This window comes from Phyllostomus discolor, chromosome 5, assembly GCF_004126475.2.
Source record: "Phyllostomus discolor isolate MPI-MPIP mPhyDis1 chromosome 5, mPhyDis1.pri.v3, whole genome shotgun sequence".
Lineage (NCBI taxonomy): Eukaryota > Metazoa > Chordata > Mammalia > Chiroptera > Phyllostomidae > Phyllostomus > Phyllostomus discolor.
Genome location: NC_040907.2, coordinates 72,596,929 through 72,741,107, shown reverse-complemented (window position 1 = coordinate 72,741,107; position 144,179 = coordinate 72,596,929). Strand labels below are relative to the sequence as shown.

General features: G+C 39.0%; 3 protein-coding genes and 2 long non-coding RNA genes across 5 annotated transcripts; 1 reads left to right on the top strand and 4 right to left on the bottom strand.

Annotated features, from left to right (window-relative positions):
• Nucleotides 1-11,707: 11,707 nt before the first annotated feature.
• Nucleotides 11,708-15,495, bottom strand: LOC118500700. Its single transcript, XR_004903276.1, has 2 exons — nucleotides 15,304-15,495; nucleotides 11,708-14,068 (listed from the first exon to the last, which is right to left on the bottom strand). It is a non-coding gene; the product is annotated as an uncharacterized LOC118500700 (long non-coding RNA).
• Nucleotides 15,496-15,526: 31 nt separating this feature from the next.
• Nucleotides 15,527-26,006, top strand: F3 (coagulation factor III, tissue factor). Its single transcript, XM_028512973.2, has 6 exons — nucleotides 15,527-15,776; nucleotides 16,910-17,021; nucleotides 20,833-21,023; nucleotides 22,836-23,014; nucleotides 23,568-23,727; nucleotides 25,028-26,006. Exons 1-6 carry the CDS (start codon nucleotides 15,671-15,673, stop codon nucleotides 25,162-25,164), a joined length of 885 nt encoding a protein of 294 aa, XP_028368774.1. The 5' UTR covers nucleotides 15,527-15,670; the 3' UTR covers nucleotides 25,165-26,006.
• A 21,634-nt stretch (nucleotides 26,007-47,640) lies between these two features.
• On the bottom strand, nucleotides 47,641-124,015 carry ABCD3 (ATP binding cassette subfamily D member 3). Its single transcript, XM_028511832.2, has 23 exons — nucleotides 123,579-124,015; nucleotides 93,444-93,480; nucleotides 89,650-89,748; nucleotides 85,672-85,760; nucleotides 79,907-79,976; nucleotides 78,340-78,437; nucleotides 77,861-77,984; nucleotides 75,220-75,276; nucleotides 73,118-73,260; nucleotides 70,300-70,369; nucleotides 67,719-67,788; nucleotides 67,532-67,629; nucleotides 67,005-67,096; nucleotides 65,196-65,287; nucleotides 65,041-65,104; nucleotides 64,880-64,943; nucleotides 61,341-61,418; nucleotides 61,172-61,237; nucleotides 60,985-61,074; nucleotides 60,387-60,506; nucleotides 54,284-54,388; nucleotides 51,152-51,208; nucleotides 47,641-49,221 (listed from the first exon to the last, which is right to left on the bottom strand). Exons 1-23 carry the CDS (start codon nucleotides 123,686-123,688, stop codon nucleotides 49,144-49,146), a joined length of 1,971 nt encoding a protein of 656 aa, XP_028367633.1. The 5' UTR covers nucleotides 123,689-124,015; the 3' UTR covers nucleotides 47,641-49,143.
• On the bottom strand, nucleotides 102,025-103,310 carry LOC114496142 (keratin, type I cytoskeletal 18-like; the record flags this gene model as incomplete). Its single annotated transcript, XM_036025089.1, is given in 3 exon segments — nucleotides 102,025-102,099; nucleotides 102,101-102,530; nucleotides 102,532-103,310. Coding segments are annotated over 3 exon segments (1,284 nt in total), but the record flags the coding sequence as incomplete, so codon positions are not given.
• LOC118500699 lies at nucleotides 108,251-121,558 on the bottom strand. Its single transcript, XR_004903275.1, has 3 exons — nucleotides 119,809-121,558; nucleotides 117,507-117,515; nucleotides 108,251-108,262 (listed from the first exon to the last, which is right to left on the bottom strand). It is a non-coding gene; the product is annotated as an uncharacterized LOC118500699 (long non-coding RNA).
• Nucleotides 124,016-144,179: the final 20,164 nt, after the last annotated feature.

The window sequence follows — 144,179 nt, the reverse complement described above, 5'->3', positions numbered from 1 at the left end:
GGCTGGGGATGGGGAGAAATACCCTGGCTTCTCCCTTCCTCTTGCCCTCCAGTCTTGTACCAGTTCCTCTTCCCAATCACTAAACTTAGAAGCTGGAGGGCAAAGGAGCCTGGGAAATGCATTTTCCTACCTCATAGGGTTCAACAGAGGAGGACCAATGTTGAATCTAAGGGCAAATATCCACTATGCACAAATCAACAATGTGGTGGCGAACAGGCTGCAAATGTGGTGATGGGTAGGATGGGGTGGAGAAAAGAGAGATTAAAAGTATTACTGTAGGCCACCGATTAAAGGGGTAGGTAGCATGCAAAGACTTTCTTCTGCTCACCCCCCACAAAAGTGATTATCAAATAGAGTGCTTTTAAGAAAGTGAGGAAGAAGGCCATAATAATGGGCTAAAATCCAGGAAGCATCAACTCCAAGGAAGTATTACAGAATAACACATGCTTGCTTTGCAAACACTTTATTGTAATAAAGCTGGTCTAAAAGGATGCAGATTGAAGGCGGCAGCTGACTGAGGTGGAGCAGCCACAGCAGGGCAGAGGCAGCCCCCGCTCTAGCAGAGGGTGGGAGGCTGTACATGGGACTCCCACACATCTAAGTCCAGGATGGTGGAGGACACTGCACAGGCTGCCCCTACATGAGGCCCTCCTGTCCCTGGGATGGGTAGTCATCACTTATTCACTCATTTCACAGACATTCACTGAACTCCTACCATGCACCTCTGCAGTGTACTAGGCACTATTCTGAGCACTGCAGATAAAACACAGAGAGTAGGAACATCCCACCCCTTGTATAAGGCAAAGCAGTACCATCTACCCCGTCTGGAGGAGAGGGAGACAAGGTGGGTCCTGGCAGGGTGTGGGAAGAGAGAATAATCATCCTCCTTCTGCTATTCCCAATTCTAGGAGACACATTAATGGCAGTTAAGTGTGCAATAGGAACAGACATATGTGCTTCATTAATAGAGATGTTACTATTAAGAACAATGATATTTTCCCCCAGTTCAACTCAACAAATATTTATCGTATGACAATTCAATGCCTAGAACTGGAGCTACAGCAGTAAAGATTTTCTTTTAAAGATTTTCTTTTAAAAGCACTGGCCCTGCCCTCAGCATTGTAGGAATGGCCCGTTCATCAAATTTCAAACCTGGAAATTGCTGATGGATACCTGAGTCCTCTACAGGTTCATGCACAGGGTGGAGAGTGGTTCCCCACCAGGGCCGAGGGGTGGGGGTACCAGTCAGGGCCCAGTGAAGACAACCTGAGGCAGCTGCCCCCCTCCAGTGACCATGTCTGTGGGCTGACTTTCAACAAAGAAGAGCCTTTTTGATTTTGCCTGACATAAAGAAGTTGAGTGCTCTCTTCAGCAGTATATACAGTAGAACAATAGAAGGTTAGCATGAAGCATTTCCGTATTTTCTTAATATTTTTTAAATTTATTTTTAGAGAAGGGAAGGGAGAGAGAAAGAGACAGAGAGAAACATTAATGTGTGATTGCTCTCACATACCCCCTACTGGGGACCTGGCCTGCAACCTAGGCATGTGCCCTGACTGGGAATCGAACCAACGACCCTTTGATTCACAGACCAGCACTCAATCCACTGAACCACACCAGCCAGAACACATTTTCGTATTTTTGTGAACAGGTGAAACACAGAGGACTTTTAGGGCTCTGTGTGATACCCTAATAATGGATACATGTCCTTTCACATTTGCCCAAACCCACAGAATGTACAACACCAGGGGCGAACGGGAATGTAACGGGGATGGCAGTGCATGTGTGGAGTGCGGGAAGTGCATGGGAAATCTTTGTACCTTCCACGCAATTTTGCCATAAACCTAAAACTGCTCTTAAAAAATAAAGTACTAATTTTAAAAGAATGACAAAAAATACAATGTTTCAGCAAGACAGCAGCTGAGTAAACTACCTAGAATGGCCAGCCAGACAGGATTCAGGCCGCTGAGCGGCTCTGCAGGGGCCCGAGGCAGTTGCACAGAGGCCGCACAGTCTCTCTCTGCCCACTGAAAGGGGCAGGGACCTGGCCCCAGTATGTTTTAGTCTAATTTGTTCCTTTATAATAAAGATTTGCAGAAAACATCTAAGTAATTAAACTAGTCCCGTACTATAATTAACTTTTTGATTTGTTAGTAATTAGGGGAAAAGATACATCTGATCTGAACGAGTTTCTTACACTATTAATCTCTCTCTTTCTTTTTTTTAATGTTTCCTCTGGGTTCCTAAAGAAAAATTCATTATTCAAGATACTGTTTCTCTTGCTGTTATGCTCAGAACTGAATTCTTGGGAAAGTACTGTTGTGTCTTAAAAGTAAAGTTACGTCTGTTTCACAACAGGGAATAAGCCACAACCTTGCACGCCCTGCCCCTGGGTATCCTTGGCACAGATAGAATGTCTGCTTCCCGGAATATCTGTTAGCCTTGAAAGTTACATTTTTAAGCATAATCAGGGCCTTAGTTATCCAAGGGTGGATCTGTTTACTCAGCTACAGAGTATTGGGTATCACGTAGCAGTTTGAACGGAACTCTCAATCTGTTTGTTTTCCAGAAAAGATAAGGGCTGCTGGTGCCCTGCGGGGGTTTCCCCACCCTCCACAGCCTGTGGCTTAGTGAGATTGCCTAGGATGCGTCTCTGGTTTACTCTGGCCCCTCTTACCCCAGGGCTTCCCGCTGCCTCATCTTAAGTGAGTGTGTCTGGAGAAAAAGTTAACCTACCCTGATCTGCTCTTAATCGGCATTTTAACCATAACATGAACCTAAGGATTTTTGTTACTTTTGTTAAAGAGAAACAACAGGCCTCAAATGGAATCACTTATGCTAAGTCCCATGTCAGCAAACAAAGACTTAATACCTAACCTAATCACAGCTTCAGCTTCTCCCAGGAATGTAATCCAACCCACTCATTCTGGACTTTCCTGGCCAGCGCTAGACTTAGTAGGGCACCTGCCCAACAGACCCCTGTTCTCCTCCACAGGAAGGTGGCCTTGCCTAAAATAATCCTTTGTTTATGGCTTTCTTGCCCTGCCCCATTTCTGCCTTTAAAAACCTCTCCTGCAGCTCTTCAGAGTCCTGTTTCCTAGATAGGTTGCTGCCTAATTCATGAATCACTGAATAAAGCTAATTTAATACTCAAATTTACTCAGTGGAATTTTGTTTTTTAATACTTTCAGCACCTAGAGACCTCAGTGAGGCTTTAGGGTTTTTCGGCAAGATCAAAACAGTGTCACTATTGTCATTAACCAGGGCAACCAAGTCAGAACATCACACATAAATCCAACAATTCTTTGGGGCTCAACTTGAGGGTTGGGTGGATTTTGTTTTGTTTGCTTCTTTGGCTTGTTGGTTCAAGCAGCCTGGGCAGTCTAACAGGTATAGGAGGGCAAGGTCAGCTCCAGAACCTGCCCTTCTCAGCATTAACTTTAAAAGGTTTTATATCAAGGTTCACACCATGAGAATTAATGAAGTAGCTGTCAAAGTAAGCTGGATCCACCCTTGAAGAGAATAAGAGAATAGACAATACAGGAAAAACCTAAAATGAACAGAAGAGCTTCCAAACATTCCTGCCAACCACCTACCACGGAAGACAAATGAGAAAATAGGTTCTGAGAACAGACTGCCCGTTGCAGGAGGGGAGGGCATCAGGGTCTGGGTGAGAACGGTGAAGGAATAAAAAGCACAAATTGGTAGCTACAGAATAGGCACGGGTAATAGAGTAGATAATAACGTAATGACAGTATTATTCAATATGTACTGTGCCAGTGGGTACTTGAAATATGAGGGGAAACACTTCGTAAAGTATATGATTGTCTAACCACTACGCCACAGGTGGCAAACGAATCCAGCGCTCCACCTTGTTTTATCCAGCCCGGCAGCCGAGCTCTACCTGGCGGCCGAGCTCTCGCTTAACTGTTAAGGAGTAGTTACATTCATACAGTCCTAAAATTATATTTGGCCCTTTGAAGGCAACCTCGAGGCTGATGTGGCCCCCCGTGAAAATGAGTATGATACCCCTGCACTATGCTCTACACCTGAAACTAATACAAAATAATATTGAATGTAAACTGTAATTAAAAAAATAAGACTTAAAAAAATAAAAAGACAATAGGCTCTGGAATTTTATTTAAAGCCATACAACCATTTTTTGTTTCATTTTGTTTTTGTAAAGACACCTTTTTTCTAGTTTTCAAAGTCTGGGTTGTCATTTTAACATATACAATAATTCAAGTTAGCCAGATGAGACTGTGAAGATAAAACAGCTCCCCACCAGAACTGAAAACCCCTCTCTCGGGCCTCTGCAGCAGTTTTTGTTTTACTCGAGTCACAGACTCAGCACAGTGTCTCCTGTATCATCGCACATATTTCTGTCTTTCTTACATAAAACCCCTTGAGGGCAGCAGGAACATCTTGATCTTTCTGGTGCCCCCACAGTCCCTCACCCTGAGCTGATGCATACTGAGCACTCAGGGTGAGGTGCTGACAGTTTGGATCAGGGTCAAGTGTACATGCTCTGGAACCAAACAACCTACTTTGAGCCCCAGCTCTGCCATATCTCAATGTTTTCTCACAGAGGAAATTATAGTATCTGCTTCCCAGGAATGTCATGAGAAGTAAATTAGATAATCTGTGTAGATAGTAAGCACTCAAAACGCTTCAAGTATGCCCTGGTTGGTATGGCTCAGTGGATTGCATACCGGCCTGCAAATCAAAGGGTCACTGGTTCGATTCCCAGTTGGGGCACTTGCCTGGGTTGCAGGCCAGGTCCCCAATAGCGGACACACGATAGGCAACCACACGTTGATGTTTTCCTCCATCTTTTTCTCCCTCCCTTCCCCTCTCTCTAAAAATAAATAAATCTAGACAGAAATGTTTATCAATACTGGTAAAACAGTATACTGACCAAGAGAAATCTACTCATTTAGACTGGCACAGAGAGGAACTTAGGAAGTGGGAAGAGGGTACTGGGGGAAAACCACCATTACTTGTCCACCATCATCAAGAAGGCTTTGAAGAACTGAGGTCTCAGGAGCTCTTAGTTGAAGGGAGAATCTGGTGGATTTACCTGGAAGTCTCAGAGGCAAGTAGGAGAATTCCAGAAAATTGCTCTGTGTCTTCCTCTCTGGCTTGCCCCTCTCAAGTTCTCTCCTTCCCACTGCGTGCTTGCCAGAACGGCACAGTCCTTCCTGCTGAACTTGGAAAGGGATAAACACTGAGGAGCAGGTGCAGAGCCTGTCACACAATCAGCTGACACCTTGCCCCACCCCCCAGCACATCAACCATCCTGTCCCCTCTGTGTGATGTGTCCTACAGGTGTACCTGCTTCAGTTATTCTGCCCCGAGAGCAGTGCATTCACTGTGCACCAACTGCGTGGCCTGGTCTCAGTAACAGTGGACAGTGACAGGACTGAAGCAACCAGTTACCGCACGTGTTAATGCTGAACTAAAATAAACACTTACAAAGAAATGACCCCTAACATCTGACTGAATTCCAGTGACAAAGAAATGGTAGGTATTCCCTGTCAGAGCTGCTTACTTGGTTGGAGCATCATCCTGTGCACGAAAACATTATGAGTTCGATTCCCAGTCAGGCCACAAACCTGGTTGCAGGTTTGATCTCTGGTCAGGGCGTGTACAGGAGGTAACTGATCAATGTTTCTCTCTCACATTGATGTTTCTCTCTCTCTCTCTTCCTCTCTCTCTAAAATCAATAAATATATCCTCAGGCGAGGATTTTTTTTAAGTATTTAAAAAAAAAAGAAATGGTAGGTCTGAATTTGGTCTTAAACTCCATAACCAGTTTATATCTAGAAACATTTGATGCTTTGAACTAAGTCAATTTAGACAGCATGTTCACAGAAACTATGAACTGTAATCCTTAGAAGAAGATAATTGTCCATTTAAAAATTTAACAAAGCCCTGGCCGGTGTGCCTCACTGGGTTGAGCGCCAGCTTGCGAATCAAAGGGTTGCCGGTTCAATTCCCAGTCAGGGCACATGCCTGGGTTGCAGGCCAGGTCACCATAGGGGTCAGATGAGGGACAACCACACATTGATGTTTTTCTCCCTCTCTTTCTCCCTCCCTCCCCCTCTGTCTGAAAATAAATAAAATATTTTTTAAAAATTTAAACAAAAAGTTTGGAAATATTAACTATTCAATATGAGTGTATATCAGCCATGAAAATAAGCTTTGGCCCACATGTGCACCCCTCTAAGATAGCAAAACACAGAAGGTGAGATCTGGACCATAGTTTTGTTGTGACCACCTCACACAGACAGAAACTGAAAACCCAAGAAACCAAATGGCTTATACATGTGGGCACCCACACACGCCACATTCCCACAACCACTTATAACTGTAAGACTTGGCTATTCACAAGGCCTCAAAGTCCATTGTACTTTTCTCGAATTAACTGAAGTATTTGAATTAAAGGATTAACTTCTTAATTTCTTACAGAAATGCTGACTTAGAGAGTAAGTGTCCTGCCCAGAAGGCCACAGGTACAGGAGTAGAGTCAGCATGTACCCTTCCTTAGCGAGAGAAAGTGCTTGGGCCAGAGGTCCAGGGACCAGGTCTTCAGAGGGCTGGTGTGAGAGCCACCATACCATGGTCAGAAAGCAAAGCAGAGGCAGAGGTAAGTGGAGGTTATCTGGGGAGGCACCAGATAGCATGAGAAAGAGCACAGTGGCCAGAGCAAAGGCTGCAGCGAAGGAAGGTGCTCTCTTGGGTAATTTAGAATGGGTTCTCTGTGAAAGAGAACCTCGGAGGTCACCCCTTGTGCACAGCCATTGCTGTTGTTACCATCGCTGTGTCAGGTTGTGGTAAGCATTTGTCCCCCTGGGCTAAAAAGCAGCTGGGAATCAGAATCTAAATACTGCAGGTAGAAATGGAGTTACAGTGTGACCTTCTCTGGACTATGTGGATGGAGGCAAAGTGACTTTCTCACATATGAGCACAAGGAGCTCTTTTCCCTCTCGGGATATTTGGAGGCAGCCAGTAAGAACTTGTAGTTCATGTCCATACAGTTAGCTCCACATTCTTCTCAGTTATAAAAGTAAAGTTCTCTCCATCTTTCCCCACAAGTCCCACATCACACACACTAACTCAACTCCTGCTGCCCCACGGGACTTTTCTCTCAAGGCTGCCCTAATGATTACTGGAACCTGATTGTCAAGTGATAAAAACGTTTCTGATAGGACCGGTGATTTTTCCTAGGGCCAACCTCAGTCAGGAGTTTTCAGACACCAGCAACATTCCCCAAGGAGCGTTACCGGTGATGTGGAGCGCCCCCACAGGCCGGGAGGAGCCGCAGCGACTGTTCCGCAAGCTCCATCTTCAGCCCCGGACGTTTGCAGGATGACAGCAAACGGGACACAGATTTTTAAGAAGAAAAGGCATGTGGAGGGCTGATGGCTAAGTGGAGGTGATTATGGATTAAACTGACTCATCGGCTTAATTATGCCATAAACAGAAAGTCAGTCAGAAGGGTCCTTCTAACCTAAACTCTAGTTTATTCATTGTAATCACGACCCATATTTCTTAATGAATAACAGGAAGGCTGAGAATTTATTTCATGTTGTTGGGGTGGGGGGTCCTGGGGGGAAGGAGCCACTTTCAGGTGAATATTTTCTTTTTCTGCTCCAGAGAAGAAAAATAATCTGGATGTGGAAAAATATTAAACTATATGAGTTGGAAACAAAGCAAAAGCAGCAGCCCTTTATTCTCAAATAAGACCAGGTTTTGGCTTGGCTTTCTTTTGGAAATTCCCCTTATTTTGAAGCCAGAAACTTCAGAGAGGACCAGCTTCACAAGGCAAGGGACATTAGGGAAAAGGGAAAAGAGTCTTGACTCCACGTGGAGGTTGCCCCTGGTAGTTAGGGAGGTACACCCTGGAGCTCAACCATCTGCTTTCAAATCCCAGCTCTGCCACTTCCCAGCTACGGAACTTTGGACAAGTTACTTAACCTCTCTGGGCTTTGGGTTAATTCATGCATATAAAATTCTACTACTTCTCATAGGGTTGTCCTGAGGATTAAATAAGTTACTACTTAGAGGGTGCTAGGATAGTATTTGATGGTCATTTTTATATTGCTACTGAGGGCTGCTGAATATTTCCAAATGATCATTTGCTTTTCTACTGGCATCGTGACATCAGCTGAAAGGAAGTAAAAGAGACTAAATGTTGAGAAGACAAAGTTACTTTGCAGATTTCCTGGATTCTCTGAAAGTGACATCACAGCAAGGCTGTGTCTAGTTTATCATCCATTCATTTGGAAAATATTTGATGGTAAATATTTGATGGTAGTAGCATCTAAGCATTAGAGGTGCTGGCCTTCAGTGAAGGAACAAAGCAGACACATTCGCACCTACAGGACTGCATGAGACTTAGATCAGAGTAGAAGGGAAGGACATCAAAGCAACCTCAAGAGGGGACAATGAATGTGGTGAAAGGGTAAGTGCGGGCTTCTGGCTGTTGTTCAAGTGGAAGGCTGCATCTTCAACAGCCCTGTAACCCCCAGGTGCCCAGCACAGATCAGGCACACACTGGAAGTTCAACAAGCTTTCACAGAGTTAGGGACACAGCATTTGTGCTGTGATGTATGTTTCATGTTGTTCTTTACCCCATAATCTTTAGAGCAAAAAGATCTTCATTTCTGTGTTCCCCAGCAACTCACATCATGCTTAGCACATAGGGTGGGGGGTGGGTAGGGGATCCATAAATGTTTATTGAAATATCTGATAAAACCTGATGTGTCTCTCCCTATTCAAATGTAGAGACCATTCTTACTTTAACCCAAACAAATGAGAAACCTACCAAGATCAGTAGCCAAGTTATTTTTAGGAATTGAGTCTTTTAGTATCTATTAAGATTACATAGATAACTGGTTTTCTACTTAATTGCCAGGACCTCTTCTTTCTCACCAAAACTCTCCTCCTTCAGTGTTAGAGTCCCACCCTCTTCGCCCCAATCTCTCTGGACATTCCTCTATTTTTTCCCTGGGTGGTCTTCCTCCTTCAGCAGCCTAACATGGTCACATCCCAGCGGTATCTACTGTTTCTGTCAGACCACTAACTTTATCAACCTGCTTACTGCTGTAGCTAATCCATCCCCTGCACCAAAGCGGACGCATGACCCAGACACAGGAGTGGACATGTGCCCCTAGCAGGGAAAACCAATGTCATTCCCTGACCCCCACGGCTGGACCCTGGTGTGATGAAGCTGAGAGGATGTGGCTCTGGGGCTGTTGGCACCATCTGGCCCTACTACATGGAGTTCATTTGCAGAAAAAAAAATGGAGATCAGCGGAAATGAGAGGCGAGACAGAGCAGGCGAGACCAAGAGAGAGAGACCCCTTCTTGGAGGCCCTGCCTTCTGCAGCCCTTCCACTGGGCCATGAGCTCCCCAGCCTCATAAAGCTATACATTCCGCTTTCACGTGAGCAGGTTGCTGTGCCTGCTAGGGGATTATTGTCACCAGAGACCCTCCCTTGGAAACATTGTCCACTTTTACATCTCAGACAACACCTCTAAGCAAATGGCTCCCAATTTCTACCCCCAGCCTCGATCTCTTCCCAAGCCTGGGTATGTACCCCTCTTCCAGCTCCCCATGCTGTGCATTTTTCCTGGAAGTCCACTGCCCTTTGACTTCAACATGTCTCAGGCTCATCATCATTGAGCTGCCAACCTTCTCTTCCGGGCTCTCTCCTGACCTGTGGGGCTGCCTTTCTCTGTCCCAAGACCTAACTCCTCTCTCTCTCCTTCCTGCCTTACCCACAACTGGGCACTAAATCCTACTGGTTCTTCCTTCATATTGTCTCCTACAGTTGTCCTTCCTTTCTGCTCCTCAGCCACCATGTCAAGGAGAGGCCTTGCTCCTCGATGTATCCCCCTGACTCAATCCTTCTGACATACCATAAACAGAAGAGTAAGCTTCTTAAGGTGCTGTCTGATGAATCAAGTTCAGACTTCTTAGCGGAGCCCACAAAACTGGCCACAAGCATCTTTCTAGCTTCCAGCCACATTTCTCTCCAGCAAGACCCCTGCTCTCTAAACCCATCATGCATGGTCCCTCTCTGCTTACACCCCTGCCCTTGTCTTGTCCTTTCCTCTGGGGTGCAGCTCAGACACTACTCCCCTCAGGGGAACCTTCTTTCACGACACCAGCAAAAAGTACTCTCCCTTCCGAGAGTTTTTAGATCTTTACCTTTCTGATCTTTAAACAGAGCTTTATGGATAGAGAAGACCTGCTACTACGTGCTAGGCACTGTGCCAGACAGTCTCTGCTGGCACAGAGCTCTCAACCTACCGGTACGGGACATGGCTGCATGCCCGACTTCACTTATACCGCCTTCTCCTCTGGATGCCTATATATTCGTCTCAGCTTCCTGACTAGCTTCCAAGATATTTTAGAAAGGGGACTCGTAAAATAGTTCCTGGCACATTGCCCTACACATAGGAATCCCTCAGTAAATATGTATTAACCTGTATAAGGCAGGATCTTGGTTAACAAATCTTATCCATAAAGTATAAGAGCTCAAAACAAATGTTACTCTTAAAATTAAGGTCCAGGCTTAAGACCAGTCCTTTTGATTTGGTCATTTTAACAGCTGTCCATACAGTTTACCGAATCCTGAAAACCCAGCCGCCGTCATGGTGACACTACACACTCTATAGTACATTTCTTCTTACTTCCCTTACCACAGGGAGTATGAGTTATTTTACGGTTTGTTCATAGCTGATTTAGAACTGTGAGTTGCTATAATATCATAACTTAAAAGGTAATGGTTTAGGATGGCAATTACAACTAGCCAACCATTATTAACATGCTTCCAGTGTGGAAATAACTTTCTTTATCCAGGAATTACTTCCTAGCTTAAAAGTTCTGACAGAGGAATTGGCATAACAGGCTGGAATATCACCCATTAAAGGCAGCAAGTGACTGAATGAGTAACAGGTTAAAATTTTGAAGCATCTGTGAATTATGCTATTTCACAGATGCCTCCTATACAAAGCTTTTACACTGGTTATTTCACTAATGTTTTAATTCTTTATCTGAGAAATCCCATGCCTAGTTATCTTTTCTGTTAGACTTGCCTTTTTATAGAGTCATCTTTCCAAATTGGGGTTTTTTTTCTATGTGTACAACTTTGAGAGGGCACCAATGCACTCAAATTGGTAAAGTCCATGTACTTCAAGCTCACAGATTATTTTCTGAGTGAAAGACACCTGTCCAATGGACTGACCGTGACCCACCTAAATCCCATTTTTTTATTTGTATGGAACAAAATATATTAACCGATAAAATAGTTAAGATTATTTTATATGTCTAATCTATAACACTGACAGAAAATTATTCAAACCATCACAATTGAAACAGTAAATAGGAGTGATGATCTATTTCATAGGAAAAGGGATCTGTTTTATTCTGTATATTTAGAATCTAGCAGAAAACTCAGTGTCAGGTAGATATTCAAACATTAATTGAATGAATAAATTTCTGTTCATCAAATTAGGACAGATGTCAACTATGAGGAGTCACAGAAATGGAGAATTAAGGGACACCTACATAAAATGATACTATATGAAAACTTTCAAATCCTACGTGTTATATTAACAAAAACATAGGTTAAACATTTTCATTTTAAATGACTTTTTGTTACTAAAACAAAATTCACAATTACATTTATTTTTTATTTAGTTTGTCCCTATTGTATGTAAAGAATAATACAGACTCATTGTTAATCAAAATGAAAGTTGACAAGTAGTGTGATGAGCCTTAGATTGATAAAGATGGTTGCATGCTGAAAACACCAATCCCTGTCTGAGATTTGAACTGGAAGCTTTTTCTCTAAAATTGTACTTTTCAAAATACTGGTGCTATGTGATCGCCTATTTGCCAAAGCTTTCTTTAAACAATTCTAGACAGTTAACAGGATTTTGAACAATGAGGATAATAGATTTCACTGCATGGGCTTTCAATTATTTAATCTTGGCCTGAATGTTAGCTGTTGGACTAGCATATAATTATTTTTACAAAATGCATTATCATGACTGCCAAATTTCCCATGACTAACCATACCCTGCCAGATGTGTTTCAGATTCTGCTGAGTCACTTTTTTGCCCCAGAACTCTCTGTTCCTACTCTTAATTCCCTCTGGTCTTTTTTCATATTTTTCCTTTTACCTGAATTTTGGGTAAAATGGTTTCATAGCTCTTTTTACCATTTCATATACATATAATAGTTTTATATGAATTACTCTCAATTTCACCTACTATCATAAGCTTAACCTACCTTTTTCCTGGGAGATACACATTTTGTACAATTCATTCTGAAAGCTCTGTAAGCCTTGCTATGCAAGGACAGCTCTCCACAGCCTCATCACATGGCTGAAAAGTCTTCTGATTCACCCTAGAATCCAGTCTTTCAGAAAAATGCTAACCAGTTCCCACACTTCCATATTTGTTTCCTCTTTCAGCTACCTCTCCTCCTGATTAGATTTTCTGGCTGTAGCATGGATCAATAATCACAGGTTAGACAGACAGCTGGAGCTGGCTGTCAAGTGATACTTGGCAACCCACAATGGGTTTATATTTCCTTATCAATCTGAGCATTTCGAAACACACACTGCCCAGCCCTGAGACAGAAAAATTTCATCTCTTGAATACCAATGAAAATATCTGGCTGCACACATGGTTCCAAAAAGTATTCATTGATTCGAGTTAATTGTGCAGAGGGTTGAGAGATGTAAAGGAACAATATCATCTGTATTCCCCCAAGGAGCGGTAATGGAGAAAACAAACAACTAATAGTCAAAATCAAGTGAAGCATGCAATAAAAATCACATCAGTCAGTCGAATTGGTGGGAGCGCTAAGAAAGCACAGGGGGAGGGCTGCAACATCGCCCAGTCATCTTCAGGCCCCTCATCAACCACCTGTCATCACTGGTCACACACAGGCAGCACCACCTCTTCTACACGTCTCCATGCTCGCATTTCAGAGCATAACCATCAAGGTATTTCTGCTGGAGAACAGTGAGTTGCCCAAACTGTATTTTTGTTCTGCACCAACTGCAGAGCATTGTTAAGTGCCTATAGATGAATAAATTAATCCAGTAAGCCTGGGCTTGGAGGTCAATTTTACTTCCAGGCATTGGGAGTGGAAGAAAGCATGGCCATGGAAAGAAACCTCCTGGGGTCAGAAGATCAGATCTGACAGGTGAGGTTAGGCAAGACGGTTCACTCAGGCCCGGTGGCCACAGCCCTCTCACCCGAGAAAGAATGTCTGTGAGGTCCCCCCAGCCCTCTGACATTCTAGTATCTAATCATAAAGGTATTGGGCAGGACAGTCTGATTATCGTTATAGTTTAGCAACTTTTCAAACTTCTCAGAGTCTTCAAGATGTATCATATAGGAGAGAACATTAGTAACTGGTAAGCTTGACTTTATTGAAGGGGGTTAAAAAATTGTGTAAGGTCAGTAAAATTTTTTAATGACCAATGGGTTCCTGTGCAACAAATATCAACAGTGAAATTTTAGAAATGTACTTTGAATGGTGCTGAGCATCTGACCACAGCCTGATCCACCAGGAAAAACTTTGCTGTGAGATGTTATTTATCATGGCCAGTTTTCTTCCTCTTCTTCTTGAAAATAGTAATAATTTTTAGCATTATTAAAATCTTGAAGAATGTTGTTCTACTTTTACTCCAAAATCTATGCAAACACCCAAGAAATTCCTCTCTTTTCTGCCTGATCATTTTAGCGACTGTGCAAAACATATATTCATGTAATTTATCAGCCTTTAAGGCAACTTTTGTAACACAATCTAATGTTAAACATATTTTTCTTATCAAACTGCTGGTCTTAACATGACTTAAAGCCCTTCACAATTTCAGGAGAATTGGTGGCTCTAAATGGAATCTGTAGACAAAGCAACAATCCCTCGGGTCTTCTAACACACCTGATTGAAATGTAACATTTTCTCCTACTTACCTTCAACTCCACAATACAAAAAAAAATCACATTCCACATGGGGCCAACGGACTCAGGTCAGAGACTGCAAAAAAGAGGATTGCATGACTTAGTTTTGCAAATATAAACTTTGTGGGTTTTAGAGCTGGAAGAGAGCCCAAAGAGGAAATCAGCAAGTTCAGCCTACAGTTTCCAGAATAAAAGGACTACAAGAGCTAAACCTGGATGTGCTATTTCAGTTCAAGCAAAGGGAGAAAACAAAGCTTTTGCAAAGTTTTATTTCTTTTAAAAATTAGGGTAGTGCTTTGCCTCAGCAGGCTTTATGGAAATGTGTGTACAGTATGCACTAAAATGCAAAGCTGATTTCCCTGGGGGTGGGAAGCAGTGGGAGAGAAGGACAGAAGAAAAAGACTACACTCTCCCGCTAAAAACTCTGTCTGTCTCGTAGGGCAACTACAGGGTAATAATGAATGATGGGAGGTTAGTCCTGTTCAATGCCACTCAGTATAATAAGAGTGGGCATTCTCTTGCCTGACCATTTTACAGCAAAGTCCAGAAGAGGAAGCCAGAAACTAATTCAGAAAAAAACAAATTTAAGATTAGTAGCACGAAAGTCTCATTATGTGTTTTAATTTCATTTTTTGTTTCTCTGCACTTGAGCGGAACTCAGTTGCACAAATGTCTTCTCAACGTGAGAACAATCCTTTCTGAAACCACAGGCTGCAGATGTCACCGTGGAATTCTCCCAGGGGCAAGATGCCAGGTTAGGGGTTGTTTTTCCATGGTCACTACTCGGGGTCGCTAAGGGCATAACCGCCCTTCGGACCTGTCCGCAAACACCTGCATCTCCACCGCTTTTATAGACCCCCGCTAGGGGCCCTGGCGGGGGGGCGGTAGGAAGGCAAGTATCATTGCCATCAGAATCGAAGAGCTAACCGCAGCTGGCAGAGGGCCCTCCCTGCTCAAGGCCCCGCAGTAGCGGCTGCAGATTCCTGGCTCAGCCCGGCTGAGGGCAAAGCGCGAGGGAAACGCCTCCGATGTCCGAGCCGAGGCAGGAGACCAGAGTCGATACTTGGTGTTAAACTTGGCACATCCTGCCCCTTCCATTGGCCGGGACAACGCTGTATCACCGAGCGGAAGGAGGACTCCCTTTCCCGAGTTCTCCCGGAGAACTCCTTCCAACGCTTCTACTCTTTCTTCCGCCCGCAGGTCTGCGGTCCACTCGGGGCCGCGGCGGAGTCGCCCGCCCGCGTGGCCTGGGGCCAGCAGGCTGGGGGGTCACGGGACGTGGAGGGCGGGAGACCTGGTTCTCCTCCGCACCTGGAGCCTCCAGCGCCCGAGGGGCAACTTGAAGCCCGCCGGCGCGGTTGAATCATGGGTGAATCACACTCTTCGCGGGGTCTCGGAGTTTCCTTTGGAGAGGAGGCGGGGCAGCGCCGGGGATTCGCCTGCGCCGAGCCGCGCGCCAGCAGGGGCCAGGCGGGGGCGGGAGGGGGGCGGGGCTGCGCCCCGGGCCGGGGAGGCGCGGGCGTCCGCACGGCCCTTTATAGCGCTCGGGGCTCCGGCCACCCCAGACTCAGGGTCCCCGCACCACTTCCCGCTTTATACGGCTGCCGAAGGGTGCCTTTGTCTCAACCTCTCCCGCCTCCGGGGCGCAACGGAATCCTCTTGATCTCGCCACCGGCTCATGGACATGGAGACTCCCACTGGATCCTGGTTGCCCCGCACCGAGACCTCTGTCTCTAGAACGCTGCTCCTCGGCTGGATCCTCGTCCAGGTGGCCGGAGCCTCAGGTGAGTGGCACCCGCCTCCCCGAAGTCCTGGGGCGCTCCGCCGGAAGGGGGGTGGACAGTCCTGGCTGATAGCGGGCTGACTCTGCTGCCCCGAGGTGCCCCCGGCGCCTGCTGAACTCAACCGCGTTCGCGCACCGCCGTTTGAACGAACCTGGGCCTGTGGCGCGCAGGCGAAAGTTGGAGGGAAGGTGGTTCGCGCCAGGGACTTGGCCTGCATCTGCTGGAGATGCTTTCGGGGAGGTGCATTGTTGCCTAAGTGTATATGTAGCTTCCGCTTTAAAGTTTAGGGAGAGATCTTCCCAGTGACTTTGAAATTGGTACTTGGGTCCTCATCTGCACGGGTCAGCGGGCAATGGTTTGGATATTATCTGTAAGTGTATACTTCACTTAATAGAGAGCGGCCCTCGGTCTAATCTTGGTGGTCTTTGTTTTAGATTGAGTTAGAGACAATCCTGTTGCAAAATGTCGCTGGACTCAAGCAGTCATTACACTGTGCGTGTCTCAATGTGCCCGTGCTGTGTGCAAGGCAGGCAGAGACAGACCTAGGGACTATTGCAAAGCAGACTATAATAATACAGCATCCCTAACCAGTGTACATCCCCTGGTGTGACAGGCTGCACATCTGCCTGGGTGTCTGTGGAAGCTCCAGTATGGAGACATTATAGGTAAAAATGAAGACGGTCAAGATTTGGCTTTGTCATTATATGCAGCCCTAACACTCTCACATGTGGGATTTGCCTTTTTCCATAACTTATGGAAGACCATTTCTAGCCGGCCCCCTGCCTAGAGTCCCGCAGCTGGGCCATGGACACCCAAGGGCACTTATGGCCCCCGGGCTGTGCTTCCAGGTCACGTTAACACAGGGAGTCCCCGATGAATTATTTCAAATAAGGATTTCCAGATCCTTGCCTTTTTCCTTACATTGTGAGGAAGATCTTACCATGAGGAAATTCTGGGACTAGGAAAAATTTGAAGATTATTTTTCTTTTGATAACTCATTACTGCAGCTTTTGTGGTTGGGAAAAAATTAATGTTAGGTTTATGGTGATGTTTGTGGGGAGGTGTTTTATACCTACATGAAATCATGTGCTGAGAAGTTCATGTAATAATAGCTGTTTCTCTGTTATTTAAAGGCACTACAGGTGTCGTGGCAGCCTATAATTTAAGTTGGAAATCAACTAATTTCAAGACAATTTTAGAGTGGGAACCCAAACCCATCAATCATGTCTACACTGTTCAGATAAGGTAAGCTAAATACAAAACAAGAAAAATAAGGTTTTTGATGTTTCCTCTTTCCTGTACCGAATACAAATGCCTGTAAAGCTGACTGATGGATAAGATTACTTAATGGGTGACTTGGTGATTTGCTGACCAGATCCATACTCTATCAAGCCCACAACATTTCCAGACTTTAAATTGATAACACATTGTGATTGTTTTTGGAGATGATGGAAAAATTCCTAAATGGAGTATGAGCTGTGGGGAGGTGAGCCTTCTAGAGCCGGTCATGTTGGCGCTGATAGATGATGTGGTTCTACGAGGACGACTAATCTTAGCGAAGCGCTTGAGTCTGTTTCCAGGCTGTCTAGACTGGAAGCCTGCTCTAACGTGTTAGGGAAGACATGAGGGGGAAATCGGATGTATACTTTGCTCTGAAGCAATGTTGATGCATTCATCTTTGAATTCATGATTCAAAATTCTGTTGCATATGTGATATCAAAGGAGGTCAATTTCATGACTCACCAAACCGGAAAGACATACTCGCTGTACCCTCAGCTATCAGGGCTGCTCTGCTTATTTAACTGTCTCTGATTGACAGCTCTCCCCAAGAACCTGTAATTCATTATATTCAGTCTAAATATCCACATGTTTTCCTTGATGGTTTTCAGCATATCCTGCAAGTTTCTGGTTTCTGAAAGGTTCTAGAAGGCTCATTAGAGATCTTATTAATTAGAGGAGAGCAGCTGTGGAAGTTATTTTAAAACTAATTGTATAAAGGCACAAAAGTATCGCTAAATTTAAAGTGTTTTGTTTTTTGTTTGGTTTAGCTTGTGTCAAGCCTTTTATAGCATTAGGAATGCAATACCTAAGTATCAAAAAGCTCTTTAAAGCGGAAGTTGTTTTTCAAAATGAACTTAATTACAACTGTTGCCAAATGAACAGGGAAGAGAATGTGTGTGTGTGTGTGTGCGCGTGTGAGCGTGCACCTGAATGCATGTACAGATACAGGAGGGAGAAAAAGGCAGTTCATCACCTGAGGTCATAATTATGATTATGGTCAAATTTGTCAATTCAGGTTCCACTAGTCAAGAATACAGAGCTGAAGTTTACCTTGGTAGATATTTTTCTTCTGGAGAATGAAAATAACATTTTAGGAGGAATGCTTGCCTCCCAAATATATTCAGTCTTACGTTTGGTGAACATATGGAAACATATTTATGATTTATCTGATTTTTAAATATAAGCCTTTTTTAGCTCTCAATTCTTGGATTTCCCAAACGATTTTAAGTGAACATGGCCTCTAATGTGCAAACACCTGTGAAGAGCTGCCGCTTGGGGGCGCCCGCGACACGGGATTCTTGCTAAGCCGGCAGTCTCTCCAGGCTCTTGCCCACATGCTAGAGAACATGTGATCAGTCTTTCCTCCCTGCTGGAGACTTCACTCTCCTCTGTCCTCCCTGTGGGGTAAACAGGGCTCCTGGGTGAAAAGAACCGCGGCAGTCATTTTATAGAAGAGAGAACTGTTGCCCTAGAAAAGTGAGGGATTTGTTCATGACTGCATTACGGTTAGTGCCCAGCCAGGTCTGGAACCTCGCAGGGTCTCCCCAGTAGTATTCTACCACCGCCTCCTTCTCTGATAGTTCTACAGCAGTCAGTGTGAAAGCCCCGCAACTGGCAGGAGGAAGGAGAGTTGATGCCAAAACACCAAGTTCTTCGTTTCTCACGCTTTCTGTGAGGCTCCATCTCCTCGGTGGCCACCTTCCCTCTGTTTTCCTTCTTTAGAGGAAGCATCTTAACCTGCCTCTCCTCTTCACCCACTACTGGCCTCTCCCAGCCACGGGGCAGCACTGATGGACCTGAAGACCCTACTTGAATATCCAGCTGTATGTTTCCCTTTTAGAAACAGTTTCAGTGATGGTTGCAGAGTGTTGCTGGCTCAAGCACGCACCAAAACATCCATCACCTGTAATATTGATTCCATGGGAATGTTTGAATTCTGAAACTGAACTTCCAAAGCTGCTAGAAAACACCCTTTTCCTAAATTGGTGATTCTGTTGGAGTTTTTAGTAATTAAGACAGGACTTTTATTATTTCCAAATAGGGAGATTTTGCAATAAATACCTAGAGGACCCTCGAAAGCTGTTAAAGTGTTAATCCTTGTAATAGTGTTCAGAGGAACTGACTACAGAATTGCCCCTTCATTACCTGTTCACACAACTTACTGATATTACTAGTTGCAGTCATATAGGTCCTTATGCTAAATTTTGCCACTGACCACTGTGATTTTGACGTGTGAGCTGGGCAAAGCCAAATACAATCTCTCAGTGGGAATGTAGTTGCAGAGCTTGACAGTCTTCCCCCTGTCCTCTGAATGACATGTTTGCCATGCGATAGAGAAGAATTGTGTTTTCTGCCTCTCTGCTTTTATACAGATAATTAGAGAAATCTAAGAAATCAAAATATTTCTGTATCAATGTTAGTTTGTGAATTTTAGAACAAAGCGTATGTTCACCCATACCCTCTTAACCTGATTATTTAGCTCCAATTCTCTGGAAGATACATATTTATGGCTCTTATGTATGGATTCAGACAATTGAATTCAGCTTGTTTTCTCCCTGATTCAACCTGTAAATGCAAACCATCTAACACTCAGCAAGGCCTGGTTGTGCATAAGCCCTGCAGATTTGCTGCTTAACAGCAAACACGAGGGCATGGGCCCCTGGTAGCAGCTGACCATGTTAAATATGAAGTGCTTTAATGAAGATGCCAGCTCTGGGGAACAGGGAGGGAGAGGTTAGTTTTGGGCAAGGAGATCTGGGAAGTCCTGAGGGAAGTGGGGTTGGGCATGGCCTTAAATGAAGGCCGAGGCCGTGAAGAGAAGGGAACAGCGTAGCTCTCAGTTTATAGGGGGCAGGAGTACATGGGTCACGTTGCAGAAACATTTACCTACATGCTGTTTTGGTCCTTTAAAGTAATTTTAAATTTATACAAATTCTTTAAATAATTTCCTCTTCGGGGAGGTCTTGCAAAAGGAAGGTCTTTAGTCTCTTTAGTCGGGCTTTGTCCAAGAGATACTATCTGGATACTACCTGTAATCTTTAATGGGATGTATTTGCCTCTTGTAAAAGCGAGGGAGAAGTGTAGCAGAACGAGAGGAACAGGCCCAGTTCTCACCTCATTAGTTACATGACCTGGCACAAGGTACTTAGGTGCCTGAGCTTCAGTGTCCTTGTGTAAAAAAGATCCACTGCTGTCTTAGAAGGACTGTATCAAATGAAACATGCATGAAAGGCCTACTACAGTACTACTTGGCATATGGTAGATTCAATATATGTTAAATAACCACACCGATAATTGTTATGATAGAATGTAATATATAGAATATATTATAGAGACTCCATTATTAGTACATTGACTATACTCTACAGACTATATATAGAATGTGATATAACAGAATATAGTACAGTATAAGTAATAAATAATTGAGTCTTAGTAAAAACATTGTCTACATTTTAAGAAAGATATTTAACAAAATGGTTAAAAGCACAGACCCAGTCATCAAGCTGCTGTCTGGCTCTCAGCCCAGGTGTGTGGCTTAGAGCTGGTCACCTAATCTCACTTTGCTGCACTTACCTCCTCTGTGAAAACAGAGATTATTACAGAGCCGTCCCAGGTTACTGTGAGGACTGCGGTGCATCTGGAATGCTCAGCGTAGCAAGTGCGTGCTCATGAGTGATTGGAGAGGCTATTATTGTAACAGCGCCGCAGCCAGAAAGCCTTCTGTCTTATGGGATACAAATCATAATGTTCCATTTCTCTTCCTTCCTTTCTTTAGCCATAGATTAGGAGATTGGAAAAGCAAATGCTACTTCACAACAAAGACAGAGTGTGACCTCACTGATGAGATTGTGAAAGATGTGAAGCAGACATACTCAGCACGGGTCCTTGTCGTGCAGGCGAATGCCACCGATTATCCTGGGGAGCCCATGTATACAAAATCCCCAGAGTTCATGCCTTACTTAGACAGTAAGTGTTTGCTTTCCTTCTTGCAATTATAAGCTTCTGAATCTTTTTGTGAGCTTATGACCCTCAGAGGGCACCAGATAAAAAAGCATTTCTTCATAAACACATTTTCTTTCTCAGAAACCGGGTAGTGCCTCTCGCTCATTCTGATGTGGTCAGAGGCTCACAAAGCGTGAACTTGGGAGTCGATAACAGTGTCATCAGGCACCTCTCTCCACTGGTCTGTCACCAGACTGTACCAGTAACAGGCTGGGTGGGGCCTGGGGGACTAGGAAATCCACCAGGGCTGGGGTTTCAGAGTTTCTCCACATATATTTCAGGGATTATATTTACATATATATACATGCACACATAAATATCCTAAAAATTCTGTCCCAAATTCTGTCAGACCAGAAGCCCCAGTTGAAGGTTTTTCACAGTCACAAATGCACAGGGAAAGTCTCCTTTCCCTCTGATCTCAACTCGCTGACCTTTTTTAATTAGTTGGCCATGGTTTGCGCCTGAACTTGCGCGACCAGCTCTCAGCCTGCCTCCTTCGTGCTGGTTTTTGCAAGTATAGAATGCTTTCCTCCCTAGCCTTTGCCCCAGTACGCTGACCTTAGCATCTCCCAGGGGAATGAATGCACAGCATTCCTGCCAAGCAGGAGATTGCATTTTTTTTGTCATGACGGTGGTTTCAAAGTAGGTATTTTAAATAAACATGTAGCTCACTGGGAAGAGTGAAAGCTTTTAAGATCTTTAAATCTTGAAAGGTCTTTGAAGAAGACCTAGAGTGAAAGATTAAAATGAAAGTGTCGTGTTATTGGTGGTTTTATATCTATCCTTCTAATCACCCAGTGAGAGGAAATACTTTCTCAGGCAGGGATGGTGAGAAGGGGCAGAGGGGCAGTCAACCAGCCTTTCCCCTCAAGTATCTACTCTCAGGGTGGAAATAGAAGGTAGCCTTAGCCCAGGTGAATCTGGCTCCCTCCCTGAGCCCCTGTGGGCCAGAACCTGTCTTCAGACTCTTCCAGCGTTTTTCCCTTCTGTGTCTGCCACAGCTGGCACTGGAGCTTACACACCACGTCCGCAGCCCCTGCAGCTCCTCTGCTGCCTGGACTGTCCTGCTCCTCTGTTTGAGGGCATCCTCGTCCTTGAGGTTTTTGTGAGCCACTTCAAATCCACTTTTGGTGCAAGATAAATATATTATACATTTGTATGGTTCATACTTGCATATAATTTGCATTAAATTATTGGGATTGGTTTTACTGTCATTCAACCAAAGTGCACAAGATAATTAGAATCCCAAGGGTTAAAACTGGTTCCTTGAGGTACCAAGGACATTTCAAGGTTTTCCCACAGCCCCTAGTTTATTGTACCGACCTAAAAATGGAATCTTAAATGGCTGTATTGTTTCATAAAGTAGCCACTAACTACATGTGGCTATTGAGCACCAGAACTATGCTGTAAGACTAAAATACACACTGATTGTGAAAAATATCTCCAAAAGTTTTTATATTGATTATATGTTAAAATGATAGTATTTTTGCTATATTGGGGTAAATAATATACTTTTAATAATACAAAATATATTATTGAAGTTCATTTCACCTGTTCCTTTTCACATTGTCTAATGTGCATGACCTCGGTGGCTCCAGCTGTATTTCCAATGGACAGGATAGAAGGTCTCGGGGTCCAGCTCTGGTGCCACTGAGCTTGCTCTCGCCAGGGAGCTGATTCTGTGCAGGTGTTTTATGAGGGGTGACCAGTGTGCCACTAACCATGATAACTAAATGGGATTCTTTGGCTCCAACGAAGTGTATTTTCTGTGTTTAGCAAGCCTCGGACAGCCAGCAATTCAGAGTTTTGAACAAGTCGGGACAAAACTGAATGTGGTCGTACAGGACTCACGGACCTTGGTCAAAGCGAACGGCACGTTCCTGAGCCTCCGGGATGTTTTTGGCCAGGACTTAAATTACACACTTTATTATTGGAAGTCTTCCAGTACAGGAAAGGTGAGGATTCTTTCCTTTGATTTTATGCCTTGCTTTAAATCTCGAGTTCTTGCTTTTTACAACCCACTCCTTCTCCGATTCAAAAATGGCAGAACCGGGTGGATGAGAGTGTGGTGGAATGGGCGGGTGCCTGCTGTCCTGTTTCCGCTGGACTTGGACTTCAAGTGACCTTGTGACTGCGGGAAGGGCCCTCTTGGACACTTGGGTTCTTCAGCCGAGAGGGCGGACCAGATAGTCTCTAAGGTTCCTGTCAGGTCTCACATTTCTTTCTCTATTGAGGATCACAGAAACAAAATTTGTTTTCCATTCAATAATTAATATATCCTTTTTTTCCTTTACTGCAAGTATCTTCTAAAGGGCTGAGTTAGCCGTATCTAGTCCTGGGGAAAGCATCCTCAGCTGTCATCACGGGGCACTGTTTGGCCCAGTCCCTTCTGGCCGTGCACACGCTGGATGTGCCCACGCGGGCTTTTACTGCCCAGCACTAAACTAGTAAAGGAGGAGGAGCTCACGTGGAGCCCAGAGGAATTATGAACTCTCTCTCTTTTAACAGAAAACGGTCAGGTCAAACACTAATGAGTTTTTGATTGATGTGGATAAAGGAGAAAACTACTGTTTCAATGTTCAAGCAGTGATTCCATCACGAAAAGTTAACCAGAAGAGTCCAGAGAGTCCCATTGAGTGCACTAGCCAGAAGACCAGTGTGTTCAAAGGTGAGCGGCTCTGTCCAGCAGGCACGGGCACACCAACGCCTTCTGGAGGACCCCCTCCCTCAGAACCAGGGTGTGCTTTCATTCAGAGAAAAACTGTCTTGATTTTCCTTGTTTCTGTAAGGGTTTGGGGGGTGGGTACTCATAATTTTAGGCACTGAGAAATGTTTCTGTGTAACCCTTACGGCAGCAGGTGTTTTCTTGAGCATCTGCCATGGGCTAGGCTCTCCGCTGAGCACTGGGCACACAGTCCATGTTTGGAGCTTAGCATCAATCACAGATCTCTCTGGGCATGTTTTCATACCTGAATTCTAATCTTGGGGGAGCATCTGGACCAGCTGTGAGCACCCACAGTGGGCTGTGGCCACAGAGGATAAACGGTCTAACCCACAAAGGGAAGGGATTGAGTCTCTCACATGTACCCACGGACATGTGCCCATGCATGCACACACTCTGGGGCCCACACACAGCATCGGTGCCTCCTAACTAGAACCTCTGCGGGTGTTCAGACACATACGTGAGGCTGACAACCTGGGAGTCTCCCTCCAGGCTTTATAACGAAAGTGCTCTGAGCGCTTTCAGGGAGTTTGAGTCAAAGAATAGTAATGATGACCCAGCCCCTTGCTGAGAGGAGATTTAGAAATTTAAAAGCACTTTAAAATAGATTCTTTTCCATTTATTGACATTGACAGAAGGGGAAGGGCTCTCCTTCACTCTGGTCCAGCCCCTCTGGCCCATCGCACCCACAGCCCTCACGTCCATCCTCCTAAAGCCCACTCCAGTTCTGCTGCCTCTGTCTTCACGCACACCCTGGTCGCTGCTTTCCAGGTCTCCTCTCAGTCTGCTGGAATGTGTCCTGGGGAACCATTGTAAATGCCATCTCCATCAGGAAGCCTTCTTATTGTCCCAACCAGTTACCACCTCCCTGCACCTGAATTCTGGTAGCAGTCTGTGTCTCTTTGCATGGATGGTCCACCTTCAACCATAATCATTGCCACCAAATACAGCATTACTTTTAGCCACTTGTTTCTAACAGCTGCTCTTACTTCAGTCTACGTGTACCTTCTCTAGACTATGAACGTTATTTTTTACTGAATGGCCCATTTAGTGCTTTTGGCCATTGTCAATTGCCCTAAGTCATCTAGGGTTTGATAAATTCTTCCCTGACCAAAATGTGGTGGAAAGAGTGGAGGAAAGAAATTTCAAATTACCCAAAAACAGGGATTAAGCCCTCAATTCTGCACTCTGATAGATGGGATTCGAGCTCTCTTTCCTCGCTGACTTGGTACCTTTTATTTTTCAGACAAGTTCTTCATCATCGGAGCAGCAGTGTTCGTGGCCATTGTCTTCATCACCACCCTGTCTCTGTGTCTGTGCTACTGCAGGAAGGCCAGAGCAAGACGAAGCAGCGAGAAGAGCTCCCCCTACTCTGTTGCATAAAGCACATGACCTTGGAGCTGCTGACTTCTGCAGAGTTTATTGCACTGTGACCAAGAACTTTTAAGAGAACAGAATAGATGGAAACAAAAAGAAGTGTTTTGAAGCACAGAGACACTTGGGCCCAAAGAAAGTTCTTTATCTGACTGTTCTCATGATTAACATTCTGGTTTCGACCCCAGTACTTGTCACGTTGGAATGCGATTAATGGTACGACCAATCCCAAGGCTTTTAAATTTCTTTTTTTAACACTATAGCACCTTTTGCACATATCATGCTTTGGACTGAATGTTCTGCACTCAAGATAAAACCAGATCTTCTGAGCAAAAACAAATGAACAAATGCCTTAAAAAATCCTGGGTGGACTTTTGGAGAATTCTTCAGAGGCTGACGTTAAACCGTGGGAGAGAGTAAAATGGAAATTAGGTGGACTTTTCTAACATATGTCTGTCTTGTTTTAATGTGGTGTTTAGGTACTTCTCTTTTTTTAAGAGGTTTTTTGGAAGTTCAAAACTACTAGCAAAGTTTTGCATGAATGTATTCAATGCAGAAGACTTCCACTTTGGGGGCATTCCTAACATGCATTACAGTCTGGCACTTTAACTGACATCAATGCTGTTGATTAGACACTTGACAGCTAACTACAATATATAGAGTTTATATTTTAGAGTTTATGATTTAAGGTACTTAAAGCTTATGTGGTCAGTGTCATATATTTATGTAATTTTTGAAAAGGTTTTATATGTGGGGATTTATATTTATAGAGGTGACATTGTTTTGTTTGTATATATTGAGATAATTTATTTAATATACTTTTCTACAAATAAAGGTGACTGGGAATTGTGGCCATTTCATTCTTATATCTTCCATTTATTGTTTGTGATGTTGTCCTTGCTTTAGTTGGCTCAGCTGCAGTGACAAAGGACCCTGAAATCCTCAATGGTCCTGACAACATTGGTTTTGTATTATTATTTTTTAAATATTTTATTGTTATGTTATTACAGCTGTCCCATTACCCCCCTCCATCCCCCTCCACCCTGTACACCCTCTCCCCTACCCACAGTCCCCCCCTCTAGTTCATGTCCATGTGTCATAAGTTCTTTAGCTTCTACATTTCCCATACTATTCTTGCCCTCCCCTGTCTATTTTCTACCTACCATCTATGCTACTTATTCTCCATACCTTTTCCCCCTCTCTCCTCCTCCCACTCCCCTGTTGCTAACCCTACATGTGTTCTCCATTTCTTTGGTTCTGTTCCTGTTCTAGTTGTTTGCTTTGTTTTTGTTTTAAGTGTGGTTGTTAATAATTGTGAGTTTGCTGTCATTTTAGTATACGTGTCTTTTACCTTCTTTTTCTTAGATAAGTCCCCTTAACATTTCATAAAATAAGGGCTCGGTGATGATGAACTCCTTTAACTTGACCTTATCTGAGAAGCACTTTATCTGCCCTTCCATTCTAAATGAAAGCTTTGCTGGATAGAGCAATCTTGGATATAGGTTCTTGCCTTTCATGACTATGAATACTTCTTTCCAGCCCCTTCTTGCCTGCAAGGTCTCTTTTGAGAAATCATCTGACAGTCTGATGGGAACTCCTTTGTAGGTAACTGTCTCCTTATCTCTTGCTGCTTCTAGGATTCTCTCCTTCATTTTTACCTTGGCTAATGTAATTATGATGTGCCTTGGTGTGTTTCTTCTTGGGCCCAACTTCTTTGGGACTCTCTGAGCTTCCTGGACTTCGTGGAAGTCTATTTCCTTTGCCAGATTAGGGAAGTTTTCCTTTATTATTTGTTCAAATAACTTTTCCACTTGTTCCTCTTTCTCTTCTCATTCTGGTACCCCTATAATTCGGATGTTGGAATGTTTAAAGATGTACTGGAGGTTCCTAAGCCTCCCCTCATTTTTTTGAATTCTTATTTCTTCATTCTTCTCTGTGTGGTTGTTTCTTCCTTCTGGTCCACTCCATTGATGTGAGACCCAGCTTTCTTTCCATCACTATTGGTTCCCTGTGTATTTTTCTTCATTTCATTTATTGTAGCCTTCATTTTTTTTCATCTAATTTGTAACCAAAATCAACCAATTCTGTGAGCTTCCTGATCACCAGTGTTTTGAACTGTGCATCTGATAGGTTGGCTATCTCTCGGTCACTTAAAAGAATGGGTTCTGGGGCTTTCATTTGTTCTTCTGTTTGAGCCATCTCTTTTGCTTGTTTTTTTGGGGGGGATGGAGGGTCTGGTCACGCCTGTTACACAGGGGCGGAGCCTTAGGTGTTCACCAGGGCGGGGCAACCCAGTGCCTGGGTTGTGATGCTGTATGTGGGGACAGGGTCCGAGAGGGAATAATGGTGCTTGCTCTGCTCTCTGCTGATTTCAGTCCCTTCTGCCACTTCCCCCAAGCAAACTGGACCTTTCTGGTGCTGATTTACGTGTGGGTGGGCTTGTGCACCCCGTGAGTCTTTCCAAAGACCTCTCCTGTGAGGCTGGGAGTCTTTCCCTGTGCCTCAACCCCCACAGGTGTTTTCCATCAGTGCCCAAGGCTCTATTTCCCAGCGCTGGGATCCTGAGTTGCACACAGTGCCTTGCTTCACAATCGCCACCTTGCTGGGTCTGCCAGTTGCCACCCCTTGGCTGGGGTTTGCCAGCTACCACTTTCGCACCCGTCTGCCCACTGTGATCTTACTCACCCAGTCCCAACGCTCTTTGTGCTGCAAGACCCCTCTCAGCCCGGCTTTCCGACTCCGCCCCTCCTACTGGTCTGGATGAACATGTCTATTTTAACTCCTTGGCTGTCCAACTTCCATACAGTTCAATTTTCTGTCAGCTCCGGTTGTTACTCTGTTACTCTGTTTCTAAATTGTTGTTGCCTCTATCTTGGTTGTATGAGGAGGCACAGTGTGTCTACCTGTGCATCCATCTTGGCTGGAAGTCCTTATCCTTCTGTTTTTGTATTATTTTTATTTCTCACTAACATTAGTTTGATTGCTGCGGGTTGACTACAGCTGTTTTTAATATCTTCTTGTTCTAGGACCCAAACTAAAGTGAAGCCCATATTCGGGTCAGGGCAGAGGAAAGGCAACAAGAAGCTGGTAGAAACAGGCAGCCATGTCTTCAAACTTTAAGTTGCCTCTTAAAACTTGTGCTCCATATTGGCCCGCTGTCACTTCAGCTGCCATGGCACTGGCCCAAGCAAGACACATGACCAAGCCTGACAATACCCTGCCTCCAGAGAGGCACCAAAAGTCACAGGACAGTGGATGGGATAGTGTCACAGGGAAGGTGGAATTTACATGATCTACTGCAGATTGAGAGGGAGAGAGTTCTTGCCGTAGACATTAGTTTGAGTTGGCAGATGACAGTTGGAGAGGAGAAAGAAAGAAAAATTCTTTCTCCTCTGGATTATTGCCTTAAAATTGGATAAAAGGCCAATGTAAGGTAGGGAGAGAGAGTATAATGGAGTCTCTAGAGCAGGGGTGTCAAACTCATTTTCACCAGGGGCCACATCAGCCTCATGGTTGCCTTCAAAGGGCTGAAATAATTTTAGGACTGTACAAATATAACTACTTAGCTGTTAAGGAGTTGAAATTACATTCAGCCCTTTGAAGGCAACCTCGAGGCTGATGTGACCCGAGGTGAAAATGAGTCTGACGCCCCTGCTCTAGAATTAATTAGAAGCTCTTTGTGGGCAGGACTGGGTCGAGCTCATGTTCACTGCTCCTCCAGGTGTCCGTGCAGATGGGCTCTTGGTCACGGTGGGGTCGGGTGCATCACCTCCCACTAGGATGCAAGAACAGTGAGTCCTGTTCTTACAGCTGTCCTGAAAGACGATTCTAACTCCAGATGAATGAGGTTCCTGGCACCTACTTGGGCCACAACCCAACCCACTTCCTGCTTGGAAGCCTGGGGCGGGACAGTCCAGGAAGAGCATCCAGATGACACACCTCCCTGGACATGGTCCTGTAGGGAGACCCTGAGCAAGCGCTGAAATGAGGAAAGACTCGGTTTACCATCCAGCCATTCATAACGTTAAATCCACTTTGTTCCTTTGCTGAAAATAACTAAGCATGGGCAACAAAACTCTAAACACGAAATATTTGATATAACATTATGTTCTAAGGAAGAATAGACAAAACAAACTTTTGATGTTCCCTAAAAATGGTAGCCTAAAGTAGAAAAAAAAAAGGTACACGTTTTGAAGAAATTCAGGAAAACAGACTGGTGGATTGAGCTGGTTTTGTTGGCTGGTTTGCAATAATCAATGTGTTGATGCCGGAGAGGATGAACCGAACAATGCGGCAGCATGTGTCGTGTCAGAAACAGAGGGGACACCTGTGCAGCAGAATCGACAGAAGAAAGGCTGGGTGGCGTGTCCAGGAAGGTGTGTGCTTCGCCCAGTATCTTGAGTCCCTGCATACAGGACTACCCAGGTCAAAGGGCTTAGTTAGCACTGCTCACGTGTAAAACAGGCTCCCGAAGCCGGTGTCTGTCTGGCAGGGCACTTCCATGAGGCTGTGTGTTCCCTGCCAGGAATCATTGCAGCATTATGCAATCCTGTGGCCTCATAATCTAAGGAATTTTAATGGTCCCACTAAAGAAAATACTGGCATAGTGAAAACAGGTCTGAGGGGTAATGAGAGGGTCTGACTGTTCACAGGGAAGGAATCCATTGCAGATTCCAGTGAAGCCTCACTGCAGTGGACAGGAAGCTTCAACGGCACAGCTTTTAACCCTGTCTCAGGTTGCCACAGCTCTCCTGATCGCTGAGCCGAAACAGCTGCTGCCAATCACAGCACCATGAGCACTGGAGCAGAAACCATACTATCAGTTGTTGGCTGGTACCCAGAAGCCATACCGCCCTCCCATGCGCCAGATTCTACTGCATTACTTTCCCTGGCCCTTAAAGGATCCCATACATCTGTTACTAAACAAAACTTGCATGCTTTGAAGAGAGATTTTTTTTTACCATCTTAAGTAATTGACCAAATATGACTTACACAGAAGAAGTTCATACTTGTGGAATCCAAAAACTGTTTACCTTAGAGCTGATGGCCTCCAGTCTAAGTACCCGTCTCTTGAATAAAGAAACACTTAATCTCTATCCATCAAATAGTCAATAAACGCATTCTCAAAGGTAATTTTTATCTGCTTTAGGATATGTGTATTTAGCATGTGTTATTTTTCTCCTGTGGTTGCCTGAGAAAGTGTATTAGTGTTACAATGGGACCTTTGTCGTGATGTATATAGTGACCAGTTCTCTTTTCCCACAGCCCCTGCTTTTCAGCTGGGTGTTTGGGTGATTCTGGCTTTGCCATTCAGCACATTCTCATAGCTGCAGAAATTGGTTTAGGGGTCAGCACGTGGCCAAACCTAGTCCAGGAAGGGTAAATCTCAGGGTTGTTTTTTTCTTTCTGAGAATATTGGAATACTCTGTTTCTTGATAAATATAATGAAAAAAAAAGTAACCCCAAGACCTACTGGCAATTCTCTTGAGACCATAAAGGGGGCAGCCTCGACTGGAGCTGGCACACTGGAGAGCAATGCAGAGTGATGGAAAGGAACTAAGTCACCAAGCTACTGGAGCTACTGAATCAAGCCTTGCCTGAAGTTATTACCATCCGTGGAATTTTCACAGGATACAAGCCAATTAATTGTTTATGGAAGCTTGATTCCAGTTTTCTTGACTTGATTGACTTGCAGTTGAAAGCACCCTAGCTGATGCTGTGTAAGTTGACTGTGGAATATAAACATGGCAGAAGAGTGTGCCTATAATGGAAGCTTATAATACAAAGAGCTTATAATGTAACGTAACATTCCATTCTCAACTACTAAACAACTTTACACTAAAATTATCCCCTCTTTCTGGCAACTTCAGGTTCTTCTTCACTATTCCATCATTCTCATTGGAACACAAACACACTGTATTGTGTTTCCTCTTTAAAAAATAATCTTCCTTTGACCTTATAAAAGGCCTCTTCTGGATTTCCTCCTCACTCACTACTCCTTGGATACCCCCCTCCTCCTTCTGACTTCTAAATACTGGCTCATTTCCTGTTCCAACCTGTTCTCTATCAATAACCACTCTCTAGGTGGCACATCCACGCTCCTGGCTCTGTCATCTGGCCCTACTGTGCTTCATGTCCATCGTGTCTGTGTGCTGACGTCTCCCAGAGCTGCAGCTCAGCCCCCAGCCTTGTTCCTGCACTCCAGAGTGAAACTGTGGATCCAACTATTTACACAACATTTTACAAGGTTGTATAACAGGCACCTCAATTTTAATATTGCCAACGAGGATCTATTCCTCCCAACCACAAAACCTGTTTCTCCCCTAATTTGTCCCATTTAAGAAACATTACCACTCTTGGCTCAGGCCCGAGTCCTCAGTGTCATCATCGCCTTTCCTTCTCCTGAGCCACATTTAGCCCTTCAGCAAGCTTGTCAGCTCTGCCGTTAAAACACACCCCAGTTCCAAAGGTCACCTTCTTCTCCACCATTCCTCTCCTTCGAGCCCCTCTCATCATCTCCCGGGTTATTGCGAGAGCGTCCTAGCTGTCCCTGTGTCCACGTTTGGTCCCCTGCAGTCTGTTTTCCTCACCACAATCAGAGTAATCCTTTTAAAATACATAAATTATGCCCTGGCTGGTGTGGTTCAGTGGATTGAGTCCCAGCCTGTGAACCAAAGGGTTGCCGGTTCGATTCCAGTCGGGGCACATGCCTGCGTTGCAGGCCAGTAGGGGGTGCATGAGAGGCAACCGCACATTGATGTATCTCTCCCTCTTTCTCCCTCCCTTCCCCTCTCTCTAAGGGTGAATGAATAGAATATTTTTAAAATGAAATAATTTAAAATAAAATAAAATATACAAATTGTGTTTTTATGGGTACTGCTCTCGACCCTCCACGAGGATTCTGTGGAAGGTTTGGTAGTGTGTCAGTTTGGCGAATCTAGAAGCACATTTCCCAGTCTTTCCCTGTATGGTTCTGGATTCGCATTAACCAAAAGAGGACTGTACACAGGATGTGAACAGGAGAAGTGGAGCAGCAGCATTTGAAGGTTGGCGTAGAAAAAGGTGGGCCAGACAGATACAGAGGCCCCAGCAGAGCCCAGGCTGTTCTCAAGCCCCCTGCTCTGTAACTGGCTTTTCTTCCTGACTTCTAACCCTGCTGGATCAGATGCAGAAAGAACAATTTTGCATAAGTCTTTCTACCAGGTGTTTCTCGGGGAGTCCAAGGAGGGAATGACCACATTCTTCCGTGGGGATCCAGAAGAGGGGGGTGTGAGCTGACACTGTCTTTTCCTCCCACCATCTCCCCAGCTTTCAGGGCAGAGCACTCCATTCTCTGGTGGCTGCCCTGGCAGTGCAAGGACCCAAGGACTGCTGAGCAGAGGCCAGTCTGTGTGCTGGAGCCTCCTGCCCCGCCCTCCTGCTACACCACCTGGCCCCCTCCGCACTGCACTTCTGAGCCTGGAGTCCCGTCCCCCTCCCACACACGAGGCCCCCGGGGTGGTATAAACGGCAGTCATGGGCCATGGACACAGTGCTTTTAACATTCCTCGTTTTTCTAACACTTGACCTAATTTTTTCATGTAGACTCCTGTTCCACTGGAGGGTTGAAACAATCCCAAGACTTTGGAGAGTCCCCCCAGCAGCCAGTTTCCCCCTGCAGTTGTGCCCAAGTCCACCACCCCACCCCCACTGTTCCTGAGCTCTAGGGCCCTCCACTTCCCCTCAACCCAGCCTCTCCCACCAGCTGGCGTGGGAGAGCCTCCCTCTTATTTGTTGCCATTTTCTGTTTTCTTCTTATTATTTTATATTTGTTTCGGATGTATAGCAAAGTGGCCATGCAATTCATAATTCACGAAGTGATCACCCTGGTAGTTCTAGTTCCCACCTGGCCCCGTACATAGTTATTAAAATGTTCCTGACTATATTCCCTGTGCTGTACTTTCCACCCCGTGACTGTTTCGTAACTCCAATTTGTACTTCTTAATCCCTTGGCCTCTTTCACCCAGATCCCCAAACCCTTGCCCTCTGACAACCTTCATTCTGGTCCCTCATTCTATGAGTCTGTTTTTGAGGGGGGTTTTGTTCATTTATTTTGTTCTTTAGATTACACATATAAATGCAATTATATAGTATTTGTCTCTCTCTGTCTGACTCAATTTTCCTTAGCATAATGCCGTCTAGGTCCATCTGCATTGTCATAAATGGTAAGATTTCGTTCTTTTTTATGGCTGAGTAACAGGCCATTGTGTACATGTACAAACTCTTCCTTATTCAATCCTCTACTCGCGGGCACGTTGGCTGCTTCCATACCTTGGCTATCGTGAATAACGCTGCAGTGGACACTGAGGTGTATATATCTTTTTTGCATTAGTGTTTTGGATTTCTGAAGAAATCATTGGGTCATCTGGTAGTTCTATTTTTAATTTTTTGAGGAATCTCCACACTGTTTTCCACAGTGGCTGCACCAATTTGCAGTCCCACCAACAATGCATGAGGCTTTACTTTCTCCGCACCCTGCCAACTCTTGTTTTTTGTTAACTTATGGATGATGGCCATTCTGTCAGGTGTGAAGTGTAATCCTGTGTGGTTTTAATTTGCATTTCTCTGATGATTAGTGACCTTGAGCATCTTTTCATATGTTCATTGCTCCTCTATATGCCCTCTTTGAAAAAATTGTCTACTTAGGTCTTCTGACAATTTTTTAATTGGATTGTTTATTTTTTTAGTATTAAGTAAGTAGTGTGAGTTCCTTATAAATTTTATCAACAGTATCGTTGGCAATATATTCTCCCATTCAGTGGGTTGTCTGTGGGTTTTCATTTTGTTGATGGTTTCCTATGCAAAAACTTTTTAGTTGATGTAGGCCCATTTGCTTATTTTTTCTTTTGTTTCCCTTGCCCAAGATGATATATCAGAAAAAAAAATAGTAAGAATAATGTCAAAGAATTTAGTGTCTATTTTTTTCTAGAAGTTTTATAATTTCAAGGCTTACATTTAAGTCTGGTTTTTTTTTATTTTTATTTTGGCATGTACCTGTCCAATCTTGCCAACACCATTTACTGAATAAACTATCTTTACCCCATTGTATGTTCTTGCCTCCATGTCATATATTACTTGACCATAGAGGTAGGAGTTTATTTCTGGGCTCTCTATTCTATTCCACTGGCCTATATGTCTGTTTTTATACCCAGACCATGCTATTTTGATTATGACAGCCTTGTATTATAGCTTGATATCAGGTAGCATGATTCTTCCAACTTTGTACTTCTTTTTCAAGATTCAGTGGCTATTCAGGGTCTTTTGTGGTTCCATATAAATTTTAAAATTATTTGTTTTAGTTCTGGGAAAAATTCCATTGCTACTTTTTTAGGGATTGCATTGAATCTGTAGATTGCTTTAGGCCATATGGACATTTTAAGTGTGTTGATTCTTCCTATCCATGAATATAGTATATGCTTCCACTTGTTTGTACCTTCAGTATTGTTCTTCAGTTCATTATAATTTTCCAAGTACAAGCCTTTTACCCCCTTTGTTAAATTTATTTCTAGGAATATTTTTGATGCAATAGCAAATAGAATTACTTAATCTTTTTCTGGTAGTTCACTACTCATATAAAAGTACAACCTATTTCTGAATATTTATTTTATATCCTGCTACTTTACTGAATTCCTTTATCAGTTCTAATAGTTTCCTGGTGGAATCTTTGGAGTTCTCTCTATATAGTATCATGTCATCTGCAAATGGTGACAGTTGTACTTCTTTCTTTCCATTTTGGATGTCTTTTATTTCTTCTTGTCTGGTTGCTATGGCTAAGATTTCCAATACTATGTTAAATATAAGTAGTGACAGAGGACAACCTTGTCTTTTTCCTGATTTAAGTAAAACATTTCTAGATTTTGCCTGTTCAGTATATGTTAGCTGTGGCTTTGTCATATATAGACTTTACTATGTTGCTATGTTTCCTCTATTCCCAGTTAGCTGGGAAGTTTTAATCACAAATGCTAGATTTTATCAAATGCATTTTCTGCATCTATTGATATGGCCATGATTTTTATCCTTCATTTTGTTTATGCAGTGTCACTTTAATTGAATTGCAGATATTGAACCAACCAGGCTCACAAGAATAAATTCCACTGGATCATGGTGGAATGATCCACTGGATCATCTGTACATTCAGATTTGGCTGGTGGGGGAAGTGACAAACACAGGAAATGCGGTGCCTGTCAGCCAAACGGGAGGACAGCTCAGCACAGGGACAGTGGCAGCCATCCTTTTAGCCCCGGCACTGAATCCACACCACTCAGTCTCTCCCTGTATGTCTCCGGTGCCCCCCTCCCACCCTTGAGCCACTGTCCCTCTTCCAGAGTCCAGGGTGAGTGTCTGCAAGGGGGGAGTTCATGTGCTGGCCGTTTAAGAGGATGCCTGGGTTTCCAGCAGCCTTCCTCTCACCAGGACAGATAGAAAAGTCCCTGCTGGTTTTCATAGCCATATGTATATGGGCTCCTCTTCCTGGCACTGGTGTTCCAGGCTGGGAGTCCAGTATGGGGCTGAGACCCTGCTCCTCAGTGGGGACCTCTGCAACTGAGATATCCCTCTGGATTCTCAACCTCTGCACGTGGGTGCGGGGCCCACACACTTCAGGTCCCTGTCCCTCCTACCAGTCTCCACATGGCTTCTCCTCTATATCTTTAGTTAGAGGACTTTAGTTCAGCTTGTCTCCAGATGGTTATCCAGGATGATTGTGCTCTAATTTAGTTGTAATTTTGGTGGAAGGAGGAGAATACAGCATCCAGCTGTCCCACCATTTTGACTGGAGCCTCCATACTTATTTTTTCACCATGTTCTCTTTTAAGTCTGTTTTCTGTGCTCTAGTCCTATCCTGAGCCAGAAGACTCCACTTTACTCAGCTTTCACCTGACACATCTCTTCTGAGACAATTGTAGCAGAACTGTGCTGACCCAGAATCAGAAGGGTCAAGGGTAAAAGAATATACCAGGGGAAAAAGTATAGATTGACATTTCAGGACACCATTCCACCATTCCAACCAACGATTTAAAAATCACTCACCTCAAAATGTCAATGGCTCACAATAATATTTTACCAAGAGTCATACTCTTCAAATAAAAAGAATGAGAGAGCAGTTTGTGGAATTTCACCCATCAGTCGTTGGTGGGTTTGGTGGGAAGCCAGAAAAGGAGCCCCCTCTCTCCTAACCCTGACCTCATGCTGTCAGGCAGCCCCAGGCCCTCCTGACATCCCCCCTTCCCCTGCTCCCACTTCACCCCATGCCCGAGTTCCCACTGTCCACATTTTCATATCCCCTTATTTTCCCTCTATGAACAGCTAAGCCATGCTATTTTCTTTTAAAGGGAGACTGTCTGTATGGTGGCAATGATTAAATCTTGTGTACATATCTGATTCCCTGAAGAAAGTTGTGCATTTTCCCGGTTACTTCCAAACCATCACTTTGTTGCATTGTTAGCTCAATCCAAGGGTTCTCAAAGTGCAGTTCCCAGACCAGCAGCATTAGCGTCACCTCAGAGCTTCTTAGAAAAGCAAATTTCTGACCCTGAACTCAGAGTTACCAAATTAGCAATGTGTGTGTGTGTGTGTGTGTGTTTAAGATGTAATTCACATATATCATCGTGTAAGTTTAAAGTGTGCAGCATGGTGGTTTGACTTACACATGCTGTGCAGTGACGATCACAATAGGTTGGTTAACATCCATCATCTCATATACGGTGGACACAGTGAAAAGAAAATTTCTCCTTTGATGAGCACTCTTATCTACATCTTAACTTTCCTATATATCATGAGCAGTGTAATCTACAGTCATCATGTTGCACATTACATCCCTGGTACTTACTTGTCTAAAACGGGGAGTTTGTACATTTTGACCATCTTCCTCCAGTCTCCACGGCACCCTCCCCTCCTGCCTATGGAATCCACGTATTGGTCTTCTATGTGCTCAGTTTGGGCATTTTGTTTGTTTTTTTTAACTACCACATAGAAGTGAGATCATACAGTGTTTATCTTTCTGTGTCTGACTCATTTCACTAATGCTTTCAAGGTCCATCCATGTTCTTGAAAATGGTAGAAAATCCTCAATAACATATATATCTATATAAAAATTACCTCTTCTTTATTCATTCATCTGTCCATGGACATCTAGGTTATTTCCATGTCTTGGCTATTGTTTCCATGTCATGCTAGGAACATGAGTGTGTAGATTTTTGAGTTACTGTTTGCATTTTCCTTTAATATAATCCCAAAAGTGGAATTGCTGGATCATAAGCTAGTTCTATTTTTAACTTTCTGGATTTCCACTGTTTTCCAAAGTGGCTTTGACAATTTATAGTCCCACCAACAGACCACAAAGATTTCTGTTTCTCCATACCCACGCCAACATATTTTATCTTTTGCTTTTTGATGACAGCCATTCTAACAGGCATGAGGTGATATCTCATTGTGATTTTAATTTACATTTCCCTCATCACTAGTGATGTTAAGCACTATTTTATGTACCTGTTGGGCCATTTGTGTATCTTCTTTAGAAAAACATATATTCAGGTCCTTTACACATGCATGTTTTAAAATTGGATTATTTGGTTTTGGGGTTTTTTTGGTTGTTGTTTTCTTTTTTTGTTGCTATTGAGTTGTATGAGTTTTTTATATACTTTAGATATTAACCCCTTATCTGATATATGGTTTGCAATTTTTTTTTCATTGCATACATTGTCTTTTTCACTTTGTTGGTTTCTTTGCTGTGCAGAAGCCCTTTATTTTTATGTAGTTCCACTTTTTATTTTGTTGCTTATGCTTTGGGTATGCTTTCCAAAGATTCGTTACTAAGACCCATGCCAAGGGCTTTTCACTGTGTTTTCTTTTAGGAGTTTTATGGTTTTCGGTCTTACATTTAAGTCATTAATCCATGTGAAGTTAATTTTTGTGAGGGCTGTAAGACAGGGGTCACCAGTCTGTGTTTAATGATAAACCCTTCAACTGATGCTAATGCACAACTAAGTCGAGAGCCACTGGCTCAATCGCTTGTTTACTGCAGTGAGGCTGGGAGCAGCTACAGACCCCAACACGGCGTCCCAAGACCTTGGACAGTCAGAATGCAGCCTGCCGTGCAGCCAACATCAGATTAAGAACGCACATGACATAGGTAAGGTTCCCCTTCAGCAGAGCACACCCTCCCCAGGGAAGGTTTGTCATGTAAGAAGAGTCTGCTACGTTATTCCCATTGCAACCAACTGGCACTTCTTCAAGAGAACATAACCAAAATTAGAAAGGGTATTTTTTTCTTTTGTCAAGTGCACTTATTGGTTTAAAGCTCTTCAACCCCTTTTAGACTAAATTCCATAATTATACATTATTAAAACATCAATATTAACAATTAAAATTATTTTCTTAATTTTTAAAAAACATTTAAATCCACAATTCATCTTTAATATACCAAATTTAATAAACATTAAAATAGGGCTTTAAAATTCCATTGTATATATGTGTATCACAATGCTTTTATTCAATTGCCTATTCATGGAGCACTTGGGTTGCTTCCATGTCTTGGCTACTGTAAAGAATGCTGTAATGAGCATAAGGGTGCTTATGTTCTTTTGAATTAGTGTTTTAGGTTTCTTTGAATATATACCCAGAAGTGGAATTGCTGGGACATAAGATAGTTTCATTTCTAATTTTTTGAAAACCCTGCATACTATTGGAATATTACTCAGCCAAAAAAAAAAAATGAAATCTTACCATTTGCAATAGCATGGATGTAGAAGGTATTATGCTAAGTGAAATAAGTCAGAGAGAGACAAATACCATATAACTTCACTTATATGTAGAATCTAAAGAACAAAATTAATGAACAAAATGGAAACAGACTCATAGATACAAAGAAGAGACTGAAGGTTGCCAGAGGGGAGGGGGTTGGGGGGCTGGGTGAAAAGGTGACAGGATTAGGCACAAATTGGTAGTCACAGGGATTAAAGTACAGCACAGGGAATATAGTCAATAATACTGTGATAACAATGTATGGTGCCAGGTGGGCACTGAAAATACCAGGGGACCACTTTGTAAAGTAGATGACTATCTAACCTCTGTGCTGTGCACCTAAACCAATATGAAATAATATTTAATGTAAACTGTAATTGAAAAAAATTTAAGTTCTCTAAAAAAATAGGATTCTAAAAAGCTTTTTTAAAAAATAGTTTCTTGACATAACAATCTTTTTCCAGCCTAATTTTCTAAAACCACCAATAACTGTGCTCCATCTTCAAAGTAATGTGTCTTCTCTAAGCACATATCTGGCCAGAGAATAAGAAATGTCACATTCAGAGGGGCAGGGAATACTTTTCCCTTGCATACGAACAACCTTTGCAAAGCAAAGTCTCTATTATAACTAAGATTGTGGTGCCATCTTCAGTTCCCAAAGAGGATTGACAATCGACCAGAATTAAGACTGGATTATATAAGTAAAGGAATTGTTTTAAAAAAACCAACCAACCAAACAAACAAACAAACAAAAAAAACTGTGAATGATTAAGAATGAACATGGAGGAGGAGTGGCCCGAATCACTACAAGTAGCTGCAACTCAACCTGTGATGGTCTCTTTAGTCCCCAGCTAGAACTCCCACCCCCAGATCCTGCTACTTAAAAAGTGTGGTCTGGGGACAGCAACGTTAGCTCCTGAGAGCTAGTCAGTGACGGAAAATCTCAGGCCCCACCAGGGCCTGCTGAAGCACAGTCTACATTTGCCAGCTGATGTGTGTGCTCACTGAGAAGTATGAGGAGCTCTGCTCTCTGGGCTCTCCCCAGTTTCACAAAAGCAGGGCAGACACCTCACCAATGCACAGACCTGCACAGCCTTGATGAGAAGATGCCACTGATTACACTTAACTGTCATCAAGTTAATAACCCATGATCATTCTGCAAATACTCCGCATTTCCCAAAGACAATACTTGGAAAAACCTCTGCCTTAATCCACAGCTCTGTAAAGGCTGTAAAAACCAAAAGCTTCACCGCCTCAGTTCCACTGATACATATGCCAACTTCTACCTGTGCATCCTTCAAGACGGTTCATAACATCTCCTGGATGTGACCGGGAGCCTTTCGCGGATTCTCTGTGCGCTCTGCCTGCCTCTTCACTGCTCTCGCACTCCTTCTAGACCCATAATACCATGCAGAACAGCTTTTTTTCTGTCGTGGCCCCTTTCCTAGATCCTAATTTCCTTGGCAAGAACAATGCTTATGCATTTGAACTCACTTATTTATTCATTAATTTATTCTAATACTAAGCATGTACTATATGCCAGGCATTATGGATTGTATTAAAATACAACAGGCAGTATCCCAGTTCTCTCTCTGAGTTTGTGTATTTCTAGGGTAAAACAACAAACAAGTAATGATAATAGAAGTTAAACATTATGATAGAGAAAGAATAGGGTGTTTGGGGAACTCATGTGGGGCTGTCTAGCTTGGACTTGCAAGGATTATCTAAAATCCCAGGTAAAGGACACCAAGTTAATTGGGCAAAGGGCGAAAAGAAGAGGAGAAAGTGCAGGAGTGTGCGGGAGTGTTCAGGAGTGGGAATGCTTGCATCACTGAAATCTCACCTTGGGCACAGGATAACGCCCAAAATGTGTGTGTTTGACTTTAAAGTTTGGTGTCTCATGTTGCCTCAAGCGTCCCAACGTTTCGCAAAATGTCTTTGGCTACAGAGAGAGTTGGGCCAATTAACTTACCTTTTTAAGACAAAGCAGTGTTTAAAGTGTGGGTTATACTTGTTTTTTTATTTAGGGTGATTTCTAATTTTCAAAAGCATATTTAGAGAACCAGGATGACCATATCACTGAGGTTCCTCTTCCATTCTAAGAACTAGCAAAAGAAGCTTTACCTGAGTCAACAGAAACTTCTAAGAAATTAAACATCATGAGTCTGCTCTGCATAATCACTGAAATATGATGTTTTCAAGGAACATCCCAGAATCATGGCCCGGTTATTCATTTTGAGTTTTCTTGAATGTATTACCTACTTATTGTTAAAATATGCAACCTTATGTGAAAAAAAAATACGTAAGTATAGGGACTTCAAAAACTCCATCTGGCCGCGCCAGGCTCCCAGCACCGCCCTCGGCTCTGCCGTGGTCGCCCGCGCGCCTCCAGCGCTCACCACTGCCACCATTTGGCAGCTGGCGGGAAGACGCGCTTAGTGGCCCCAGAGGCTTTTGAGAAGTGAAGGAAGAGGCATGGGAATGGCTCTATGGGAAATGGGTGTCGCGGACAAACCAGACTGTATCATCACTTCTGATGGCAAAAACCTTACCATTAAAACTGAGAGCGCATTCAAAACAACACGGTTGTCATGTAACCTGGGAGGAAAGTTTGAAGAAACTACAGCTGATGACAGAAAAACTCAGACCACCTGCAGTTTTGTAAACAGCACCTTGGTTCAGCAACAGGGTGGGATGGGAAAGAAAAGCAGGGGTAGGGGAAGACTGGAAGGTGGGGAGACGTGGTGGAATGTATTGTGAGCAATGTCACCTGTACTCCGATGTATGAAAAAATAGAGTAAAAACTCCATCATCCTTCTGGACAGGAATTAGCTGCAGGGATAAACAAGCTCAGTTCAACGGGCCAACCTCTCTCCAAGCTTTCCCTTCCCCTCCCCATTATCTTGCTTGGTTATCTTATCACAGACGTTTCCCGTGCCACAGTTTCCAAGTGTTGGTTTAATTAGGACCAACCCTTTGGTTAGTAAATAAACATGTTTATGTTCTGAATACAAAATCTATGTGGACTTCCAGTCAAAGATGAAACATGTGTTTCTCCTCTTCTTCCCAAGACCCTACTAATATGATACTAAGTAAACTTAAAAGCATTTAATTTATGTGGACAAAGAAAAAAAGGAGGAAGGAAATGAACGGACTAAAGATTTCAGTAAATGATGGACAAAGAAATAGAAATGTTTGTACATGGAACAGGGGGCCACACTGTGTGTGCAGAGGAGGAGAGGAAAAAAATGCATTTGCTTTCTTGGAGATCAAGAACTGTCCAATATGGCAGAGGAGAGACTTGAGGGGGATGGAGAAAGTCGTCATGTGCAGAGGAATGAGAATTGGGATGCTGAACTTTCCAACAGCAAACTGGGCATAAGGAAAAAAATAGAAGAGGAAGAGGACTGTACAAATTTCTAAAAGAAAATGATCGTCAGCTTAAATTGAGCATTCAAGCTGAACTTCCCACCAAGTATAACAGAATAAGGATATTTTCAGAAACATGAGACTTCAGAGAATTTTCCTGCCACACCCCTTCCCAGGAAGCTGCCGTAGGACGTGTCCCACTAAATGAAGGAGTGAACCCAGAAGAGGGAGTAGTGGGATCCAGTGCAAGAGAGCTCCGAGTCAGCGGCCCACGGGGCCAGGGTGGGGCCAGAGGACAGGACAGCCCAAGCAGATCATCTCTAGAAAGAAAAAGAACATTGATATGATGTTACAACTAAAAGTAATTAAGGATAGGGAGGGAATTTCAGGGGAACTTCAGGGGGAAAAGGGAAGGGTTTACAGGAACAAATTTAAAGAACACATGGACAAAAACTGGGCGGGGGGTGTAAATGGGAGGGAAGTGGGGAGGGATGGGTGGTTGGGCTGGGATGAGAGTAAAAGACAAAACTGTACTTGAACAACAAAATAAAATTTTAAAAAGTAATTAAGGATTATTATGCTATGAGAGTTATGGCAGATGGAGCAAGGTTTTTTGAAAAGGAAGACAATCAGACTAAAGGGAAAAGACAAGAAGGAACACACTTCTCTACTTGGCTGTGCAGTGAGCAACGTTATATAAGTCTCTCCTCAGGTGCAGGGGCCACCGGGAACCATGGACAGTACCGAACCCTGAACAGTGCACACTGTCTTTTCCCACACATAAAGGAAGCTCTTGATGGCTTCTCTGTTATGTCCAAATTGCCACTATCACTGTCCTTGTGTCTTGATGATATTATTAAGCAAAATAAGGGTTACATGAACATGAGCACTGCAGCGACACCACCATCAATCTGATGACTGAGCTGGCTATCAGTGACGAACAGTTGGGTGGAGTTTAGAGTGCGAAGATGCTAGACAAGGTCCAGCATGGGCCTTGGACTGAGAATGACTCAGTCCTGGGTGGCATGGAGCAGGATGGTGCAAAACTTCATCACGCTACTCAGAAACACACACCACTCAAAACTTATGAATTGTTTACTTCTGGAATGTTCCCGTTAATATTTTCGGACTATGGTCGACAGCAGTAACAAACTGTAGAAAGCAAAACAGGAGATAAGGGGCAACTACTGTACATTCATCAAAAAGCAAACACTGATTGTTAATTTTAAATGATTTAACTAGAATTTCTGCTGCATTCTGCTGGTTATATAAGTATCCTAGCCTATAAATGGTTCAGAGGTGGCCCCCCATGTTAGCCTACGGCAGCCCCCACACTGTCTACTTCTTCACAGTAGTCTAGGACCAGCAGCCCACAGCCTGCCAGGCCAACCGCACACCCTCACATCCAACTGCTTTATAGTCCACAAAACCATATTTTTAGCTAGTTAGAGCCTACCTGCTTTATATACCTCACAAAACTGAATGGAACATCTGCTAACCGCAGATGAGACAACCCTAGAACAATAAAAACCCTAAACCTCTGCCCTCGGGAGCAATCGCTGCTGAGCGACATCACCTAGATCCTCGAGCCCCTCCTATTTTCCACTTCCCCCTGTGGGTCCCCTTGTCTTATTCCTCTGATGGGTGGTATTCCATGTCACCATCTCTGGAACTAGTTTTCTCTGCATTCTGTCAGTTTTCCTGTGTTCTGAGCCGATGCTGCTGGGAGGGACTTCCTCCCCTCTGGTGCAATCCTGACCAAATACCACCCAAATAAAGTTCCAGGGGAGGGATCATTGATGCCACACCTTAAAGAGCATGGGGGATGGGCTATATTGTGGGGCTGTCCTTGGCAAACACACTCAGTCATGAAGATCAATATACAAAAATTAACTGCATTTCTATTCAGTAGCAACAATTAGAAAATGGCATGTTAAATAGATACGAATACTAGAATCAACAAACATGAAATGCCTAGCAATAAAGCTACTGAGAGAGGAGACCTCTACCCAGAAACTGCACGTTACAGACGGGAAGTAACTGAGTCTCAGCTACTCGGAAGTGCCGGGCGTGGTGGGGCGGGAAGGGCGCTGCAGCTGCAGGGCACACGCACGTCAGTGACGTCAGGTTGGCGACTCTATGAACCACTTTGTGGGCTTTTGCGTTTTGTGTGTTAATTGTTGGACCAATCTTTTTGATGACTGTTTAAAGTATCCCTTATCTGACATTAGAACATCTATCTAACAAAGGCTTCATATCCAGAATATACAGAAATGTCCCTGATATCATTTCATGGGCCAACCGATGAAAGGGGGCCCGAAGATGTTAAGTGAAAAAGAGGACATGCAAATGACCAGTAAATATGAAATGAGTTCAAGCTCATTACTGATCAGGGAAATGCAAAATTAAACCAAATGGTTTACTGTTGATGGCTAAAAATACATAACTAAAAATAAAAACTTAAAAAAACACAATACCAAGTATTGGCTAGGAATGGAAAAACAGATTCTTGTGCATTTATGAAAGGAGTGTAAAATGGTACTTTGGAAAACATTTTGGTGAGTACATAACAAAACTGAACACATTCCATTCCAAAAATGCATACATGTGTGCACTGAAAGACATGCATAATAATATTTACATGGACTATTTGCAAAAGCTCCGGACAGAAAACCCATTGCCCATCACTGGTCAGATGAACCAAGTATGGCCTGCTCCTGTAATTAAATAGGATACAGCAATAAAAGTGAAGGAACTACTGCCACGTCTACCACGGATCAATCTCAATCAACTGAGGAAAAGAAGCCATACACAAAAGGGTGTGGAACACATATAAAGTTCAAAAATAGGTAAATTAATTTATGTGACAGAATGGCTTCTAGGGGCTAGTAACTGGAAGATGATATAAAGGTGGCCTTCCAGGTGTAACAGTGTTGGATTTCTTGATTTGGGGGGTGGTAATGAGCATGCACACTTTACAAAAACGTACTAAGTGAAATAAGCCGTCCGAGAAAGACAAACGCCGTATGATCTCACAAGTGGAACCTAATGAACAAAAGAACAACATAGAACCAGAGGCCTGGAATCATGGAGCAGACTGGCAGCTGTGGGAGGGGAGGGGGGCGAGGCACTGGTGGAAAGAAGGGGAAGGGGTTAAGCACATGCATGAAGGACTCACAGACATGGACGACAGTGTGGGTAATGAGTATGGAAGTGGGGGCGCCGGATGGGTGGAGGGGGCCAAAAAGGGAAAAACCGGGACAACTGTAACAGCATAAACAATAAAACATTTTAACGAATGTGTTGAGTTTAAGGTTTATGGACTTTTCTGCATATGTATTATAGTACAATAAAGTGCTTGCAAGTTTTTAAAAATGATATATGTAGGGGATGAGGCAGAAATATAGGCAGTAGAAATGTTTAAACTGATAAACCAAGAAATAGCTAATAGCATATTGTTTAAAAATAAAAAATTACCACAAAATATTTTTTAGAAATGGTTGTCCCTAGGGTGTGGGGAGGGGCCTGTTATTCAGCAATTGGGGGCACTGGATTTTTTTTTCAATCCTCACCTAAGAATATATTGATTGATTTCTGAGAGAGGGAGAAACATTGATTTGTTGCCTCCCATACCTACCCCAACCAGGGATCACACCTGCAACCTAGGTATGTGCCCTGACTGGGAATTGAACCCACAGCCCTTTGGTGTATGGAATGAAACTCCAACCATTGAGCAACCCAGCCAAGGCAGTACTAGATATTTTTTAAGTGGTATGCATATGATATATATCAAAACATTTCTTCACAAAGGAATAATTACTGATGTAGATAGAAATGTAAAGTTTCCTACAACTAATGATTTTAAAGAAAGTCTGTCTGACAGAAGAAAAATTCACTCTTGCTTTTAGGAAAATTATAAACATTGTTTTAAAAGTTAAAAAATTATAAAAGGAAATATGATAGATGCTATAATATCACCACAGTTTTAAGCCAAATGCTAATTAAGAAAGGAGGAAAGAGGTGAAAGAGGGCAGAATATGCCAGCCCGAAATATGCCACTCTGGCATAAGGACTACTTTGAACTGAAGACACTTTAAGAAAGCAACAGCTGAAGGAAGAGCGCCCTGACTCTCCTTTTCCTCTGAGCACAGGAGATAACTCCCCCATGGAAGACATCCCCTCTGTACCTGAAGACAAGCAACATTCTTCCCAGCAAGCGCAGGATGCTGAATCTGGGAATTCTGTACAAAGCTTATTAAAAGAATTCTTACCATCCTCTAGCCTCCTCCTGTAGCTTACTTTTCCACAATTACCTCTCTTTGCTGAACCTAGTACGAAAGTCTTCAGGTTCTGCCACTTCTTTGGGTCTTCATTTCCTTCTGAGGGCTCCTGCGTCACATAACGCTGAATAAACTTGTATGATTTTCTTCTGTTAACCTGTCTTATGTCCACTTATTTCTCAGGCCCAGCCAAAAACTTTAAGAGGGTAGAAGTAAGACTTTGCCTCCCCTGCAGAAGCAACCCTGGGTATATTTTATTCTGTGAATGCATAGCAAACAGCCATAGTTGTTTACATCCATGTGTTCTCATTATATAAAGAGTAGAAGCAGTGCCGCAGGTTCGATTCCCAGCCAGGGTACATGCCTGGGTTGCAGGCCATGACCCCCAGCAACCACACACTGATGTTTCTCTCTCTCTCTTTCTCCCTCCCTTTCCTCTCTAAAAATAAAATAAATAAAAATCTTAAAAAAACACACAAATTTAAGAGTAGAAGCTTGGTACGCAACACACAATGATACACCTGGGATGCAGTGTGACGCTCGTGGATGCAAGTTCTTATTCTTTAGTTATTCTTTAAACGTCCATTCCCCAGTGCAACCGATAAAACATGCTAATAGAAGTACATGGAGGATGCGTCATGGTCAGTAATGTTTTGGGAACACGGGATTTCTTAACTGCAGGCCTTCTTAGAAACATGTCTATTACTGCGCACTGTGACTCTCCAGGAGGGTCTTCCTCTGTGACTCAAGTGGTGAGGTACTTTAATATTTAAATTTAAAAATAAATAAAAAAATTTAATGGGAAGAATCTATTCTAGAAGGAACTGAGAGGCATCTCTTGGTAGGTTTAGGGTCATCCAGAAATCTGAAAATCTCAAACTTCCCCCATGCTTAAAAATCTTTCCCAGGACTACTAATATAATTTTTTGTCTTCTGGCTATTTGGTAGCATTTGTGAGTACACTAAAGATTTTAACTGGTTTTTCTAAAAGAGAAACTTTTTCATTAGAAACACATTTGACATACTTTTCAAAAAAGAGACATTGGGTGGAAAAAAGGATTTCCGAATGTTGATTTATTTTTGTTTTTCAGGTCAAGACTGTATGACCATGTATGAACTACCCATTATTTAGATACCAGAACAAAAAGAACAAGCAAAGAATGTATAAGATATCTGATTTTTTTTAATTTGAACAGAGATTAATTATACAAGTTTGTTAAAGAGAGTGGTAAAAATTGAATGTTACATATATGGAATCAGTACATCAAATTTTACTTAGGTAGCTGATAATTCTTATAACTAATTCTGCAGAAACCAAAACCAGTTATGCAGAAACCAGAGTAAAAGAATGCCACTTTCTGAACCCCGGTATGATCAAACTGATTTCATATCTAGCTTATTGATAATATTCAGTTTTAGTTCTCTCTGTGAAAATAATACATGTGGTCATTAATGGCAGTTTGATGAGATGAAATTGATTTCTCTTAGGAAAGTTCAACATAATAACCCAAATATTAAAAAGTTATTAAAGATTTACAGAGAAAAACCAGTACCTAGGGAACATAATTCACCCATGTGCTAACGGGGTTATGAAAGGTTTTGTTAAACATGAAGAAATCACAAGGACAGTGACAGCACGGCATACTCAGCGCATTGCTTCATGTAGTGCATTCGTATGGCTCGTGTGGAGTTAGACTGTGTGTCCACACTTCTAATGCATGGGCTTTAATGCACACAAATCCCATCCAATTCTTTTAAAAAACAATTTAAACATCTTGTAAGACATGGAACTTGACACGTAAGGACAGTGTGTTTTAGTGTCCCAAACACTGGGAGGATTAGGTGTGAAACACAGTGACGACCTCTTGTAAACAAGACTGCGTATATTTCTGTTGTATGACCACAAAGAGCTCTCAAAACAACTCAATACTTCAGATTGAGACCGGCACATTTATTATTTGGCCAAAGAAAATTCAGATGGCTTTCCTGGAGTTAAATGTACCCCAAGACGTACACAAGGAATGAGTATAACTGTGGCACTAAAGAAACCCGCCACTACATGGTACATGCTAGTATGCATTGATGCTGCACGTTTTGCTAACACACTATGATTTGTTTGCTTCCCACCATCATGGGGCACAAGAAAATGAAACTCAAGACTATCTTGTTAGGACAGGACAAGTGATGACCCCAGTTTTAAACAGGGTTCTTCATTGAAGGAAAAGATAGAGCCATAAAAGTCAAATTAGCTGACTTCAAATGGTTTACATCCCAGGATGAATCAGGTTACACTGATTGAAGCCCAATTTAATTTAGGCAGTTTTTCAACCACAAGAATAAGGTCATTCTTAGTACATATTAATAATTAAACCAACATATACACAATTAGCAATATCCTATATAATATTAAATGTTTTAACAACTTGTTCTCGATTATTTTATATTTAGTTAATTTGTTGCTCTGTTTAAAAACAAAGCTCAACTTTATTCCACAATGTACTTTGTACTTCTAAGTGTTTTCTGTAATTATTTCATTGAAGCAGGTACAATTCTCCGGATTCTAAGAGCCAAACTCAACTGTATCTTCTGTTATCTGCTTAAATTCATAATTGCCTCTGCCATCCATGTGCAGGTAGTACTGTGGGAGAGAAGGGGGGGAAATCAATGACTACGAGAATTTCCTTCTTGTCAGGAATTTATGTAGAGATTATTACAATTAATCATTAGACATGATTATTTTTAAGCCACAAGAACTTTTAAAGTTTATATATAGAAATGCATACAGCTCTCCAAGACTAAATGAAGAAGTCTGCTCTTTTTAAAAATAGCAACAATATAACTCTGCTTGGAATATACTACTTTCCCTTTTGAGAATTAAAATACTAGATTTCCTCACTATTTTAAAAGAACCAAATCTATAAGCATCCCACAAATTAGAATATTTCTATAACTCCATAACCAAGGATCTGATCTACCACAGGTCAAACGGAGTCAAATGCAAAGTCTATTCAAAGAGGCAGCCTCTAATATTCCCCTAATAATGCTTCCTAGATCACCCTGGAGCCTAAGTAGAAGCTTTTCTGCTTTTGGAGTGGGCAGAGGAGGAAAAGAGCTATATACTGTGCCTATGTATCCCATCCTATGAAGACACTTGGGACAGTGGTGAAGACTTCTGTTTAGTGGCTTTTCATTTACAGAAAGGACTTCTGTTTTCCCGGTTTTATATTGTTATTTCAGAGCTATTCTGGCCTCTAACTTCACTGTTCTTCCTGTCACTCCTTTTTCACATGACCACTGGCCTGACGAGTATTTTGCTACAGGTAAAACCCAAGTCCCCTCACTGTCCTATGGCTGTTAGGCTTATGAACATCTAAAGAAAACACAGAGGTTTGCATATATTTTAAACTGCTTTGATTTCTGGTTATTTGATTTTTCATCCAACTCATGAAAATATGGGCAAATTATGCCCTAATATAAAAAAATTTATCTTTAAAAGGCACACAGTCATACAGAATTTCACAACATTTTATTAAGTGCTTTCAGATAAGCTATCTCTTTGATCCTTGCGGTAACAATCTATGAGACATGTAGACAAGGATCAATAACTTTATTATATGAAGGAAGCAATGGATGCCAGAAACAATGGTGCCTGAACCCAGGTCTTCTGACTTCAATCCCAAGCTCTTCATTTCATCATTTGTGCACTGTCATCTTAAACTACCGGCTCCTGAGGGCAAAGACAGCTCTCTGCATCCCTCACACACTTAGCCCAGTACGTGGCACAAAAGGTGCTCAATCAGGTGTGTGCTTTATGGGACAAGATACCCTCATTCCAACTTTTCCCAAACCCTTTCTTTTACCTAAACTTTCTGTGTCATTTAGGAAGGAAAGAAAAGAAGGAAAGAGGGAAAGGGAAAAAAAATCAAAATGAATTAAACTAGGTTTATTTTTAAGGGTGTGATCATTTTACATTAAGAGCGGTAAAGAACTGCCTGCCATCCTGAGAATGGCATTGCTGAAATGGCAGGAGAAGTAAGCTGTCTGTGCCAGTGTGACGCTCACTGTGGGATGCATCTTTGTAAGTCACGTGACTGCCAATGAGGTCCACCTCACCACGGTGCAGTGATGAACACAGCTGACACGGCTCAGTTTCCTTAGAGTCCTGATCTCCACCAAAAATGCTCCTAGACGTTTTGGGATCTAATCCTTCCTAAGACTCTCTCTCCTTCTGTCAATATCGGATGGTAACGAAAAGTTTACTTAGCCACAGTTGTGACAAAATTTGGCAAATTTTAGTCAGTCATTTATAAAACTGGAGAACCACTAACTGGTTCTCTAATATCTCTCATTTAAAACAAGGGATTGTTTATATATATGTAGCTTTTAAAATTGACAACTTCAATAATATTTAAGAGAATCCTATTCCATTTTATAAAACTGAATCACCCTTTTCCCTTAAGGTATATGTATATAAGGGAATATATACCAAAAAATCTAAAACCATAATCACCTGAATTCACATATTTAAATAAACTTTCACAGTATTATTCAGTGTAAGAAATACAAACCTCATGGTGCTTCCAAAGAGACTTCCTATGCGACACGGTGAAGAGGGTGATGCCAACCTAACACAGAGAAGATGACTGAGGGTTGTATCAACAGCACAGAGGACAAGTTAACCACTCTACATAGTTTAAGCTACTAAGATGATGGTCTTCAGTTGCCGTAGTTAAAAATCAATATCAGAGAAAAAATTATAACAGATGCCATATGTTTAAGGTAATAAAAAGTATAAGCCATCAACCACATAATAAAAACTAATAGCTACCAATAAAGTTCTTTAAGAGAAAAGAAACCTAACTGACCAGTACTAGCAATTGTGTGTTATTGTGTTTTGGGCAGAAAATAAATATCCTAGCACATTTTCTATTTATTGTGAAAAATATGTGAAAAAAAGTGTAAGAATGATAGAAACAGCAAAAGGGCAAAATCAGCAAAATTAAATCAATATAGTACCGTCTACAGTCAGTTTGTCTTTCAAATACAGAGTCAATAATCCTTTATTGGAAACCCATTTTGGGATGTATCTTGGAATTCATATTTTGGAAAACCAGTATTTACCACCCCTCAGGCTTCTGGGGTAGAATTCTATAATTAAACACACAAATGCATCTACGGCAACACATGTAGACAATGACAATGAATAGATAAATTAAATATCTTTTGGTAGTTTAGGCCAGGTTTGGGTACCCAATGAGCTTACCAGAAAATAATGAAAAATCTTTCCATTTTAATAGCTTAATGGATTTTTAGACTTTGAATAGGCTTTTACAAATCTAAACTTCAGATTTTCAAAAAAACCCACTAATATAATAACTAGATACAACTAGTTGCTCTGGATCCCTGGTTCTCACAATGGGAGGGTGGGGTGTGTGTGATTTTGTCTCTTAGGGACACTTGGTGATGTCTGCAGACATCTCTGATCATGACGACTGCAAGTGCTACCGACATCTAACAGAGGTAGAGGCCAGAGACGCTGCAGGATGCCCTGTGGTACAGAGAATAGCCCCACAACTAGGAACTACCCAGCCTGGAGGGTCAACACTGATAGGACTGAGAAATCCTGCTGTAGATCACTGTTTTCCAAAATGGATCTCTGAAGGCTGACAGAGACATGTGCTAGGTATCCAGGAGACTTCCATCATGAGTTCTAAATTTTATTGCCATTTGGCAATTTTTTAAAAATTGGCATTAAGTTCATTCTGGATCACTTCTATCATGAGCTTGAAGTGCCCAAGTTTGTATTTACATTTCATCACTGTATGAAGTGATGACAAAGTAGTATCACTTAAAACTTTAAATGTGTCATAAATTTGGCTGCTATGTGTAAAGGTTCTCAAATTGGTTAGAAACTGCATGACAAAATAAGTATATATTAAAGTTGTTAATACAACATACATTTCAACAGTATGATTATCTGATTTCTGAAAGCTCATTTCAGATATTTCTCTTCATAAATATACAATAATTGAATTAGATCTTGACTTAGTGAGGCATTCTTTATAACAGAATCACTTAAGTCAAAATACATAATAGGAGAACTGCATCTTCTGTGGGGCCTTAGAGCCCACAACGATATTTAAGGGAACCACATGATCAAAATGACCGGCAAAGAGCCCCTAAGCCACTGATCAAATAGAGACTGCATGGTTTATGTGCAAGAGAACAACAGTAATGTCTCTAAGACCTCTCAATCTGAAAATCTGTTTAGACAAATGTATAAAAAGTAAGAAATCACCAAAACTGACTCAAGAAAACTAATCATCCAAGAAACAAAATCAGGAGTTAGAATCTTCCTACACAGATGAATGTAGCAAATTCATTCTTTCATCAGTACGTCAGTGCTTCTCAAACTTGAATGTGCCCTTGAATCATCTGGAATTTTTGTTAAAACACAGACTCTGGTTTAGAAGGGTCTGCAATTCTGCATTTACAGCAAGCACATGGGATGTTGATGCTTCTGACCCATGACCACACTCGGACTGGCAGGAATTCGTGCTTTTTGTGCAACACAAACTTTTATATTTATTATAAATTCCCAAAGAACAGTTACAAAATGCTACAAGACTCTGGTATTTCATTCACTTATATAAAATCCTTTTGGGTTTTGCTCAACATTTTTAGGAAAATTCAAGAAGATTATAGATGATAGTGACAATTCCTCACAGGGAAAAACAAAACAAAACTAAGACTACTGACTAATTACTTAAAGAATGGAACCAGCCCTGGCTGGCACAGCTCAGTGCATTGAGCGCAGGTTGTGAACCAAAGTGTCGCAGGTTCGATTCCCAGTCAGGGTACATGCCTGGGTTGCAGGCCATGACCCCCAAGCAACCGCACATTGACGTTTCTCTCTCTCTCTCTCCCTCCCTTCCCTCTCTAAAAATAAATAAATAAAATCTTAAAAAAAAAAAAAGGAATCATTCATGGGGTCATCCTTTAAAAAAAAAAAAAAGAATGGAACCAGTGCAGACAACTCAGAAAAAGCTTCTAGCCCAGGCCAGAGGAAAAAATGGATAAATTAAAGTTGCCATGTGATTATTACTGAGTTTTCTTGATGAAAAAAACAAAACAAAACAACAAATAACATTTAGATAAAGTTAATGAAACAAATTAAGAAAATACCAGTTCATGAACTCTGAGAATAGGGAATGAGGTAAAGGGAAATAAATTTTAATATATTATTTTTTTATATCTAAGAGTTGGCTAAAGGGAATTATATACATAATAAATTTACTTTTTCTTTTTTTAAAAGACTTTATCTATTTTTAGACAGAGAGGAAGGGAAGGAGAAAGAAAGGGAGAGAAACATCAATGTGTGGTTGCCTCTGGTACACCCTGCAAGGGGGACCTGGCCCTCACCCCAGGCATGTGCCCTGACTGGAAATCAAACTGGCGACCCTTTGGTTCACAGGCCCGCGCTCAACCATTGAGCTTCACCAGCCAGAATAAATTTACTTTTTCTTTTACTCATATCTTTTATCAGTTTAAAATCTTTACTAACATAAGATATCATCTGTTGATAGTAATTTTGTTACTTAATAACTTAGAATCTTCTCTTTGGACAGATATCTGGTTGGACACAGAGTAAACCAGGAAGCGGGGCATGGACCCTCAACTTGACAACCTGCCCTGCTTACCTCTCGACAGTGACTGTAAATGTAGCCCTCCACATCCACACTCACTGCGCTTGTGCATTCATCCAAAATGGCAAACTGGGGTTTGTGATAAAATAATCTTGCCATCTGAAACATAAAAAATATTTCATATGATCACATTAATGCAGAACTTAACATATAATGTATTAGACAGAATTAACTTCAGTATAATGCAGAAGTTAATAAGCTAAAATAGATTTACTTAAGTATGCACTTGCAGTCTTATAAAGCATGAAAATTATTCTAATTAAAAAAATCTATTTCCCAGAAATAAAAACAATATAAATACACTGATTTGTTTTTACTGTCTTCCCAAACAAAGAGAAATGTAATGCAGGGGAAATATTGTTCATAGTAAAACAAAACTTTTAGGACTGTTATAAGGTGAAATTGAGTTTTAACCTAATATTAAAGAAAGTTCTCTACACAAGATTACAGGGTACTTATTTTAACCAAATCTTAACATTCAGACATATTAATGACTGAGGTGCAAAAATGTATCTATCTTTAAATATTTTGTTGCTTAAGTAATGTCCATTAACATTAAGTTGCCAATTAATATTCCCATCATTTTTGAGTGCACCTGTTTATAGACTTGCTTGTTTCTTAAAGCCTTTGCTAATTTATAAGTAAAAATTAGCATCAAGATTGTTACAGCTTTCATTTCTTTGATCAGCAAGAATGCTGGACATTTTCTAATGTTTACTTTCCATAAGTGGTTTATTTTCTGGGAATTATTTATTCTGATCCTTTGTCTAACAGATATTCCAATCTGTCACCTGCCCCTAACAATGATCTCCATGCTGCAAGACCAACGGGCACTTTTCTGTCGTTACCCAATTTATCTTCTCTGCAAGATTCAACTCAGGTGACCATTCCCTCCTTCTTGACAAAGTGACAGTAAATAATCATGGTCTTAAGTTCCTTCCCACTTTTTAGACTGCTCTCTCGGTTTCTTTTCCAGTATTTTCTCTTCTACATAACCATTCAATGTTGGGGTTCCTCAGACTACCTCCTAGGTCCTCTTCTCTTTTCCCTATTATTGTATCTCTCTAAGTGATCTCATCAAATCTCATGATTTCAAATATTACTTACATTTGTAAATCCCCAAAATGTATCTCTCGTTTATACTTCTCTTCTAACGTCGACTGATATATAAAAATTCTTATTTGATCATTCAACTTGGCTATCTCACAGGACTCGTTAAACATCTAAAATTCATACAGATTTTGTAGATTTTCCCTTAAAATCCATTCATCCACGATATTCAACACTTCAGAGAGCGACACTAGCAGACAGCTGCTCAAGCTAGAAAGCCAGGAGTCCTTCTTGACCTTTCCCAGTCCCTCTTCCCTCTCACCTCCCCACACCTCTCATGTTCCGTCTGCTTGAGAGGGTCCCGTTGCACACGTAGTCCACCCACTCTCCCCCATCTCCACAGTCATGCCCTTGGCCTGCAGCACAATCCTCTGCCTGCACGGTCACAAAGAGGCTCCTACTTCCTCTTTTACTCTTCTCCCATCCATTCTCCTTGTCGCCGAGAGAGTCTCAGATATGTAAATCACAGAATTTCATTCTTCTGCTTAAAACCATTTAACAACTTCCCATTTCACTTAAAATAAAACTCCAATTCCCTACCATGGCCTACGAGGCCCCATGCAATCTTTCCCCTCCTCACTCTCTAACCTCCACATTCTCGCCAACACTAACTCCTCTCGACGACCAGGATACAAGGTCTGGTCTCAGGCCTCAGAGGCTTAGTTAGCACTGTCACTTTCCTTATGTTGCCAAGTCCTTACTTTGCTTCTCGCATCCTTCAAATTTTTGCTAAGGTCACCTCCTTAGGCAACCTACCCTGACCCTTCCCCGTCAGTCCAAGTGGGTCCCTTCCTAACATCTCTGCAACACTTCCTACACCGGGAATTAAACTGTGTGTTATCTGTTTCTTCGCTTCCCTAGGCTACAATATTCACAAGCAGAAACCCCACTTTAATCAGTGCTGTACACCAAACACTTTACATATGAAAACATTCACCTATCTGATAAATGACTAAAACATACAAAACAGATACCTCAGGGTTTATAGCTATTTGTATGGGGTGAGGAAGGGGAAACAGCAAGTACAGACACTATCTAGAAGTTCAGCTGTACAAAGGTATGGACCTTTGGTGAAGGCCAAGTTTGCTTTTTAGATTGGAATAACCTGAAAAATTCTTTTTGAAAGAGAAAGACTGGAGAAATTAAATATAGGGTGCATCTGTGCGTATCTGTAAATGTCTGTATAACTGAAGGAAAGGGATGTGATAAAGTCAGAGGAGAAAGGATCCAAAAACACAAATGAAGACATTCAGCTTTTCCCAAGGCATAGCATGGCACACCCTCCACACGTAGTGCAAGTAGGGAGGTCGGAACAGCCCAGCGCTAAGTTAATCAAGAGGAGTGGTTATTTGAAGGTTTGCTGCAAATGCCCCTCTCTGTGTTCCCATGAACTCTCTGCATTCTTCATCACCACACTTACCACATTCTGTGGGAATATTCTCCCGTGTGTCTCTCCCCACTCTGCTGTCAGCTACTTGATGCCACAATAAAAGAAGACTGTAAAGTGACTAAGTACAGGATGGGACAAAAGTAGGTTTATAGCTGTGAGTATGCAAGTTTATTCTTGTATTATAATTTATTATTGTATTATTTTCCATACGAACAACTGTAAACCTAACCCCTGCCCTGCCCTTATAAACATCGCAATCATAATGCTGCCCGAGCTGATAAGCCACCCTACCAGCTTTAATTTTTATTAGCTGTCTTTGCTTGGCAAACTACTTAATTGTACTACAGTTCAATTTCTTCTGTAAAATGGGGCATTCACAGTTCTTGTCTCACAGGACTTGTGGGAATTAAATGAGATAATCTATGCAAAGTGCCTAGCATACTTTCTATTATCTATCAAGCACCCAGTAAAATGACCCATCATGTCACTGAACTTCTCTTTTTTTCTGTAAGAAGCAGGAGACAAGTTACTTTGCTGAGAGTGGTGGGGTAAGGGAATGGGATAGAAAGCTTGAGGTTGGTAGTTTTTAAACAACTTTCATGAAACCTGAGAAAGAGAGAGAGAAACTAAAGAAAAGTATTGTCAAGCCATGCTATGAGCACCTGCAAAACTGGACACCATAAAAGTATGGGGGCACCAACCCCTATCAACCCCATATCGTTCTGATCTTTTCAGCTGTGCTCAAAAGCCCATGCGCAGAAATGCCAAGGCAAACAACTGCTCTTAGGTTGGGGTTTAGTAATATGAGGAGACAAAAAGTGAAAAGTGAAGTTACGGGGAAGAGACCATTTGTTTATTCCTTAGAGAAATACCTCCTGAATCCCTCCTATGCACCAGGTCCCATGAAAGGCCCTGGATTACTAAATCTGTACTAGACAGGAAAGGAGGCAGTCAGAAGAGAACTGATCACTTACAAGAAAAGGGAGTGTCAATATCTGAGAACTCTCAAATAGTGAGTTTGAAGGAGGACAGTTTGCAATTAGGTAAAAGAAGAACTGTTATAATTACAAGGATTTAAAAAACACTAAGACTTTTATGACAGAGGTATCACTGGTAAGAGGGTTTCGGGCCTTCTTTATAATTTTATAAATGTTCAAACTTCTCTGTCATATAATTCACAATAAGAAAATACATTACTAAACAGTAAGAGCAAAAACAGTGAAGTGGGAAAGGTAACTCTCATTCAGAGAAATAAGATATACCAACTTATGATTTTAGGTGGAGCAACCCAGGCTGATGATGGCTGGGGCCAACTGGGTACAACAGAAGGATGTGTCACTTGACTTCAAGGGACAGTGAGAGATGAGAACCAGACCGTGCACCTGCACGTTGAAAGCTGTAGTGTACTGGTGAGGAGCGAGAGTTCTAGCATCAGAGTCACCTGCGCCTGACCTCAGTTCTGCCACTCAGTAGCTGTGTATCATTAGTAGGCTGCTTAAGCTCACCAAGTCTTTCCCTTATCCATACCTTAGTTCACGGGGCTGTGGGGAATATTAAACAGGACCTGACACTGAAAATTGGCTTTTCCTCATTATCCCAGTGCACTTTCTTTGTAGCTGTAAGACTGCCTTGCATTACACAGCTAGTTGAGAATATTTGGATCTCCTAACTAGATTATATGGGTAGACACTTGACTAATACTGAACTCTTTCAAGATTAAACCATAATTAAATTAGACTTTTTACTGTTAAAATAATGGAATAGTAATTGTATTTCTCTACATTTACAATGGAGGAACTTTTATAATTTGTCACCAGAACTCCCTTTTATTCAATAGTTTTATTCCACTTCCTCAGATTCAAATCCTGACTCTCCTTACCCTAAGGTTTCTTTTCTTTGGTTTATCTGTTTCACACAAACCTTTACTCTTACAAATTCACTATTTTTGGTGGTTAAACTTTTCAAGTGTGTTCTTCCTAAAAGTTGTAACTTTTATAACTTATTAATATAAATTTTTATAATTTATTAAAACTATCTTCTCTTCCCTCAACTTACTTTGAAATGTTTTAACCCTTCCAAAAAATATGAAACAGTAAAATGAACACACATACTCTTCACCCAACTTCATCAATATTAGTATTTGTTGCATTAGCCTTTCTCTGTCCCCACAAACCCTCTGAAAGTAGTAGAACAATATACTGTCTTTCAAACTTCACATTCAATTTTCCAAACACTAGTCCACACAGGACACGCCCACCCAGTCAATGGCTTGATCACACAGCAGTGTCACGGGTGAGCCTTCTCCATTCCCCCCTCCCTTACTCTTTAACTTAATTTCCCCTCACTCCCCTAGTCCTGGAGTTTCTTACCTTCAAGTAAAAACTGGCCCCTCAGTACCTTTATATCACATACATGGGGCTATGCACATTAATTTTTCTTTCTCTGAGTGTCCATTGTGTCCATTTATAAATCTTGACTACCCTTCCACTTTCTTTGAACTCATAGTACCAGAATTTCAATGTTATTTTGACTTGCAGTTATTTTTATAGCCATTCTCTGAATTCATTCAAGAAGTGTCCAATCACTTCAAATTCTCACTATTTCAGCCTAGTTTCCACTTTGAGAATAGCTGGCAGCTCTCTTTCCTTTTCATCCTTCACTCTAAATCAATCTCTTATGAGAGCACTAGCCAAACAAATCACAGTATTAGGTTGACATTAAGTTCATAGACAATGGGTATCATTTGGGGAAAAACAACATGCAAAAATCAGGGAGTAGAAGGCAACAAAAAGGTACAATATAACCTGAAGATAATGAATAAGCAATTTTGCAATTAGCTATTTTTTTCTGCTGTCTTTCCTTGGCTACAGTTTCCTTTAATTTCCACAAGATTAACATTCTGGAAAAAAAATTCCTCTGGACCTGCTCAAACTATAGTATGTACACAGTTAGAAAATGACTCTTTAAAAATCATCCCTCTTAACAGAGAACTCAAAGTATCATTCTTGATATATAGTGTTTTATAGCCATGTTTGATTAGGGGTAAGTTTAGTCAATCATAAAATTAAAATAGTTCCTTCCAAACACTTTTTTAGAGTAGGAAAATTTTAAAACTCTAAACAATTTTAGGTAGTAGATAACTGAGCCCTGAAACAAGGATGCATATGTTAGAGGGAAAGGGCAAGAACAGAAGAATAAAATGATAATAAAATTACGGTTCATCATCTCTAATATCTTCAACTACTTGACAGGGAATAGCCTGAGTAAGACAAAGAGATGTCTACAGGAAAAGATATTGAGTAAGATCTCATAACCCAACCAGAATTACCATATGTCCCCAGGACCAATATGGTACAAAGCTTCCTCAACTTTTAAAAAAAATGGATGAATGATATATAATTGGATCTAAAGCTTTTCCTTTCACAGGAAAATTCAAAATTCAGAATTCCAAATTTGCATGCAAAGTTACTCTGAAACACCTTTACTATCACTTAAACTAATCTATAACATTGCTCATTAAACGGATTAAAATAAAACTGTGTGCCTTGATTAATCAACCAGTTACATCGCTACAAAATGTTATCAGAGTATACTCACTGCCATTCTTTGCTTCTCTCCACCACTGAGTACATCCATCCAATCCTGAACACTGTCCCAGCCTCCTTCACGTTCAAGGATATGACCCAACTGGACATTATCCAAATACTCCTTGAGTACCTTTCAGCAAAATGATTAAGGGTAAAATCAAGCTTAATATAAACCAACATTCTCTATCTTGCTTTATTTTTTAAAATAAATTGCTATAATTCTGTTGCCAATATCATTTAAAGAGGAACACTTCACAAAAGAATATGGAACGAAGAAAGCCCTTAAACCCTATACTTCCTGGCTATATTAACTTTGACAAAATGTATCTAGCAACTTAGTAAGAATAATACTATTGTACATAATTAAATGACAAGGGCAGTGAGAAAACAAACAAGACTGCAAAGACAAGGTTAAACACTCAAGAAGTCATATTTAAGCAAAGTGGTTAACATCTTACCTCGACTTGGAAATTATAATTAATGTCAATGATTTAGAAGGCTTTACAGATTAGGATAAACTACCTGGTATTAAAAATACTTTACTGATTAAGAAAAAGTATCTGAAACACAGTATTTTCAGCAGGTCTAGGACATAAACATTTACTTACTAGGTCAGATATCCCCTTCCTTTTCTGATCTTCTCTTCCATCTGGGTATATCACTTGGTCTCGAAGTGTTCCAAGGGTCATATAAGGTCTCTGACAGTAGTAGAGCAAAAATTATTAGAAGTGAATTTTTAAACAATAAAAATATCTTTAAATCAAAAATTATAAAATAACTCAAGCAAGGTCTTACCTGAGGAACATAAAATAACTTTCCTCTCTCAGGTTTAGTGAGACGTCCTCCAAAAAGAGGCCATAACTATAAGAGGAAAGAGGTGGGGAGGAGCAGTTGTAAATTTCACCATGTAGTAGATCATATGGCAAAAGAAAACTGTAAAATGTTCAGGCTAAGTTGTACTTACTTCACCGAGAACACGGAAAAGTGAACTCTTTCCACAGCCATTTGGACCACAGATTAGAACATTGGCCCCAGATCGAACCTGAAAGAAAGTTATGAATTAATGAATAATTTAAATAGATTTAATTAAACTAAATTAATTAATTAGAGTAAATTTATGCACAATAAGTTTATTACATTTCCTTATTAGAGTTCATTTGTTCTTTGCTAATGATAAGCTTTTGATAAGTTTTGTCTATAAATGTGATGCTGCTAGGTAGAAGCAGTGAAGGGACCTTTATCTTTGTTTACTTTCAAATTTTACTCACTTTTTTAAATTTAAAAATCATTACTGATATTATCAATTTCATCTCAATCAGAATACAAAAAGCTAAAACTTAAAAATTTGAGAATTCTTAAAAACAAATATGTATGTGTATGCAGTTTTTAATTTTATTTTTCAATTACCATATGGTTAATTTCAGGTGTATAACATAGTAGTTAGACAACCATATACTTTACAATGTGATTGCCCCTGCCATATTGATATTTCCACCTAGCACTACCCACAGTTATTACAATATTATTGATTATAATTCCTATGCTATGAATCTTTTTTAAAATGGAATCATACTATATGTGTTCTAGTTACTATTTGACAATATATCATATATATTCTTCCAGGTCAGTATATTCAGATTCCTCTCATTCTTTTCTTTGAATGCTTACAGTGCATTCTACACCATAGGATGCACCATAATTTATTTAAATATTCCCCTTTTGTCAAATATTTAGGTTGTCTGCATTTTGTTTTGTTCTCCTACCTAACAGTATGATGAACCTGCATGACAGTGCATAAATTCATGCACTAATGAGGAATGTTTCTATAATTCAGATGCTCAGAAATAAGTGTTGGATCGAAGTGTATATGAACTACAAATATTTACAAGTGCCACCAAATTGTTCTGCCACAACATAAAGTTAAAGGAGAAAATGTAAAAAAGACCGGTTAAGTTCTAAGCTTACAGTTTTGTAAGTGTTAACCCTGTAAAGACTGAAAAAATTTGGCTCATAATCCAGCTTACATATTATACAGCAATGTACACAGCAGGAAAGAAGACAACAAAGAAACATGAGTTACCCGAGGTGTGGAACCTACCTTAGACAATTTGTAACTGTTGAGCCTATTTTTAATTCAATGAATATTTATTAAATGCTCAGTGTCAGGCTCTATTCTAGGCAATGGAGCTACATTAGTTAAAAAAAGAGAGAGACCAAAATCCCTCAAAACAAACAAAAAAACTCCAAACCCTCTCCTTACCAGTCTGCATTCTAGTGGGAGAGACTTAAGACACACAGAAATGAGCTAATTAAATGTTAGAAAATAAGTTCTACGGAGAAAATACCGATCAGAGTAAAGAAACCCGGGAGTAGTAGAGGAGGCTGCATTTTAAGGGGACCAGGCCAGACAACTGGACAAAAGTTGAAAGAAGTAATGAATTAGGAATTTATCTGGAGATTGTTCCACCCTCAACCCTGCCACAAAAAGCTGATTAAGAGGCACTGAGGCAGGAATGTACCTGTTCTAGTCAAAAAGCAAAAGGGAGGCTGATCTGGCTGAAGAAAAATGAGCAGGAGAGAACAGTAGTAGGAAATGAGTGAGGACAGGTAAGAGGTGGGGGTCTGGGTATTGGCAGGCAAATCCTACAGGGCATATGAAGACACTGAAAGGATTTTTGAAAGTTTTTGCTGTCATGAAATGAAGAATTATTTGCATTATTCACAATAGCAAAAAAATGAAAGTGACTCCAGAGAATGAACTGATAAGCAAAATGTGAAATAAACATACAATGGAATATTATTTAGCCTTAAAAAGGAATAAAATTCTAAAACATGCTATAACCTGAATGAACCCCGAAGACATGCTAAGTAAGTAAGTCAGACACGAAAGGATCAATACTGTATAATTCCACTTACATGAAGTACCTAGAGTAGTCCTACTCATAGAGACAGAAAATAGAACAAAGATTACCAGGGCCTGGGGCGAGGAGGAAAATGAGTAGTTACTGATTAGCGGGCACACACTTCCTGTGTGCTATGATGAAAAAGTTCCGGAGATAGTGGTGATGGTTGCACAACACCATACATGTACTTAATGTCACTGAACTGCACACTAAAAAATGGTTAAAAGAGTTGAATTTTATGTTATGTATATTTTACCACAATAAAACAGAGAAAAAGATGAGCTTCTAAAAATAGGTTGAGAATTACTGTCCTACCACATAGTTGACCACACGTTATGCAATCAATGTTAGAGAATAAACTATTCTGAATGACTTTTCCAGATGAATCAACTGAGAAATTACTTTAAAGAATCATTCTGATGGACTTCTTTATGTGCAATTACCTATTTCCTTTTCCTGTAAAATGGAATACAATGAATATTCCTAATAGTACAAGGTTATTATATAGAATGATTTTACTCTTCTAAAAGAGTGACATCTTTACAAGCTCCCACGGTTCAGAGGCCTGTTAATCAAATGATTCCCAACTACTGTGGTTTATTTGAGTAATGTTACATATTTTTTCCTACCCCTCACTGCTCATAATTTTCACTGGTATCCAATACTTCTCCACACATTTGTTTCAATATGCCACAAAACCCTAAAACCAAATTTGTAATGATGTATAAAAATAATAATGAGCCCTGGCTGGCGTAGCTCAGTGGATTGAGCACCGGCTGCTAATCAAAATGTCGCAGGTTCTATTCCCAGTCAGGGCACATGCCTGGGTTGCAGGCCATGGCCCCCAGAAACCACACATTGATGTTTCTCTCTCTCTCTCTTTCTCCCTCCCTTCCCTCTCTAAAAATAAATAAATAAAATCTTAAAAAAAGAAATTGTTAAAAAAAATATATATATAATAATGAGATTTATGGACAGACATTCTTAGGTACTCTCTTATGCCAAAATGTCTTATTTTCAATATTAACTTTTTTTTTATTCCATGGCTTCTGGTGACATTGGACAAAACTTCCCAATTATGGTTATCAGTCATGGTAAGCCCATGGTAATTTTTCCATAATAAAGATTTATTAAAATGTGTTTTTTTCTGGAATGAATTAGGGCTAAAAGTCAAGGGTAACTTTCACTGAAAACTGATTTCATAACAACACTTTATAATTGAGGTTCCTGGATTGGATTAATGAGGCAACAAATACTCTGCCCCACCATATTTTTTACCAATTAAAATATTCCGCTACGCTGTCCGCTAGTCACATGCAGATTTATTAAAATTAAATAAAATTTAAAGTTCAGTTCCTCAGTTGCACTAGCCATGGAACTTTATTTGCCAAAGACTTTTTTAACACTAATATTTGAAACTTTAAAATCCTGCCAATTAAGAAAATTAAGATTTCTAAGTTATTTCTAACATTTATTTTTTAAAGCAATTTTGTATATTCACAGATTAAGTCTGAAAATTACTTTAAATATTCAGATAGCCATGTTTCATTTCACATTTTGAAGATGAATTAAGCTTTTATACAATCATTTAAAAACTTACTTCAAAATTAAGGTCTCGGATCAAGATGTCTCCATTTGGTGTTGCTAAAGGAACATGCTCAAATCTATAGAAGAAATGAATAAAAAAAGGATAATTTTACATTAAACACTAAGTAAATGTAGCTGAGTCTTATGTAGTTTAACAGATGTTTCCGTACATACTTTATAATGTTATCAGCATTGATGATTTCTCCAGCACCAGGAATCAAGGGAATGCTTTGTGCTCCTTAAATGGAAAATAAATGTTAAAGCATCATAATTACATCATGTATTAAAGCAGAAACTTAAACTATGTGACTTGGTGCATTCATATTTACCCTTTTCTTGTTGAGAGACCATTGTGCGCTCATATTTTCCATTATTTAAATCTTTTAGTACTTGCATTAATTCTGAAATCCGAGCAGTAAAACTGAAATTAAAAAAAAAAAGCTATGATCAAATTTCCATAGGCTATCGTACCTTTTACATTATTTATTTATTTACTTTTTTGAGGTAAAACTGACATATAACATTGTGGACATTTATATCTTTTATTTTATATAGACTTAAGTTTCTAAAGTTATAATTTTGTTTAAATAAAATAACAAGTCTCATCAACATAAAATATTAATGATAGTATGCTTGTTTCACTATTATGTTTCAGCAAGAGAGCAGAAAAATGGGGGTAAGGAAGAGGTTTCATAGGCTTCCTACCTCAACAGATACTTCTTAGTAGGTAAGTCAAGAAGGTGGTTTGCTGCTAGAATTGTAAGTTTCTAGTAGATACCACAAAAGGACTAGTAATAGTACATTCCATAGGCCCAGAAAGTATGGACCCTGAGTTCCCACTGGAGAGAGCTATAAAGCCTTGTATAAAGATGGCCTTCTATATAGGTATTTATTATATATACGCCAAGTGCCTGCTACCTACCTGCAAACGTGGAAGATTTGGAAGATTCCTCTTATAGTAAAGAAAGGAAAAAATAAAGTATTCTTAATATTAGATGAAAATCGCTGCAGCTATAGAGAAATCAAAACTAATGACAAGAGGTTGAGGCACATAAAAATGACATGATGATCAAAGAGAAGGCATTCTACAAAAAAGGATTTCTCTGTGAATTAACAAGCAGCAATCTGCTAAAGGAACAGAAGCACCCCACATGCCATGAACTGTAAAGGCACAAAAAAGTTATTAACAAGTAGGAAGAATGTCAGCATCTCAAATGAAACAGACTCCTCATGGTGGTTTACAAGTTCTCTCTTGCTGTGGAGACCTTAACTGTCACAGGAGTAGAAGAGCAGGAATAAAGAAGAGGAAATGTGCAGACGAATCACAGGCCTAAGAAAGATCTTAAGCCATCAAACTCCTCTAGATGACCTGAAACCTATGACGCTTTTTTACAATTTTTTTAGAGATTTTGTATTTATTTATTTCTAGAGAGAGAAGAGAGGGACAGAAACATCAACGTGTGGTGTGGCACCCCCTACTGGGGTCTGGCCCACAACCCTGACTGGGAATCAAACTGGCAACCCTTTGGGTTGTAGGCCAGTGCTCAATCCACTGAGCCACACCACCGAGGGAATGTTTTTTATACCATACCTACCCTCTATATTAGAGCTTGACATACTGAAATATTTAATTCCATTTTATGGGCTAAGAACAATTTTACCAGCCAATATGGCCAAATATGGCCATATTTACAACTGTACCTACAGATACAAGGCAACTTTTATTTTTCCATTAAAATCAATTTCATCTTTGTTCATTTTTTGCTATGTTGCCAATATCAAAGATTTAAGAAAAAAATGTATAGTGAGATACAGAAAGTTCAAATTGAGAAGATGCTAGTCATTAACTTAATTTTCTGTGAATTAATAAATGATTCAACATTTCCCAAATTACTGAATACCAGTGCCCATGAAGTAGTTTAACAACCCCTAACCTAGTTTAAAGCTCAAAAAACTTTCTAAAGGAAACTTGAAAAGTTCAGTAAAAGTTCAGAAAAATCTTAATTCTTTATCAAAACCAGCTTTCAGGAGCAGCAGCTTCAGTTATCACTGATCTTCAACTGGGCACAATCATTAAGGGTAATGTATTTTTTAAAAATCATTCTCTAAAATTGCTCATTATTACTAATCTTACTTACCCAGCCAATCTAGTCATTTCACGGCCAGCCAAAACTATTCGGCCCAGAGCTTGAGACATTCGCAAAAGCATCCTTCCACTTTGGTAGTAATCCTTAAAAAGAAATAAATATCTTCACCTACCACATTTTGCCATATATAATGTGCACATTTTTGCTCAGATTTTTAAGGGAAAAATAAGGATGTGCATAATACATGGGTGGTACTAATTCCATATCTATATAAATGTTAATTTTTCTATTTATGCATACGCATTAAATATAACTCTAGAAAGCAATAACAATATCTGCATGCAAAATAATACCCTGTAATATGATTATCAGTTTTGTTTCTAAATATAAATAAAAAATTGAATTAAAAATTAAAAAGAAAGATATTTTTTCCGGAAGTTTGGGTAAAAAACATGGGTATGCATTATACGTGGAAGACCATATACTTGGCAAAATACAGTAATTTCTAAGGTTAAAAACTAGGTTTTATTTATTTTTATATTTAAGTTTTCAATTTATTAGCATTATTACTATTTTACCTCTAGAAGTTCTGAATGTGTACTTTTGAGATGTCGAGGATGAGACAAATCTAGGAAAGGACGGCTAACAACTAGGTAACCAACTACAGTGGCAAGATCTGAAACAAAACAATTATAATTTAAAATATTTCCATACTTCATTTTTCCCACAAATTTCATTCCACCATCTCTTTTAAAGCGTACTTACATTTGGCAATTATGCTATCAATGAAGCCCATAGAAAACCGAAAGAAAATGAAATTATGTAGGTGTTCCACCTGGCAGAAAGCAAAAACAAAAAAATAATTATTTTCTATGTATTTAAAAAATGAATCTACCATGAGGGTTAAAAAAACTGTATAATATATTTATCCAACAAGTATTTACTGAGTGCATATGATTTCTGATTATACTGTACACCACATTTCATCCAGCACAATGATGATCACAGAACAGGTGACAAACAAATACTTCATGAAACCATTTCTATACAAACAGAATCAAAATTATTACATAGAGAATGCTCATGTGGTATCCCTTGCATGTAATAGTACAATGATATTTATTCATGATACTGTCAGATACATATATGCTTTGTTTTGTTTAGCTTATTGATCAATAATTATCTAAATAAACACACAAGCAAAAACAAAAGGAGGGCTTCATTTAGGTGAAACACTAGCAATCCAGATTGGCACTGAATGCTTTGCTTTAGTTGGAGACATGGGGTCTGTAATGAGTTGTATTAACTCATATGAGTTAATGCCACACAGCCTGAGTACATAGCTTTATCTGGCATGCATTATCTCAAAATGACAAGTCTAAAGATGTTCTGCTTTTTTAATGTTCTCAAATTAACCATCTATCAGATTATTCAAGGTCCTGCATGATCTGGCACTGGGCTCTATCTCAAACCCCATCTGTTTCTACTTCGCTCCTCCTCACTGAGTTCCAGTAGCAAACATGCTCCTGCCTTAAGGCTTTCCTCGTACTGTGCTCTCTGCCGGGAATGCTGTCTAGATATTGATATTTTGTGACTAACACACCCACGTCAAGTGGGCTTCTGATGAAATGAGACCTCAAGAAAGACCTTCCTGCCATCCCAGCTAAAATAGCTGGGCAACAGCCTCCATCATACTCTCTACCACTTATCCCATTTTATTTTTGGTCATAAGAATTCATTACCATCTGAAGTCACATCAAACATCCAGTTATTTACATGTTTATTCTCTCCTCCACTAAAATGTGCGTTTCCTAAGTACAAGGTAGTTGCTCTTGCTTTGATCTGCAAAAGAACAATGGCTGGAACATTTATTCAATGAATGCTATGTGTTACATTCCATGCTCAATACTGAAGATACTTCAAAGTCCCTGAGCTCATGGAGTTTACATTCTAATGAAAAACACAAACTAATAAACAAATAAGATAATTATAAATTGCAATATATGCTTTTAAAGAAACAGATCATTAAAATGGAAAGTAACTGGTGGAGGCCATTTCAGATGGACTAATCAGAGAAGGCAAGGCTGCAATAAGGTGTAAATTTGGGGACTGAAATCTACAGGTTAATATAACCAAGCCATGTGAAGAGTGGACTGGTGAACAGCAGGCCCCTGGAAAAATTCCTTAAAAGCATTTTAGTGAACACTACCAAAATTTAGTCATGTTAAATATAAATAAGGCAAAAACCCAATTTATGAAATAATTTAAAATGATAGCCACTTTAATAGTTTTTTTTAAGATTTTATTTATTAATTTTTAGAGAAGGAAGGGGGGGGAGAGAGAGAGAGAGAGAGAGAGAGAGAGAGAGAGAGAGAGAGAGAGAGAGAGAGAGAGCGGGGGAGAGAAACATCAATGTGCAGTTGCTGGGGCCATGGCCTGCAACCCAGGCATGTGCCCTGACTGGGCATCGAACCTGCGATGCTTTGGTTCACAGCCCGCACTCAATTCACTGAGCTATGCCAGCCAGGGCCACTTTAATAGTTTTAAATCACTTCAAATATATATTTAATTTCACCAGTGTCCACTAAAATATAAGCTCCATATGCGCAGACATTTACCATCATGTTCACCACTGTTAACACACTGGCACCTGGAACAAGCACAAGCACCTAGGTGGCCCTAGATGTCTTTGGAGTGAATAATAAATAAAATTACTTGAATTGAAATTTTCCAAGTGGTAAGTCAATAAAAAGTGAAATGCAGTTTCCATAAGACACAATGTTTATATTCTAAATCAAAGGTCAACAAACTATGGTCCAAATCTAGCCTGCTACTTATTTTTGTTAATAAAAGTTTGAACAGAGCATAGCCACACTCATTCACTTACATATAGTAGATAGCTACATTTGAGTGGCAGAGTAGAATACTTGCAACAGAGACCACAATGCCTAAAAAGCCTAAACTATGTGTATTATCATGTCCTTTACAGAAAGGATAGTACAGAGAAGGTTTGCTGACCCCTGCTCTAAATAATAATCTTCAGAGTGTTTTCATGAATGCTATGGGAACAAACTTCCCACAGGAATCACTAAATTTATCAATAAGACTCCTATTCAATCTCTGTAAAAATATACTGACAATTATTTTAATGAATCTATCATTTTATAATTAGACAACTTAACATATTGAGAACATTTATTCTCTTATTTTTTATGAAAACACATTATAAAAATCCTGTTTAGCTTTTAAAATAAATATCTTAAAATTAAAGATATATATTTGCATCTTGGAATAAGCCAAAAAAAATCTTTCCATAAATACATGAGCCTCATGCATGTTATCTTACCAGTTTTCGGAAGACTGTGTGGATTGTCTGCTTTTCTCTTTTATTCCCATTATAAAAGGCAATTTCTTCACTATTAAAAAAAAATAATTTAGCAATTAATTTTAATGTTACCCAAACCTAAAAATTACTGTAATACAGTATTTTACAATTAAACAGTTTTATTCAAATAGACATTTTGTGATGAAGTGCTTATAAAGTACAACTCAAGCCATGTTCTACACTTGGTCTAGACCCAGCTCCTAGCTCAACTGATCAGAGAACAGAAACAGAAATACCTATCTGACTAGATCACAGACTAGACTGTGTGCCTATGTGTTGCATATGCCATATGTAATCTGGCTGGAAAAAAATGTGCTGGGCTAATTTTCAGAAATCGGAATAAAGAATAAGAAGGAAGCCGCCATGATATGCAGGAAGGGATGGCTAAGATGGCCATCATAGATTACAGATGGAGTACAGAGTCAGGTAGGAAGGAGAGGAGAAATCAACAGCTAGGAAAAGATAGGTAGTGATGCCATGACATACAACCTTTGAAAGACAGAAAAGCAAAGTAAGTAGGTCCTCATGCCTTCACAGTGCCAGCTCCCAGGAGACCTAGCTGCATAATTGTTCTTATTCTTGTTCATATCCACACAACAACTTCCGTTTTCTTAAGCTGGTCTGAATGGGTCCACAAGTGCCACAAAAATCTTAACTAGAAATGAAAGGGTATTTTTATAGATGAAGACAGGTTCAGTGTAGTTAAGTAAATTTGCTAAAGTCATACAGCTGAGATTATAATTGACCATATCTGACCCTAAAGTCCAGCCTTTCTATTTTATTCAGTATGATGTAAACTTTCCTAGCAAACTCCTCTTACAGCAGAAGAGCGTACAGGTTTACACAGAAGTCCTGAAGACACAGTTAAAACAGCCTTTGACAAATACCTAATATTTCTTTACAGTCTCTTTTCTCTTAATAGTTTTTATATTCTACTCCAAAACATACCTGTATCTTTCCCCTTGCAAAAACAAGGTAACTCCCATTTCAACCCTTTCAAGTAAAATTAACTTTCCATAAAGATGTATCATGTTTGACCTGCTTCATGGTTCCCTTGACACAATGATACAGAGCTCCAAGGGATCAGAATCCCAGTTTAAGAAACACAATTCTACACCTACAATTAGTTTTCTTTCTTCTTTCTATCTCCTCTGCAAATTTAAGTCTATAGAGGAAGGTGAGGGAAAATTCCACATCTCCTAAACTGAGTCATTTTAGCCCTATTCTAAAACCTGAAGACACAAAACATCCTAGAGCACTGATGGCTGGGTATCCAACATCTGTTCTCTTCTTCATCCTTTCTCCTAAGAGAACTCCAATTTTCTTACAGTAATCTATCCTTTTCTGTGTGTCCAAATGCTTTGGTAATGGCTTCAACCCCATCTACCAAGGATGAGTTCCAAATGGTCTAAGCCCATCACTTCACAGTAATTGCTTTAGGCACAAATGAGCAAATACTAAATCTGGCCTATGAGATGTGAAAGAAAGTCTGCTGTAGGGCTTCTGGGAAAGTTTCCTTGCTCTCTTACAGCAGAAGAGGTGGCCCCATTTTTGTTTCTGGACTTTTTGCAGGGAAGGAAAGTTCATGAGATCTGGAACTGCGTTTGATATCTTGTGATTATAGGAAAAATTAGGATGAGGAAAGGGGCAATGTACAAAGGAGAACAGACCAAGGAGAATATCAAAGAGCCAGAGGAGGGGTCAGGGCTGGGTGGAGGTCAGCAAAAGAAGGGAAATGGGGGACATCTGTAATAGTGTCAACAATTAAAGAAGAAGAAGAAGAATCACAGCCCCGATCATACTGGGCCTGGAACTACTCCATCTTAAGAGTTCTTGTGTGAAGTAAATGTCCTTATTGTTAGGACCTCTGAGTCAGTTTCTTCCAATAGAAAGAATTCTAGCTGATACCATATTTCAGTCACTTGGCAAGTCACCTCTCTACTCAATCATCTATTCTTCTGCCTCCCTAGAACTTAAAACCCTATTTAAAACTGGTATCACTTTAGCACTCCAAGGAGATAAAGTAAGAGGGAACTATTAAAAGAGTAATTTCCTAAATGCCTATAGGGTAGTAAATATTAGGACCCTAAAAATGACTTATGGTTGACAGATTGATATATGAGAAAATTTACTGAACACGTTACATATCAAAAACTGTGCTGTAAGTTTTATATATATTTCATGCTCATCCTTACAATGACCCTATGTTATCTACCTATTATAAACAAGAGGGAAGCTATATACATAACTTGCCAAAAATCACTGAATATGTAATAGATAAATGGAGGAGACAGATTTTGAAAAGAGTCAGGCTGGTTCCAAAGCACAATACTTTTTCTTCCTAGTTTGGATTTTTAAACATCTGGAAAATAAGGAGAGGCACATGCAGGGAGACTGAATTACTGAGTGTTCTAAACACAGTCTCAAACAAAAATATTCGGGACACAATGAGTCAAAATTTTTTAAGTATTATAAATAAATCTGAATTGTATTTTGACTATGTTTAAGGTGCAATTAACAGAAAATTAGTCACTAATTAGTCAGTAAACAACATGAAGAGGTGAATCAGATACTACATAGTTAAGGCTAACTAGAAAAAGGATTATAAAACTGGTATCTTTCAAAATGTATATTTTCAAAAGTGGTAAATATAATATACACACACACATAATTTCAGTAACAGTGTTACTAGACTTTTTGAAGTCAACTTACGTGACATCAATAACCATAAAAATAAATTTTTAGTGCAGATAAATAAATTGAATACATTTCTCCTTACCTGTTTGTGATCAGCCGGGAATTAACGTATCTATACTCTCCTTCATACTTTTGCTCAGTTATTGTCATCTTACCAATGGGTCTTCTGAGTCGAGTTAGGAGTAACCCAGAAACAAGTAAATAGCCCATCATACTCGCTGGGCCCTATTATTGTTGCAAGGGAAAGATACAGAGTTCAAGTATATCTAATAAATCTGAAAGCAACATGCACAATTTATATAGTTAATTCTTGACTTTGAGAGATGTTGATTTTTGACTAATTTTTCCCCTTGTTTCTCTTCTAAAAAAATAGACACGAGACCTCTATGCTTTTGCCACTTATCTACTCCTCCGCACATCACTGACGCTCACCTCCCAGCTCTCCCAAATATGCTCCCCTAAAACTCCTACCTGCAGTCATCACTCTTTCTAAGGCATCTGAAACTCTTCTGATGGAACTCTTCTTGATATTTCCTCAAGATTCCACAATAACTCAGATCTCCTTTTTAGTTACTCTTTGAATATTAGTATTCTCTGAGGTTTCTTCCTTAGCTCTTTTTGCACAAATTTACATCTCTAGTCCCATCACTCCTAAAAATCCAAGACACTTTTTCCAAATAAGTACTATTCATTTTCACCTCACTGCTCTGTAGAGCCTCAAGCTTAGTCCCCCCAAGTAAGCTCCATCTGCCTTTCCATTCTCATACATCTTGCTCCCAGTGACCTCATCACCCACCGACCATCCCAACTCACAAGCCTCAAGTTGACCTTTCCAAGCTCATCACAGGCACTTACTTACCTCATTTCTATATATACACTATGTTCTGCCATACTAAAATAATTGTTTCCTGAACATGCCCTTCAATGAAGCTGTTCACATGTCTGGCAACCCTGGCAAATCTAACAAATGCCTACTCATCCTCCTCAAAGCACCTCAAATAGCACCTCCAATTCTTCCAACACCAAATACTTTATTCAAACTTCTATTATTGGATTTAGCACTCTGTATTATAATTGTTTGAATATCTATCTCTTTTACTAGATCATAATCCCTCCCTGTAATAACTGTCCTACTCATCTTTTCATTCCTACTACACAGCACAATATGTGTGGAACACAGTGTATATATTCAAGATTTTTTAAATTAATTATGATTGAATCTATGCATTTTAACAATATACAAGTATGGGTAAAAAGATAACTAAAACATAGTTTCTACCTTCAAGAAACAGAATCAGATAACAGAAATACTTCAATATATGTGGAGATATATATATTCAATAGAGATATGTTGAAGTATTATAAAAATCAAATAAGTACCGTAAAAAAATTATAACACAGAGAAGAGGGATTAGGCCTATGTACCTCTTATAACAAAAACATGATATAGTAATGATTAAATCTGGTCATGAGATAGCAAAAAGGAAGGTAGACAATAAACTTCAAATTAAAAACTGCTTTTCCCAGCTTTTTGGAAAGGAACAAAAAAATCACTATACAAACTGTTTATTAACATTAACTACAAAATGTACATACGTACACACGTTTACATATTTAAACATAAACCAACTACACTACCATATGGTTGCTATAAATCTATAACAATAACATTACATATTAAATGACTGAAGTTAAATTCCAATAAGAATATACACAGGAAAGGTAAAGGTCATTCTCACCAACACAAATATCGGAGACTGGGTAATAAGGCTCACAGGATAGTCAACCATTTATATTATCATAAAATAGTCTTGACATTGGTACAGCCACCATTCTAAAGGTATTCCTGATATTTTAACATTCGAATTTCATATTAAAATGGCTGTCTCCATATCTCTTTTTAGTCATTACTTTGCAACAATAAGTACATGTATGTTCAATGTTAAACACTACACTTAAGGTTATTAATATCACAAAAGTTTTCAAGCATCTGACTTAAGGAAAAGTAAAAAGCCAAATTAGAATAATTTTCGAATCCTCAGTACAGCATTATTTTATAACCAGACTTTATCAGAACATCTTATAAAAACATGTTCTTGAGATATAAAAAAATTCTCACAAGCCATCCAGCTATTCATAATTAGCATTAGAGCAATTTAAAAGGTAGAATAAAAGTAAACTCACCTGAGCTCCTATTGCACTTGTTAACTTGAAGATATACAAAACTATGTCTAAAAATGGCTGTAAAATAAGTATTAGAAGGTACAAAATTAAAAGGAACCAGATGTAATGTAACAGCAAGTAGATTAATCAATATATAAAAGATACAGTTCTTATTATCAAGAAACAGAAAATGGAGACTGCCTGACCAATGTCTACTGTCAAGTGGGAAAAATATTTATCACTTCCCATCAACTAAGGTAGCTCCCTCTGTGATAACTAACCACTAGTAACTAAGTAATTTCTAAGGTAGTACAAAGACACTAAATAAAATGATCCAGGTCATAACCCCAAATCTGCTACCAGCTTTTCTGGTTTCTATATATCTTCGCCTGTAAAAATGAGAGGTTCTTCCTGCTCTTAATACTGTTTAATTCTATTATTTTATCATAATATCTACATGCTGAAGTAACTGAGTGCGCCTATCTATGAATATAATTTTATGATATGAAACTCACACTTCTAGAACTAAAACAATACATTAAGGTTCTCACACAGAGACAGCTCAACCGACTTACTAAAAGTGGGGTTTTTCTTTTACTTTTTATTGAACTTATTAGGGTAACATTTGTTAATAATTGAAGAGTTCTTTAAAAACGGAAAAATTTAATCTACACCTGAAGATATATTTATTGATTGGGGGGAGACAGATGTGACAGAGAAAAATTAATGAGGTGGCCTCTCTTATTTTTGATCCTGATCAGGGAACAAAACCTCAACCTAGGTATGTGCCCTGACCAGGGAACCAAACCCACAACCTTTTGTTGTACAGGACAACTCACCAAACAAATGAGTCACCCAGCCAGGGCATACTAAAAGAGTTTTTCGAAGTGTTTTCCAAGAAACCCAAACTGTGTTCATTCACCTAAGTTGACAGTCACCACTTACTGACTAATATGTACACTACTAGGATAAGTGACTTCGTTTATTAATTGGCTTATACTAAGGTGAACCTTTTCTTTTTGTCTTATAAATACTATCAAGAAGCTAGACATACTTGTGAAATTCAAGTACATTTAAAAGTTGATAAAATAATGACATACGTCAAAGTTCAAAAAATTAGATAATGTTAAAAAGTAAATATATTACAGTACATAACACTACTCCAATTAATTTGATATTTTATCCTATTGCAGATGTGGCAATAGGCTTGCTCAACTGAGAGGATGTAAAGACTACAAACCTACAGAATTACATGAAAAATTTTACCTATACACACCCTCCCCCACAATCACATGCATATAGAATAAACTTTAAAATATGGTAATGGGAACAGAAAAGAAAGCTGAATTACTGAACAATTTGTAGTTGTCAGAGTTCCTAGAGTTTGGAATCAGTTATTAGCAAAGGCTTCTAGAGAACTCAGTAAAGAACAAAGTCTGGCATGAAGTGAAAAGGTATCTTGGCAGTGGGCCTATCGGGGGGGTGATGCTCTTATAGATAGATACGTGTGACTTTTCTAAGAATTGCCTATCCTCCCTCCATCCACATGTTTGAAGCAGAACATTCCTAGTCTTACAATACAACCCCCTTGTCTGTGGATATCTGGATCAGTTATGACCAGAGGCAAAGATACTATAAATGGTCCAGTCTAAAACAACCTCCTGCCCTAACTGGTATAGCTCAGTGGCTTGAGTGTGGGCCTGTGAACCAAGAGGTTGCCGGTACGATTCCCAGTCAGGGCACATGCCTGGGTTGTGGGCTGGGTCCCCAATTCGGGGCATGTGAGGGGCAACCACACACTGATGTTTCTCTCCATCTCTTTCTCCTTTCCTTCCCTTCCCCCCTCTATAAAAAATAAATAACATCTAAAAAATAAAAAAAAAAATAAAACAACCTCCTACTCCAGACCAAGAGCAGTCATGTGGATTGAAGTAGGAGAGGAAGCATCATCTAAAATGAAGAGGGAAGGTAGGGAGTGCGATGCACACAGTCTTACAGGTGCCACTACATGTCCTAGTCAATGCAGACGGTAATGACAAAGAAGATAGCTTAATGAGAAGACTGTAGCAAAAGCTGTAAGGGGGATAAGATAACATGAGTGAGGTAGGTAAGAACTGAAGAAATTAGCAGGAAGGAAGCCTATCACCTGAATCAAGAGCCCTGGCAATATTCTGGGAAGGGGGAGAAACAGTAATTAAACAACTGAAATAAATTAATACCTTATGAAAGATTTTTGACTATTATTTAAATGATCTAATAGATTTAGAGCTACTGAAGGAGAGAAATGGGCAGGAAGAAGTGCTAGCCTAATGTCTGTTAATGGATGTAAACTGAAAGCATAAATTGAGCGCCAATCTCTAACAATTGCCAAAAGTACACAGGTCAAAAGATAAACATTTAAATTTATGTTCTTTGATTGAAATCAGCCTGAAATCTTCTTATGAAATCGTTAAGAGACACTAAAATTTTTAGTTCTTGGTTAAAGCATCTCACAAATGTAATATTAAAAGTTAAATAATTACAGATAAAACCACAACTCTAATTTTCTTATAAAAGCATTAAATATTTATATGATGTTATATCCATCAAATCAATTCTACATAAATTTGTTTAGATTTAAAATTCAACAGATTAACAAATAATTAAAAAAAGAGAAACTTACCTTACTAAGATTTGAATACAAATCAACTACACTGTTACAAAACTTTTCTACATCTTGTGTAAGCAGCTGGTCTGGATTAGCTATTCTGTTGTCCAGATTTCCCATTTTATAATATGTGAAAGCTCTAAAATAGTAATAAGAAAATAAATTTAAAACAAATGATATTTTTAAAACCTCACATTATCCCACATAGTTTAAATTAATAGAAACAGAAAAGTCTGGAGCTGGAAGAGGACCCAGATTGTCTTAATTTATTTTAAAGTCGAGGAAGCAATTCTAAAGAAGGATGACTCACCAATTAATGGAAGAGCCAGAATTACAGATTCTAAATACCGAATCTGTTGCTATATATTTCTGGGTCTAAGGGTAATTTTCTTGAAAAACATAGCCAACAAAAAAGAAAAACTTCTATGTCTCAATATGCTAGGTATTACTGTTCAATTTAAGTATTTTTAATATAAAAATAGGTTATTACTTACTGTAGATACTCCTCATAGAGGTATTTAGTTAGTCTTACTCGGAAGCACAGTTTGAGCTCATTTAACCCAAACTTCAAGAAGTTATTAACTAGAGAAATCTAAAACAAACAAACACATATTATTGGTTTGCTTCATTTCTTTACTAAATCATAAATTATTTCTGTCATTGGCTACGTCTCCAAATCCTATCATTTTTATAATAGTACAAATTTATATAATTCAGTTGTTTTACTTAAAATTTACACAGAGACAAGAGAACATACTAAACCAAAAGCTCTATTATCCTGATGTTAAACTTTACTTGGAACTTAATTTTAGAATATGTTAATATCATTAATTATAAGAAGCATCTTGCTACCTTTGTACACAAAAAACAGCTAAGTCACCTGTCTAATGTAAAGGACTTGCTTTTAGGAGTACCGACTTTTATGTTTATATTTTCTCCTTCCTACTCCAGTGTTACAACCCCAGACAATGGAATTCTATACATAATGCATTTGCATTTGTTGAAAAAAGTAGTAAAAGTCTTATATCTACTAATGCCATTTTCCAGATTATTTCTAGAGTCACATTTAGTACTCTTTTCCATCATTATATCAAAATTAATTCTTCCATAGTTCCAAAGTCATATTTACATAAAATTTTTCTTAAGAAAACACTGATTTCCTGCTGAATCTCAATTTTTTATATCTAAGCTATTTATCTCAAACTTTTATATTAAAAGGTCTAAAAACCATGAATGTCCACCTTCAAGTTTTATTAAATCTGATATATAATCTAATTAAGTGAATTTTACAATCAAGCTCCTCCTTTTTATTCCCACATTTAAAATACTAAAATTCAGGCCCTGGCTGGCATAGCTCAGTGGATTGAGCACAGGCTGGGAGCCAAAGTGTCCCAGGTTCGATTCCCAGCCAGGGTACATTCCTGGGTTGCAGGCCATAACCCCCAGCAACCGCACATTGATGTTTCTCTCTCTCTCTCTCCCTCCCTTCCCTCTCTCAAAAAATAAATAAATAAAATCTTTTAAAAAAATACTAAAATTCTTATAATGCCAATAAAATAGAATAAAAAGCCAAGCTAAGAAAATCACTTATAATTAGGCCAAGTGTTCACCTTTGTTTTTAATAAATTCAGATAATAACTTCCAGTTTAACTTAAAATACAATCCACCATAATACTGTGGACCAAAACAATAAACATGAATCAGAGTGACTTTGCCCTACACTGAGACCTCTGCCCCACAAGAGCTTTGGCTGTCACACTGTGGGGCGGGCTGGGAACCACTGCCACTTGGTGGGACATACCAAACATTCAAGAAACCCTGACTTAAAAATTCCACATATGTATACATCCACATACACATAATTGAACCAAAAATAATTCCTTTTAATTTTTCTATCTAGTGTAAAGGTGTACATTGAAATATTCCACTATAAATTATAAAACTAAATTTAAAATAGGAACTTAGTATCATAAATCTTTAAAGAACTTAGTAGGTAAATATCCTTAAAGATTTTAGAAGGATGAAGTTTTTCCCTGTGTAAATTTAATGAATTCCACTTACGAGAGGCATGGCAGCGATGAAGTTGAATAAGTATCTCTTGAAATCTTTTCTGCTACGACCAATGATACCACTGCAAACCACCACATGCAATGCATTAGTTGCAAAAGAAGCAATATTTAACACTAAGAAAACTTCTGTAAGGCTCTAAAATTACTCTTAGAAATTTTTACTGAATCAAAAGAATTGATAAAAACATGTTAAGAAATATTTTCTTACAAAAATCTTTCCAACTTTTGAAACTGTATCACTTTAAATAGCTTCCTTGAAAATCAATCTATATAAATGGAAAAATTAAATAAGAATAACTAGTTCTTTCCTTCATAAAAATGGTAATTTTAAAAAAGGCTTAGGCTGTCACAAAAGGGGTTTATAGGGCAAAACAATTAATGTACAGACCCAGGAATGGGTTACTATGGACAAAACAAACTATTTCTTTATCTTTAAAATATTTTAACTTTCTGATTCTCATCTGTATGAACATGTTTGTAGAATTAGTCTCTAGAGAGACAGACTAATGAGAGATCAAGCTCTCACTATAAAGGGCCAGGAGTGAATATTTTAAGCTTTGTGGGTCATAGGTTCTCTGTGGGCAAACACTCAATTCTGCTGTTGTAGAGCAAAAATAGCCAAAAATGAAAAATCCTGTATCCTAATAAAATTGTACCAAAACAGATAGTATTGGCTTGACCTGCAGGTCTACTTTACCAACCATGGGACTAAAAGATAACTCAAAACGCAGATCAGTAGGGTTCTCCAGAGCCTCAAGGTCTTTCATACACTTCAATGGAACCAGCTCCTCTTTTTTCAATCTGTTTTTAATTTATATATTTATCTGTTTTTAAAATATCTATAAAGAACTTTTAAAGTGAGAGTTCCTCCACTTTTTTTAAGGTTTGAAAACCATTATATTGTGTAAGTAAAGACTCTTTGAGTTCAGCTCTAGTAAAAAGGTGTAATTTACTTGATCACACATTCTTTTACCAAATAACCTTTATTAGTACTCTAAAATATAAATAAAATACTTAGTACTTTGAAAAATACTGCACTAAATGATTTAAACCTAACTCCATACACACACACACACAAAATTAATGGGATAAGATAGAGAAAAAATTTGCTTTTTATGAAGGAGTAGGTAATAATGCCAAGTAATGTTCGTTGGTCTTTTAGAGCAAAAAAAGTTCCATGGTCAAATGAATTTAGGAAAATCTGGGTTAAACAAAGCTAAGAAATGTCTTCATTAAAGCCCTCAGTGCTTCACGTATAATATGTCCATTGTAACTCCCTGAGGGGGCTGTGCAGCATGTAGCATTTCTTCTGTCATAATTAGCATTCCACACAACATACTTTGGGAAATGTTACTTTAGCCTGATAGAAAAATTAACAGTCCAATTTTGATATAAATGCTAAAAGGAAAAAAATAAGTTGAACTAGAAAAAAAGTTAAAATAAAATTTTTAACACACAAAAATGCTGTTTATAGCAATAAGAATATTAGAGACAAGAAGCAATTAAGACAGAGCAAAAGTTTAGAGATTTAAAATTGTTTGAACCAAACTTTACACAAACCCAAGTGCTTTAGTGATGCCCAAGCTGCAAAACACACAAAATTATAAAACTTTGGTAAAACACATGCTATCATTCAGCAATGGTTTACCACGGGAATAGCAGCTATAAATTTAAAAAATGGTTTCTTGAATAAAGCCTTATTTCTGCTTATTATTCCACTGCAAAAAAAATAATAAAGAATAATTTTATAGCAACCCCAATCATTATTACGTTCGATACATGTAAGAATCTTATAAAAGATAAAGATGCTGCTTATAGCCAAATAGGTGAGAGATATATACGGATGATTACATACAGCAGCAATAAGGTAGAAGGGCTGTCCTCCATTAAAGACAAGGTCTGTCCTATTAAAATTTGCACACACCCCACAGTTAGCCACTGCTAACAAGTAAGCCTAAAAGATGTAAAGAACATTAAAATGAAGTACCCTAAGGATCATAGCAGAAATAAATGAACCTAGTCCTACTCTGAAAGAGGCAAAATGGAAAGGACAGATAAATCCATTCACAATGTAGCTTTACTAGTAAGAGAAATGTGAACATTTTTCAAATAAATCTGTTCCATAGTATGATTCACAATATTTTAAAACTTATAATTTGACCAAATAGCAAATATTCCCTATATAGCAGAAACTCAAAAATATTTATTAAAGAGAAAGTTAATCAACTTTAAAATTACCATTTCACATTGGTGAATTGGGGTTAAGAATATAAGAAAGTTCCCTGTACCATTCTTACAACTTTTCTGTAAATTTAAATTGTATCAAAATATGTTTTTTAAAACCTCTTAATTTATTAATTTTTTTCTATAGTTCATAACTAAAATTCAAAACTCAGCACCCAAAAAGTTGATTACTCTAGCAGAATTACAAGCTGGCTCACACTACATAATAACTTTCCTCTGTCCATCATCATCAATTAATGCTACTTATTCTTTGCAAAGCATTTTTTGAAGGACAGTAGGTCTTTGAGAAAATATTTATTAGCAGCTACTCAAAGTTGGAAATCTCCAGTTTAGAAAAGTAAATACGATTCTTTTGGATTACAAAAACATGAAATCACAAAATCTGAATAAAAGAGGAAAACTTTTAATTTTCTATACTATACCATGATTATGCAGGGTTTTTATACACAATATGTGGTAGATTCTACACAGGTATTTAATATGATGTCGCTCACAGTTGATATAATCTATAGATTTTTGCTACAGGTAATTAACAATGTTATAATAAAGCCATCAAAGAAAAAAGTATATAATTCTATAAGAATGTAAAGAAGCATAAATGTCTTCTCTACATTAATTGCACAAAGGTCTCAAATACTTGCACACACAGCTCATAAAAACAGAACTTTGCAATAAAAACGATCCTCCTAAAGCTGATATGCTAGCAACAATAAACAAACACTTCAATTATGTTTATGCTAAAATTGTTTAAATTTATTAGACGATTCCTCACTAAGACATAGAGACACAAAATTGACCACACTCCCACCACAAACACCTACAAAACCTGGGAGACTAGACCTTCAACAAGCCTTCAACTTGGCTTCTAACAAGATTTTTAGGCCTTCTCTTTTAAATATGAATACACAGCCAGGAGTGACAAACTGCTTGAGGAAAACTTCTAACAAGAGTGACAAAGGATCATAAAGGAAAACAAACAATGCAGGGAGTGAAATAAAAAGTCCAGACTTGAAAGAGCAATTGCTACAAAAATGAACATTCATACAAAAAGATAACTCAGAAATAAAATTCTAATAAAATTCACTGGATGATAACATTAAAAGAAATTTCCTAGAATACAAAATACCAGTAATAAAAACAGTGCAGAAATTATAACATAATCACATGATCAATCCAGGGGGTCCAACACTAGACTATTAAGGATTCCAGGAAAAGAATACAAAAAAAAAAAAAAAAAAAAAAAAAGGAGAGGAAGAACAAAGAATGACTTTCTAGACTGAAAACAGCTCACCTCATGGCCAGCACAATGAGTAAAATAAGAAATCACAGGAACGTTCAGTAAGTTTCCCAAACACCAGCAATACATCAATAACAAATGACCATAAAAGCTTCCAAAGGGAAGGAAAAACAGATCTGCTACTGAGGAAGGGCAACAGGAAGGGAACTGGCCCCACCACCCATGTGGAACTGCGATTAGTACAAAGTTTTTGGCTGTGGCTGCACATCAGAATCGCCTGGGATGTTTCAAAAAGTAATGTTTAATTGAATCAGAATACCCAGGGGTGGGCCCAGTCATTAATTCTCAGAATTGCCCAGAGATTCTAATCATCCTGCAGCCAAGGTTGAGAATCAATGAGTTCTACAGAAGCAACAGGGTGGTATTTTCCAAAATCTGACAAAAAGTAAGTCCCAACTTGGAAAGTATAAACACAGCTATATTATCAATCAAGTGTTCGAGTAGAAGACTTTATCAGATCTAAAAGCTCTCAAAAATGTATTTCCTTTGCACCATTTCTCAGGAAAAGGCTGTATCTGCCAAAATGAGAGAGTAAACTGAGAAAGAGGGAAGCAAAAGATCCAGAAAACAGGTTATTTAACGCGGAAGAGAAACATGAAAGAAATCTCCGAGATCGTGATAAAAGCAAATTCAAACACAACTGCTATTTAGTGGGTCTAAAGCACAATTGATCCTGATTAGAGCAGGAAGACAGGAAACTAACAAGAAGCATGGGGTGGGTGGTAATAGTAAAAATAAATAGATTATCACATGTGTTTGACGATATTACAGTATTGAGGAGAGTTTACTGTGTTATCAATAAACTTGAGTTGAATTAGTAAGAAGTAGGCAAAAAACTAGAGCACACAAAACCTTTTACTTTATAAATGTCAGGAAAATCAAAAGGCTGTATATAAAAGAAACTACCAAAATATATGCCATGTAGTTCAGCTGTAAACAACAGTCAAAATCATGTAAACAGTAAATTCTGATTTAACAAAATACTGCAATATAACAACACCGAAAGGATAAGCATGGGAGTGGGTAAGAGTGTAAAAGAGTTAATGCTCATCTTCCAAAGTAGGCAATAAATATATACTAACACTAGAAACAGTAACACAAGTATGTTACACTGAAATGCAGAGATAAAATGAGAGATGAAACAGCAAAAAGAACAGAAAGTGACTGACTCCAGGGATAACAACTATGAGTGCGAGAAATGGTGCACAGGGCTGCTGTGTCTTGTGAATAACGCCTGCAAGACTAACCGACATTAAGCTATGTTCACATATTATTTTTGAAGCTGTTCATATATTACTTTGATTAAAACTAAAAGGCCCAGGGCCAACCACAGGTGTCAGAGAGACCTGTGTTGAATACAGGAGCCTACACAATTTACACACATTCTGAAGCATGTGGTTAGGGCTTTAAGTCTATGCAGATCACCTATATTCTCCTAGACAGGTGAGGCAGAAAACATGTGCATAAAACATTCTTCCTTGTCCTATAAATCCCATAAGAAGCAAATTAAGGATATGAGGAAAAAAATTCTTTATTTCAAAATTTGGGCACATTTTAAAGCGTTAAGTGCTGTCATTCAAAAGTTACCTTAGATTGAGTATTTAAGACATTTTCTGATAAAATATTGCAAACCAGCAAACAAAGTTCCAAGAATATTTTTATTCTGGCATTCAAATTGGTATCCCGAGGAATAAATTCTTTATTAACAGATGTTATTTTTGTTTTGGGGTCCAAAATTATCAACTGCAATGATTAATAATTAACACGCAGAAAGACTATAATGAAAAAATTTTATAAACACTAACTTCAGAAACTGAAAGAAATGTCTAAGAATTGTTTCCTTTTAATAAACATTTTCAATGTGATACCCTAATATGCTTTGATAGTTTCCTCCTAATTATCTCATTAATTTTAGTCATCCAATTGGTGAGTTTTTTAAACCCCCAATACAACACTTATTATACTGCATTTTAATTTTCCTCTGTCTTGTCTCTAATCCTCTACAAACCGTCCGCTCTGCAGGACTTGATGCAGAGAGGGTCCCTCCCGTCACCAGTACATCCCTATCACAGAGTTCGTCTCCAAGTAAATGAACAGAGACATAATTTGACTTAAGTACTTACACCTAATTTAGAATCTTGCTCATTAAGATACTGCTTAAGTATGAGACAAATTAGTATTTCATACATATGGGAGGAAGGTGAACAGAAAAGTACCTTTCAATGAGTGTCCCATTTTGAATCATCCAAACATCACAATACGTTCGAGACACCAGCATAACAGCAATAAGTATCAAGTAACCTGTCTAAAATAAACCAGGTATAGTAAATTAAATAAATGCATTTTAGAAAGTTAAAAAAAAAACACATTACCTTGGCAAAGGTTTGTTATTTCTAAATTTAAGGCTTTATTCTAGCTTTAATACAGTTGGCTGACATTTTACCTATAGGAAATTTTAAAATATACTTTAAAAATTTTTAAATATAAATGGAAAAGGCCTTATATATAATTTATTCTAACTTTCTTATTCAGAATTCACAAGTGAATCCTAGGCAGGTCAAATGACTTGCCTTCATAAAATCAGTCAATGGCAGAAACTAGCCGTATAACTTATATTACCTGAATCACCGTGTATTGTGATTGTTTTATATTTTTAATATATGACTAATAAAGAAAAATGATAATAAAACTGTCAGTATGCAATTAAACAACAAATACTGAAGCCTAAAATTTTAGCTAAGTAGAATAAATTTGGTTCAGTTTATCAGGAAAATCTCTAAGAGTGCCCCTGCACTCACAGGGCTTTCATTTTAGTTAATTAAGGTGAGATTTACACTTTTTAAAAATATAAGAAAACAGACCAATGTAGGTATATTTGCATTACTTCATGTGCTAAGTAACAAGATGGGAGGTCTGGGGTAGCAAAAGAGGGTTATGACATTAGAAATATATTAACTAAACCAGGTAAAACAAAGGAAAGAATGAGGACTATGAGTAAAAAAGATGAATAATTCAATGGAAAATAAGAAATGGATTAAAACCATATGAATTATGAGCATGGCATATCCAGCAGAGTACAGGCCATATCAAAATACTAAAAGCTTCTGGGTAGAACAAAATGTTGCAAAGTGTTGCTTAGGAAACATTACTGAAGTAGTGCTGTGCAAGATGGATTATCAAGGGGAAAGAGATGAGGAGCTGAGGCTGGCTAGGAATCAATCATCTCTCTGTGCAAAATGAGAATCTACCCTCCAGCCTCTAGCACACATTCAAAGCTGACCTTAAACTTTCTAAATTGGAAGAATATGACAGTAACATAGAAGCTAAAGTCAGGGAAGAGGGTGTGTGACAGGAAGGACATTTGGAGAATGTGTTTAATTTCAAAGTTACAGAATTGAGGGACAACTGTATCTAATACTTATATAATTTTTGCAAAACAAATACTGTTTTATAAAAAGGTGAATGTTTTATTTATATAGCATAGGGTCATTATAACCTTCCAGTCTACAAAAGAATAAAGAATGTGATGAAATAAAAACAATAAAATGAAAAGGTGAAGGTAGTGAAAATACAGCCCTTTAAGTGAAAGACAAGGCAGGAAGTCATAAACATAGAGTAAATGAAGCCATTAAGAGAGAAGACAGTGTCAAATAAAATCTGTGACTGTGCTGTGACAGCTGCCACCCCCATGTTTCCTGGGAAGAAACATGCCATCTTCTACCCTATCCAACATCTTAAAGTTAGGCATTCAATTGACAATAGAAAGATCTATTAATTTTAATGAACGCTGTCTATATGTCACTTTAATGGTAGTGTTAACTTTTAATTCAGACCTCACATACAGTCCGAATCCTAAATTAATCATTTGAGGTATAAAGGTAACATTAGACAAAAGTAGTTTATTTTTTCCTTCATTTTATGTTCTTGGCTTAATTTATCCTTAAAGAAGGTTATCAAGTTTACTTGTCTCACTTTAGCAAAATCTGGCAAACTTTACTACTGACAGTCCTGAAATGCCTTTATATAAAAGATGTTGTTAGAATCACCACTATTCCTATTAGCAATGAGTTTGTAGACTATGACAGAAATTAAAGATTTGCACTGATTTGGGCTCACCCTCACCTTACGATATATATGAACTTCCATATATTCATTCATATGTGGTATTTTCATTTCTCTATTTCATAAATCAGTTCATCTATCTCTACCGCCAATTTTTTGTGATTTCTACAGGCATTTATTTCAATTTCTTGAACCAGGGTTAAAATTGGATTTTTATATTGCTCAAAACTGGTTTATAATTGCTCTGTGATATGGCTTCACCTAAACAAAACTGGGAGGTTGGCCAAATTAGTCTCTCCTACCTCCTTACTAACACCCAGATATCTATCCAATGTCTCACATTCATTTTATGGTCAGCAAATCCCTGATAGGCAGTTAAATAAGCATTACGCTGTTAACTGGTAAGAGGAATAATACAAAATCTTTCCAGAAAAGCTTGTATTTTATATAAGGATTCTCTGAAGTCAGGTAGGTTATAGAATGAAAAAATGACAAATTGTGCCTGAAGAGTCATGGGAAACCTTCACAAGAAGATAATGAACATCAAGGTTTTTTTTTTTAAACATATCTGTTTCTGTTGGGGGTGGGGGTCAGGCTGTCATAAACGTGACGTCATGACAGCACACACTCTGACTGGAAAACAGCAGAGAACCTTCTAAGCACAGGGTACTGAAAAGAAGGTCAAAGTCAGGATGTGATTTACCCTATAAGAAAAAATAAGCAAAATATATTTATTAGGGTTTTAGAAAGAAGACTAGTTAGAAAAGGAGAAGAAGCAAAAAGACCAATTAAGAGATTATAATAATCCAGTAGAAATGGAAAGAGACTAATTTAAGAGAAACTCAAGGATACTTGGAAAAAAACATTTAAAAGACAGCATGGGGCAATAGTAGGTTTACAGTTGTGAGTACATCAAATAGTTTATTCTTGTATTATTGTTTATTAATTATTATTGTTATTTTCCATACAAACAATTATAAACCTACTTTTGCCCCACCCTATATGAGGGAGAGAGCAAATTTTAAAAGTTTCAGTGTGACCCCATTTTTATTATGTGCTCACACACAAGACTATGCACCAAAAAATGATGACATGCGTCCTCTCTGAGTGGGAGGCTAACAAGCACCAGGAAAAAAAAGTATCTATCTGCAATTTTCTATTTTTCTTCAAGGAACACATATTATCTCTAGCCAGAAATAAACAACTATTACTATGTTTTAGAGTTTCTTAAGGGTGGAATAACCACAACACGATCTGAAGTGAGAGGAAAGGAAAGGCAGTCCTGTGTGCTAGAGGGGCGTTCACCGGGAACTGTAGTGCTTTGAGGTGTCTTATCTTTTCTAGCTATTAATAGATTATAAGACAAATGCTTTTTTAAATTTGAACAACTGGAAACAACCTATGTTTGAAGAAAATAAATTTGGCAGAAAAGATTAGAAGGGGAGAGTCTTTGAAGTGAGACTGACTAAAGAACACTATGACATGCGGGCAAGAATATTTAGAAGAAAAAGTTGCCAGATCCCAGTGACTGAAAGGATAGGTGACTGACAGGAAGAAGAAAGAGTCAAAGGTGTATTTTTAGTGAATAAAAGGAGAATATTGAGGTGATTAGATTTTTAATAATTAAAAACACATCAAATACAGATAAAAGGGCAAAGAAAGGGATAACAAAACTTTATTCCAACAACTAGCTCACTTTGTGAAAATACTTGAAAATTTTAGATATCATTTTGGTATCTTTAAGACATATTCAGTTAAATATATAGCAGCCCCTAAATATAATCCCTATCAATGTGACTTGTTAACATCTTAATAAAATAAAACTTGTAAATTTAAGGTTGTTTTCATTATTTTATAATAAAGCAACACCACTTACGGTAGCTGCACTAAGTACTCTAGAATGTCACATAAAATAATAAAATAATATTACATTAAAAAACTATTTAAAAACTGGCATTAAATAACTAGGACACTTACTTGCATGACAGACAATGATTTAAGACAAAAATTTAGTAATCTTCATTATCTATAGTTGAAAACATTTAACCTGTAGTTTTGCTTTATAATTTTTGTTCTTATTCCATGTAACCTTTAAAGTTTAACACTTAACATTATAATTTCGTAAGACTTACCTCTTTACAAAATGTTCTAGGGACCATGATTTTAAGAATCCGTGTGAGCCTTGAAAAAAATACCTTGTCCACCATAGCTCGTTCCTTTTTTCCCTCTTTCTACATTAAAAAAGGAAAGTTTTTAATATAGCTATAACAAATCTAGAACAAATAAGATTAAAGAACCATGTATCATCTAAGTCAATATAAACAATTATCAAGATGACACTACATATAAAGAACAAAGATTTGTACTGCTCTTCATATTCAAACACATTTTCAACAAAACAGGTTATTACCAAAAACAGTAAGTTATTTTTTTTGTTTTTTAAATCTTGAACATGAATTTCCCTAATATTAATTATAGGAAACTTTCTGATTCCTAAATTTATAATTTAGCATTTCCAATATGCAATCTGCCAATTCATTCTCTCTTCTTCATAAATTCAAAGACAAGTCTTTATAGCATCAAACCACTTTGATGCTATAAAATTAACATGTAAATGATAGAAAAAGCAAACAACCCATTAGATAAAGACCACTAAAGAAGCTGAAGTAATAATGCAACCAGAAAAAATGTAGCTAATATTCAGGAGGCAACAAGGTCAAAGGGCATTGAGAAGTTCCTATTAATGCATCACTTAGGTGAGATGAACGAGGACTGAAAAAGATAGATGTTTGTTTTGAAATAAAAATAAAATAAAATAAAATAAAAAGGCCATATGGTGTTGATAAAGAGTGTAAGCATTCCTTTATATTGTTGGGGAAAATGTAAACCAGTACAACTATTATGTTGCATGTATCAAATGTAAAATGTACACTGACTATAAAATATAAAACGACTCATCAAATTTACTTTTGGGGACTTATTCTAAAATACTCTTACCTATATGCTTAAACACATAAATGAAAACAATAACCTATACAATATTTATATCATAAAGTTAAAATCTTACATGTACATCAACAGAGGATATTACAAACATTATGGTAAATTTATGTAAAAATCTACACAACTGTATAAAGGAAGCAGCATATATTCAAACAATAGAATATTATAGAGCAGTTAAGTTAATTTATAGCTATCAACACAGATCTAAAACACATGCTGGAAAAAAGTAGAATGATACATACAATGACTTAATTTATATAATTTTTCAAAATGCAGAATAATTCTACTTATATTTTTTGTGGAGACATACATACCTATACTCAAAAGTATAAAAACACACATGGGAATGCTAAACACCAAACCCAGCACAGTGTTTACCTTTCTGTGTTTTGAATTTTATACCATGTATATTACAATAAAATTAAATGAAAAGAATTTTAAAATCAAGTCAAGTATCTCTTTATACTATTTTCTAACTGTATTAAATCTTCTCCTTCTTAAATCTCATGTCTTATGAAAACTGTCTCACCCTACCCCATCCTACAACAGATTGTAACACATTTTCTGTTGGAAAAAAATTTCTTCTTGATTGCTTTCCTCAGTAAGAAACATATTCAGTGAAAAAAATTAGAAAATTCTGATTAGCAAAAATAAGGAGCCTACACCTACCATTTAAAGATATCAACCGTGAGCCCTGGCTGGTGTAGCTCAGTGGATTGAGAGCGGGCTGTGAACCAAAGTGTCGCAGGTTCGATTCCCAGTCAGGGCACATGCCTGGGTTGCAGGCCATGACCCCCAACAACCACACATTGATGTTTCTCTCTCACTCTCTTTCTCCCTCCCTTCCCTCTCTAAAAATAAATAAAAATAAAATCTTTAAAAAAATCAACTGTGATAACTAGCATATACCCAACCTGATTTCATTTTAGCACATATGTATAATTGTGCATGTGTGTGTATCTCCCTAATAAATTTTACAGATGTGGTATCATTGTACATACTGCCTTATATCTTTTTTTGGCCAATCATTTAATCTAACCTAAATTTATTTTGCTCATACAATATGATCAGCAAATAAGTATATGCTAAAAACATTGTACAAAAAAATTTAAAAAACAAGTGAATGAACTTAGCTGTACTAACTAGTTTCACTGATGTCCTAGAACTTACAGGTATAATATGCAGGCAATAGATATGAGTCTAAGGTTTGATATTCGAGGGGGGTGAATTAAAAAAAAGCCCAGAATTTATTTATAAAAAATTGTGCATTTATTCTTCCATGTTTTAACTTCAGTCAGCTTCAAAGTATTCTCCATTTGATGCAATACACCTGTGGAGACATTTTTTTCCACTGCTCAAAACAGTTTTTTAACTTATTTTTTAATGCCTTTTAGTGCTTCTGCCATTTTTTTTGTTGCACCTCTTCCACATCAACAAAGTTTCCCTTTGAGAACTTTTTTCATCCAGGGAAACATAAAAAAAGTCACTCAGGGCAAGATCAGGTGAATAGGGATGGTGGGTAAAATTGCTGAACATGCAGCTTGTTTTTAGTCAAAAACTGCTGATCTCCAGCATGGTGTGGGCTTGCGAATCACCCATCATGAAAACAGCAAAAATGTTGAGTCTTCAAAAAAAATTCACTGAAGCCAAATATAGCCTCTCACAACAACACTACTTGGTACACTGATGGACATGGGTTCCTAGAACACTCACTTACCTAGAGGGGGAAGCCTGTACTACAGGGGGCCCGCCCTCCAAAAGATAATTCCGGATTTTTGCCCCCCCCCTTGTAAATCAACAAAAGTTTGATTATTCACATATAATTTAGATATGAGAAATTATGGGGGAAAAAAAGAAAGAAATTATGAACATGGAGATATACCAGACAACTTGAGATAAACACATCTGGTCCCATTTTTCAAAGCCTAGGGAAAAGATTATCGAAACTAAAGAACAGCAATTTCAATGTCCATCTCTAGAATATTTGGAAAACAGATATTAATATGGAAGATGTGGGATACTTAAGAAACACTACTATAAGCCAGCATGAATTTACTGTGAATAAGTTATGTCAAGCTCTTCTAATATTCTTCCTTTTGAGGGTATCGTACTAGTGTATTAGCTGGCATGTACAATGTAACCTCCACTTACTTTTATAACTGCTATACACCCAGAGCCAAAAACAATACCAGGCATGTATGAAGAGCTCAATCGATATTTGTTGAAAGGTTAATAACAATTAAAAATTAATCAAGGAATTTGATGTTTCTTACATAATTAGTGGCCCTTAATGGAGAAATAAGAACCAGATTTTGCTACAACTGGTTATAGTCACATCTGGATAAAACATAACCATAAAAAAAGATTAAGAGATGCCGGTCAGACTTTGTCTGGTCAACTACATTCTATACTAAATATAATGTCTAGAGAAACTAATGAGTATGGGTCCAGAGGAATAAATACAGAATTGAAAAAGGATCAGAAACTGTCACCTGAGAAACAGTTGAAAACATAAGGGTTGTTTAGCATGGGAAAAAACGATGTGGAAGATACAACTATCTTCAAACAGTATGAGAGTCTATCAGAGAAAACAGAGTAGGCTTGTCCTGTGTTGCAACAAAAGACAAAATTGTCAATCACTAAGTGCCCACAGAGGGAAGATAAACCTCATCATGGGCTAGAACTAATATAGTTACCTGCCTCCTGGGTAGTCTCCAACAAATGAACAGATTCAAGTAAATACTAGAAGTCACCTACCAAGGATTCCCATTTCAGAAAGAAGTCCTGTAATATCTAGCAGATTGCAGATGACATTCAAGCCCCCCATATTCTAAAATTCTATGATTATTGTCCTAACTCAAAATTGTGTAACAAAACAAATAAATGCATAAAATTCCAAAGAGTTAATGATTTGAAATTTTACCTCACTGTTCTGTAATGGTGGTTTTCCATTTTTCTTACTGCAAAGAAAAAAAAGAAAAAAAGAAAGCACTTTATTTGCAAACTTCCCCATCATAAAAATTGTTTTAACATATCAAAAGAATATACCATATTCTCCAAATATTTCTTCTTTCACATACCATACATACAATATATTAAGTATAATAGTACAGTTACCTTCAGTAAGTAGGTATAATTTACTGAAGGTGTTCAATAAATGTTAACTACTACCAGGCATTATGTTAGTAATTTTTCACACTTATTTTTCAAATTCTTCCACAGAGAGGTGGGGTCTATTCCTCCATCCTTGAATCAAGATTTGACTATGTGAACTGCTTTGCCCATGGGACATTAGCCCAGTGATGCAAGCAAGGCCTTTAAAATGTCTGCATTGAACCCTCTCTCTTTATGCTGGGAATCCTTTCTCAGCGATGCAAGTAATCCCAGGTTAGTTGCCTATAGGATGAGAGACGATATGCCATTCCCACGTAACAAATGAAAAAACTGGCTTGGAAAAGAGGAAGTAGTATGTCCAAGATTCATGCTACTCAGAGTAGTTAGTCTGGTGCCTGCCCAGGCCTGACTACTGATCCAGGCCACCACCCTAAACAATATAATGACCAGGCTTAGGCTCTGTCTATAATACACCACAATAGCACCTTATGTTATGATCACATTTCAAATCTCTTATTTAATGTACACTTCCTCCCAATAAATTAGTTCCGTGAGATTAAGAGCTATTGCAGGTTGGCTTCTCCTAAGTATAGGTGAGGTGCTGTGTGGAGCACAGATGTTTACTGGGCATCAACACCTGGGAAAGGAAGGTAACAAAAGCAAGTTTGGGCAGAATTTAAACTGTGATACAGGCCCAACAAAATTTCACCCAACCAGGTGGGAAGCTGTCACACCAAGTACTGTCTATCAGAGTGTTCTGTGATTGGCCAAAATGGTCAGGTCTTTATTCTGTCTTCCTTGCTCGGTGCATAAATGCACGCTGCTCCAGGGAGGTCATGACATTAGGAAGGTAGCTCTGCAGCTAAGGCAGATGCTAAAGTGTGGGGAGAAGGGGTTACCTGGTCTGCACTCCTCACAGTTGGGACTCGACCTTCTTTGAAGGGGAGTCAGGGTAGCATATCTCCGTGCCTAATAGAGGGGTCACATATTACTCAACCCTCTTTGTTCAACATCTAGTTGAGCTCCAAGAATCTGTAGAATAAACATTTTCAGTAATAAGACACTAGGTCACTGAATAAGGCTAGAAAGCCAAATTTAACTACAAGAGTAGATGCTCTTACTTTAAAAAGTACTTAGGTTTATCGTTGTTTTCAATCTCATTTGTATTACAGGATTATCAGGTTTTTAATTTTTATGAGATTGCAAAACTGTTTCAGAAAATGCTTTTCATGTATGTGTATGTTCACACACGCCCAGTTATTATGAGCCCCCTTTTATAAGGCTTTCTAAAATCCTCTTTTTAAGGAATTCTTTAAATGTTTTCCACAGATGGTCCCAATTTGGAAGATACCTGTTGCCTAGGATAAATCAGAGCAGTATACTAGAATCCGATTTAATGGGTTATATATTTTTTTCACCTGAAATGTCATGCTAAAGACTAGAGAGAAATTAATTTAATTGCAGAAACATGACCTACTGCCAGGCAGATTCAAGTCTAACAAAAATTCAATACTTTTCTTGATTTTTATCCTATGAAACTAAAAAGACTCTACAACAAATATGTCTTCTACATTTATATGTTCCTTTTGACTAGCAAAAAGATTGATTTATCAACTAAAAGATTAAAATAAAGGTATTCAACATATTTGAAATACATTGTTGATATGCATATTAATGACAAGGTACCTGTAATATCTGTAATAATCACTAAATATCAGTTGCCTTGTTATACTTTGTGGTATAACCAACTGAAACAATTTTAAAACCTAATTTTGTGACTATGTGAAATATGACCATTTATATAACCAGTCTATACCAAATGCAATGTATGTTCAGTTAGGAGCTGCTAATCTATTTTCTTCTTGTTCAGTAAATCACCAGATTTTCCAAAATATAATGGCAGTCCCTGAATTGATGACCTTCCCTGCCCAACAGTCCTGCCTAAGCAAAGGCAAGGAAAAGAGAATCACAGTACCAACACAAGATATGGAAAAACCTGGTTGTTAAAGTATGAAAGAAAGGTACATAGACAAGATATATATCAAATACATGTGCTCTTGAAAAGATAGGTAAATTATAAATGTGACATGGTCAAGAATCATTCAAATGTTTACTAATTGCTTACTATATTGCTAAGCACTATTCTAGATCAGCATCTTTCAAACCCCATGGTCTCAAGATTCTAAAAAGCTTTTATTTGTATCACATCTATGGATATTCATCACATGGAAATTCAACCTCAGTATTTTTTTAAAGTATTTATTTGTTCATTTAAAGAAATTAGACAAATTTCTAATTTTTTATTTTAATGATACATTAAATAAATTTTTATAAAAATAGCTATATTTTTCCAAACAAAACAACTAGATAAGTAGCACTGTTTTATATTTTGGCAAATCTCATTAGTGTCTGGCTTAATAGAAGACAAATGGATTCTCATATCTGATTCTGCATTCTTTCTAGCTATTGCAATACAAGTAGTTATTGTAAAACAGGAGTATTTTAATAATTATGGACATTTTTCTGTGACACTAAAATGTTTCAATGCAGTCTGAAACTATTATCAATGAACTTTTGTGCTCTGATACAATTAAATCCATTGGTCTATGTTACACTTTCAATGGATCTCATACCCATGTAAAATTTGGTAACATCATTCATTGGTCAGTTGGAAATACTGGTTCAACAAGTTATGTAGTAGACCTTCCTAATGCAATACATTTTATTATACAGTATTTTGTGAAATTACATGTTAATATTGCCACCAATCTCACCAGAAAAGTCTTAAGCACTGGGGAAGCTATCCAGCTCACGGCAGCAGAGACTTCCAAATTTTAATCTGGAAATTTAAACTGTAACACTAGCAACAAACACTGCCAACTGTTTTTGCTTGAAGGCCTTGCAGAAAATGTCTGCAATATTCAAGGCTGAATAACCAGTTATTCAGTCATTCTTTCAAGTAAAAGTGATGTTCCATAAAAAAAGTGGCAGGAGTTCAGTTCACAACTCAATCGCCAAGTGTTTGCTTCCCTATAGATGACCTCTGTACTTTGGTATATGGCAAGAACTGCTTTGTGAGAACTTCTCATTTTTCTTTGGCAAAGACATTACAAAAAAAGAAAAGACCAATAACCAACTATTTATAAAATGCATAGAAGGGTTTTATCCAAGATATGGGAAGTCAGGTTAACATTTGAAAAAAATCAAGGTAACTCATCATATGAACAGCCTAAAAAGAAAAAACACAATCATATCAATAGATACCCAAAAGGCCTTTGACAAAAATCTAGCACCTATTCATCATAAAAACTCTCACCAAATTAGGAATGAAAAGAAACTTCCTCAATCTGTTAAAGGACACTAACAAAAACCTATCACTACCATACCATTAATTTGAAGACTGAGACTGTGAGATCTGGAACACGACAACGATGTCAACTCTCAACACCTCTATCCAATATTGTTACTGGAGGACACAGAGTGCAATCAGGTAAGTAAAAGAAATAAAAGTCATACAGAATTGAAAGGAAGAAGTAAAACTATTTTTATTGCAGATTTTATAAACATCTACACAGAAAATCCTAAGGAATCCACAAAAAAAGCTAAGTGAGTTCAACCAGGTTCTAGGATATACCATCTACACATAAATACCAATTGCATTTCTACATATGAGAAAAGAACAATTACAAATTGAAGTTTTAAGCACATGCTTTACAAAAGCCCCCCAAATATTAAATATTTAGGGATAAATTTAGAGGAAAAAAGATGTGCAAGATCTGCATGCCGAAAACTAAAACACAATGCAGAGAAATTAAAGATTAGACAGATACAGCATGCTCATGGATCAGAAGACTCAATATTGTATGTCAATTCTCCCCAAATTTATTTAGAAATTTAATGCAACCCCAATCAAAAGTCTATTAGTTTTTTTGGTTTTGTTTTGTTTTGTTTTTTGTAGAGAATGACGAGATGATTCTAAAATCTGTGTATGGATGCAAAGGACCTAAAATACCAATAAATTTTGAAAAAGAGCAAAGCTGCAGGAATTGTACCTGATTTTAAGGCTTACCATAAAGCTATAGTAATAAAGACTTTGATACTGAAGTATAAATATAGATCAAAGAGGCAGAAAAGTCCAGAAGTAGACCCACATACGTATGGCCAATTGATTTAGGACAAGGTGCCAAGGCAATTCAATGGGGAAAGGATAATCTTTTTAACAAATGTTACTGGTCAGCTGAATATCCATAAGCAAAAAAAAAAAAAAAAAAAAAAAAAGAGCCCTTACTGCTCACCATATACAAAAAGCAATCTGAAATGCAACGCAAACCTAAATACCAGAAAACTGAAATTTCTAGGAGAAAATCTTAGTAATCCTGCACAAAGATTTGTCTCCAAAGACTATTGATATATTAGAGTGATGCAAAAATAATAATAAAAGCAAGATATTTCATGGATTAGGACTGTAATCCACAAATTATCTCAGGGTAAAAGCTGCAGCCTCAAGGGCTCTGGTGAGTCTTCTCTGGGCAAATGGAAAATGGGTTAAAATCAAACTACTGTTATGCACAACATGGATGAATCTCAAAATCATTATGCTGACTGAAAGGAGCTAGGCAAAAAAGGTATATAGAGTATAATTCCTCTCACATAGAAATCTAGAGCAGCCCAAACTAACCTGTAGCTATAGAAAGCAGATCAGTGATTGCTCCAGCTGGTGGCAGGGAGGGGACTGACTACAAAGGGGCATGAGGGATCTTTGGAGTGATGGAAATGTTTGTTATTTTAATTACAGTGATGGTTACACAGGTGTTTACATGTCAAAATTCAAGTTGTACACTTTAAGTACAACCAGTTTATTGTACCATAATAGTGCTTCAATAAAGACATAAAAACCATTTTAACCAAAACTTAGGAGATGCTTTTTCCTAACAGAATTGTGTGTTGTTTTTGTTTATTGTTGGAGGCATGAGGGAGAAGGAGATGGAGTTTACTGTTCCTTAATAATAGCAACAAAACATGTAAAATTAATAAGCAAGAACTTCCCCTATAGATGGGTAGAGATAAAATATGAGACTAAAAAAAGAAATTGCCAATGATTAAAATACAGAATTTTTTAGAGTTTACAGACTAAAAAAAGAACAAAATCCTGAAAATTTTAATCAAAATTTAGTTACCCACACAGTAACTCTAAGCTCAATGCTTTTCTCAGTTCATTTTTCTAGGCAATGTGTCCCAGACTTAGGGTAATGCATGAACCTCTTCTGAAGGAAAAAAATTCCTGCAGACCCTAGCATTGCCTTAAATTAAACTGGTGCTTTCTTAAATATGTATTGATTTGGCCAAAAAGTCTGTATGTTTTTTTCTGTAAAATAAAAGACATTTTTTATCTTCACCAATAACTTTATTGAGTTGGATATTTTGAGTATATCAGCTATCTTCCACCATTGGCTTCCAGTGGGTAGAGACCAGGAGTACTGCTAAACATCTTCCAATGCATAAGACAGCCCCACAGCGAAGAAGTAATTTGCCAAATGTCAACAGTACCAAGAAACTTCACAAACCACTTTTCACATGTTCAATCAGTCACAGCACAGCACCTTCTCCATATACTGCACAAACTGTTTTTATATTTCAGTTGAGTTTTTACCTTTCTTAAAATAATAAAACATAAACAATGAAAATATTGCATATTTTCTTCCATCTTCAGTATTAAAATGGCTGCACAAAAATTCACCAAAATTCACCAATAAGTTTTCTTTAAAATGACGCTGATATGACAGCTGTCACAATATGATCTAACAAAATTGTTTTAATGAAGTTAAAAACAACTAAGTGCCCCTAGAGCCACTATAAAGAAAACACATAATGGCCTTTTTGGCCAATCCAACACAAGCATACAATTAAGGCTACATAACTTTTGTTTACAGCTCTTCTATATCGTAAAATAAAGTTTATCATTTAAAAACAGGCAAAAATTATAAAGCCAATAAAAATGGAATCAACATTCATTTAAGCGATACGTGAGGTAACACTGCTACAACTAATCACCAATGCTAGGGTAAAAGAAAGAATTATGTATTGCATATTGCAACTGATGTCCAAGTTTTTTTATAATCTTCATTTTTTTATAAACAATAAACTGATTTTAAATCACTGATTCATTAATGTTGATGGGATAATTAAATTTATTAATATATCCCAAAACAAAATCCTAAAAATTAAAATATTCAATGAAAATTGACAGCACTTAACTGCTAGGAAATGTTCAAAGTTGATATTTATAGAGACAAATGGGGATCTATGTAATACAATTTGCTCATAAAACTAAGTATTTACTTTTATGTTTGACACATACACACATATATATTACATACATACACCCAGCCACACATACACAGTTTACACAAGTATAAACATACATATACACACTCCCAAAGGGCTACATGATCAGTCAACTCTCCCATCAATTTTCACTCTTCAAGCTTCCATGAAATACCATGTTCAGAGTGTACTGTGACTTCTTACAAGGCCTTCTCTTGGCCTGAACTCATAATCTACACGTAAATTCTATTCTTTTACCACTCTGTGACAATTAAAATGGTACTTTACTGTTGTTCTGTCACTGTCATGGTTCAAACCAAAGCTTGACCCCACTGGGGGCATGCAATAGGCAACAGATTAATGTTTCCCTCCCTTCCCCCCGTCTAAAAATAATTACATAAAACCTGTTTAAAAAAATAGTATAGGACATGGAGTAGCCAAAGAACTTATATGTATGACCCATGGACATGAACTTAAGGGGAAGACTGCTGGAGGGAATGGGGTGTCCTGGGTGGAGGGGGACAGAAGGAAAAAAACTGGGATGACTATAATAGCATAATCAATAAAATATAGTAAAAAAGAAAAGAAAGAAACCTTCAGCTGATGCTGAAACTGATGCCCTGAAAGGCAAAGGTCATTTTCCTAAGGTCTCACAAATAGAATCACCCTGAGTGACCAGAGGACAGTGAGTCCAATAACCTTAACAAAGAATAACAGTACAAGAAGCATTCAAGGGATTTTTTAATGGTCTCATTACAAAAGTGTTACTTTTCACGTTCTAGTAAAATAAATTTTAAGTGTGAGAAGACAATTTTGAATATAAAGTTCAAGAGCAAACATGTTGATTTGAAAGAGACATTTGATATAACTCCTTTGAGAAACAAAAATATGAAATCTGAAATGTGAGTCTTGTATCTGTTTATTAAGATGCTATACTAAAACTGTTAGAACGTGCTCTTCAGGAACTTGGTTTAAGTAGTTTCCTGGCTGATATGGCTTCCAGGCAACTTAATAAAAACCCTCCTCTTAAACAGATAGTATATTTACTATAAGCCTCAAAATCATATGGCTTCCAGGCAACTTAATAAAAACCCTCCTCTTAAACAGAAAGTATATTTACTCTAAGCCTCAAAATCATCCCTACAAGCAATTTTAAATAAAATGTCCAGACCATAATCAACTAGACCATAATCAATCTAGCAAACTAGACTCCGTAACAACAACAAAAAGAAAATAGTACAAGAAAAATTTCCCAACTTTTGGAAATTGTGGTAGATTAAATATAAAGACAAATTGTGCTGCTCCTAAAAAAGAGGAATCTATTTTCCCATTCTTGAATCTGGGCCAGGCTTGTGACTTGTTCTAATTCAACAGAATGTAGTAAAAGGGTTTCTGCTTTCCCCTTCGCCTCTTAGAGTGCTGGCCTGAGAATACCATGTGAGAGACTGGTCTAGCCTGCTGGATGATAAAAAGTCAAGTACATAGAACCAAGGAACCCCAGTCGCTAGCTAGCACCAACCACCAGAACCAATCCTCTAGCTAAATGCACCTCATAAACAAACCCAGACAAAACCAGCAGAGAAACTGCCCAGCCACTCACAGAATTAAGGAAGGTAATAGCTGTGTTAAGTATTTGGGTGGTTTGTTACCCAACTATAGATAACTGACATAAAGAGATATATTTGAGACAAGGCATGGGTCAAAGAAATCAAAATATATGTTGGAATGAATGATATTTATATCAAATGTTATGTTTGTAAAATGATAAGGTTTACATATCAAAAAACCCAAGGGATGTAACTAAAGCAGTGCCTACAGGGAACTTTAAAACCTGTAATTCATACATTAGAAAAGAAGGCTGAAAATCTGTAATCTATTACAGAACATTAGAAAAACAAAGTTAAATGAAGTATAAAGAATAAAAGAATAGAGTTAAAAGCAAATAATAAAAAACATACACTTAATAGAGGTAAAGAAAAACTAAAAGCTGGATTATTTTTTAAATCTTTCAATGAACTTTTTATTAGCCTTCTGCCTTGCTACAGGATGCCCCACTTCTGCTGCCTTTAATGCCTTAAAACTTTGGTGTCGTTGACCTCAGACACCACTCTGCCATCCGCAATCCTGTGGGTCATGGTCTTTTTGGATGGTTTGTAAGGAGGGGCTCTTGTCTGGGGCATCAACAAGATTGAAGTCCTCCCCTTCTTCCAGTAGGCTGCGGTAGGTGGCAATCTCAGCCTCCAGCTTGACCTTGATCTTCAACAGAGCCTCATACTTCTGGGCCTGGTGCTGGCCCTCTACCCAGGTCTGGGCTAGCTCTGACTCCAGGTGCAGCAGGATCCCATTGAGTTGTTCCATCTGCATGGCATAGTGCATCTTCAACTCCCTCAGGTTGTTCTCCAAACTGACCTTCGAATTCTTCACTGAGTCCAGGTCAGTCTCCAATGACTGGACCATATGTATCAGCTCCATTAGTGTCATCTCAGCAGCGTTTATCTCAGCAGTCTGTGAGGTGACCAATGTGGTGTTCTCTTCAGTCTGATGGGAACAGTACTTGTCCAGCTCCTCTCTTCTTCCAAGCCAGCTCGTCATACTGGCCCTGGATATCTGCCATGATTTTGCCAAGGTCCTGAGATTTGGGGGCATCCAACTTCACAGTCAACCCAGAACTGGCAATCTGGTTTTGTAGACCATTTACTTCCTCCTTGTGGTTCTTCTTCATGAAGAGCAGCTCCTCCTTGAAAGCCTCGATCTCTATCTTCAGCTGCAGCCAAGTGATATTGGTGTCATCAATGACCTTTCGGAGCCCATTGTCATTCTCCACAGATTGGTGAATGGCCAGCTCCATCTCATATTCGACTCTGAAGTCATCAGCAGCAAGACAAGCACGGTCAATCTGCAGAACAACGCGGGCACTGTCCACATAATTTGCAAAGATCTGAGCCCTCAGGTCCTCAATGGTCTTGAAATAATGCCCCCAATCTCTGACCTGGGGTCCCTTCTTCTCTAAGTGTTCCCAGATTGTGATCTCCAGTCTCTGATTATCAGCCTCCAGGCTTCTCACCCTGTCCAGGTAGGAGGCCAGGTGGTCATTCAGGCATTACATAGTCTTCTTCTCACTCTGGATGCCCCCTATGCCCACCAGACCCCCGGCCATCCCTGCAGCTAAGCCCCCGGATACCCAGCTGCCCCGCATGCTGATGTAGCGGAACACCGAGATCCAGGAGCCTGAGCCCCTGGCACCTGCATAGATGCTGGCCATGCTGCTGGCCAGCCAGACCCGGTAGCTGGGCGACTGCACAGAGCCCAGGGTCCAGTAGCTTGTGGAGAAGCTAGAGCGTGTGCTGAAGCACGTTGTTCAGGGAGGAAGATGAGAAGCCGAGACTCAGGTGGCAGGTGCTAAAAGCTGGATTTTTTAAAAAATTACAGTTTATAAACTCATGGCAAGATTGATCAAAATTTAAAAAGCAAGAGGGCAATATAAACAATATTAGAAACTAATCTATAGATTAGAAGCAACCCTCATCAAAATCTCAACATGCTGGTCCTAAAATTTATATAGAATACCAATGCAAGAGTGATTACTAAGGTACTTCTTCATATTTTATTTATAAAAGTCAACTGCATGCATAAAATAGGGTTCCTCCAATGCATCTATAAAATAGTGAGCATTAAATACTTATTTACTTGGTTCATAATGATACTTATGAAAAACTCACTGGTCACTACCAGAGGAACTAATGTGTTGTTTTTAAATATTTATTTTTCTTTAGAGGGAGGGGAAGGGAGAGAGGGTGAGAAGAAACACTAATCATTTCCCTCTCCTGCACACTGGACCAGGACTGAATCTGCAACATAGGCATGTGCCCTGACCAGGAAGTGACCTTTTGCTTTGGGGATGACGCCCAACTAATTAAGCCACAGCAGTCAGGGCCTAATGTATTATTTTAAAAACTGGTAAAGAACCAAATGTCCACCCTTCCTTTTCTAAATGAATTGTACCACTGGGTAACCAAAGAGTAGATGAAATGTTTTTTTATGGACTCATTCCACCTTATAAATAAAAAATAACAGCATTCAAATATCTCCACTCTGTAATCTCTAATAAATTCATTGATCTAGGCATCAAACATCAGTGGCCACTAAAATCACAAAAAGACAAACAACCAGACACTATCCATCTCCTGATGGAAGTCAGACCACATCAGCACCTGGGAAGCATTCTTGTCCAAAAACCAAAAACAAAATATTAACTTGATGAAGCTTTTAGATCCAGCTATCAATTTACAGAAAATACAAATGAAGAAAAATTATGCAAATAGCATAATCCAGATTATGGAATCTGTATAGGTCAAAATACCTATTTTACTTGTTGCTTCAACAAATAAAATGTAAAACAGAGGCAGAGGGGGGAAGAGCTGGCATTGGGACATGAAGATTGAGATTTAAAACAAAAACAGGCACAATTAAATTACAGTGTTTAAGAATGCACATTTGGATGGTAAAATTTAAAAAACTAAAAAGATGCAATTACTCTAGAAGTCAGGATAGCAGTTACTACTAGGGGAGAAGAAGGAGCTATGATCAGGAAGAGGCATGTGGAAGGCTTTTAGAGTGGATGGCAAAGATTTCTTGACCTGAGCAGTAGTTATAAGTGTATTTGTTTTGTTTAAAAAAAAGTCATTAAAATACATTTGAAACATAAAAAAAAACAAGTGAAAGCACTGTGTACCCATTAGTACACAGCATGACTAAAGAAATAAAGTACACTGAAACCTTAAAAAAAAAACAAGTTAAAAAAGTCATTAAATTATTTAAGTTTTATTTAGTTTTCTGTATTTGTGGTATAATATAATATACAATAAAAAGCTTTAAAAAATCTTAGAGTATTACAATATGACTACATATTTTAATATTAATTTACCACAATAAAATTTTAACAATTAACTTCACTCTGAATTTAACATAAGACTTTTCTAACCCCTGAATACTTTTTGACTGTTCTTTTCAATGTAAGTCTATCTGAAGGATTTGATAAAAATGCTTTATTTTTTTACCTTCTACATGGCTATTTCAAATTCAAGAAGTCTTAGAATTGGGTACCATTTTTTATCTTTCTGATTCCTCACTGGTAAAATGAAGATTATAAAACAACTATCTCAAAAAACTGTTTTGAGGAATAAATGTAAACTATGTAGAATAATGCCTTAAAAAGAATAAGTGCTCAATAAACAGTTAATAGTATTGTCTCCAGCTTCCTATCCTTGTAGTCCCTTCTCAAATCACAACTCCCGCAACTCAACGTCTTTGCTCATGCTGCTTTCCCTACCTAGAATGCCTTTTACCCCATACCACAACACTACACACACGCACGCGCACGCACACATACACACACACCCCCCTCTCTTAAGGACAAGTGCAGATGTGAAAATTCTTCAGGTAACAACCTGAAGAATTAAACATTAAACATTCCCTATTCAGTGCTCCCTCACACAGATTTTTCTTCCTACCACACAGATCTAGTCACACTGAGTTGCACACATTTTCTACGTATTCCCACAGACTTGAGTTGGAAACAATGTTCATTCAATTTGGTATCTCAATGCCTCGCCTACTGACATACAACAAACATTCAACAGAAGATAATGGATAAATGTTGCCCCCCCCCACATTGATATTTTCTCCAGTGGAGGGAGAAAAAGTAGCTATTTTGCTGAACCAGTGATAAAACACATACAGAAATATATTAACCCATCAATTGTGAAACTGGAAAGTATCTGATATTTATGTAAAACATGGGATAATTGGATATTATTGGAGAGGAAGCAAATTAATACTATAGTCGAAAACACCTTAAATCTAATTTTCTTGATGCAACAAAACTATACTCATAAGTCAATGGAGAACAATATTGTGAATAAAATATTACCAGGTTTTTTTAAACCAGAAATTTGGTGTGAAATATTAAAACATAGGAATCTTTCTTTCAATAGTCTGTGAGTTTCTCAAGTACAAAAAAATTGTTTAAGTTTTAATCTTCCCAAGTGTCCAATATAAAATTAGCATGAAACAGTTCTGTCTTCTCCCACTGTACAATCCATCTAGGAAAGAGACTTATTTTATTCATCACTGTGTCCTCAGCACATAGCACTAAATGTTGAACAGAGGTATTATACCCCACAGTTCTTAAGAATAGTTTTTTTCATCCCTAAACTAAACACTGGAAAACCCATCATAGGACACACAGAGGGGCACTCAATGTTTTCTGAGTTACAGCATGATCTCTGGGTTCCTTTCTTGAGTGGTTCATCGATTCCCAGGCCAACCTACTTCCTCCAATCCTTGCTCTGGAATGAGGAAAAACCTGAGTCTACCTCAATTTCTTGTTTTCCAGGAACTTAAGTTCATCTTCAAGAGGTACTGAAGAATGACAATAACACTGAATCTTGGAGTGAGAAGATTGATGTAAATTGTCATGTAGTATCTTTAAAAGCAAGCTTAAAACATGCCTTATAAAAAGGAAATGCAACAATATGGTAATGCCATATTAATTGGCTGTAAATTACATCCTAATTTCAGAGAAGCTGAAATGTGAAGAAATATATATTTAAATGTGAAAAAGGGCATTTTAGAATCGATGAAGTATGACAATAATCACAATACATGTAACAATACAGGTGTTTTGTCCCTTCTTTTTTCTAGTATTCAAATTTTTCAGTGTGTGCTTATTTTGATAAAGCAAAAATATTTAATTTTTAAAAGTGAAGTATGAAAGTATTTAATTTTAAAACAAATTAGTCCTGGGGTGAAAGATGGCAGTTTTGCTCCAGGCAGCATGATTCTTGGCTTTCTGTGAAGAAGAGAAAACCCACGTATCAGTGAAGGAACAGAGCAAGTGGCCTAGGTTACCGAAACATTTTTGAAAACAGGACATCAAAAATTATAGCGATCATTGAAAAACCAGGTGACAAGGAGACTGCTTCAGGACAAAAGGGACCCAGGGATCAGCACGGGGACCAGGAAGGTTGCAGTCTCCAGGCCCGGTACTCCCGGGTCTGCCTCGGGGCACCCAGGAGAGTAGAGTCGCTGCTCCCTTCCTGGACTACAGGGGCTGAGCAACACCAGGGGAGACCTTGTGGCTTGAAGGCACAGAGAAGGCAGTTAGACTGGGAGACAATCGCCCAGGGGCTGCGAGCACCCACCCACAGCCCTGGGAGAAGTGAGTGCCTCCAGATGGCACGACCAGGGGCAGCCTGAAAGTGTGCCCGCACCCTCAAGCCGGTGGGAGTGTGGATCTTTCCATGGAAAACCCAGACCTCGCAGCCCCCATCAAGGAAAGGGCACAGGCGTTCTCAAGTTTCTGGAGCCTGCGGTGCTGAACTGTGGAAGCGCGCACCCCCTTGGGAATCCTGACTCTCGCGCTGTGAACCCGGAAGGGATGCGGCGCTTAGTGCGCTTAGTGCATTCCTAGAGCCCGAAACTCAAAAATTTGGTGGATGGGCATGCCCTTTTACGATCCCCAGAGATTGCACCGTGAATCCAGAAAAGTCGCGGGTGCTTCCTGAGAACATAGCGCCCACGGTGGAGGAATTTGGGGGAAGGGCACGTCTCCTTGAAATCCATGGACCTTGCATTGTGAAACCGAAAGGACGCAGGAGCCCTGCGGGGGGGGCCGGAGTCCAGGAGACTGCGGCAGTGAGCTCTGGAGAGCATGCTCGGGAGCGCCCAGGGTCCTGTAGGGGAAAGTCAGATTGGCCCTGGGGAGAGCGCCCTGCTGGCCCTGGGGATAGTACCTGAGAGACTTACTGAGATTTGGCTGGGAGGAGCGATAAGCATTTCAAACGCACCTCAGCCTGCTGAAGCCAGCAAGATCAGAAAAACTGGTCTGGCCAGTTAGAAACCAACAAGAGGTTGTTTTGTTTTATTTTGGTTTTTTTGGCTGTTGTTGGTTGATTGACTTTGTCTTGTGTTTTAAGTGACTTTTTATTTTTCAATTCTTATTATTTTTATATCTCTCAATCCCTTATGTTTCTCTTCCATTCATCCTAGTATTATTCCTTCCACTCCAAATTTCTCTCTCCTGAACTCCATCTTCTGGTTTTTTTCCCCCTTTTTTTTTGATCTTGCAAGTTACTGCAAATTTGTGTTATCTCTTTCTCACTTTCTGACATTTTTTATTTTAATATTATTTTGGTATTCTTTTTCTTTCTGTATAATCTTCTTTGCTTGGCTGGTTATACTGTTATTTGATAGGTTCCCCCTGTTATCTCAGTCACAGTGTGTTGATAATCTACTATCCTTCATCTGTGTTCCATTAATACACCTCTCAAAGTTCTACACTCCTTATTCTTGTTATCTAGATCTCATCGATTCTGCCACAAGACTGTTGCATTAATATTACTGTAAATAAGACCTAGTTCATACAATTGTAAATACTACTCAACACCCCTACCTGATCTCAGCCCACTTTGCAATTTCCTGAACTATACTATTGTGGGGGTTGTCTCTATTCTTTTACACACTACTCCTATTTATTAATCCTTATTACAACCCTACTTAGAATCTGACCTTCCACAGCCTCACAGCTTTCTAAATCCAACTAACAATCTTTTCATCCCCAATAAGAGTCTTACCTTCTTTCCATCCTTTCTAAAATGTGGATAGTGCGGTGGAGGATCACGGTTAACATTATAAGGAGCCAAAGGATAACCCATCTCTTCTCTACTGGCTGCTAATGTAAATATCATAGTATACTGTCTTGCTGTCTTAAACCATTTTGCCTTACTCCTTCAACTGATCACAAAAAAGAGTAGGGGGAAGTTCTGAACACCAGGATACATGAAGAAGACTGCACCACTGAATCTCACAGGTGTTCTACCACAGAAGTTCACACCATAATCAGAGGGAACCAGAACAGATCAATTTAAGAAACAGAGGCTAACAAGAAGAATCCCATGAACAATGAGAAAACAAAGAAACAATCCCCAATTGAAGGGAAAGAAGGAAGCCTCAGAAAAAATGCTAATGGAAACAGAGGCAACTCAACTATCAGATAGTGAGTTCAAAACAATGATTACCAGGAAGCTCAATGAACTCACAATGAGCTACCAGAAACTAGAGGGAAGCTACAACGATTTCACTGCAAACTATATAAACATGAAAAAGGAAATAGGAACTCTCAACAAGGGCCAAGAGGAAATGAAGAATGCCATTTCTCAACTGAGGAACACAGAAGAAGGAAAGAAAAGCAGGATTGATGAAGCAAAAGATCAGATTAGCGAGCTAGAGGACAAAGTAGAAAACAACACCCAGAAACAGCAAGAAAAGGAAAAGAGGCTCAGAAGGAAGAAGGATTAAGAGAAATGCAAGACAATATGAAATGTAATAATACCCGTATAATAGGGATACCAGAAGGAGAAGAAGAAGAAGAGCAAGGGATAGAAAACCTAGTTGAAAAAGTAATGAAGGAAAACTTCCCTAATTTAATGAGAGGAAAAGTCACACAAATCCAGGAAACACAGAGAGTCCCAATCAAGAGGAACCCAAAGAGGCCCACCTCAAGACACATCATTAATTAAAATGGCAAAATTTCAAGACAAAGAGAGAATCTTAAAGGCAGCAAGGGAGAAGAAGGAAGTAACACACAAGGGAGCCCCAATAAGGCTAGCAGCTGACTTCTCAATGGAAACACTCCAAGCCAGAAGAGAATGGCAAGAAATAGTCCAAGTAATGAGAACCAGAGGTCTGCAACCAAGGTTACTTTACCCAGCAAGGCTCTCAATCAAGATAGAAGGCCAAATAAGAAGCTTCCCAGACAAAAGAAGTCTAAAAGAATACACCTCCACCAAACCAGCTCTGCAAGAGATTCTAAAGGGACTGCTTTAAAGAAGGGAAGGAAAAGAGAGAGAGAGAGGAACACACGTACATAAAAGACAATGAATAAAAACCTATCAATACTAACCTTAAACGTAAATGGATTAAATGCTCCAATCAAAAGACATAGAATAGCTGAATGGATAAGAAAAAATGACCCACACATATGCTGCCTACAAGAGACCCACCTCAGGATAGAAGACCTGCACAGGCTGAAAGTGAAGGGCTGGAAACAAATCTTCCAAGCAAAAAGATGGAAAAAAAAGCCGGGGTAGCAATACTCATATCAGACAAAATAGACTTCAAAAAAGGTCCATAAAGAGAGACCCAGAAGGTCACTTCATAATACTCCAGGGAAGAATCCACCAAGAAGACATAAATATTGTAAATATATATGCACCCAACATAGGAGCACCCAAATACATAAAGAAAATCTTAGAGGACTTCAAGAAAGATATGGACAGCAACACAATTATAGTGGGGGATTTTAACACCCCACTATCAAAAATGGACAGATCTTTCAAACAAAATATCAACAAAGATATTGTGGAATTGAACAATACCCTTGATGAAATGGACTTTACTGATATATACAGAGCCCTCCATCCCAAAGAAGCTAAATACACATTCTTTTCAAATGTACATGGAACATTTTCAGACTGACCACATGATAGGACACAAAACAAGCCTCAACAATTTCAAGAAAATTGAAATCATATCAAGCATTTTCCCGGATCACAAGGGACTGAAGCTAGAAACCAACCCCAAGGAAAAAAACCCAAAACACTCAAAATCATGGAGATTAAACAGCATGCTATTAAACAATGAATGGGTCAAGAACGGTATTAGGGAAAAAATCAAATGGTTTCTGGAAACAAATGAAAACGAACTCACAACAACCCAAAACTTATGGGACACAGCCAAGGCAATCCTGAGAGGGAAGTTCATAGTGATACAGGCCCACTGAAAAAAGTTAGAAACATTCCAAACAACCTAACCCTAGGTCTACAAGAACTCAAGGAACAACAAAGACAGCCCAGAGCAAGCAGAAGGAAGGAAATAACCAAGATCAGAGCAAAATTAAATGACATAGAAACTAAAAGCACAATTCTAAGGATCAATGAATCCAAGAGCTGGTTCTTTGAAAAGATAAACAAAATCAACAAGCCTTTAAGCAGACTCATCAAGAAAAAAAGAGAAGACCCAAATAAACACAATCAGAAATGAAAGAGGAGAGATCACAACAGATACCATAGAAACACAAAGGACTGTAAGAAATTACTACAAAAAACTGCATGCCAAGAAATTTAAAAACCTAGGTGAAATGGACAAATTTCTAAAAAATATAATCTTCCAAAACTCAATGAAAAAGAAGCAGAAAGCCTGAACAGACCAATAACAGCAAATGAAATTGAAGCAGTAATCAAAAAAATCCCAACACACAAAAGCCTGGGACCAGATGGTTTCACAGGAGAATTCTACAAAGCATTTAAGGAAGAGCTAACCCCTATCCTTCACAGACTATTCCAAAAAATCCAAAAAGATGGGAGACTCCCAAACTCTTTCTATGAGGCCAACTTCATCCTAATTCCAAAACCAGATAAAGACACAACAAAGAAAGAAAACTTCAGACCAATATCACTGATGAACATTGACGCTAAAATCCTCAACAAAATACTGGCAAACCGCATCAAACAATACAGTAAAAAGATCATACACCGCGACCAAGTGGGATTCATTCCAGGGATGCAAGGATGGTACAATATTTGCAAATCAGTAAATGTAATACATCACATAAACAAAAGCAAAGACAAAAACCACATGATCATATCAATAGATGCAGAAAAAGCATTTGATAAGATACAGCACCCATTTATGATAAAAACACTCAGCAAAGTGGGAATAAATGGAGCATTCCTCAACATAATAAAGGCCATACATGTGAGACCCACAGCCAACGTCATACTCAATGGGCAAAAATTAAAATCTTTTCCTCTAATATCAGGAGCAAGACAAGGCCGTCCACTTTCACCACTTCTATTCAATATAGTACTGGAAGTTTTAGCCACAACAATCACACAAGAAAAAGAAATAAAAGGCATCCAAATCGGAAAGGAGGAAACAAAACTGTCACTGTTTGCAGATGACATGATAGTATACATAGAAAATCCTACAGACTCCACCAAAAACCTGCTTGACCTAATAAATGAATTTGGCAAAGCAGCGGGATACAAAGTCAATATCCAGAAATCAAAGGCATTTCTGTACACCAACAATGAAACAGCAGAAGCAGAAATCAAGGAAAAAATCCCATTTGAAATAGTGAAAAGAAAAATAAAATATCTAGGAATAAACCTAACCAAAGAGGGAAAAGACCTGTATTTAGAAAACTACATAACACTCAGGAAAGAAATCAAGGAAGACACAAATAAATGGAAACATATACTGTGTTCATGGATTGGAAGAATTAATATCATCAAAATGTCCATACTACCCAAAGCAATTTACACATTCAATGCAATTCCTATTAAAGTACCAATGGCATATTTCACAGACATAGAACAAACACTTCAAAAATTTATATGGAATTATAAACGACCCCGAATGGCTGCTGCATTTTTGAGAAAGAAGAGTAAAGTAGGAGGGATCACAATACCTGACACTAAACTATACTACAAGGCCACTGTAATCAGAACAGCCTGGTACTGGCATAAAAACAGGCACATGGACCAATGGAAGAGAACAGAGAGCCCAGAAATAAACCCAAGTCTCTATGGTCAATTCATATTTGACAAAGGAGGCAGCAACATAAAATGGAATAAAAATAGCCTCTTCAACAAATGGTGTTGGGAGAACTGGACAGCCACGTGCAAAAAACTGAAACTTGAGCACCAACTTACACCTTATACAAAAATAAATTCAAGGTGGATAAAAGACTTAAATATAAAATGTGACACCATTAAAGTTCTAGAGGAGAACGTAGGTAGGAAAATCTCAGATATTTTATGCAGAAACTTTTTTACTGACATGTCTCCTAGAGCAAGGGACATAAAGGAAAGAATAAACAAATGGGACCTCATCAAAATTAAAAGCTTCTGCACAGCTAAAGAAAACAGTATCAAAATTAAAAGAGAACCAACTGTATGGGAAAACATATTTGCTAATGATACCTCAGACAACGGTTTAATCTCCAAAATATATAAAGAACTAACACGACTCCACTCTAAGAAGACAAGGAATCCAATTAAAAAGTGGGTAAAGGACTTGAACAGACACTTCTCCAAGGAGGACATACAGAAAATCCAAAGACACATGAAATGATGTTCAATATCGCTAGCTATCAGAGAGATGCAAATTAAAACCACAATGAGATACCACTTCACACCAGTCAGAATGGCCATCATAAACAAAGCAACAAACAACAAGTGTTGGAGAGGTTGTGGAGAAAAGGGGACCCTAGTGCACTGTTGGTGGGACTGCAGACTGGTACAACCACTATGGAAAGCAGTATGGAACTTCCTCAGAAAACTAAAAATGAATCTACCTTTTGACCCAGCAATTCCACTGCTGGGACTATATCCTAAGAATACTAAAACACCAATACAAAAGAACCTTTGCACTCCAATGTTCATAGCAGCACAATTTACAAGAGCTAGATGCTGGAAGCAACCAAGATGCCCATTAGTGAATGAATGGATCAAAAAACTATGGTACATTTACACAATGGAATTCTATGCAGCAGAAAGAAAGAAGGAGCTCCTACCCTTTGCAACAGCTTGGATGGAGCTGGAAAGCATTATGCTAAGCGAAATAAGCCAGGCAGCGAAAGACAAATACCATATGATCTCACCTTTAACAGGAACCTAAACAACAAAACAAAGAAACAAGCAAAATATAACCAAAGACACATTGAAATAGAGGACAGGCTGACAGTGACCATAAGGGAGAGAAGAGGGAATTTCAGGGGAGAATGGGAAGGGTTTACAGGAACAAATTTAAAGGACACATGGACAAAAACTAGGGGGCGGGTGGTAATGGGAGGGAAGAAGGGAGGGTTGGGTGGGTGGGCTGGATTGGGAGTAAAAGGGAGAAAACTGTACTTCGACAATGATTAAAATTTAAAAAATAATAATAAAACAAATTAGCCCTATGCACTAAAAATACTTTACAAGACCATACATTTTCCTTCTGTGGTGACATGTCTCATGTTGCTTACTTCACTGTTTATGAGAAGTATTCAAATGTTTTAAACAGTGACATGCAGTGATACATAAACAAAACATGATGATTAAATGATTAAATTATAACTTACCAAGAGACATTGCCTCTTTCCAAACAGCACATCTATTTTCAATGGCAACAGAGAACTTCTTAAGCATAGAGTAAATCATATAATCTATGTTTATGTGTAGTACTGTGGTACCATTATAGTGGTATGTGACTGCTCTATTTACAAATATCAAAATAGATAATTATGATTTGATGAGCTTTATTTTCAACTTTATAGTTTAATTGCATTAATTAGAACTGCTAATCTAGCGAGACGATAACATATGCATGTTTTTATAAAAAACACCTTTCAATATACTCACTCCAATTTACCTAATGAGGCTTCAAATCATCTTAATATGTGTAATAGTTCCCACTAAAGTACACAACCAACAGTTATCCAAAGCATTTTATCCTTGTTTTTAAAGATTTTATTTATTTATTTTTAGAGAGGGAAGGGAGGGAGAAAGAGAGAGAGAGAAACATCAATGTGCAGTTGCTGGGGCCATGGCCTGCAACCCAGGCATGTGCCCTGACTGGGAATCAAACCTGCGACACTTTGGTTTGCAGCCCGCACTCAATCCACTGAGCTACGCCAACCAGAGCAGCATTTTATCCTTTTGATTATGTAAGGCTATATTCTTGACAGAAATGCCTAAAACAAAAGTGATTTCCTTATAAAAACAATTTTTTGATGAAAGCCATGTTCTTACGCAAAGACCTGATGCCTACTTTTTTTTTTAGAAATGACTACAATATGCCCTTTTTAAACTACTCTAATATTTCATAAAAATCATTCCAAAAGAAATAACAATAGCCATAGCTGGTGTGGCTCAGTGGATTGAGCGCTGACCTGTGAACCAAAAAGTCTCTGAGCACTTCAGGTCAAGGCACATGGCTGGGGTGCAGACCAAGTCCTCGGCTGGGGGCATGTGAGAGGCAAACTATCAATGTCTCTCTCATGCATTAATGTTTCTCTCCCTCTCTTTCTCCCTACCTTCCCCTCTCTCTAAAATAATAGATAAAATATTCTTTAAAAATGTGCATTCTCGCAAATATATCTTGCAACATTATTTTACACCACTAAACTAGTCAAAAAATTAAAACATCCCTTAATGATTAGAGTATTAAAGTAGCACTCATTCATAGTACTCTAAGGCACAACTTTTATGTAATTTGTATAGCTCAGAATGTTCACACACTTTCCACAAACACTAAGGGAAGTTCATAACCTTCCATTCATTAATCCTATTTCTGGTAATTTATTCCAAGGAAGTAATTCAGCAGACACAGAAATATTAATTTGCAAAAATATATTACCCATCTATAATAAAAATTATAGATGCTCAACACTTATGATATAGTTGCACAAAGGAGTATTTATGTATTTCATTAAAAGTATACGTCTTAAATTAATGTAAAAACATAGGGAAGATGTCTATGCTTTAAATGAAAACAGCAAAACATGTACCTTATACATGTACAAAGTAATAAAGAGAAAATAATATGTGTTATGGTGATGACATGATAGATGATATTTTTAAAACTGCCTTCAATGTTTCCACTCTATTGTTAAATGTCAAAGCAAGTTATAAATAAAGATACCATTTTTATAAATTTCTAAAACTTGCTTTACCCATACATATAAGAGGCTCTTGAAGAGCTTGAAACATACTTAAGGTGACATTTAAGAAAAATGTGTTATTTAAAACAACAGTAGCCAGAGCCCTAAGAAATGAACACCTCATAGTTAAAAGTCATTGAGCAAACATTTTTTGAGAGCCTACTATACATGCCATCGCAGTTCTAGCCACTGGGACTGTAACAATGAAAAAAACAGACAAAAATTCCTGCCCTCATGAAGCATGCATTCTAACAGAGACATACACTACACAAAATAAATATGTAAAATAAATAGCACATTTGATAGTGAGAAGTGCTAAAAAGAAAAGCAAAGCCAGGAAAGTGTGGAAGATGCTATTTTAAACTGAATGGCAATGGAAGGTCTCACCGTGAGAAGTCTAATGAAAGACTGAAAAGTAGAGGAGTAAACAGTATGGATATCTGGGCTTGAAGGCAGGCGAACAGCAAGTGCAAAAGCCCTGAAAAAGAATGCCTGGCCAATGATGCTAATGTGCCCAAAACTGAGAAGTGTAATTAATTAAACATTCTGTACCCACTTCCCACCGGTAGACCACACATGTGACACAGTTCTGAGAACACTGCTGCTGGACCAGAGATGCCATTAGTGGGTTTCAGTACACAGCCTATTTTCCTAGCAAATGTATTAAGGCCTTCACCTATCATTGTTTAAGCACCTCCTTTTTATTCTGAGGATCCAAATGGGGCCAGAGCCTGGCCCTATGAGACCTACTCTCAGTTCACCACCCTAAGGGTCTCATGCACCTACAGCCCCTCACATGACTCATGCCTGTACTTGGCAAAACATTCAGTAGAACTGTGGAATTGAGAAAAATGAAACCCCCTTCCAGAGCTTGATTTGAAGAGATCTCAGGAAGGAAAGTCTATAGGAAAGTTGTAGAGAGATCAGTGGAGAGAAAGCACAAAGCATAGAAGCTACAGATACGAGAACATCCAAGAAGTACAGAAAAGGTCTCGTAACAGGCCACAGGGCCGAGAGGCTCGGGGAAAAATAGTTAACAGATTTCCAACAGTGAGAATGTCTAAAGAACTTGTAAATAAAAGAATGTCTCTATTTTCAGCTATTTACTATGCTGAAATATAATCCCTGCCACTACTCCCAAATTTTCAATAAAACTCTACTACAGAGACTCCCGGCCAAGATGGAGATGTAGGCAGACACACTGTGCCTTCTTGCACAACCAAAATAAGGACAACAAAATTTAGAAACAAAAAAACAACCAGTACTAACAAAAAGTTGAACTGTATGGAAGTCCAACAACCAAGGAGTTAAAATAGACACATTCATCCAGACCCCTAGGAGGGGTGGAGTCAGGCCCAGGGGCGAAGAGGGGTCAGAGAAAAAAAAGCAGTGGCTGGAAGACCCCAGGCACACAGGTGGCTGCTGGCAGACCCAGCAAGGTAGTGGACTGTGAAGGGGCGTGGCACGCAAGGCAGCAAGTGGATCAGGCTGTCCCACATTTGCACAGATAAACCAGGCGAAACTGGGGAGCAAGACAGACCGTGCAGCCCAGGGTCCCACTGGGAAATAAAGCCTCAAAACACCAGTTGAAGCCTCAACACTTGTGGGGGTTGAGGTGCTGGGAGAGACTCCCAGCCTCACAGGAGAGTTTGTTGGAGAGACCACAGGATCCCAGGACGTGTACACAAACCCACCTACACAGGAATCAGCACCAGAAGGGCCCAGTTTGCTTGGGGAAAGCAGCGGAAGTGGCTGAAATCCAGCAGAGAGCAGAACAAGCACCATTGTTCCCTCCGGGACTCCTCCCCCACATTCAGCGTCACAATCCAGCGACTGAGTTGCCCTGCCCTGGTGAACACCTAAGGTTCAGCCCTTCACTGAGTAACAGGCGCATCAAGATAAAAAACAAAAAAAAAATGGCTGAAACGGAAGAACAAATCAAAGCTCCAAAACAAATACAACTAAGCAACGAAGAGATAGACAACATATCAGATGCACAGTTCAAAGCACTGGTGATCAGGATGCTCATGGAATTGGTTGAATTTGGTCGCAAACTAGATGAAAAATGAAGGCTATGCTAAATGAAACAAAGGAAAATGTACAGGGAACCAATAGTGATGGGAAGGAAACTGGGACTCAAATCAATGGAGTGGACCAGAAGAAAGAAACAACCAAACAGAAAAGAATGAAGAAACAAGAATTCAAAAAAATGAGGAGAGGCTTAGGAACCTCCAGGACATCTTTAAACGTTCCAACATCCAAATTATAGGGGTACCAGAAGGGGAAGAGGAAGAGCAACAAGTGGAAAAGTTATTTGAACAAACAATAAAAGAGAACTTCCCCAATCTGGCAAAGAAATAAACTTCCAGGAAGTCCAGGGAGCTCAGAGAGTCCCAAAGAAGTTGGACCCAAGGAGGAACACACCAAGGCACATCATCATTAAGTTACCCAAGATTAAAATGAAGGAGAGAATCCTAGAAGCAGCAAGAGATAAAGAGACAATTACCTACAAAGGAGCTCCCATAAGACTATCAGCTGATTTCTCAAAAGAAACCTTACAGGCAAGAGGGGGCTGGAAAGAAGTATTCCAAGTCATGATAGGCAAGAACCTATATCCAAGATTGCTCTATCCAGCAAAGCTTTCATTTAGAATGGAAGGGCAGATAAAGTGCTTCTCAGATAAGGTCAAGTTAAAGGAGTTCATCATCACCAAGCCCTTATTTTATGAAATGTTAAAGGGACTTATCTAAGATAAAGAAGATAAAAAACATGTATAGTAAAATGACAGCAAACTCACAATTATTAACAACCACACCTAAAACAAAAACAAAAACAAAGTAAGCAAACAACTAGAACAGGAACAGAACCACAGAAATGGAGATCACATGGAGGGTTAGCAACAGGGGAGTGGGAGGGGGGAGGAGGTAGAGAGACTAAGTAGCATAGATGGTAGGTAGAAAATAGACAAGGGGAGGGTAAGAATAGTGTGAGAAATGTAGAAGCTAAAGAACTTGTAAGGATGACACATGGACATGAACTAAATGGGGGGAATGTGAGTGGGAGAGGGTGTGCAAGGTGGAGGGGAGTGAAGGGGGAAAAATGGGACAACTGTAATAGCATAATCAATAAAATATATTTTTAAAAAAAACTCCACTACAAATACTTGCTCTGTGACTGATGCTTTAAAAGAATGCAGATACCAAAAAGACAGACTCAAGAGACAAAATGTAAGTGGAATCTAAAATAAAGCAGAAGCAAAGAAGTGAAGTAAGGTGTGTCTAAGAAAAATACAAGCTCCCTGAAACTCCTCTGAAATACTTGGGGGAGAAGACTATGTTCCCATCATCTATAGACTGGAGCTTTAAAAAGGATGAAGGATCACCCCCATGAGCTGGTGGACTTGCCAACACCCTGATAACTGAGAGCTAGATAGACCACACTCAGTCAAGCAAGTAATAGATAAAATACGAAACGTATCTAAATTCATGCTTCAGAAGGTTAAAAAGGGGGTTATCATCATTCAAGAGTTGTTAAAAATTACTTCATGGGAGGGGTGGCCTTGACCTAACCCCTAAAGGTTAAGAGTTGAAGAGAAGAGGATACAGACTGATATTCCAGGTATTACTAATATCATGAATAAAGCTCCAAAACCTGGAGTAAGTGTGGCCTGTTCAGAGAACATTGCAGAAACTGGCCTATTTGGAACAGAAACTACCCATTGGCAGGCAGTGACATATAAGATTAGCCAGGTAAGGTGAGAGCAGATGGAGAAAGGATCTGAAATCCAGGATGAGAAATCTGAACTTTGACAAGCATTTTATAAGAAGGAAAAGAACTGCTTTGTTCTCTTTTTAGTTTTTGTTTTATTTTTTAAGATCATAAAACACTTTGGCAATGTCAACAGGTCCTTCTTCCTGCCTTCTAAAATTGGTCCACTGATTTCCCACTACGCAGCTCATATTATATACCCCAGGTACAAAACTATCATGTTTATGAAGATAATGTCTCTACTTATGCTTGTACTGATCCTTCATCTCCAACTGCCTGTCAAGCAATCACCCTACAAGTTCTTCAACTATCCTACATCCTGTGACATATGCAAACTAGGCTTTCAAAATGACTCGATCTGTACCCTTAAGAAACTCAGAGTCTGGTGTAGGCAGAAGCCAGGAAAATTATCTAATACAATACACAGTGGTAGTTTCTAGAGTAGAGGAATGCTTACAGTATCATGAGAGCTGAGGACAACAACAGTTCGGAAATCAGGAAAAGGTAGAAAACACCTAAGAGAAAGTGTTGACTGACCTGAGTCTTAAAGGAAAAGAAACATCAAAGGGTGGGGACAAGACCTGGGGATGACAGCGATTACCATCAGGCTGCAAGGGCTGGGCAGAGACTGCCGTCCTGGTCCTCAGGTCCTTGTCCTCAGAGATCGTTAATCCCGTGTGGCTGGATAAGCAGAATAGTGAAGTGCCACATCATAAACACCATTCTTTCATGCTAAGAATTTTGTATTTTAGAATAGCTGAAAGATTTTTTAAAAAATCACATGATATTTGTGTTTCTTAAAAAAACAGAAGATGGATTGAAAGGGTGCCACGAAGCTTTTTTACTTCCTAATATAAAATACAACAAAAAGCTGATAAAGGCTGCTATAACATTCAATTTATCTCTAGTTATCCATTCCTACTCCTTTTCTAAGCTTAGCTCACTTCTTTCATAAAGTCTTCCCTAACTCCTCCCAAACACATTAATCTTTTCCTTTCTCAGAACTCTTATGGAATACCTGCCTGTACACTGCACTGTCATCACCTTACATTTTTACCTAACTTACATTTAAATCCTTTCTCCCTAACAAGTATGTAAACTCCCCGAGGGGGAAAAAAAAAGTCATATATTTTTTTAATGATTGTGTAACAACACACATACTCCCCTCTTCATCCCATAGCACCTAGCATAGTAATACATTCTGAAACAGATAATGCCTTTGAACTGAATACCTGGTCTCCTTTATCCATGAATAAAAATATTCTAGTCCCCATAAATGAGGAACAAAATAAAATGTATATTAGGCAAAACTAAGGTGAAATAATTACCACAGTGTCAGCAAGGAATGAATACAAGGGAACTTTCTGGGAAGATGACAATGTTTTAATTTATGAAACATATGTGTTAGACTGTTGTACCCATTTATTTAAAAAATATATATAACTAAGATTAGTACAGTTGAGCATATACAAATTTTACCTAAAAGCCTGTAAAAGTAAGGGGTGGGGGACAAGGAGCTGTAGATAAAACAAGACTTGCAGAATATTGATGGTACTTCTCAGGTAAAGTATAGAGAAGTTCATTATTTTATTATGCGTCTACTTTTTAAAAATATGTGAAAAAATCCATAATAAAAAATCATATATACATGTATATATATATAACTTAACAGGGTGAAAAAACTGCTTTAACAAAAAGTAACTCAGAACATTAAGTTACTCTTCTCTTAATGTTTGAAGTAACTGACATTGTAACTTTTAAAGTGGTTTTACTGGCTCTATTGCCTTCCTAATTCTAAGAAATATTGTCTAAAGCAGGCCTACTGTTGATAGCATAGACCCCCCCCCCCCCCAAAAAAAGACTGAAAAGCCACAGGTTCCTTAATTAGGTACCAGAGAGTAAAATTAATTAGCCTTGTTAACAAATATACCCAAAAATCCAGTAAAATTTAAAGTTAGAATTTTCTGTCCTAGCTGGTGTAGCTCTGGATTGAGCGAAGGCTGCAAACCAAAGGGTAGCTGGTTCGATTCCCAGTCAGGGCACATGCCTGGGTTGCAGGCCACATCCCCAGTGGGGGCACATGTGAGAGGCAACCACACATTGATGTTTCTCTCCCTCTTTCTCCCTCCCTTCCCCTCTCTCTGAAAATAAATGAATAAAATATTTTTAAAAATTTAAAAAATAATAAAGTTAGAATTTTCTAATCTTCAAACTGTGATACCAAAGATAGCAATTGAAAAGCTATTCATAAGATTCTGGAAGTACATCTACAAAGACACATTCAATACCATTCTTAAGAGTTTTAAAATAATTAAATCATTTTATCTCAGTCATTTAAAATCAGCTCATAATTTGCATTCCTCTCCCACAAAAGTTTCTGAGATTTCATAACAGTTTACATAATGAATAAACAAAATTATTTATTAAGACATTCTGTGACACTGTTTTGCTACTGTTGCTACTATTTCCCAGTTGATTACGTTTAACAATTCTTTTACTCAATAATATATGGTCTTATAAATCAGTGGCCACCTTAGCTGTAACTATAAGAGACATAAAGAGTTTCTGGAAAGCTGTAATATTATCTGGTGGGTGCCAACCTAAGTGATTATTAGACAAGTGAGTTCTATTGGTGAAAATTTTTCAAGGTCTACACTTATGATATGTGTAGTTTTCTACATGTAAGTAATACTCCAATAAAGCAAAGTTTTTTTTTTTTTAATCACAAAAGTAAGCCGAATTTTAAGGGTTGGCCTCAAATTCCCGCAAAGTCTCTGCAAAAATGAAATTCAAAGTTATTTTACAGAATTTAACACCTTCTATTGGCATATTATCAGACAACAAATAACTTCCACTTGCAGTTGGGGGCTCTGAAAGTACACAATCCAAAAGAAAAAACTGCTTACATTTCTCAGAATTAATCCTTTTAAAAGCAAATTAAATATACGTGAAAATGTACAGTTCTCTTTTGTCCAAAGATGCAAATCATTTTCAACTTTGTTAAGCGGATTTAGGAAGGAAGAGCAAGACCATCGCTTGGCTTTAGTAAGATAAAGATAGCAAAAGGTTAGTAAGAACTTCATGCAAAGGAAGGCCACTTGTTAGTGTTTTAGTCCAAAATCTATTACTAATCAGATATTTTAGGCAAACCAGAAACAGAAGGCAACAGTACCTGCTCAGAGAGATGAATGAAATAAAATGCATGAAAAAAGTATGCCAAATTAATATTAAGTATCCGATGACTGGCAAGAATGCTTGGGAAGTAACCTCATTCATTTGCTGAAACCAAGTGTCTCCCAGCAAATAGAAAATTGTCTGTAAGCCTCCAACAGTAACTCAACTCTCCGCCTTTCTCTAATCTTACAGTCTCCCTAAATTAAATCTAAACATTAAAATTCTTTCGAGGGGGGGAAGCAGAGGAGTATAATAAAAAAGGATCTCGATCCTCGCCTAACACTTACACCTGCAGAGCCAGGGGAGGGAAACTTGCTTTCCCGATGGTATGTCAGGGGGTTCACTGACCAACTCCAAGACGACACGCTTTAGAAAGAAATTCTGCCAAGTGCATCCAGGAAAGTTCACAGGAACCATTCTCACGACTTCAAAAGCAACTGCTAGGGAATCGTGCCAAACCTCATCCAAGTGACTTAGACAACAGTGTCCAATCGCCGTCCTCAAACACGTCCACAAAGCCAAACCATCGTGTGGCAGGCGATGAGGTGGCAAAACTAGTGCACACCCATAAAGTTAATAACAGAAACGAAGTGGTTTGGGGACTGAGTGAGGGGCGACAGCCTCAAGACAGAGGCACAGGTTTTCTAGAGGGCGCAGAAGAAACACCCGCACTCTCGCGGCAGAGTAAGCGGCCAGTGAGGCCCGCAAGGGCGCAGGGAGCACGAAGGACGCAGCGCCACCGACACACCAGGACACCCTGACATTGGAGACTGGCAGCCGCCGAGGCCCGTGTTCACCGCGATTGACCCCTCGGGCAAAGGGACTGGTCCTCCTGCCACCAGGCGGGGCGGGAGAGCGCGCGAGGGGCGCCCGCTCGGGCCCGGGAAAGCGGCGCCCCATGGGCCTTCTTACCCGCGCAGGCCGAGGGCGCGGCGCCGCTTGTGCAGCAGGCAGAGCACCAGGAACGCGGCCCCCGCCAACGAGGAGTTTCGCGCCGTCAGGTACTTGCTGAAGGCCGCCATGCCACCGCCAGAACGAGCGAGCCAGGGAAGGGGCCGTGGCGGTAATTGCCTGAGCGTAGCTAGCGCGAGGGCGACTGGGAGGAGAGGAGCTCACGGAGGGAGGGCGGTGCGGGCTGCGCAGGACCGCCCCCTGACGCGCGCCGCCGCGCCGCCCGCTGGCCGAAGCCCACCTCGGGCTTTGGTTGGGCGGGAGCGCGCGCCAGCACCACAGAGGCCGGAACAGTCTCAGGTGCTCTTTGCGCAGGCGCGGACCCCCGCAGAGTCGACAGCAGCGGGCTCGCGCAGAAATCCAGTTATCTTTTTCTGTGCTGCTTTACTCTTCCGAGGCCTGGTTGCTTGAGGCGGGAACAGCCTCACCCCTACTCCCACCTCCGCACACTCACGCCTAGGCTTTCGCAAGAACTGGAAGAGCGGGCCTGGACTGGCCTGGGGGTTTCGCGAGACCTGCTGCTCCACCCGCGGGTCCTAGGCCGTTACCACCCTCTTAAAGGAGCCCGGAAGAAGGGAATGGCCCCATCACAGAACATTTACATAAAACTGTGAGCTTGGTAATCAAAGACGAAAACAACCGTCGGGAACTCCGAGGAAGTGTAGGGAGATTTGGAAAGAATGACTACAGATCGAAAACCTTTTTCCAAGCTAGTGTTTTCCAAACCGTGCATTACAATTTCCAGGGGACTGTGAAATCAGTTTGGCAGATCCAGAGCACCACTTTTTGTTTTTTAATGAAATGGGAAAGAATAGAACAACGATATAAAATCTCAGAATGCATCACGTGTAAAGGAGTTGTTTTGAAATTTTTATTCCAGTCTTTTGTATCTGCCTGGCCCGAGCAAGTGATATGAAATTATTTCTTCATGTGGATGTTATCAAAACCAAAAGTTTGAGAAGCACTGTTCTTTGCAAAGAGACATTCAGAAATAATTGTGGATTGTGTTGAAGCTGGCATTGCTCCCAGGATCTGAAGAGCATTACAGATTATAGCACTCTGTCTGGTCCTAACCATTCAGAAATCGTTATTCCTAGCATTTATAGGTACAGTAACAGGAAGTTCCTGTCTTCAGTTGAGGACACTGGAGAAAAGCAATGTGTGCCAGTCAATATGAGCACATAAAACCTTGTATAATATACACACATATTAAAGTAGCCTACGTGTTAAAGCACAGGTGGCAAACACACGGCCAGCGGGGCCAAATCTGGCCCTCCATATTGTTTTATCCTGCCGGGCCCCTTGTTTCTACCCTGAGGCAGCTCGAGCTCTCACTTAACAGGTAAGGAGCAGTTACATTTATACAGCCCTAAAATTACATTCAGCCCTTTGAAGCAACCTCCAGGCTGATGTGGCCCCTGGTGAAAATGAGTTCGACACCTCTGCTTTAGGAAGTAATACATGTTTATCATTGTTTTCAGCTGCTAAATTTGGGGGCATTTTTTAAATGTAGCTGATATGATTTAGGCCATGCCTTGAAAAATTGATGGAAGGAAGGGGTTTTAGGAGAAGATATAATAACAGCAAAGATACAGAGATAAGAAGGTGCAAAGCAGATGCAGGAAGATGATTAATCTGCTGTGGATAGAAGTTCAAGGAAGGGTGTGAAATGGGAGAAAAGGTTGAAATGTTTAATGGAGGTCAATATTTAATGGAGGTAAATGTTTAATATTTAACTCAGGTTTGGAATGAATAGTAACCTCAGCTTTTATTTTAGGAGAACCATGCAGTGAGTAGGATGGATGGAAGGAGGAAACATCAAGCAGAGACCAGTTTGAACACTTTTGAAATAATCTAAGTAAAAGGTTTTAAGCATCAGAGTCAGTTCAACACAGACCAAACAAGAAAGGACTTTGGGTTCAAACTGGATGGAGGTGAGTTATTTAATGGGGAGAAAATTTCTAAACAACTCTTGAGATTTCCCAGTCAAGTGCCTGAGAGGATGATAATATTTACCTGAGGTCAGGGGCAGAAAAGTGGCAGCATGTGCTTATTGGGAAAGGTAATGAGATGTAAATGAATACATTCCTCACTAGTTTCTCAGCACCAAGATCCTTAGCCACTTACACAAAGGCAATTATGATATAAGCTCTGCCTACCTTTGAATTCCTATCTTGGCACTCCTCCCCTCCAATAGATGTATGTATTATACCTCTGCCCCAGGAGACAAAAGCACACTGCTATTCCCCTCTGTTGTCTTTCCTTGACTATGCTCTTCCCTCTGCCTGAAATACCAGACTCTTCCTACCCTAACATCCTCCCTCCCCATTCCAGTTCAGCCTTTAAAGTGAGGTATTGATGGCCTCCTACTCCAAACACTCTTTTCTCACCACTTCCTCCTACCCCCCAACTCCTGCCAAGTTAATCACTTCCTCTTTTGTGCTATTTCTGTATCATATGTCATTCTATTAATGTATAGTAGGGAGTCTGGAGAAGCAGGTCTTAAAATTTTTTTTAAAGAGAAACTCCCAATCACTTCTCATTACTTTGACAAGATAAACAGATCAACTCACCAGGAACAGATCATCTTTGCTTAGAAAAGAGTTAGTTGAGAAGTTCCCCTCACTGATACAAATGGAAGAATAGCTAGGTACCCACTACACCAGAGAAACTATGCAACAAGACATCCTGACAAGACCACTCCTCCAAACAACCCTACTTTTAAAAGGCCCAAACCTGCATAGGGAAAGTGCACAGGAGAGCCTCCTAAGAGGAAAGAAATGGTGATCTCAATCTTTCTTTTCGAAGTTTAACATTTTTAGGGCCCCTCTGATTGACTGAGATAGTCCTGTCTCACTAGCACAGTGTCCTAAAGAGAAACTCTTCAGGAGGAATAGGAAGTTCGAGCTGATGAACTAGTTCAACAACAGAGCCTCAAGGCCACCAGTAGTGAGTTAAGTTATGAGGCCATCCCAATTCAGTCACATAGGAGCTGTCCGTATTTTGGGGGAACATTGTCTCAGCATAGAGAAACTTGGAGAGTCCATGCTTCAGCCCCTCTTCAGCCTGTGTACCTGGTACACTGTGGCAGTGAAACAAGGATGCTTGAGACTGAGGAGAGCCAACTTGCAATGACAACACCATCTAGCAGCCAGATTTTTATTAGCCAAAAATTTAGTCAACAGCCCTGACCAGCATGGCTCAATTGTTTGAACATTTCCCCACCAAAAGGTCACTGGATCGATTTCCAGTCAGGGCACATGCCTGGGTTTCAGGCCAGTCCCCGGGTTTCAGGCCAGTCCCCAGTTAAGGCATGTGAGAGAGGCAATTGACCAGTATTTCTGTCACACACTGATGTTTCTCTCCCTCTCTTTCTCCCTTCCCCTCTCTCTAAAAGTAAATAAATACATATTTTTTTAAAATTCAACCAACAAACTACTTGAAAGTCTCTCTTACCTGGAAACAAGTCTGATAACCTCTTTGGGCTGAGTTAGCTCCCATAGATTTTAGTGCATTAGATGAGAGAGACAGGAACAAAATATTGGAATTCCTAATAAGGGAATTAATTGGGAAATTAATTTCAAATAAATATGAAATGTTATGTGACTCTCACCCTATACTAATAAAGCAGGCCTGCTGATTAAAAATGTATGCACACACAGTGGTGCCTCTTGTGCCTTTACATAGGTACTTACATCCTCAAGCCCTGGGGCATGTTGGCACATAGCAGACACTCAGTAAATATTTGTTAAATTAAGTGAATTGATTTTGAAGTTCTAAGAGGAATGCCAAGTGGAAATGTCCAGTAGGTGAGAAAAGGAAGGTCTAGGTGTTAGGAAAGAGGATTCATACTAAACATTTGTTCAGATGAAAATACTTATTGATGACTTACAATGAGCCAGGAACTGGGGCAGGGGTGAGAAAAACAGAACAGTCCCCTCCCACAACAGTCTAGTCAGAGAACAGTTATTAATCAAATAAATATAAAATTCCAACTGTAGTAAGAGCTTTGAATATACATTGAGAAAAATATTGAGAGACTTACAGGTATACAAAATAGATAAATCCTTGGAACTGAATGAACTGAATAAGAATTAAAAAGAACATGTAACTGGAAAAGACACCGGCATTCGGGCTACCTGTCACTACCAAACCCAATAAGCAATGACAGCGATCAAATCTTTATGGGAGCTTTATTCAGATGGGCAGAAATCTGAGAAGATGGCGGGTTCATACCCTAACAGACCATCTTGTCTTTTCCTTCTAGGCCAGACGTTTTATACCAGGGAATAAACAAGGTGCCATGAGGGCTTTGAGATTCAGGGACGATTAGGTGATAGAAGCTGCAACATTCCTGTCCTAGGCACTTAGCTGTTCCCAGGGGCGGTGGTCGGTGGTCATCTGCTCTCCCTGGAACACAAAGGTCCAGATGCCTCCACTTATCCCCAGATGGTAACCTCTAGCAGTGCCCCAGGAGGTTGGCTGTTTTCCCAGGAGCCAGGACGGGCCTTATCTGTAGCTTCTGAAACAAAAGCTTTAACATACACATTACTTGCTAGACTTGTAACTTTTTACCTTAAGTTAAAATTTTCCAAGTCTTGAGTCACCTGTCAAACAGACAGTTGGGAAGAGGTTTGCAACCCTGTGAAACCCCAACATTTGAAGGAGGGAGGAAGGAAAAGGAGCCAGGACAGAGAGAAAAGGGTGATGGTTAGAAGGGAACCTGGAGGCACGAGGATCGTGGAAGTGAAGAGAGAAGAGTTTTCAGAAGAGTGTAAGAATCTTAATTCAGATTACCAGTAAATATTGGAGATACCATCCTCCATGAAACTTTTGCTAGACTCCTTTTACCCCTGCTCGGTGTTCCTAATGTATCCTGTTCAGATTTCTGTCACAGTGTCTGTAATGCTTATTTATTTAAATGTCAGTAATTATCAAAAAGGGAAGTGGCTAAATCTTTTTCTTTAATCCCATATTATCTGAAGAAAAAAAAAGAATTGGATCCATACCTTACACTCTAAATAGAATGAAAAAAAATAATTTCTAAATTGCTCAAAAAAAATACAAAGAAAAACAAAATTTAAAGACCCCATAAAACTATTGGAAGAACACGTGAAAGAGTTACTCATCAAATAGTTATCATAATCTTAGCAGGGAGAAGGCCTTTACAAATCTTGAACTCCAGAAGCCATAGAAAAAAACAGTTGATGTTCAGCTTGTTAAAAAATAATTTATTCATGACAAAAATAAAAACACTGTAAACAAAGCAGAATGAAAACTATAGGGGAAAATTGCACTTTATTTCACAGACAAGTGTTTCATTTTCCTCAGAGGGCCTTCAAAACAAAAAAAGTCCATAAACTAAATGGAAAAATGGGTACAGAATATGAAAGAATATTCATAGAATAAAAATCTAAAATGACTCAAACATATGAAAAGATGCTTCTCATCACACATAATTGAGGTAGAAAATAAAACTTCATTAAAATATGATTTTCACCTACCAGATTGACAAGAATCCCAAAGTTAACCATATAATATGTAATATTTTATTAATATTTCTGAGAGGCAGGTAAATTAGTACAAACTCTAGAACAATTGATGAACAGCTTAAAAACACTTGCAAATGCATATACTTTCTGACCCAGTGATTTACTTCAGGGAACTGATTCTGTAGATGTACTTCCCACATAAGTGAAACGTCATAGCTATAAAGCATTTTTGTAAAGGCAAAGAATTGGGAACATCCTTTTATTCTCATCAGTGGAGGACTACTTACCTAAATGTAATATTATATATCCATTAAAAGAATGTATATACTAATATGGAATAACCTCTGAATATAATGTTAAGCGGAAAAAAGCCAGGACCATATAAGTATGTAAAGTGTTACCATTCATAAAAAGAGTAGAGGGGGAATAATATATACTTATTTGCTTACAGATGAATATAATATCTTTAGAAGGATACTATAAGTATAAAGATACTATAAAGATATAATAAGTTGATAATATTGACTGCAGAAAAAGTAACTGAGTGGGGGTAAGAGGCAGAAATGTATACATTTTAAGTTTTTAACTATGTGAATATATCATCTGTTACTTTTAAGAACATTTTTTGCCCTGGCTGGCGTAGCTCCGTGGATTGAGCGTGGGCTGTGAACCAAAGTGTCTCAGGTTCGATTCCCAGTCAGGGTACATGCCTGGGTTGCAGGCCATGACCCCCAGCAGCTGCACATTGATGTTTCTCTATCTCTTTCTCCTTTCCTTCCCTCTCTAAAAATAAATAAATAAAATCTTTAAAAAATTTTATTAAAAAAAAGAAAAGTTGCCAAAAAAGAGAGAGAACATTTTTTAGCCCTGGCTGCCATGGCTCAGTTGCTTGGAGTGTCGTCCAGTAACCAAAAGTTTGCCATTTCAATGTCCTGTCAAGGCATATGCCCAGGTTGCAGGCTCTATTCTGCCCCAGTTAGGGGAGCACAACTAGTGGATTAGTGTTTCTTTCTCCATTGATTCTCTCTCTCTTCCCCTCTCTCTCAAAAGAGAATAAAATAAACATTTAAAAAAAACATTTTAATGAAGTAAAAATCACATGACATAAAATTTTTAAATCAACAATTCAGTGGCATTTAGTAGCACTGACAAACTACCACCTTTACCTAGATCTAAAAATATTTTCATCCACTCAGAAGAAAACCCTTTATCCATTAACAAGCTACCCACCACCATCTCCTCCCCTAGCCTCTGGCAACTACTATGGGTTTATCTATTCCAGATTTTTCATATACAGGTAATCATACAATATGACATTTTGTGTCAGGCTTCTTTCACACTGGTTCATCTATATTGTAACATTTATCAGCACTTCAAGGTTCATCTACATTGTAGCGTTTATTAACACTTTGTTCCTTTTTATAGCTAAGTAATATTACATTGTATGGGTGGACCACATTTTATTTATTCAGTCTTCAGCTAATGGGTTGTTTCCACCTTTTGGCTATTATGAATAGTGCTGCTATGAACATGCACATACGGTTATTTGCTTGAGTACCTGTTTTCAATTCTTTTAGGTGCATACCTATGAGTAGAATTGCTGAAACATGGTAATTCTATGTTTAAATTTGGGGGGATGCCACCAAACTGTTTTTCAGAGCAGCTAAACCATTGTATATCCCCACCAGGAATGGAGGTTCCAATTTCTCCACCTTCTCACCAACACCTGTTAGTTTTTGTTTATTTGTTTCCTTGTTTTTTATTATAAACATCCTCATGAACGTGAATTGGTATCTTTTTCTTTTTTGTCTTCACCCAAGAACAGGTTTCCACTGATTTTTAGAGAGAAAGGGAGGGGGAGGGAACCTGCTCCCCAAGCCCCTTGCATGACAAGCATTGACTGTTGTCTGATTCCTAGATTCTCTACTACTGTATGCTATCCACTAGAGTAGAAACTTAAAAAGGCTGCTAAAACTTGGTGAGTCAGAAAAACCACAGTAATGCCAGAAGTTTCAAAAATAAAAGAGCTATAAAAAGGCCAATGGAATCTTTATTATTTTCATTTATATAATTATTTAAAGACTGCAACGAGCCTTGACCAGTGTGGCTCACTTGGTTGAGCATCATCCCGCATAGTGAAAGGTCACCTGTCCAGTTCCTGGTCAGGGCACATGCCTGGGTTGTGGACCGGTCCGAGGTTGGGGTGCATGTGAGAGGCAACTGATCGATGTTTCTCTTGCATACTGATGTTTCTCTCTCTCTCTTTCTCCCTCCCTCCCCCAAGTAAATTAAAAGTAAATTAAAATAAAATATTTTTAAAAGACTTCAATAAGTAAGTTTCACCAGTATAGCTATATATTTTAGTAATAACTTTTGAGACAATAAAAACATAAATTGGCTTATAATAAAAATATGGACCTAAATTAACTCATATCATATTGTATTAATTACCTATACTATAAATGTATCAAAGATTTATCAATGATTAATCTTTAGGGAGAAAAGACTGAAACATAAAACAGTTAAAAATATAAGCTATAAAAAATGATAGAGGAGCTCTCTATAAACTGAAATTAAATAATTTCAGATGGAATCATTAAGTTACAAAAAGCAGAAGAGCTTACATAGAATGCTACATTTTATGTTCAAAAGAAGGGAAAAATAAGGATACATACATATATATTTGCTTATCTTTTAAAAAGAAACACTAAAGGGAAAAACAAATAATGAAATTTGGTGGTATACAGGGGTGGAGGAAACAGAGTGGAAGGGATGGGAAGGGAGTATCACTTCTTTGAGAGTATCTTTCTGCATAATTCTGACTCTTGAAACATATCTATGTCCTCCATATTCTAAAATTAAATGAAACCAGTAAGAATGAGGGGGAAATGAAAAACTGAAAGGAAAACAAAACAAATGAACATAATTGTATTTCAAATGAATATTATAACCCAAATTGGGAGGAAAAACAATAAGAGCTAAGAAATGAAGAAAAGATAGAATGAAGCCAAGTAAATTATAAATACATATTTGATGATGCACCCTCAGTCTTCTTGGCAGGGTGAAGGGTAGGAGGGTATTACAAGTGAATCTTCAGCTTATGTTAGAAATTTGTTTATTGTAGTAACATAGGCAAAGTGATGCTGAAGCTATTTTAGGCTATATTATAAGATTGGGTAAATGTATTAATGTTATCGGGAACTACAGATCTCAGAAGGAAAAAGGGACATGGTATATGATCTCACTTATATATGGAATCTAATGAACAATATAAACTGATGAACAAAATAGGACCAGAGGCATGGATAGATGGAACAGCCTGACAGATCTGAGAGGGGATGGGAGTCGGGGAGACTGGAAGAGATTAGCCAAAGAACATATGTGCTTATATGCATAGCCTGTGAACACAGACAACAATGTGGTGAAGGCCAAGAGCAGGTGCTGGATGGAAGGGGGCAAAGGAAGAGGGAAATAGGGACAACTTTAGAGAATAAAGAAATATGTAATGGAAGAAGACAAGAAAGGACTCTGAAGGGATGGATTGGAATTAGCAATTTGAGGTGTGAAGTTATGATTTCTAACACAAGTATATAGTGTGTCTGTGTGTGTGCATAAAGTAGATGTATATAAGAATGTATGTATATGTATTTGCAGGTATTGAAAAGGAAGAAACTTTCCTCTACCCTTCATTGTTCTTTTGGCTGGTCTAATAATTAAATCTACATGAGACAGATTAACAAGAGAAAATTACCAAATTTAACTATGTATGTATGTATAAAAGAGTCAGAGGCCCTATATACATGAGAGGTTCAGAGATAAAAAGAGAAACAATGACGTCTATATGACATTCTGAGGTAAGGTACCTTGGACTTTAGAGGGGAGGAAGGTCATTTCCAGAACAATAAGAACAGATGTTCAGTAATCAGTAATTTTTTCTGCCATAGAGATAGGTCAAAAAGTTTATCTCTGATAATCTCTTACTATGTGCAAGGCCTCTACTTTAAATTCTTCTAGGTAGTTAGGTTGGGGAGAGGCAGAGTTTCTTTTGAGCTCATAGTTGCCTTTAACTCAAAAGAATATGTGTACCACAGAGGCACATCTTAGGGTCACTGATTCTGAACACCAACACAGACATACATTTATATATATGTGTGTGATACATTTATGTATTTCTTCATTCTGCCCATTGGAAGGACCAAGAAGCAAAGATACTTTGGTAGCAAAATCACACCTAGTACCTAGATCTTGATCTTTAATATCATTCTTCACTAAGACAAACCAGGGCTAGTTAAAAAAACCCAAGCTAATTCCATGGATGAGCCTGGCACATCTAATTATTCCTGAAAATAAGGAAATGATTTGAAAAACTATGGGTATGTGTGTCACATGAACAAATGAGCCATCTACAAGAGACTCCTTTTGCCCAAATCTAGGATAATTTGTGCACCAAAATAAGTACAGTAATAAATTAAAAGCCATTGAAGAAATAGAAATTAACAACTTCATACCTATAACAAATAAGTAATGCAGAGGAAAGGGCTCTGGTATAAGATGAGCCTGGCACATCTAATTATTCCTGAAAATAAGGAAATGATTTGAAAAACTATGGGTATGTGTGTCACATGAACAAATGAGCCATCTACAAGAGACTCCTTTTGCCCAAATCTAGGATAATTTGTGCACCAAAATAAGTACAGTAATAAATTAAAAGCCATTGAAGAAATAGAAATTAACAACTTCATACCTATAACAAATAAGTAATGCAGAGGAAAGGGCTCCAGATATAGCTGAATGTCATGGGCCAACTGGTAAATGTGGAAGAATACGCAAATGGAAAATTAGCATTTTGCAACAATTATAGTAAGGATTGAGTCAGGCAAGAATTACCAATGGATGCTAACTCTAGGAGGAAGTTTTGGTAGGAAACAAAATATTTTTGTAATCCTAAGTTATCTCCCCATAAGCCACCCATTGGTTACAACAGAGAAAAAATAGTAATTTTACAGTGAATAAAATGGATAATATCTTGGCTAGGCAGTCCACATTAAAGTCATACAGGACAGATGGACATCTCATGTCCCTAAATGAGCCACTCAGGGTTGGGAGGGGGTAAGGGGGATGGAGATAACTGTACTTGAACAACAGTAAAAAAAAATGTGAAAATAAAAAATAAAAATAAACAAAAAATAATACAGCTCTTAGGCAGCATTCTGACCTAGAAGGCATAATGTGAATGTAATCCTGAGGAAACTCAAAACCTATATGAGGAACATTTTTTTCTTAAAAGAGAGGGGGTACTGTATTTGTCAAAAATTTCAATGCTGTAAAAACAAAGAAAAGCTTTAGAAATGTCCTAGATTAAAGAAGGCTAAAGCAAGGTGACAATTAAAAGCAACAGCTAACCCTAAACTGGATTTTTGTAGTGGGGGGAAAGGGGATGGGGACTTTGTTAAGGACATTATTGGGTCAATAATTGGGTCAATAACTGACACAATTGGAATATGATTGGTAGATTAGAGTATTGATGATAAATTCACTGAAATTGATAACTATACTATGACTATATTAGAGAATATTCATATTCTAGGAAATATACACTGAACTTTAGGAGTAAAGGGCCACATTTTGGAGTAAAAAGCCTTCAAATGGTTCAGAGAAACACACACACACACACAAAGAGAGTACACACACATATGATAAAGCAAAGGTTAAATATTTACACTAGGTAAATCTGGAGAAAGAGTATGAGTGTTCTGTGCTTTTTAATTTTTGCAACTTTCTGTAAGATTGAAATTCTTTCACAATACTACATTTTTTTAAGAAGAGAAAAATTAAGGATTAACTCAGAAATACCCACAGCAACCTTATTTATAACAGCCCCAAACTGGAAACTCTAGTGTCCATTGGCAAGAGAGTGAGTAGCCCTGGCTGGTGTGGCTCAGTTGGCTGGAGCCTCATCCCACACACTGAAAAGTCTCCAGTTTGATTCCCAGCCTGGGTGCAAACCTAGGTTGTGGGTTTAGTCCCTGGTTGGGGTATGTACAGGAGTCAACGAGTGAATGTTTCTCTCTCACATTAATGTTTCTTTTTCTCTCTTCCCCTTGTCCTCTCTCTAAAAAAATCAATCAACATGTCCTTGAATGAGAAATAAAAAAGAAACAGTGAAGGAATAGGTTTGGTATATCCATACAATGGAATACTACTCAGCAATAAACAGGAAGAACTATTGATAAGCACAGCAATATGGATGTATTTCAGAAACACAAAAGATGTGCTTGCACATGCACACACACACACACACACACACACAAATACACTGTATTAAATGAGGTGCAAGAACAGGCAAAATAAGTTTAGTGTAGAAGTCAGAAGGTGATTGCATTTGAAAGTGGAGTGAAATTGGCTAGAAGCTAGCATAAGGGAACTTTTGGGGGTTAATGAAAATGTTCTCTATTTTGTTTCAGTGGTGGTTTCATAGGTATTTACTAATGTCAGAATTCATCAGACTGAACACTAAGACCTATGCTGCTTAGTGTTCAGTCAGAAGTTATAATGAAAGTTATAAATGCAACTAAATGAATAAATGAACAAGCTAATCACTTTTTAAAAGGAAGATTCCTTAAGGTAAATTCAGGTTGAAAGAGAAGTTGCACCTGCTTAAACATTCCTGGAATTTTTTACAGTGTTAATACTATCAAGAAAGACCTGAGGTATCTAAAATTGTGAAAGGGAAATAATTCATTTTAAGAAGACCTAAGATATCTGAAAACATGGCAGGAAAATTATTTATCTTAACCTTCCCTCAAACAACCTTTTGAATATTTAGAATGTCTGTGAAATGTACAGTTAATTTCAAAACATAACTAACCAGTTTGTAATCCAGAAAGATGCATATATTGCTATACTTCCTGGAAGGATTTCTAAATTTTGCTACTTGGGGTTTTGTTTCATACATGTAAGGAGTGGCATGTCTTCATAGAATCAGAGCCTGTTGGGGCATCGTCCTGTGCTGGGCATGTTGTCCCGGTCTGCCCATGCTGGGCACCAAACCAGGGCTGCAACCACACGTCAGCAAGTTCCACCCAATTCAGGCATTCCTCTCTCTCTCTTTTTTTAACCCTCACCTGAGAACATTGCTTTTAGAGAGACAGAAAAGGAGAGAGAGAAATACTCATGTGAGACATAAGCTTTAATTGGCTGCCTCTTCTATGTGCCCTGCCCAGGGATTGAATGTACAACCTAGCTACATGATCTGACCAGGAATCAAACCTGCAACCCTTTGGTTACAGAACAACGTTCCAACCTACTGAGCCACATAGGCCAGAGTCATTTATCTTTAACAGTACATGGAGTTCATTTTATTCAGGTGATAAAAGGATTAGTTCAGAAAAACTAAATTCCACAGTGGAAATAATGTAAGTTTAAATATCTGTGCCATGTTGCTGGTACTTGCAGCTATAATGATAGCACAGGTTCAGAGTTGCAGCAGCTACTCCGGATGCTGATGAAGCTCCAGCCACAAGATAGTCTGTGAGGTCCTGTCTGGTCCTGTGGCAGCTCTGTGCCTTTGTTCAGGCTAGCACCGGGGTTCTTCTCCCACCTCTTTGGCTTCAGAGTGCCACCTGGTCCAGCCATGGGGCTGCTTCACGACTAGTATACACATTCTGAAGTTCCTCATTCTTTTTAGCTCATCAACGTTCGGTTTGAAGGGCACAGATTTTATCAATGATTCTTTTATTGGTCTAGATTGTTATGCAAACAGGGTGTGGGGGGGCTCCACCTGCAGGCCACCCCCCCCCCCCCCCCTGCCATGAATGAGAGTAAGTCTACCAAGACAAGATCTGCTTGGGGAGGAGAGGTGGCCTATCTCTCAAAGTAGAAGGACCTGGAGCCTGTTCCTCAGTGGGCTTTTACTGGGTTCAGTTTGCACAGGAATACAGGTAAAGCTCATCAATCATTGTTAGGCAGTAAGGATCAAATAATAGATAACATACAAAGAACTATGAGGGTTTATTCTGAGTCAGGGTCAGTTAGCTAAAGGGCTATAAAACTTTGAGAAACAAACTCATTTCATGCTTGGACCCTTATCAGAAAACTGAGGGCATTCTTAGCAAAGCAGTTTTCACAGGATTTTATGCATTCTTTCTTAGGCCTGATTGCCCCCGGGAACTGCCCTTTCCAGCACAGGGCTACACCGCCCTCTGTCATTGTTTCAGGCTTAAGTCAGGCAGGGGGAGTAAGGCAGTCCAGAGATTAGGAGACTTCTTGCAGACTGAATGAGGACTCAGGCTATGTCAAAGTCAAGGAGCAAGGGTCCATCACCCCCTTTTTCTATAGTCCCCCAAGTCCTTCCCTGGGGGCCCCTCATGAGCATGCCTGTCTTGGGTTGTTCCTCCCTTGAGGAATCTTACCTATCATTGGCTAACTGGTTGGACTCGGGGCCAGGCAGGGTGAAGTAAAGGGGGCAGAGGCAGTGCCCCTGCCAGAGAGATAAGCTTTGTCTCCTTAGTGGCTTATGGTCCCAAGGTCTCTCACTCAGCCTTAGGCATGCAGGGGTTACAGCTTCTGAAATCAGGCAGGGCGATTCCCAACAACAGGGACTTCCATAAGAAATTCTTCACTCATGCCTTGTGTCTGAGCTTGTCTACAAATCCCTACTGAACCCCTGCTACAGCCAGAGGGGAAAGGTTTTTATAGCCATCCATGGCATAGCGTGGAAAATAAAAATCATTGGGATCAACACCCTCCCTCAACACACAAATGTCTCTTTATCTACGGCTGCAGCAGCTGAGGTCAAAGCAGCCTGCTTTCCACCTCATGGGTGTTTTGCAAGTTTTCCATTTCACACGTACCCACATTTGAGTTGCAGATTAATCTGATTACATGCCTTTGAACAAAAACACCAAGAAGCAGAAAGGACAATGGGCTGGGAGTCTTGAGTCTGAGTTCCACCTTAAGTTTGATCATAAATAACTGTGTAACCTTAATATCTGATTCTCAATTTTCTTATATGTGAAATAAAAGGGTCAATACTAGTGACTTCTGAGAATGGGGCTTGGAACCCTTAGCTACTGGGAAAAACTTCCAGGTTTAAAAGTCCAACACTGGGCCAGACAAGGACATGCTGATGGGGACAAAAAGTATCACAGAAGGAGACAAACCTTTACTTATTCACACATGCAAACAACTGACAGAGAATTGTTTTTCATATTTTACCTTTTTTTACCATTAAACAAAATATATATGTATTACTTTTTTTAATATATTTTATTGATTATGCTATTACATTTGTCCCATTTCCCCCCTTCTCTCCCCTCCACCCTGTGCCCCCCTCCCACCCACATTTCCCCCTTTAGTTCATGTCCATGTGTCATACTTACGAGTTCTTTAGTTTCTACATTTCCCACACTATTCTTGCCCTCCCCCTATCTATTTTCAACCTACATTCTATGCTACTTATTCTCTATACCTTTTCCCCCTCTCTCCTCCTCCCACCCCCCTGCTGCTAACCCTCCATGTGCCCTCCATTTCTGTGGTTCTGTTCCTGTTCTAATTGTTTACTTAGTTTCTTTTGGTTTTGCTTTAGGTGTGGTTGTTAATATTTGTGAGTTTGCTGTCCTTTTACTATACATGTCTTTTCTTTATCTTCTCTTCTTAGATAAGTCCCTTTAGCATTTCATAAAATAAGGGCTTGGTGATGATGAACTCCTTTAACTTGACCTTATCTGAGAAGTACTTTATCTGCCCTTCCATTCTAAATGAGAGCTTTGCTGGATAGAGCAATCTGGGATGTAGGTCCTTGTCTTTCATGACTTGGAATATTTCTTTCCAGCCCCTTCTTGCCTGTAAGGTCTCTTTGGAGAAATCAGCTGACAGTCTGATGGGAACTCCTTTATAGGTGACTGTCCCCTTACCTCTTGCTGCTTCTAGGATTCTCTCCTTCATTTTTACCTTGGCTAATGTAATTATGATGTGCCTTGGTGTGTTTCTTCTTGGGTCCAACTTCTTTGGGGCTCTCTGAGCTTCTTGGATTTCTTGGAAGACTGTTCCCTTTGCCAGATTGGGGAAGTTCTCCTTTATTATTTGTTCAAATACGTGCTCAATCTGTTGCTTTTCCCCATCCGATTCTGGTACCCCTATAATTCGGATATTGGAACGTTTAAAGGTGTCTTGGATACTCTTAATCTTTTCCTCAATTTTTTGAATTCTTATTTTATCATGCTTTCCTGCTTGGTTGATTCTATCTTCCTTCTGGTCCACTGTATTGTTTTGAGACTCATATTCCTTCCTTTCACTATTGGCTCTCCTCCGCGTGTCTTCCTGCATCTGTTTTATGGTAATCTGCATTCTTTCATCTAAATTTCGTCCAAAATCAACCAGTTCTGTGAGCTTTCTGATCACCAGTGTTTTGAACTGCGCATCTGATAGATTGGTTAATTCTTGGTCGCTCAAAAGGATGAGTCCTGGGGGACTGATCTGCTCTGTTGAAAACATATTTTTTTTCCCCCTGTCTCTCCTTTTTTTTTTTTTCCGGTCTGGTTGCTCTTGTTACAGTGGGGGGCGTAGCCTTAGGTGCTCACCAGGGCTGGGCACCCCAGTCGCTAGATTGTGACGTTATAAGTGAGGGTGGGGCGGGAGAAAACAATGGCGGTAGTTCCGTTCCCCTGGACTCAGACCCTTGTCTGGGCTTCTGGGCCACGAGTTCTGCCCTGGTCCACAATCGCTACCCCTCTGGGTCTGCCAGCCACAGCTTGCGTACTCAGGGATCACCGCTGCCTTCTTGCATGCCAGATGGCTTTTGCACCGATTTTGCACCAAACCTTCCCCCGACCTCCACGCACCACCAACCCGAGCCAGCCCCGCACCCGCCCGGCTCGTCTTCTCCTACCAGTCCGGATGAACGCGTCTACTTCAACTTCTTGGCTGCCCGACTTCCATTCAGATAAATCCTCTGCTGGATCTCGGTGTTATTCTGATAGTAAATTATTGTTGTAAATTATTGTTTTTCTAATCTTGGTTGTACGAGGAGGTACGGTGCATCCACCTATTCCTCCATCTTGCCGGAAGTCCGATATGTATTACTTTTATACATTTTTAAAATACCCAAAATTTCAAAATAGAAAAGTTTGGGGCAAGTTGATTCCTGATATCCCTAAGAGTTAGATATTTATTATCGAAAATGTTACCATGATGTGTTAGGGTAGGGGAAGGAGTTCACTACAAAGGGGCTGCAGTGGTGGCACATTAATCTATACATTTAGTAAACTACTCTATGCCACAAAAAGCAAACTTTACTGCGTGCAGCTTTGAAAAAATAAACGAGGATGTCAGGGAACCCCAAGTTGGAATGCAGACTGCCCATGACAAATGAATCTGGCTGTATGAAGAATGTCTAACAACGCTGCATGAGAATGGGGGAAGAGCTGATGTAGGCAGTTTGGGAAGACAACGCTTTTTACCATAAACTATAACACCAAAGACAAAAGGAACTGACAAAAACACTTTACTCATTTTGGTAACTGTTTCCCATAAGAATACAAGCTCACAAGTCTGACACTGCTATATAAGTGTACTGGGGTTGAACAAGGAAGTACATAATTTGTGCATGATGGAAGTGGCGTTTTTCACAGTCATGGAAATAAGTGTGGAGGCAAGGCTGGAATGAACCTTGTGGATTAAAGGAGTCAGAGACATCAGCAGACAGAGACATAGATAGGCAGGCAGACAGACGGGCAGAGAAACAGATAATACCAAAATCTAAAAAAAGTTGTATTGGCCAAACTTGGAACAATTGGAGCAACAAAATTAATAACAATAGCATTTGATTATAACCCAAAGAATAAAATGAGTATCTATTAGTTCATGCTGATGTAAATAAATGATTGAATAAATAAATAGGAGAGAAGGGAAAACTGTTCCTTACAGAAAAATTCCAAGATTTCAGATAATAAATCTAAACAGAATAAGGACAATAGAAAAACCACCATTTGAACACCACAAATCATAGTGGACAGGATTCAAGGATGAATGCTAAAATTAGTGAGTAAAAGTTTAAGGAGAAACAGAATAGTTGTATAGCCTCAAAGTATTTCTCCCAAAGTACTTATTGAATGCTTTTTAAGATTTTATTTATTTATTTTTAGAGATGGAAGGGAGGGAGAAAGAGAGAGAGAGAGAGAGAAACATCAGTGTGCGGTTGCTGGGGGCCATGGCCTGCAACCCAGGCATGTGCCCTGACTGGGAATTGAACCTGCAATGCTTTGGTTCGCAGCCTGCACTCAATCCACTGAGCTACACCAACCAGGGTGCTTTGGTGGTTTTTAAAAAATGTCCACAAATTCTTTGATACTCCTCCCTCTGGGAGGTATAATTTATTTCTCCTGTGCTTAAGTGTTATTACCTTGACTTAGTAACTGCTTCTGGAGAATAATCTAGAAGATTATTCTCTATAATCTGCCAAGTTTCTCAATTGTAAAGTTAAAGTTAGTATTAAATTCTATTATCTAGAAGATTATTCTCTATAATCTCTAGAAGATTATAGAGAATAGAATATGAAAAGATAAGAAGTACTAACTTTAACTTTACAATTGAGAAACTTGGCAGATACCACTTTAACCATGTGGACAAGTTTACCATCTCCAGTAATAGGCTGACTAGCATCCCTGATAGGATGCAATGAGACAGGTATTTCGTCTCTGCAGTATTCTAAAAAATCCATGTGCCCAGTCTAATTGCAAGAAAACATCAGACAAACCCAAACTGAGGGACATTCTGTGAAATACCTGGCAGTGTTCTTACAAACTGTCAAGTTAATGAAAAACAAGGGAAGACAAGCTGTCCCAGATTGAAGGAGTCTAAGGAGATGTGATGACAACATGCAAAGTGGTATCTTACAAAATCTGGAAGCAGAAAAACAGCTGAAGTGGGAAAACTGGTGAAATTCAAATAAAGTCTGTAGTTTAGTTAATAATGCCATAGCAATGTTGATTTCTTAGGTCTGATAAATATAATAGATAATGTAATAACATTAGGGAAAGCTGGGTAAAAGATATACAAGAATTCTGAAAAAAAAAAGAATTCTGTATTATCTTTGTAACTTACCTATAAATCTAAATTGTTTCAAAATAAAAACTTAGGAAAATGTGATAGTAAAATGCATTCAGTGTCACAATTAAAAATATGCATGTCTAATCAGTAGTCTTATTACTGAATCCAGAAATCAACTAAGAAACTAACATAAATCAATAAATCCTTAAAAGATTTAAACATAAAGAAATATAGACAACTCCAATCTTTTTTCTTCAGATACCATCCAACAATGTCTCAGACCTATCAACAAAGACTGGGCACGTATCTTTTACATCACGTAAGGCTACAGCTCATTATTTTGTCATTAGCTTGCTTTTCATTTTTCTAAAGGTACCTGGAGAGATCATCTCGTCCAAGGCTGGGAACCCTTTTGTTCCCATCCAGGCCCATAGCCCACAGAGAAACATTAGCATTAGTACAAAGTAACTTAATGCCATTTCAGCTGTTAGTTTTTGTGTGTGTGTGTGTGGGGGGGGGTTCATAGATAGAAATGTGTGACATATTATATTCAGGTGATTTTAAAATTAAGAAGAGTTTACATAAAATTGTTTCACAAATATGAGAAACACAAAAAACATACTATCCACATTAGAAAGTTTATGAAATGAAAGAAAGAGGAGAGAGGAAGGGACATGAGGAGAAGCTGCCTGATACTCCCCGCAGGTGCTGACTTCAGGGCTAACCTTCTTCCTGGGGTGACCTGGAGAATGAGGTTGGAGGAGGTGTTTAGGTGAAGCTGTTCTGAGCGAGAAGCACCAGAGAGTAACTGCAGTCTGTGTCCTAGTGGAGGATGAGCATTCAAGTTCAGGAGTGAGGTGTTTTCAGGTCCTAGGGGTAAAAATGGAAAAACAATATAATAACTAAAGTTTCCATGTGTAGTGGTGTATCTCATTTTATTCTCACACTAGCCCTGTGAGGTAGGTACTATCATTATTCTCCTTTTATAACTGGGGAAGCTGAGGCCAAGGGGCATTGGGGAATTGGCCCAAAGCCACACAGCTGGTAACTGGGGAAGCCAAAATTGGAACCTAGGTCTATGTGACCTCAGAGTTTGAGATCTACCGGCCTCCCCCCCCCCCCCCACAACACAAAAAGAGTCCAAAGTTGAGCAGATACAGGAACCAAGAAGAGAAAGAAAGGATAGGCAGGAATATTGTGAGAGAACTTAGCACTTGCCTCAAGTACCTGAGATTCACTTTAATGGTTGCTGGGATTGGTTTCCTGATTTAAAAAACCAACATTGGAGCGAACAAGGAAATAGCAAGGAGACAAGGCAAAGTGTTTTCTCTCTTACGTGCTCCGTGTGTGCATTTGGGTCGGGGGACGGGGGCAGATCTTAGATTCACAAAGTAAATGGACTCAGAGCCACCACATATAACGACACCCACCTATGGCAGCAGTTCTGTCTCCTCTAGACTCTTCCAGGGCCAGCTGTCTGTCTGACTCTGGTGTACAGGTCTGGAACTCAGCAGAGGCAAAGCTAAGTAGGATAGTGACTGGGAGCTTTTTCACCACAAAGGAAGTGTTTTTTGCTCTCACGTCAACCAGCCAGTGAGCCTGAGAGAAATGTCTCCTGAGAAGCTCTGTATTAGGTCGGGTCCCCTGCTGTGTGTGTGGTGTCGCCCCACAGCTCTCCACAGTCTGTCTTACTGTAATCATTAATTAACCGTCTGAGCGAAATTTTCTGAACTCCGCCTTCCTCACTAAGGTCCATAAAGATGAGGATTTTTTTCTTTTTCTTGTTTTTTTTTTTTAACATCATATCTCCAGTTTTCAGGACAATACTTGGCACCTAATAATATTCAATATTTGTTGATTAACAGGGTTCCACATGAGTATTTGGCTGATTCTGGTCTATCTAATCACTGCTGGAAGAGGCTAGTCTGCTCAAACTTCTGTAATGTTACCAGATAGAATTAGCCAGCCCTGAACACCAGCTTAACAGGTTGGAGTTCTACCCACCCCCTCACCCTACTTTTTA

Coding starts and splice junctions, on each gene's coding strand:
- F3 (XM_028512973.2), top strand. CDS start 15,671: ATGGACATGGAGACTCCCACTGGATCCTGGTTGCCCCGCACCGAGACC. Junction 17,022..20,832: donor GTCTACACTGTTCAGATAAG/GTAAGCTAAATA, acceptor TCCTTTCTTTAG/CCATAGATTAGGAGATTGGA. Junction 23,728..25,027: donor GAAGACCAGTGTGTTCAAAG/GTGAGCGGCTCT, acceptor TTTATTTTTCAG/ACAAGTTCTTCATCATCGGA.
- ABCD3 (XM_028511832.2), bottom strand. CDS start 123,688: ATGGCGGCCTTCAGCAAGTACCTGACGGCGCGAAACTCCTCGTTGGCG. Junction 79,977..85,671: donor AATGGGACACTCATTGAAAG/GTACTTTTCTGT, acceptor GGTGGTTTGCAG/TGGTATCATTGGTCGTAGCA. Junction 65,105..65,195: donor GGTCTCTCAACAAGAAAAGG/GTAAATATGAAT, acceptor TTTCCATTTAAG/GAGCACAAAGCATTCCCTTG.